This window comes from Chanodichthys erythropterus, chromosome 17 (genome assembly GCF_024489055.1).
Source record: "Chanodichthys erythropterus isolate Z2021 chromosome 17, ASM2448905v1, whole genome shotgun sequence".
In the NCBI taxonomy this organism is placed as follows: domain Eukaryota; kingdom Metazoa; phylum Chordata; class Actinopteri; order Cypriniformes; family Xenocyprididae; genus Chanodichthys; species Chanodichthys erythropterus.
This window is the reverse complement of record NC_090237.1, coordinates 15,675,735-15,813,419: the sequence shown is the minus strand read 5'-3', so window position 1 is coordinate 15,813,419 and position 137,685 is coordinate 15,675,735. Positions and strand designations below refer to the sequence as shown.

Here is a 137,685-nt window from a genome sequence, read left to right as displayed (position 1 = left end):
AGTAGCCTAACTTTTTCCTTAAAACCAGTGAGTGACGGATTTAGGTCTGGACGACATGGGCAACGGCAAACAAACAATCAAACTAATGCGCGATTGGGTTTTTACCGCTCATTTGCACGTAATGTCAATGATATCATGTCACTCGGTGGGGAAAATTAACCTGGTCGGGAGGGACTCGGAGTGTGCGCCCGGAAAAGACAAGTCACTCAAAAGTATACGAGAAGAAGAGATTAGGTGACGTCTGTAGGGGGAGCGGGACAAGTTCAAATGAACGCTAAATTATGGTAAGGCAAAAGGTCTAAGCCACCGGAGGGCGATTTAAGTAAAATAAATAAATAAAAAGGAAGAGGGGAAAACATGCAAGAGATAAAGGCATGTATGCAGCTTACTCATATCGTAATAATAGTAGGCAAATAATAAAATATGGCCTATCACTTATGTTATGTTGCTTGCTATGCAATTACACATTGGCCAGCAATATTCATTTTTTCTGTCCAACTAGCTTACATAACCAGACAGTAAAATGTGATTTTGTAACATATAACTTTTTTTAAACAAACGTAATAGCCTACTTTAATATTTTACTGTAAAGTTGTGCAATTTTGTAGGATTTATGGTATTTTGTGTTATTTATTTGCTTCAATTTGTTATAATTTAAGTATATACATTTATATAAAATAGCAAAATTTTATGTTAAATCCAATTTAATAAAGATCTACATTTCTAAATTTCATTCATAGTGATAGACATGAAAAATGTGTCTGGGTTAATTGGAGGATTATGCCATCTACTGGAAAGCAAACAATTAAATTAAAATTAAAATAACATGAATTTTTAACTACAGCCACTAGATGGCTAGAGAATTAATCAATGGTTAACATTATAAAATCATTATTATAACTATAAAAGTAACATTTTTTGTACTATCCTTTGTACTATCATCGGTATTTGAAGATATTTTTGAAAAATAAAATTAATTACAAGGCTGTAGAGAACAGTGCACTATTGCAGACTTATATACTGAGGTTTTAATTACGTTTTTTTAATATAGTCAGTCGTGAATTAAAGTGGGCCGGTCTAAGGCATGAAACTCCAGGGCTGAAAATGAGTCCCAATCCGGCCCTGAATGTGTTCCTTACAATTTATCAAATAAACCTTATCCATGGATATTGACATGCAGCCTGAAGTCATGTTTCCTGACATTTATATGTGCCTGATTTCGACGGCGGGGAGACACATAAAGTAAATCTGCCTGTGAATATTTTATATAACTACAGTATAGGTAGGTTTAAATCCGCGTAATCACTTATATCAATGTTATATCGTCATATTGTCCAGTTGACGGTGACGTCACATGCATACCCTCTATATGTGGACTTAAAGAGCACTGACCTGTACCACCTGACTGCTGCAGATTCATTTCAGCATTGATAATGTTGCCACTGAAATGCATAAATTGCAGTCGTGGGTTTCCATCTCTTATGAATTACGATAGTTATGGCATGAACGCAGCATAAGCTCGACGTTTTGGTTCAGGAGGAACTTTAAAAGGTGGCTGCTGTTTTGGTTGTGTGGTCGGTGACTGACATCTTTCTAACTCTGCATAGCATGAAACATCCATCCATAATAAACATACTCCACACGTCTCCGGGGGGTTAAAGGGATAGTTCACCCAAAAATGAAAATTTGATGTTCATCTGCTTACCCACAGTGCATCCAAGATGTAGGTGACATTTTTCTTCAGTCGATCACAAATTATGATTTTTAACTGCAACCGCTGCCCTCTGTCAGTCAAATAATGGCGGTTGATGGGAACTTCATCTATAAGAATGAATAAACCTTGCTTAGACAAATCCAAATGAAACCCTGCGGCTCGTGACGACACATTAATGTCCTAAGACACGAACGATCAGTTTGTGTGAGAAACCGAACAGTATTTATATCATTTTTTACCTCTAATACACCACTATGTCCAACTACGTTCAGCTTCTGGTGAGTGAGGTCAGATCGCGCTCTGACAACGGAAGTGATGTCTTGCGCTCATTGAAGTATATGGGCGAGACATCACTTCCGTCACCAGAACGCGTTTTTTGACCTCACTAGCAGGAAGCTGAACGGAGTTTGACAAAGTGGTGAAATAGAGGTAAAAAATGATATAAATACTGTTCGGTTTCTCGCACAAACCGATCGTTTCGTGTCTTAGGACATTAATGTGTCGTCACGAGCCGCAGGGTTTAATTTGGACTTGTCTAAGCAAGTTTTATTTACTGTTATAGTTGAAGTTCCCATCCACTGCTATTATTTGACTGACAGACGGCAGCGGTTGCAGTTAAAAATCATAATTTGCATTCGACTGAGGAAACAAATTCACCTACATCTTGGATGTACTGGGGGTAAGCAGATAAACATCAAATTTTCATTTTTGGGTGAACTATCCCTTTAATAAAGGCCTTCTAAGCGAAGTGATGTATTTGTGTAAAAAAAAAGTCCATATTTAACAAGTTAAGAAGTAAAATATCTAGCTTCCACTAGACTGCCTTCCATATTCAAGTAACGAAGAAAGTGTAAACTGGTGTTGCGTCAGATACACTTTTTCTGTAAGTTGAATAGGGAAAGCGTTTGGACATAGCATAAGCTTTTTGAACTGCAAGAGTTTTACACTTTCTTCGTAAGTTGAATACAGAAGGCGGTCTGGTGGAAGCTAGATATTTTACTTCATAACTTGTTAAATATGTTTTTTTTTGTTGTTGTTGTTGTTGTTGTTTTTTTTACACAAATACATCGTTTTGCTTCAGAAGGCTTTTATTAAAATCCCGGAGTGGTGTGGAAGTTTATGATGGATGGATGTGGATGGAAGCACTTTCTTCAGCTCATACTCGTGAACCCTGTTCACTGCCATTATAAAGCTTAGATGAATCAGGATATTTATTAATATATCTCAGATTGTGTTCATCAGAAAGAAGAAAGTCATATACACCTAGGATGGCTTGAGGGTGAGTAAAGCTTGGGCTAATTTTCATTTGAAAGTGAACTAATACTTTAACATAGTGATTTATTGTTATCGGGATGTGAAGAGACTTTCAACCAGCATAACAAAAAAATGTCTTGAAGCAAATCACCCACCCTGCCTTTAAAGAAATAACACACTCACAAAAGGTCAAGCATAAATTCACTGGTTAGTGGCTCTCAAAAGAAGTGACTTGAGCCTAATAAAAGAGACATGACAGACTACATTCAGGGAGGAGGGGGAATGAGTCCGGGCAGCCTGCCAGAGATCAGCACAAACAAGCTGCACATGCAATGCCACTGGCCTGATGGCCTCACCCTTACTTCTCCAAAACCTCATGACATCTGCAGGGTCTGTTCATAATACCCTACTGTACAAAGATTTCACTGCATTTATGATTACATACACACACAGTAGGAGGTTTCCTCTTCCAAGAATTTTACCCAAGTTGTAACTGGGCCTCTTGTTACAGCCACAGACACCAGAATAGGTTTTACAGCTTATATTTCCCAGCTTAAGCTCTGTATAATGAATTTATTTTCTTTGTCAGGTCAAGGGGAAAATGTCTGGAAATAAAAAGGACAAAAAAACAAACCACAAAGATGAAGAGGAAACAGGCTGTTGAAAAACTGTTTCCTTTCCTGACTGGCTTCCTATTCCTGAGGATAGTGTGTGTCTGACTGTGAGCTGGCAGGGTCAGCAGCAGTGACTGGGCTCCTTTGACTTGCATAGACCAGTCACTCTCATAAAAAGTCATCTTACTTCCTCTGTCAGTTTGCTTGTGAGCCAGACAAAACTGGTCCTTCTCCGAACTGATTTTATATGAATTAGAAACTACAGTGATTACAAAACCAGTGATTGATGCTTATGTGTTAGTGATACAAGAAAAATAGAAAACTGTGCTAGATTAAGTTCATATGCCACACGGTTACTTATCATATATATATATATTAAATAGCTTACTATGCTATCCATTATTTAAATGCATAATCATTATGAACAAAGGTAAGTTGTGTTTTCTTTCCTATTGTGACATATACAAGTAAAACCATCGGGAATTGATTGGATGGTTGTGGTTTGTTATTGCTATGATGTCATGTGAGTGACAGGTTGTCCCGCCCTCACGCCAGTAAACACGTCATCAGAGAAGAGAAGAGATGTCGTTGCAAGAGGGAGGGGAAGTTAGGCTATTTTGATTTAAGATCATGAGGGCACATGAATTAATAAAATAATGATGTGCATAAATAATTTATTACAAATGCTGCAATATTCCATAAAAATAAGAATGATCATTGATCGAAGATTGTATGGTGACTTTAAAGGGTTAGTTCACCCAAAAATGAAAATAATGTCATTAATTACCCACCCTCATGCCGTTCCACACCCGTAAGACCTTCGCTAATCTTCGTAACACAAATTAAGATATTTTTGTTGAAATCCGATGACTCAGTGAGGCCTCCATAGCCAGCAATGACACTTCCTCTGTCAAGATCCATAAAGGTACTAAAAACATATTTAAATCAGTTCATTTGCGTAGAGTGGCTCAATATTAATATTATAAAGCAACGAGAATATTTTTGGAGCGCCAAAAAACCCCCAAAATAACGACTTATTTAGTGATGGCCGATTTCAAAACACTGCTTCATGAAGCTTCAGAGCATAATGAATCAGTGTATCGAATCAGCTATTCGGAGTGCCAAAGTCACGTGATTTCAGCCGTTGGCAGTTTGACACGTGATCCGAATCATGATTCGATACACTGATTAATTTATGCTCCGATGCTTCATGAAGCAGTGTTTTGAAATCGGCCATCACTAAATAAGTCGTTATTTTGGGTTTTTTTGGCGCAGCAAAAATATTCTCGTCGCTTTATAATATTAATGTTGAACCACTGTACTCACATGAACTGATTTAAATGTGTTTTTAGCACCTTAATGGATCTTGAGAGAGGAAATGTCGTTGCTGGCTATGGAGGCCTCACTGAGCCATCGGATTTCAACAAAAATATCTTAATTTGTGTTCCGAAGATTAACGCAGGTCTTACGGGTGTGGAACGGCATGAGGGTGAGTAATTAATGACATAATTTTCATTTTTGGGTGAACTAACCCTTTAAAGGTTTAAACTGAATGCATCGAAACAGTCAAAAAAAAAGTATTAAATATACATTAAAAATTGTGTACTTTGTGTAAGAATAGGTTATTTATTATTAATTTATTTGTTTTAAAAATCGCTAAAAACAAGAAAATTCCTCGGAACACTCTTTACATTCATACACGTAAAGAGTGTCAGCACAAAAACAGCTACAAGCGTTTCTGCTAGCGGGAACATTCATTAGAGACTCAAGCAGCCTTTCTTGAGCCAGAGAGAAACTTTGCCTGCGTTTGTTTGGTCTGACAGCGGGACGTTTTGCCAGGATCTAGAAACTGTCGTGTCGTGGCAATCGCACGCCTTTTGAAACTATGTAGAGATGGAGTTCATGAAGCTGATCGGAACTGTTTTGGCTGTTTGTTTCCATCCCAGCTGCGCATCAGGCGCGATCGGCGGTGAGTTTGTGCTTATTTATGTGTAAAATGTCGGTTCATGCACAGTGATATTCAAATGTTTTATAGTGTCCAGTTCGAGTGCACATTATGTAACACTAACAGTCAAATAATACGATAGTTTCGATTAACGGACCGCAGTCTTTCCAAATAAAGATTTCTGAAGCGTTTTGTAAAACCATATAACGAAAATAAACATCTGATAATGCAACAAAACGCTTCATGGAGTTTTCTTTTTCTATTAAAGTGGTTTGTTTATGTACAGTTTTCGGGTTTTAAATTTGGGTCACAGCTGTTTTTTAGTCTGAGAGGATATGGCTGATAGCTGTCGCACACATGACTTTGCTTGAGAGGATTTTCCGCCTGACAGTTTGTGGAAGTTCTCCTGGTTTCTTCCTCTCTTTGCTCACATAATTCCCTCCGCCAACTTTCCTATAACGGTTCTCACAATATTTCCATAACAGTACTTTAGGTTCAACACTAACATTAGTGTTTTTGGTGATGTGGTTTGCAGATCACAGGATATGCCGGAGAGGGACAGAGAAGCCCTGCTATAAGATCACAAGCTTCCAGGACAGCAGGCTCAGAGCAAGCTTTGAGGCAGCCAGACAGAAATGCAGGGAGGATGATGGGGAGCTGCTCAGTATCGAGACCGAGAATGAGCAGCGTCTGGTGGAGAAGTTTGTTCAGGAGCACTGGGCCACTGATGGAGACTTCTGGATTGGGCTACGGAGGAGCCCACAATATAATGCTGATTGTTCAGCCCAGTATTACTGGCTGGATTACAGTCCGGCCACATTTAGGTGAGATTTAGAGATTTGCAGTAATATCATCCTGAAATTTTCTGTTTTTTTGTTTGTTTGTTTTAGAGAGAGAGAGAAAGAGTTTGAAAAAGAAAATTCTTTTTCTCATCCTCATGTCATTCCATTGACTTTGAAAGAGATTTTTAATCTCAGTGTGTCTTTCCTGGTTAAATAGAGGTTGACTTTCTTCACAAAAGAGATATTTTGAATCTTGTTCTGGTTGCAATTACAATAAATGGGGACTGAAGCTTTCAAGATTCAAAAAGGGCATGAAAGTGCTCTATATACCAGTGCTGTTATTGTTATAGGGTTAGTTCACCCAAATATTACAATTCTGTAATTTATTACTTGCCCTCATTCCGTTATGCATCCATATCTTCGGAACACGAATTAAGATCTTTTTGATGAAATCCAAGAGGTTTCTGTCCCTCCATAGACAACTGCCACTTTCAAGGTCTGAAAAGGTAGGAATGACATCATTAAAGTACTCCATGTGACTCCAGTGGTTTAACCTCAATTGAATGAAGCGTCGCGAGTGCTTTGTTTGCGCAAAAAAGAGCTTCATGACGCATGCGCGTTTTGTTCAGACTCGCGCGTCAACTCAACTCACATGCGCGAGTGTTCACGAGAGCATCACGACACATGCGTTTTGTGTTCACGTGAGAGCTGAGTTGTTGCGTGAACACTCTTTGGATAATATTATCTTGTAAATAAAGTGGTAAATTGTGTTTTTTTGCACAAACAAAGCACATCACTTCATTAAATTCAGTTTAAGCCATGGAGTACTTTAATAATGTCTTTCCTACCTTTCTGGACCTCGGAGTGGTAGTTGCGTTGGATCTCTATGGAGAGACAGAAACTTCTCAGAATTCTTCAAAAATATCTTTATTTTTTTTTCCGAAGATGAACAAAGGTCTTACGGATGTGGAACGACATGAGGGTGAGTAATAAATTACAGAATTTTTGTTTTTTGGGTGAACTAACCCTTTAACTAAAACTACCAAAACCAAAAAACTATCAAACTACTGAAATTGTATTCTGTAATTGAAATAAAATACAGTCTAAATATAAGATGAAAAACTTAAACTTAATACAGAACTTAGAAAGTTGAAGTACTAATATGACTAAAACAGAAATAAAAATGAATTAATGCCAGGCTATATAGAAATATTTTTTTTAAAATGACAAAAGCACATAGCAAAATTAAAATAAAATAATTAAAAGTAATAGCTAATTGATACGGAAGAGGATTAGGGCCAAGCAATAATAAAATAATAAAACCATCTCGAGATTAAAGTTGTTAAATTTTGAGAAAAAACTTACATTTCGAGAAAAAAGTCGAGATAAAATGTTGAGAATAAACTTGTTAAATTACGAGAAAAAAATCGTTAAATTTCGAGAAAAAAGTCGAGATAAAATGTTGAGAATAAAGTCATTAAATTACGAGAAAAAAGTCGTTAAATTACGAGAAAAAAGTCGTTAAATTACGAGAAAAAAGTCGTTACATTTCAAGAAAAAAGTCGAGATAAAATGTTGAGAATAAAGTCATTAAATTACGAGAAAAAAGTCGTTAAATTACGAGAAAAAAGTCGTTAAATTACGAGAAAAAAGTCGTTACATTTCAAGAAAAAAGTCGAGATAAAATGTTGAGAATAAACTCATTAAATTATGACTTTATTCTCAACATTTTATCTCGACTTTTTTCTCGAAATTTAATGACTTTTTTCTCGTAATTTAATGAGTTTATTCTCAACATTTTATTTCCACTTTTTTCTCGAAATTTAACAACTTTAATCTTGAGATGGTTTTAATTTTTTATTATTGCTTGGCCCTAATCCTCTTCCGTAAATTGATAATAAATATATTAATAGTAAAAAATACTAAAAAATAACACTGCTGTATGCAACTTGTATTCTATATTCCAAGTCTTATGAATCATGAAGGTGAGTAAATGATGACAGAATTTTTGGTAAACTCTCCCTTTAAGTGAAAGTAAAATGTGCTGTACAATTTTCAGTAAGTCTGTTGTGTTTTTAGGAACTGGCTGTTGACGGAGCCCTCTTGTGGCCTTGATCAGTGTGTGGCGTTATTCTACCGACCCTCGTCTGCTGCTACCCTGAAGAAACGCAACCTGTTCAAGTGGACTGACTCCAATTGCAATAACAAGAATAATTTCATCTGCAAGTACTCAGATGGTAAGCTTTTGCTTATGTTAATGTTAGCTGTCACATTAAGATGTTTAATAGAGAACAAATATCAGACAAGTATCTTTTAGTGTAAACGTATTATGTAAAAGGACTTCAAATGTAAACTCCTGTGTGTGTTTAGAGAAGCATCCTGTCCCCACTCCAGCAGGAAATATCACTACACATACAGGTAAACCAATCCATAAGTGTCATCTGGTGTGTTTGCTACTTTTTTTTTCTGACACAATAATGGTGATTTTCTATGTTAATATAAGTGAAAGTACCTAAACTGCTGTGAGTTATAAGCATTTTTTAAAGATTAATGGGATAGTTCCTCAAAGAATGAATATTCTCTCATCATTTTACCAGTGTTAACTAAAACTTTTAAAAACAATTTTAATTATTTGAAATAAAGCTAAGATAAAACTAAATATAAATATTAGATGAACTTGAAGTGTTGCCTCTGCAACTAACTGAGATAAACAAGTTTAAATGCTAAAATTCTAAAATGACAAAAACTGAAATAAAATTAGAAATATTTAAAAACAAAAATTATAAAAATGACAAAAACACACAACATTAAAATTACAAAAACTACTTGAAAACTAAAAATATAATACTATAATAGTATATAAATAATACTAATATATAGGATTAAAATGACATAATGGTGTGTAAATGAGGACAGAATAAAATGAAAGAATTTAAATTTTAAAATGAATAATGCTTATGATGACCTCTAGTGGTGGAAATGGAATTATACTTTCACTTACAGTCATAATACGTCAGTCATCTTAAAGGGATAGTTCACCCAAAAATGAAAATTCTGTCATCATTTACTCACCTTCAAGTTGTTCAAAACCTGTATGAATGTCTTTCTTCTGATGAACACAAAAGAAGATATTTTGAAGAATATGGGTAACCATTGATGGAGCTCATTAACTTCCATAGTATAGAAAAAAAATACTATGTAAGTCAATGGGATTAACTGTTTGGTTGCATTCTTCAGAATATTTTCTTTTGTGTTCAGCAAAAAGAAAATAAATTCATTTATTTCATTTAATAAATAAATTCATTTAATTTTTGGGTGAACTATCCCTTTAAGGCCAAACATTATAAATGCATATGAATCATTTTCTGTCATTCTTGTCTTTAGGTATTGATGACCTGACTCTGGTGCCAAAGCACCCGCCCATTACAGTGGACAATGACAGGATAAAAACTGAACTCTCAGAGTCATCAGGTAATACAGCATAATATATATTGCCAAAAGTATTGGGACACCCCTCCAATCAGGTGTTCCAATCACGGGTGTATAAATCAAGCACTAGGCATGCAGACTGCTTCTACAAACATTTGTGAAAGAATGGGTCGCTCTCAGGAGCTCAGTGAATTCAAGCGTGGTAACGTGATAGGTTGCCACCTGTGTAATAAGTCCATTCGTGAAATTTCCTCACTACTAGATATTCCACGGTCAGCTGTTAGAGGTATCAAAACAAAGTGGAAGCAGTTGGGAACAACAGCAACTCAGCCACGAAGTGGTAGGCCACGTAAAATAACAGAGCGGGGTCAGCGCATGCTGAGGCTCACAGTGCGCAGAAGTCGCCAACTTTCTGCAGAGTCAATAGCTACAGACCTCCAAGCTTCGTGTGTCCTTCAGATTAGCTCAAGAACAGTGTGTAGAGAGCTTCATGGAATTGGTTTCCATGGCCTAGCAACTGCATCCAAGCCTTACAACACCAAGCGCAATGCAAAGCGTCGGATGCAGTGGTGTACAGCACGCCGCCACTGGACTCTAGAGCAGTGGAGACGTGTTCTCTGGAATGACGAATCGTGGTTCTCTGTCTGGCAATCCGATGGATGAGTCTGGGTTTGGCAGTTGCCAGGAGAATGGTACTTGCCTGACTGCCTTGTGCCAAGTTATAAGTTTGGTGGAGGGGGATTATGGTGTGGGGTTGTTTTTCAGGTGTTGGGCTTGGCCCCTTAGCTCCAGTGAAAGGAACTCTTAATGCTTCAGCATACCAAGACATTTTGGACAATTTCATGCTCCCAACTTTGTGGGAACAGTTTGGGGATGGCCCCTTCCTGCTCCAACATGACTGCACACCAGTGCACAAAGCAAGATCCATAAAGACATGGATGAGTGAGTTTGGTGTGGAGGAACTTGACTGGCCTGCACAGAGTCCTGACCTCAACCCGATAGAACACCTCTGGTACCCCTTTTCCACCAAGGCAGTTTGAGTGCTGGTTCGGAGCTAGAGCCTAGTTTCAAATCAGTTCTTTGTCTTTCGACACACAAAGCACCAGCTCCGAACCAGGAAAAGTGGTTCGTAAGTAGCACCAAAACATTGCTGGGCTAGAAGTAAGATTCGCTTGCGTCAGGGGCTGGGGGCGGGTTACCGTGACCAACAAGAAACTTGTGACCGCCATTTTTGAAATAGCAGCTAATCGAGCTAATAGCAGCTCGATTGTAATCTCCGTCTATATACAAATTACAGCGAGCGGTGTTTGGATGCCGATGTAGGTTCGCAAAGCCATGAGCATCAACAGTAGTGAAACATCAGCGGTTGTTGATAGAAGGCTTGTTCGAGATGCATCGGAGCAGCGCGGACCGATTCGGCGAGTGCCGCGGATCCACGGGAGCGTTTGTAGAGCATACGACTCCGTGTGCTTTTGGATCGTTCTCGTGGAGCTTTGATGGCATGCGCCGATCACTCTGCGAGAAGCCGATGCATCTCAAACGAGCCTGGTGTGTTTGGCGCTGCGGCGCTAGCTTTGCTCTGAAATATGAGACGTATACAGTGACGTAAGTGCTGGCTCTCTAGCCCGTTGAAAGGCAAATTGGTTCTTAGAAGGCTCGTCAGTTGAACCAACTCCAAATTGGCACTAGCTCTGAACTAGCACCCGGTTCATGCTGGTGGAAAGGGGGTATGGGATGAATTAGAGCGGAGACTGCGAGCCAGGCCTTCTTGCCAACATCACTGCCTGACCTCACAAATGTGCTTCTAGAAAAATGGTCAAAAATTCCCATAAACACACTTCTAAACTTTGTGGAAAGCCTTCCCAGAAGAGTTGAGGCTGTTATAGCTGCAAAGGGTGGGTCAACTCCATATTAAACCCTACGGATTAAGAATGGGATGTCATTAAAAGGCACGTAAAGGCAGGCGTCCCAAAACTTTTGGCAATGTAGTGTATATATGGGTGTGTGTGTCTTATAATAATATTTTAATATAATATATATTTATAATTATATTTTTACATTCAATAACTATGGCATTTCTTTTAGTTTCTATTTCAGATGACACAATTAATATTTACTACATCCTCCTGGCCATTCTACCCGTGATGCTGCTGTTGATATTGGTGGTGTCGGGGGTGTTCTGTTTCAGAGTCATGTCAAGGAGGTGTGTAACACAGTGCAAACATTTTCATCAAATCATAGTTTGATTATATTTTGTCTGTGCACCCTGCCATATAATATACTTTGTGACTGTGTCTTTGTAGGAGAAAAGAACAGAATGAAATCTATGCCGTGCCAGGACAGTGGGTGCATCCATTAGCTCCAAAAAGTCAAAACGGTCATAAACGCACCGACAAATTCAACCAGCCTGGAGCTCACCTGGAGTACATGAGCTCTGAAATTAACAGAACATTTATTGTGGCATCCACAAACAGTCAGTTTGAGGACTACGAGAACGTTCCGAGCCGCCCCACACAGTGCGGTTTTGTCACTAATGACATTTACGAGACCTGCCGGAGCCCCTCGGCAGTAGAAGCAGGATGGGTGGACAATGATATATATGGATACTAAAACACTATACAGTTTCTACTGACTGGTACAGTATACTGACCTCTCTCCCACTAGTGTGGCACCATGTTTGATCTCATCTCCAGTCTGTATGCCTTCTCTTTGATGTGCACTCTGTGACCTAGTGTGAAGGATAGGGAAGCCAGTGGGAGTCTAATGCAGGAGTGTACAGTGAGGCACGGATTCCCATAACTGACTATACAAAGAAGTATAAAGGTGTCATCGGCTTGTGAGAGCTTCCTCTGTGGAAGCTGGCATCCTGGAACAGGACCTTCCCTTTTGGAAATTCACAAAACAGTACGCTGACCTCTCAGCCCATCTCAACAACATCCTTCTCTGAGAATGGCCTCTCTAAAGGATATCTACTGTTGTTCCCTTGTTTTTAAAGGCTATGTAGTTACTTTGTATAAAACAGAATTAAAGGAATTAGCTAAAAGATTATTGTAACATATACTGAATACGTATTTTGCTTTTGGATATGAAATTGTGAAGAAAAAAAGATAAATAATGAGGTTTTGCTCTATTTGGATTGTAAATGATGATGTTGTCTCTGTCCTTAATATTAATAATAATAATAATAATATTAACTCTGTCACGTTATTTGGACTTATTCTTAAACACAGAATAGCTTGCAGTGAATGTTTGTAATTAATCAACATTGTTTCCACACACGCTCTTGGAAAGCCTGATAATTTCAGGGAATTTTAAGATCAGACATGGAAAAGGAGAGTGTATTTTTTTTTATATAGTGAATATACTTTTCTAGTTATGCTTGATTATAAAATATTTTATTGGCTAAAACTTGTTTTTCATTAGTGCAGTCTATAAAATCTTCATTTAAATGCACAGATCAAAAGGTCTGACCCTATTCTTTGATTATTCTGTTGAATTCAGAGCTGTTAAGTATTTTATTAGTGCTGCAGTACAGCATGTGTCCAGGAGATGTCGCTATGTGATAGGTTGAATCACTTGCAGCTTAGTTTGAGGACATTTTGTTGCTCGTCATGGAGGTGTTTAAACTAAAATTTCCAAGACAAATCATGCACTGTCTGTAGTGCTTTTTATGCTTACATACTAATGACCTGTTTATTGAACTGTTGTATAAAATCTTCAGTACAGTACGACACTGCTCTCGCTCAGCTGTTTCTTTGAAGACACATTTAATGTTTGTAAAGACAATCTGTTTTATATGATGATGTAATTGAGCAAATATGTGGTAGGATACGATTGCTTTGATGTTTACAGGCTAGGTTGCAAATCCTTAAAGTGGTGTCCTAGTCGTCACGTGTCAAAATGTGATTACTTAAAGGATTAGTTCACTTTCAAATTAAATTTTCCTGATAATCTACTCACCCCCATGTCATCCAAGATGTTCATGTCTTTCTCTCTTCAGTCGAAAAGAAATGAAGGTTTTTGATGAAAACATTCCAGGATTTTTCTCCTTACAGTGGACTTCAATGGCCTCTAAATGGATGAAGGTCAAAATTACAGTTTCAGTGCAGCTTCAAAGCGTTCTACAAGATACCAGACGAGGAATATCTAGGAATCTAGAGTCTTCTAGAGAATCTAGAGTCTTATCTAGCGAAACCATCGCTCATTTTCTAAAAAAAAAATTAAATTATATACGTTTTAACCACAAATGCTCATCTTGAACTAGCTCTCTTCTCTATTTGAATTCGAACTAAAGTTCGAACTAAATTGTCATATACAAAATGCTAGTGCAAGGATATAACAATTAGTTCAAACTTTGACCTGTGGAGGGCAGTAATACACTTAGCAGTGCCGGAATTCAAATAGAGAAGAAGAAGAGAGCTAGTTCAAGATAAGCATTTATGGTTAAAACGTATATAATTTTTTAATATTTTTTAGAAAATGAGTGATGGTTTCTCTAGATAAGACCCTTATTGCTCATCTGGGATCGTGTAGAACGCTTTGAAGCTACAATGAAACTGACCTTTTGACCTTCAACTGTTTGGAGGCCATTGAAGTCCATTATAAGGAGAAAAATCCTGGAATGTTTTCATCAAAAACCTTAATTTCTTTTCAACTGAAGAAAGAAGGACATGAACATCTTGGATGACATGGGGGTGAGTAAATTATCAGGAAAATTTAATTTGAAAGTGAATTAATCCTTTAAGTCCGGTTAGTGGGGGGTACTTAAAGGAGTTTGTGGAAATGTTAAGAGAAAAACTGTAAAATAGATAAATAACAAGATTAAAATAAATAAGATTTAGCTTTAAATCTATAAATAATAGATTAAATATGTAAGTAAGCTAGTAAATAGGTAAATAAACTAGTGAATACATCGTCTTACAGTGCAGTACAATGATTGTAATTTAAATAAATTTGGTCTTTATACAAGAAGAAACTGTATTAATGCTTTTTAAATTTGAAGATAAGGGTCCCTCGCACGATGATCGTCACATTTGGGAACCTAAAAGATTAACATAAAGTATACTACTTGATATTAATTTACAAACACCGAGCACATCCCCCTCGGCTCTCATTCCTCGACTGAAGTACGCGAGAGACTTTATCAAAGTTGCTGGTGGCACAGGGTTTCACAGCCAGCGCTCGAGCAAACAGAGCGACGCTCTGGCCGTTGACGTAAGAGGTGGGTCTGGTCGTCTTGGAAACGAATTGGCACTGGAGTGTGGAAGTGCTTCGAAGCCCCGCCCCCTGTACAAATACCCCCATAGGTTCTGACGTCAATGCACGTCAACCAGAGAACATGATGCCTCCTGCAAGTCAACTCGTGTACTCTCGCAAACACAGCTGAAATATTAGAGCTCTATTGTATTGGAGGAGGTGGCGTGACACTTCGCCGCGCTCCTAAACACTCTACTTCTTCTGGTAAGACTGGAGCGGACCGTCAGCGAGCACCGTGGCCGGCACGCTGGCATTTCTACACGTTTTAGCCTCTGCCGACCTCGTTATCTTGAGGCTCAAGTGGCAGGTCTCTATCTTCTCACCCCAAACCCTAGTGTTTCACTAACAGCATGGTCATGGCTGACTGTCACCAAAAGCCAGTGCTCAGGGGTCCTGTCCGAGTGGGCTTCTACGATATCGAACGGACTCTTGGAAAGGGGAATTTCGCTGTTGTAAAACTGGCAAGACATCGTATAACCAAGACAGAGGTGAGTTGAGAGTATATGAGCTAACCTAAATACATGAACTAACCCTTGTGTATGCACAGAAAACATACAGAGTTACAGTCTCTAAAGCTTGACTCACACTGACACTAGTGTTGTGCATCTTGGGTAATAAACAACCTGTTTGTCTGAAACAGTATCAGAATAGTTTTGCTCAAGGAACAACCTGGAATTGATTTTTAGGAATGTTTTATAACTTAATCTGGGCTGATTTTGTTTCAAAAATATGTTTTTAACCATTTTGTCAACATTTGTATGTAAAATATTTAATGTTTTTCATTATAAAATAAAATTATAATCAAACCTACATGATATAAATGTTAATAACATAACTTATCTGTCACTTTTCAGTTCACATTTGAGTTTTTTCGTTTTGTTTTTGTTTCTTCCTGACCCTGGTTCAAAGAATGTTGACTACAATTAGATGAAGCCCTTGTTCAGCTTTGCATGCACTGATAAATGCACGTCCAGCAGCCTAATGCCTCAATGGAAATATGCAGAGTATTCAAGCATTGTCAGCTTTAATTGTGTCTGAAACTATTTGTCAATGCAATTGCTGTGTACAATAGCAAGAAATTATGCTGGTTTAGTGCCCTTTTAATGTGGGCCATGCTGTTATGCATTTATGAAATGGTTGCATAAGCAAAAAGGGGTGATTTTGTGATAATGAATGTCATCTCATCACAAAACCTGAGCTGATGTTTGTCTCACATTCCTTGCAAAAAAACCCTGCTGAGCACCAAATGCATGACACAGAGTTGACACAGAGTTACCACAGTCACAGAAATCAGGGAAATGTCATAAGTATTATTTAAAAAAAATAATAATAATAATTTTACATTTTTCCTATTTACACTACATTTTTGCTTTTTGAGTGCAGCCTTTATCAAATTTTAAAAAAAAAATCCACAGTCCGTGACCTCTGTTGACATTGCCAATGTGTTTGTGTTGCTTTGCAGTAAAGTTTTGGTTAAGGGTGTTATAGGTGAGAGGCTGCAAGCTGTAATTTGCGCTTTGTCTGAGAGCTTCTGTGGTTTTCAGGCTGTCTGCAAGTGTGCAGATGTAGAGTTTAGCATTGGAGCAATATGTGAGGGAATTAAGATATTTAACAGGATTATGTTGATGCATCTCTGCAATGGCTGCCTTGAGGCGGATTCATTTCTGTGGGGATGACACTGTCTCGGCTCCCAGAGCTTCGCATCAGTCTCTCTTGTGTTTTGTGATATCTCTGTTCTCCCTCTGAGCTGTCTTCAGAATACACATGCTCTGTCTGGTACCATGTGTCTACCGCTTTGTGTTTCTGCTCCAGTATTGCCTGCATTGTTCATGGATTCAATGGACAGTTGGGTCACTGTTATTGCCAATGAGAATGACTAACCACATACGCATATGACAGCTGATTCATAGGGGGTGATGTACTGTAATGTTTTACCATTATCTTGGCCCGGAGTCAGTGTGAGAGAGTAGCAGGCCAGTAGACAGAACTGTCACTTTTCCAGTACATTCCAACTTTCTTTCAGTTGTTGATCATTTACATATGTTTTTTTATGACTTGCAAACATAAACATTTGGATTTCTGTGAAATACGGCTTGTTGTTTTGCAAATTCTGCTGATTCCAATCTCACCAAGATAATGTTCTCTAGCTGACTAACATAGATGATGTCTTTCTGAAAATGTGTGAAAGAAATCATCAGTTTTATCAATTATAATTATTATTATTATTATTATTTTAATTTTTTTTTTGCACCATATGCCATCTTTTCATCTTTATATTCACTATATCATTATAATATTTTCCTGCTTGCCTCGTCATCAGTTTGGATGCAGAAAATTGTGGCAGGGCAGAAATTAGATCTGACCAGTAGAAAAAAATCTTACTTTGGCATTAAAAATAACATAAGGAAAACATGCCAAAGCACCACAATACCGTAAATCTTCATAACAAAAATGTTTTATATCACTGTAATGATATAAAACAAAGGTCAAAGTCTTTAACTGTGGAGTCGGTTATGGTTTCTCTGCTTATGTTTACTTACCTGAACATTATTATTACTATATAGTCAGATAGGGGATTAAGGTATGAGTGGTTATGAAATGGTAAATTACGCCTGTTCTTCTACCATTTGTCTGGCAAAAAATGAAAAGCCTGTGGGAAAATAAGATAATTTGGATCATTAGCCTACTTCAGTAGTCAAGCCGTTAACCATACGCTTAGGTGTGTGTATTAGCTTTGCTCAAGTGTATTCTGCCTTTGATCTGCACTGAGGCTTGCAAAGACTGGATCGACTTGCATTGCTGACAGCAACAAGACTAATGAATTTCACTGAGTAGCTTGAGGCGTTAGGCTCCGTACCAATGAAAGTGTGTCTCTGTGCTTTTAATTCAACAGGTGGCTATAAAGATCATTGACAAGACCCAGCTAGATGCTGTAAACCTGGAGAAGATCTATCGTGAAGTACAGATCATGAAAATGCTAGACCATCCGCACATCATTAAACTGTACCAGGTAATGCCTGTTTGCTTTTTTTGGCTCTTATATGATAAATTGCATGTGGTGTTCCTCATTTTTAAGCTGATTTAGATAAAAGCATCTGCTAAATGTAATAAAATACTTGATATAATAGTAAGGTTTTAAGAAGAATGAACAAATGTGAAATTTCTGGGCTGATAACTGAAAATCAACAGCTTGTCATGGCTGGTACAATAACTAATGATTTTACTTTAAAGAGGTCATGACATGAGAAATCAAATTTGCCTTGATCTTTTGACATATTAAAACATCCTGCAAGTTTCAAAGTTTAAAACATCCTCCTCATTACAATCAAAGCATTTAATCAAGTTCCCAAAAAATGGCTCTTTTGGATATTGTGGGATTTGTGATGTCACATGGCCAAATACATTTACATATGACTTCCTCCAGAGCCAGACATCAACAAGTAGTTTTACATCAGTTTCTCATGTACTCCATGCACTTGAGTCTGACAACAACAGGACAAATGGAAGAGTGAAAGAACGTTTGCTTTGACGCGTCCAGTTTAAAACGTCTTGTTTGCTTCTCTGCACAATATTTTAATGGCACCTCATATCACGTTGGAGGATTATATATATATATATAAGCATTTTGTTTTGTAAATGAGGCACAGTGTAATGGAGAGTTTGCAGAGAAACTTCTGTTGAAAGATGATGAAGCAGTTAACTGAATTGGATCTGACAGTAGCTGCATCACAGATCGCAAGTAAATTTCATAATGCTTTGTCTTTAAATAAATAATGTTTTCAAAACACTTACTCATGTGCAATATGGAGTGGCCGTTGATGCTGTTTCCTATGGCCGTTTACTGACAAACCTTAAAGGAGCCGCCCCTTCAAATCGGATCATTTCAGACAGTGGGTCAGAATGAGGGTTGAAAATAATCGTTTTAATGCATATATACTAATAATATAAAAACAGAAAGAGGTGCAACCAAAAAAAAAAGACATCTGATGGATGCATGTAAACAGAACGACAATTAAATAACAGAGGTGGAACACACAAACAGCCCAAGCCATATACAGATGTGTCTTTTTTAACGTTTTAGCATTTTAACTCATTGCTAACTTGTCTTAAAATGCCTTTCAGGGTCATGCATATACAGTGGGTGACATTGACGCATAAGACTTGTACAAGAAAATATGCCATAATTTACATTTCTGCATTTAGCAGATGCTTTTATCCAAAGAGGAACATGATATATCATATATTATATGATATATCATGCACTTCTCTCATTTTACCTGAGGAAATTTTGCCAGATTACTAGCCATTTGTCCAAAGTTAATGGCTAACTACTTTTCACTATAAACTTTCACATGACCACATTAAAGTCGTCCAGCTGGAAAAAGCCTGTTTTTTAACAGGACATCATTCACACTCTGGAGTCAAAGTCACACAAACACTTAGATGATGAGATAACTTCTCCCTCAATGTGACTTCACTGCAGCATTATGTAAGACTTTAGGTCACTTTGGTTTTTGGGAATGTGTATAGCGCTTCCTTATTATAGAACATACCGGCACCAGTCCAAGCCCCTTACCGTGTAATCATAGTGTATCATTATTTCCAACGGTTACTCCATTCAAACGGCATGGGTCAATTAGTCATTTCCTTTCAGTCCTCATAAACAGAGGGTTGCTCTGCAGGCCTTGCCATCTCATCTCTAACCCCCGGTTTTCCTCTGCCCCATCTGCCACGGCTCAGGGTCCTAACACTAAGCAGCTGCTCCGCACATGCACCCACCCTCACGTATACGTAATACATCAGCAAGTGGTACATATTTACTGTGATGATCTGCCTCTATTCACACTTCATTCATCAGTAGCGTTACATGTGAGCTTTGTCTTTGGACATATCAGATGAAATCAATAATGTGCATATGCAGTGCACATGCATTTCAAGCACACTATAATCCTAAAATTCTTCAAGCATCATTCATGTAGGTTTCTGGGTAATGGCAGTGGCATTTTAATATAAAAATTTAGTGATTCATTTTTCTAAATTGCACTTACATTACAGTGTAAATGTACGAAGCCCCGCACATGACATGCAGGGAAAAAAAGTAAATTGTGCGCACGATTTACTAACATGTTCCCTTGATTTATAAATCGTGCACACAATTTACTAATTTGTTCCCTCGATTTACTAAATTGTGTGCACGATTTACTATTTCTTTGCCTCGATTTACTAAATCGTGCACACGATTTACTAATTCATTCCCTCCATTTACTAAACCGTGCACACGATTTACTAATTCGTTTCCTTGATTTATAAATCGTGTGCATGATTTACTATTTATTTCCCTTGATTTACTAAATCGTGCATATAATTTACTAATTTGTTCCCTCGATTTACTAAATCAAGCGCACGATTTACTATTTATTTCCCTCGATTTATTAAATCACGCGCACGATTTACTAATACGTTCCCTTGATTTATAAATCGTGCACACAATTTACTTTCCTTCAATTTACAAAATTGTGCACATGATTTAGTATTTCTTTCCTTCGATTTGCTAAATCGTGCGCACAATTTACTATTTCTTTCCCTCGATTTACTAAATCGTATGCATGATTTTGCAAATTGAAGGAATAAATTAGTAAATCATGTGCACAATTTTGTAAATCGAGGGAACAAAATAGTAAATCGAGCACACGATTTAGCCTACTATTCCTGTATGTCATGTGATCTGTATATATGCATACATGCATATTTTGATTATTAAGAGAGATAGATAATAGAATATGTGTAAATGTAGTGCAATTAATTTAAAAATGCTCTTAATATCTCTTGCATTAAAAACTCAATACTAAATACTTAACATTTACTACATATGTTATCTTAGCATAGATTAAAAATAGAAATTTATGAGCTTAAATAACATGTTTTTAAGTCACTGTAGAACATCAGTCATGTGTTTTAAATGACTTCTGTGATCATATGTGGCTTCTTATCATAGAGTGACAGAAAATATATATATATTAATAGATGAATAGATAATGTGTAAATGTAGTGCAATTAATTAAAAAACTGCTTTAAATCCACACAATATACATTTGAATAGACTTATTATATAATTTCTAATTGATTGATAGTCCTACTTTGTTCACAGTTATCTTTGACAGCAGCGTGACCCATCCCTTGACTTAATGTGACTCACCACTACTGGCAGTTTATCACATAAACCGACAGCCAACTAATGTAGAATCAACCATTCGAATGAGATAATTTGAGTTATTTCCAGTTATTTGCTTATTTGGCAGCTAAGAAGTGCTTTGTGATCATTGTGTTCTGAACAGCTCTGAGATCACAGCTTCCATCAAAACAAGTTTCTGGAAAGGAGAATTAGTTGAGGAGTTTAAAAGATGATTCATATTCTGGCCTAGTTGCTGATTTTATTAGTCAACCCTAAAATGCCTTTAAATGGGAAGAGCAGAAAATCCCCTACAAGTTGAGCCCAGATTAGGCTGATTTACACAAAAGCCTCTTGGTACAGATGAGACTGATGTATCAGTAAACCCCAAACTAACTGACTGTATAAATGGCCGACGGTAGTGTTTATGTGGGACTCTTTGAATGTTTCTGAATTATAACATGCCGCTTCTCTTCACTACATTTAGGTCTATTCATCTTTTTGTTTGCTTTGGCTAATTCTGGAGTCCTCCCACACATTGCTGGCTCTGACACTGCACTATGAATTGAGCCTACGAGTAAACTAGCATCCCACTCTGATTCATGTGTGTTTCATTATAATACTGTGAACTCAGTGGGATACTTCAGATTTCAGCTGAATGTAGCTGTCATTTTATCACTCAATGTTTTTGGCACTCTCTATGTGGTTCATGTGTATTTTGGATTTATGTACGCCATCTACCACAGTGTCAAAGACATATGGAGGATATTACCTGTAACATGCATTATATTTTGTATCCTTACACAGGTCATGGAAACCAAGAATATGCTGTACCTTGTGACGGAATACGCCAAGAATGGGGAAATCTTTGGTAAGTGTTTTTTAGTATTAATGACACACCAGCCATCACTGACCGAAATATTACAATTGATTTGTTTGTTACTTGGTTGGTAAAAAATTATTTGTTCATATTGGGAGTTGCACGGTATATACAAAAATGTTGAGGTGCCAAATATTTACAATGGTACAATACATCCCCCTCCCCCAAATTTCAGTACCTGAGCAGTTTGGCGTAAAGTGTGAAAGCATTGAATTGAAAGTGCATTGAATATCTAATAATTAATCATTTTTACTATAAAAACAAATTAACACGCACAGTATCAGTAAATTATTGACCAATTCAATAAAAACCAATTCTGTAGAATTTATTTCTATGTTTTTATTTAGTTGTTGTTTTTTGCACAAAGCTGACTATCATATTGGAATGGGCATAACTACTCAACAGTGTTGTTGCTCTTGTTGATCTGCCTCTTTATTTCACTGAAATATCCTAATTCCTCATATCACTGATATGGAGAAAGTGTGTATTCAGACTAACATCTTTAGGTTTCAGATGATAGTGACAAAGGTCAGGCTGAAATTAGCTCAGGCGTGACAAACAGTCTGTGTGAATAACCATCATGGTCACAAGCAACAAATGTGTCAGTGATGATGATCATATTCTGACGGGTCAGCTGTCTTTCCATTGCTTTGGAGTTCTGTTCTGTCTGACACACAAGTTCAAAGCTAAGAGCAAAACTGAAGGTTAAAAAAAATCAAAGTAATAGTACATGCAAAAACATTCATTGTCATAATTTACTCTTTGTCATTCAAAGCCTGTGAGACTTTTTTCCCAATCAATACAAAGGGAATTTATTTTAATAAAGTACAGGTACTGGTCACCCTTTTCTTTCACAGTTAATGTGTAATGCAAAAGCCCAACAAAAACAGTCCATTCCTGCTATATTCAAAGTCATCTGAAGCCATATGATCATTTGTGTGACAAATGAACTGAAATTTAGGTCATTATTCATTGTTAATCGTCTGTTCAAAATGAGCTGTTAACTGTTGCTACCAGATCATTGAGTCAGTGAGTTGAACTTGAGATTAATCAGACTAGTTTTGTGAACTAGATCTACCGAATCTTTGAAATGATCTGATTTAAAAGAACGTAGCCTTGTCGGAAGTGGCTCATGGTCCTTTTCCAATCCTGTTCCACTCTTTCCTATCACTGCTTGTACTGCCCTATCATAGCAAAAATATAATTTTAAATGAACAGTTTGTTCGTGAATCGGACATTGCTACTCCTCTCATGAACATGCCAATGAAACCTAGAAATGTACTCACTTAAATTTCAGTCTGTTTCTCCTACAAAGCTCACAGACAAGTGTGGGTAATAACAGGCACTTATGTGTGGTAACTAGTAAGACACTTTACTGTACTTACTAGTGGTATATACTAGTGGTAACTATGTTGTACTCATGGACAAGTTTGGACACAAATAATGGACACTTACTTACAGTGTTTGCATGTTAACAGCAGTACAAAACAGAGGCTTACCAAATAGTGTTGTTTTCTCACTGATGCCATTTAAAAAACAAAAGCAAAAACATAAGCATGTTACAAGAGACTTCTTGAGTACTGGATGATATACTACTGAGGTTCAACTTGCTTAATCTTGCCTAAATATAATTGTACCAGGAAAGTACATGTACTGTAAAATAAAGTGCTGCCAATGTATCTCTGAAGGGAACTTACTGTTTTCAGAAAAGTTTTGATGACATTTTCTTTTCCTCTTTCCTTCATACGAAGTAGTGTTTATAAGAAACCCCTGCTGCTCCATAAGCACCACCTACTGTCAGAATAAAAATGCAAATGCACTCTCTCGTCCGTCAGCTGTTTTTGTTTTGCGCGGTTCTGTCTTATGTAGCATAATTTTAACAAATCTGAAGTCTAGACCATTCTGTTTTTGCTTTAAATCTTGAAATTATACAATGTAATTCAAAAACTGTTCATGCTACATGTGTGTAGCATCTTTCTTTGGATCGTGATTAAAATGCGGTGGTTGCCTTTAATTTCAAATGGCTACAGATATATATATATATATTTTTTTAGTTTAAAGCAATTTTGCCTGTTATAGAGCAAATAAACAACAAATAAAGCTTAAAGAAAACAGTCAGCAACTGGTATCGGAATCAGTGTTAATATCGTTGACAAATAATTTTCGTCATAATGTTCGTCAACGACATTTTTTCTCAGACGAAAACGAGACGATGACTAAATAAAAATGCGTTTTGAATGACTAAAACTATGACTAAAATCTACTCTAATTTTCGTCAACTAATAAAAACGAGACGAAAATGAAAGAAAGGGGCGATTTGGGAAGATATCCAGTCAGGACTGCTGTCCTGTGTGGAAGATGCGCACATTTGAATTGTAATGTGTTGATCTAACAGCGGGAAACGCGGCGCTGTTGCACGCTCTACAGGCTCACGCAGCAGCACATCTGCAATTATTGAATAGCGCATATTTATGCCATGCTATTGCTTATAAGTAATGTTGATGAATTATGACAATGTTTACTACACAATGTTTATATGGTAGCATGTCACCCTCATGAGAAGCCTGCTACAGTGCAGACTGCAGACATTTCAGAATAAGAGTGTATTTCGGGATGGTTTATAATTATTATTTATTTCCTGGTCATTATTGATATTTTGTTTAAACAATAAACTGTATTTAATTTAATTTCTGTTTAATTCACAGTAAACTACTGTATCTTCTGTCACAGGAGGGAAAGACTAAGAACATTATTTAACACATTATTCAATATATTTTACAAGTATAAGGGTTATTATAGTTAACTAAACCTAAAACCAAAGAAATCTTGATTACTTGATATAAACTTTAACTGAAATAAAAAATAAATATATAAAAATGTAAACTTATTTTATTTCATAGTTTCTAAGCTTTAGCTTAACCTGAGGTATTAAAATAAACAGAAATAAAAACTTATAGACATTTAAAAGCAAAAAATAAAAGACAATGAAAGCAAGAAAAACTAAAAATCAAATCTAATAAAATTTTTTAAATGAAAACTATAATAGTAGCCTACCTCAATGATAAGTGTGACAATCCCTGAAAAGTACTGAATTTTGCTCTTTTGCGTGTTTTTTGCACTTGAACGGTCAAAAACTGTCCGCTTTGGTGAGCAAAGTACAGTTGGGTGAACATAAACAGTTTGGGGAATATCAGATGTACCTATATCGGTGTATTGGATCTGTGAAAGCATTTCTATTGGAAATGCTTAATGCATCACAATTTAACTAAATTAGATTTTATTCGACTAATTCTACTGTAGATTTAGTCGACTAAAATCTTATGATATTTAGTCGACCAAAACTAGACTAAAACTAAAACAATTTCCGATGACTAAAATATGACTAAAACTAAAGGGCATTTTAGTCAAAAGACTATGTCTAAAATTAAATCAAAATTTGCTGTCAAAATTAACACTGACAAGAATCTGACAATTTTCTTGTAAAAAATCTGAATCTAAATCGACTATGAAAAATCATGATTGTCAGTGCTTCCCACAGGTTTTAAATATACTTGCGGTGGTAGCCGGGCGAAAAATCCTATTACCAACGGCACAAAAATGGTCTACTACATGTGACAAACAAATAATGTGTGATTTTTAACAGTATTTTTATTTATTGAAATGAAGTTTAATTACAAAGCATACTATTACATTTAATTACATACTAATATTATGCATTATTATGCATTGTAAATTATGCAAATTTATTGTGTAATAGTGTTGTCAAAAGTACCGACTTCGGTACCTATCGGTACTGAAATTTTAAAAACGTGAATTTAAATTTAAAAAAACGTTGAGCGCTGTTGAGCGGATTCATAAACATCTCTGATTGGCCATTGTGTTGACGCGCTCATCGGATATGCCTGTGATTGGCTACAATGATCAGCGCGTGGGAGCATTTGAAAGCACATGGAAGTGTTTGAATTTGAAAGCGTTTTGAAAGTGGGAGCGCGAGCGATTGAAAGCAGGCGTCTAACAGTGGACCGATCCGCGATAGACGCCTGCTTTCAAACGCTCCCGTGTGTATCTGTGTAAGCGCTTAGTGAAGAGATTAATTGATGACTATTATCAACGTTTTTACAGCATTGATCATTGAAGCCTATCACAGACATATCCGATGAGCCGTGAAAACAACGGCCAATCAGAGATGTTTACGAATCCGCACAACAGCGCTCAAAGCGTCACGTTTTTCTGTACTTTTGACAACACTATTGTGTAACCAAAATACCAATAATGCCCAAAAGAAAAAGAAAAAACTTTTAATTACTTTGACTTTTGACTACTTGACTTTTAATTATAAACAACCCCGAAATACACTGGGACTTTTATTTTGAAATGTCTGTAGCTACTATTTCAGGCTGATCCTTCAGATTCTTACAACCATATAAAACATTTTATATAAAGGCCATGAAGTAGACATTGTAATAATTTATCAACTTTAGTTCATTAGCAATTGCTTGGCATAATTCTGCGCTTTTCACTGATTGAGAATCACTTTGAAGCAGTCTGAACATAGAGTCTGATGCGCTGTTGCGCAAGCTTGTAGAGCGCGCAACAGCGCCACCTTGTGACTTTGCAAAATGCAGCACCTGTGGGAATGTCAGCGGGAGTAAACAGTTCTGACGCACACATAACGAGCAGGTACGAAATGACTAGCTATTCGATCGCAGATGGTTTCATTATCTTGCACGGATATAAAAGTATAAGAGGATAAAAATAATACAAGCAAAAATCTGTCTCCAAATATACTTGGGCGGTCGTTATTATACGTGGGCGGCCCGCCCAAGTAAAGTCTATGTGTGGGAAGCACTGGTGATTGTTGTTTTTACTATAGTGATTCACTTTTATATTGAAAAGAGTAGCCAGGATAATCTTTAAGAAAATTCACGCAGCAGAGTGTCATATGGGTTTGGAACGACATGGATGTAAAATTTTCATTGAAATATCCATTTAAAATCACTTGTTGGTGATTCTTGAAAGTGAAAGTAGTCTAACAGTAGACTACATCACTTCCACTGACCGATCCCTTTGACTTTGTAGCAGCAGTTGCTGTTCACGTGTGAAAACTCGCATAATCATCACACATTATTCTTACATAACAGCGTGTCTGTTTAACAGTACACGGCAATGTGATATGCTACCAAGAAATTGTTCCTTCCCTGAGCATTCAGGTTTTCTTTTCTATGTGCATTTTGGTTTATATTTTATGCACTTTTAAGGGAAATATCTGTGATATATAGCCTGTAGAGTAGCCCCACACAAAGCAAAAATGTCAAATATGTTATCAAATAAGTTCAGTTTGGCTGTTGTTCTGCATTGTGCAACATTTCTGCTTTCATTGTGGACAGACAAATTACTAAACACTTTTGCTTCTGATATATTTGAGTTTTGTAAACATATTTGTCATGCTAATTCTGCTCGTCCAGCCACGAGTCAGCACGTTTATACTAGCAAAGTGTTTTATTACAAGACAACAAACAGGCATTTAACGTGATGCTTTTACCATCTCGTGGTTGTGGTGTACTTTATGTGGACACCATGACCCTGGTGTTGGATGTGACAACAGCGTCTCTGTTTTGTAAGAGATATAAAGAGGAATGTCGTGGCTGGGGCAAACCAAATTACTTGTTCCCACCCAAGTGTGCTACAGGGTGAGATAACAGCCAAATCTCCCATAGAGACTTAAAATGAGGTTGCCTAGGTCAAGCAAATAAAAATCAAAAAACAAACAAAATGATCTGTCAACATAGCATAACAAATGCTTTTTGTCGAGATTATCCTATAATTAATCTCTGGTAGTACTGAGAGGCCATGTTGTCCAGCTATTGTGATTCTCGAATTGCACAATATGATTATGCAACTTATTTACAGCATGTTCCATCCATATAAAGACTAAAAACTCTCACAAATTATGAAAGATGCTTTTTTTAATACTAAGACAGAGTGATGTGTTATTGCATCACACAAAACAGAACATGATTAGTTCACACTAAACCTAAGATATCCTAATATAACATACGCACTCACTTCCATCAGATAATCTTCACAGGGATAAAAGAGAGAGGAGAGAGAGAGAGCAGCATTTGGTGTTTGGTGTGAAGTGCTAGGTTCGGTCTCCCGTGGTGGAGTATAGCAGTGCAGAAGCCCACCACGAGAGCCTGTCTGCTCCACCAGCACTGCAGATCAGAGCCGAAGCATTAGAGGGACCTGGAAACTGGGTCAACTTCGAATAAGCAGGAGCTGCAGAACGCACAGGCAAAGCAGGAGAGAGAGGGAAAGCTAAGGGACATTGATTTGAATTTTGGAAGTGGAGGGAAGAAATGTAGGCCATGCATATTTTAGAAAAATACAGAGCTGGAGAAAAGGTTCTTTTTGAACATGTCAGCTGATCAGTCTTGACACCCGTGTCTGCCCTCAGCCTCTCGATCCCTGCCGTTTACCCTTAGGCTCTATTCCTAGTCTGTCAATTTTAGGTTTTAGCATTCGTAATGGCGGTATAGGAAAATTCATAAATCCTGTCTAGATCATTTATGACACACTGGAAAGAGTGTGTTTCAAGACCAGAAGAAATGTATTCTGTATGTTGGAAATAGTTTTGTTTATTTTAATATGTGTGCAGGAATCCACTAAGGGAAAATTGACAAAATTTACCTTGGTACTGTGTGTGTGTGTGTTTGTGTGTGTTTTAGTAGTAGTAGTTTTTTAATACTATAATTTATTATAATAAATTATAATTTATAATTTATTTTTTATTTAACACCATGGTATTTGGTAAAGCATTATTCTTTGATTTTTACATATTTTTCTTTTTTTTTTTTCAGTAATTCATTAATTTAGAAACACATTGGCATCTTTTTTTAATATATAGATATTTTTAAATATAAAAAAGTCACACAGCAAGGGAATGATGGTGAAAAGCTTAAAATAAATGGTAATCTAAGTAAAGAAAAATGTAAAAATACCATAGTATTCTTTAGAGTTATTCTTTGATTACATATGCATATATGTGCAGACTATATGAGATATTCAATTTTATTATTAAAATATGTTGTTCATTAAACATATTTCATTTTTATTATTATTATTAAAAATATTTTACATGTTATATTTCAGTGAAATAAAGATGGTGTAAACCTAAAATACCATATGTGTACGTGATAAATGTACCAGGACAAGGTTCAGCAAGTTCATGTTTTAAAACCCCTAATACACAAGCCCTTCAGATAATGCATCTTGCTGGGAAGAGGAAATGCTTTTTCTCCTCTTCGTGTGCCTCTGTAAGGCAGTTAGTCAGTCCATGCAACTGTGGTGTGGCTGCTGCTCTGGTTTGCAAGGGTCAGAGAGGAACTTCAGTTGTACTACTTATAAAGTGGAAGCAACTTTTATTAGGTCAGCTGGCCAGCTCAGGCTTTTTCAGGTCTAACTTGTTCATGCTTACATGGCTAAGCAGAAGAGAAGTTTTCGAAGCTTAATGTACCTGGTATGCTGGCACCAGGCTGATATTTTGTTCTGTTGGCCAAAGTCCACAGTATGTGCTTTAGCAGGGTTGATTACAGATGGTTGAGGGATATAGAGCAAAGTGTATGTACATTTTATCTCTGAGTAGATTCCCACAGGCCAGTTGACACACATATGAGACATTCTTATGTCAGGTGTGTTTTTCGATTAGCAACATACTCTTAAAAAAGTTTTTTAAAATGAAGCACAATTTCAGAATGTTGCATCTGTTATCTAATTGGTTTGCTCAATGAATTTTACATTTGGTATTACTGTATTTGTATTATTATTATTGTAGTAATATTACAATTTATATCATATATAAGATAAATTATCTTATATATGTAATATATATGTAATATATAAATATGTAATATACAGTCAAACCAAAATTTATTCAGATACCTTGCACATTTCATTCATTATTACAGTTTATTCACTATAGTTAAAAAAAAATGGCAATAAAATATGACAAGATCTTAGATTTAAACTGTGTGAGAAAAAAATAATCTTAATTATGTCAGATAACACTTAAGCAAAACATGGTCAGGTCAAAGTGTCTGAATAATTTTTGGCTCCAAATTTTTATCAACTTTACTGGTAGTCCACTGTATGAAGAATTTTTGGGTATAATATTTCAGTTTACTTTATTTTGCTATCCTCACTTACATAAATGAACTATAGTGTCCTGCACCCACTACTAAAAAAATATCAAAAATATCTATAAAATTTTTGGTTTGACATATATATATGCCATTAATTTTGCACCCTGTATATACACAACAAGATGGGTTAGTAACTTCTATGCGTTCTTTGCATACACATTTTTTTTTTTAATACACGTGTCACACAGCACATATATCCAGTAAATAGACTTAGCCTATATAAATACAGACGTGTGGACACAATGTGGCTTTTTTTTTTTTTTTTTTTTTTAGTAACCCATGTTTTTCTTCTCTTCTCCGCACTTTAAGCTAGGTTATGCAAGGTAATTCTGCGATCACAAATGACTTTTTGATTTTTAAACTTATGCAGAGAATGATGCCTTAAACATGTTGCCATGTACACACAGTCACTCTGCCAACCCACCTCAGTATAATCCCAGGACGAGTATGGAATGGAATGTGTGAGGACTGTAGGTTTGGCCACGGGCCGAGGGCCAGGGGCTGACCCAGCACTCTAGGGTGTGGTGACCACATGATTACACCATCCGGGGGGATGTTTACCCTACTCACACACCACAGAGCCTCCTTATTGTGGCTCATCAATCTCTGCCACTAGCCACACCACACCACCGGATCCTTTCCCGGTACAACGTGTGGTCATGGTTTTCAAATCATTGCTTTTTTTTTTTTTCGTCCAGTTACATTTTATTATGACCCACATTACACTACAATACCCATGCAGAATGTTTAATTGATTGTGTTTTTTGTGATGTTTAGTTAACCCCACTTCCTCTTTATTTAGACTACCTAGCCAAGCATGGACGGCTGAGCGAACCAGAAGCACGACGCAAGTTCTGGCAAATTCTATCTGCTGTTGAGTACTGCCACAATCGTAACATCGTTCACCGGGACTTGAAGGCAGAGAACCTGCTGCTAGACGGACACATGAACATCAAGATTGCTGGTAAAGGCCTTAATAGTTACACTATCCAAAATTTTGGCTTTAGAACATCACCTAGTCTGATATAAAAAAAACAACTGCTATATTACATTACATTACATTACATTATATTATATCCAATTTGTATTTTATGGCTATAATGAATTATATTTTATTATATATTGTTGTATACTATATTGTATAATATAATGCATAAATAAATTATATTTAATTTAGTTTGGTTTATTTTATGTATGCTTTTTATTTGTGCAATTGGGTAAATTTATTTTATTGGGTATTTTCTTTTCTTTTTTTTTCGGGGAGGGTGGTGGGGAGTTTTCCATGCCTTAAGTTTTTCACCTACATTTTTGTGAGTTGATAGTCATAGTTAATTATAGGGGTGTGATAGACATTTTATATAATCAAAGCTTTACTGCTCAGGATGATGACTCGGGTACTGCTCAGTTGCGTCATGAGTTGCGTCAAGAGGACACAGGTGCATTTTGTGCTGTGCCATTTAAGCAGACCAAGGTTCATTTGCAATTTCATTTGATTTCGAGCAATTAAGAGGCTACTGACTATAAAGTGAGACAAGGAAGGAAGAGCTTCCCACACACATATGTGCACACATATTCAAACACAGACCAAACACTGTCAGTTTTCCTGACACCTCAACCTGCTCTCTGCCCAAACTCCACTGTCAAGATGGTAGATTGTGATGTTTTGCACAGAAAGTAATGCAGTGGCCAATCACAGATGGGTATCCCACAAGGCTTTGTTAAAGGTCCTTTTTTCTTTAGCCCTCACACTGATGCACAGTCAGCCTCTCAGAAGATGGCTGGAGCTGGGTCACTCAAAGAAAGGTCATCAGCCTTTTATGTTCCACTTCAAACATTTATGTGCCTGTGCCATGACTAAAAGAAGAAATTTTGATGAAGCAGAAGACACTGTGAAACTAATCTATTAACCATGAAGACCCTTTCCTATACCATATCGATATACAGAGCAATATATATTTCATTTCACAGTGATTTTGCATTGTGATTACATGACTGATTAAAATGTCAAAGCATGAAGCAAGAAAAGAGTGTACATCTGTTTTTCCGTTAATCCATGTTGAATTAGCAAACCTGTGGGAGTGGGAGACTTCCTGGGGTTGGGCAATGATTGGGAAACTGTATAAAAATTGGTTTGGATTGGATCCCCAGAGATCTTTACACAACCAACCTCCGGCACAAATCCAATGCACGGTGCATCCATGTCCACAGCATAACAAAATTATGAGAGCCAGAGCTATTGACCTCAATAAAAGCTTTTATTTAAAGTTACAAAAAGACCAGCTCTGCCTGCCTGTAAATATAGCACTGGCCACGGTTTTCCAAGCTGCAGGAGTTAAGCTCTGGGGCCGGATGAGATTGAGTGATTCCTGTATTGAATGTTGAGGCTCACTCCTGCAATGTCTGCCGCTGGACTGCCTAGAGCATTGACGTCAATTCCTCCTGCTCAGTATTCAGCTCATGAAGTGGGTCAGTTCAACTGATATGGACTCATCATAAAGGCTTCTTACATCACAGTCACAATGTAATGTAACCACGGCTGCTTTTTATCTCTCCTTAAGGTTCATATTTTCATTTTATGAGGTCCCTGAAGCTCAGGTTCTAGATAAACTCTAAATACTCACTGGAATTTCAATAAAATCAGATGATTTGATATCCCAGTGCTAATTTCACCCTGTATTACTAAATCCGCAATGGTTACGAACAAATACAGGCCTGTGACCTATACTTTAAAGTAAGTTTGACCGTTATACACAAGGAGTATCAGATTTGTCTGAGAGCCATATTTGGCCGTCTCACACCACTGTCTTAGATTTCTGGCAGTGGTGGCCATTGTATCTAATCTCAGAGCACTTTGTAAAGCTTGTCCAGTCCATTAAAGCCAGAGTGAGGTGGTGATGATGGTTTCCATCTTCAGGGTTTGCACGGCATGATCCACTAAGCCCTGGCTATTACAGATGCTGCTTCATTGAATGTTGTCAGCATACCTTGTTATACAAATTTGATGATAGACATAGTTTGGTATAATGCCAGATTGGTAGCTTAGAAATTTTGAGTGACCTTACGTAATGTAGTCTGATCTTTTCTGGTCGTTCACACAGTGTTACAGCTTGTTAGGCAAAGTATAAATGAAGTCACAGAATCATGTTTTATTCCTTTCATCATGAAATTGTTTGAGTTCAGTTTTCTTTCCTGTGTTGATGTAATTCCTATTGAAACAGGAAGTTCAGATGAGGGCTTGTCCCATTTATAAAATAGGCAGTGGGTTTTAGTTACATCACAGCCATGAACCTGATTCGCTATTTTCAGGCGATATTACAGAAACTGAAACTCATTCTAGATGGCATTTGATTGGACAAAAATCTGTGTAGTGCGGGATGAGTCATCAGGATTTTTACTCTGCTTTTCAGGAGAGGAAGACTGTACATTTTAAATGCCTATATTTCATTTTTACTTTTTATTTTAGGAGAATGCGTTCTATATAAAAATGCTGTCTGACAGTACTGCAGGCAAATTACACTTTAACAGCAAAGTTTGTGTGGGAATGATTTTTTTAGTAATAGCCTCTCAGTGAGTACAACACTAATATTAGTCATCAAAGTAGAAAGAAGTGGGCTGCAAAAGCATCATTCTGTGAGCTTTGAGGATGTGTGGAGGAAATGTGTTTTTTGGCTTAGGATATTGGAGAAGGATGTTTTTGTAGTGTCTGTACTGTCAGAGGCATGGGTAATTTAAGGCAAACATTACACCTCTAAACTGATTTCGCACAAATTACGCTATGCAATTGGAAGGATGTTATATTTATCAACTCTTGACAATTTGATGACCAATGATTCACACACTTGCAGGATCTATTATTCACTTTTTGCCACACTTGCCAAAAGTAATGGTCATCACAGGAATAATTTACATTTTAAAATATATTAAAATGGAAAACAGCTGATTTAAATTGTAATAATATTTCATAATATTTTTTTAAATTAGAAATATTCAGTCAGCTAGAAATATTTATTTTTAGTGAGTTTTTTTTTAACACAGCAGTCACTTATTAACTGGAAAAGTTAACGGTCACTGTCGGTGTGGGAACCTTGATAATACAATAAATATTGTAATGAAACCTTCCTGTTTGTTGTCCCCTAAAGCTGAAATGTGATCTATGCCTCTGAACAGTTTCATTCTTATTTCTCTCTCTCTCTCTCTCGCTCTTTTTTTTTTTTTTTTTTCATTGCAGATTTTGGCTTTGGAAATTTCTTCCAGTCGGGTAAGCCCCTGGCCACATGGTGCGGGAGTCCTCCATATGCAGCCCCGGAGGTGTTTGAGGGTCAGCAGTATGAGGGACCTCAGCTAGACATCTGGGTAATGCCACTCTGATCTGACTAGCCAGTGTATCCGTGCAGGTTCACACCACTGTGTGTTTGACAGTAAATGATTAGTGAGTCAGCTGACAGTTGTTTGTGTTACCACCTATTCAACCTTTGAGAACTCGACTGACGTCAAAGCTTAAACCAAACACCCTGTGGTCCATTTGTGAGAGATAGAGATCAGATCATGTGAAAGCTCTCTCGCTTGCTTTTTACTGCCATTAAAGGAAGAGTTCACCCAAAAATTGGAAGTCATTTACTCACCCTCAAGTCATTCCAAACCCATGACTTTTTAATTAGGCGAGATTTTCACATACAATGAGAAAAGAGCAGCATAAACATTCTGTTAAACATCTTCCTTTGTGTTCCACAAAAAAAGAAAGTCATACAAATTTGGAATGACAAGAGGGGAAGTGAGTGATAACAGAATATTCTTTTTTTTAGGACATTTGCACACTGTAATTGTGTTTTTTCACCATTGAGCTGACGCTGTGTGTGTGTTCCTGCAGAGTATGGGGGTGGTTCTGTACGTGCTGGTGTGTGGTGCCCTGCCTTTCGATGGCCCCTCTCTCCCCATCCTGCGGCAGCGTGTCTTGGAGGGCCGTTTCCGTATCCCTTACTTCATGACAGAAGGTGAGACGTTCTCGCAGTGCACGAAGCTGCCACCAGGAGAGGTTTTCTGGCGGCAGTTGCTGTTTTTTCATGAAATCCAAGCCTGGTCAATTAAAACATTCCATAAGTGCTTGGCTTCAGTTTGTGTGTGTCTGGACTGTATAAAGAGGAACGGCTCTAACTGCTCAGAGACATTAAGTAGTGGAACATATCCCTTTGAAATGAGCCATAGTGAACTAGTCATCTAACTAGTCTATTAGTGAGATTGACTGGTAGGGATGCACTGATACTACAATTCTGGTCGATACCAATAAGACGATTATTTTCATTCTATTGATGATAAACCAATTAATTGCTGTTTTTGTCTGGATATATATATATATATATATATATATCATTGTTATTACATTTTTAGTGTTTTTAAAGATCAACTGTAAGTGAATATATATATATATATATATATATATATATATATATATATATATATAGACAAAAACAGCAATTTTATATATATATATATATATATATATATATATAATATATAATATATATATATATATATATATACACAATAAATTTGAAATGCTACAACTAAATTTTGGCATCACATTAAAATGTGTATATTCATTTTGAGATTTGCTAAATTACATTTAACAGTGTTATTACATTTTTAGTGTTTTTAAAGATCAACTGTAAGTGAACATTAGACAGCACCAAAGGTAATCTACACTAATAAATCTTACCCAACCCAAACTTCTGAATGGTAATGTTTTTGAAATAAGTCTATTATGCTCACCTAGGTTGCCTTTATTTGCATTTATTGTGAAAATATTTTTACAATTTAAAATAACTGTTTTCCTTTTTATATATATATAATAAATGATATGGTATCATGTTTACCTACTGACAAGTTTATCAGAATGTTTTTGTTGTATTTTTTTTTATCACTGGTTCCACCATTGTTTTTTTTAATAGTGTGTCAAGTAATAAATTAGCTAAATTAGAACTTAACCCATTAGCTAAATGCCCCAAGAGAAAAACATCCAATCAGGGTCAGGTGATCTAGAAAGCCCATCTAATTATACAGGGTTTACTTAAACCTGATTTGTTGATTACCGGTAGTTGTTAACCCATCCACTTTACGTGAGTGACCTACGTGGAGTAAAATCACAGCAGTCAACGTTCACTCCACTCATTTTTAGGCAGAATAACACAAGCTGGGAAGGGCAGGATTGTGATCAAGAGAGAAAGGAGGGCAAGAGAGAGATAAAGTTAGAGGGCAAAGGGTGAGAGGCAAGACAGTTCAGACTATCCTGATGGCAGCGAGCCAGTTCATGCCAGACCCTGAGAGAGAGAGAGAGAGAGAGAGAGAGGACGGTTGGCCGCACTTGACGTAAGAGTCAGAATGTCACATTCGTTCATTTTACACAAGCTTTGCTCTCCGTGATTAAGCACGTATCAAGTAACCCGAGGAAGAGCGAACACATGTTAACCTACCGGTCCTGCCAGGATGGCCCCTGACTGGGGGGGAGGGGGGCCGGTAGTAGGGGTCAGTTGACTTTCTTCAAGACATTTAAACAATTGATTATGTTAGCCCAAAACTCATGTTGTTGCAGGTTCCCGAGTGAAACTGAGTGTTACTTCTCAAATGAGAAGAACAGTGTGTGCTTTTCCTTTACATTTCCTTTTCAAATGCTCTCATCACACAGGATTTCACCCCTATGGAGTATTCACCCCACCTCATTCTGCGCTCAGCCAAGAGCGCTTGCACGCACCACACACTACATGCTACACACACTACGCTACACGGTGAATACCGCACACTCACCATTGGGAAAGATTATGAGCGCCTGGTGTGTTATACAGGGGACTTTGGCTTATTACTCAGTGAAGGAAAAGAACTTTCCAGAATTATCCTAGTAGCTTTAATGAGGACTCAAGACAAGATGGAACATTCAGGAACTTGCACAGTAATTGCATTATCTTCTAGAACATGTAGGGCAATTTCTCTGCCCTTTGGTACTTTGAGATGAAATGAAAGTATGAATGAGGAAGATACTTTTACTACTTGTTTCAGAAAGAATTTTAGAATTTCAGTTGAAAAACTATACTTTAAAAATTTGTATGAAGATTATTATTTTTATTTTTATTATTTTATTCTTCCTTGTTATTGCAATGAAAAATAGTCTTCGGTACTGACTTGGCATTAATATATTTTATCTAGCCTCAGCCAATGTAGCTGCTGTTAGAACCAATAGAGTTGGTTGCTTCATCTGTCAACAAAAGATCTTTTGCGAACTCCCCATTACACTGTGCCTCGTTTACAAAACAGAAACTTCCGAACAAACATACAATCCTCTGACGCAATCCAGGTTGCCATCAAAAATAAACCATCCACTTGTTCGTGACCGTGGTATCCATCTGAAGTATAAAGATGCAAACGAGCTGTTTAAACAGGATGCGTCAAAGTGAACATTCCTTCACGCTTCTATTAACTTTTTCATTTGTCCTCTTGTCTGATTAGAATGAGTTCTATTTGCTTTTGACGTGACTCTCAAATCCGGTGTAGGCTAGTGTCTGCCATTAAAGCTAGGGTAGGCAATGTATTTCAGAAACACTTTTTGTTATACTGGTTGAAACTCTCTTCACATCCTCAGAGAAATCAATAATAGAAGTGGTCTAAATATTAAAAAATGTACATAAGTCTTCTGTGGCAGTCTCAGGACCAAAAAATGTTTGTCCAATCGTTGCATCCGGTCCAAATGCAATTATACGATGTAATTGTAACATATGTATTTGCATACCTCTGCGTAAGGTGTGATCTTATGCTTTCAAAGCTAGCTTGCTATTGCTAACCTCTCCAAAATTGCCTATCCTAGCTTTAAAGGGTTAGTTCACCCAAAAATGAAATTTCTGTCATTAAGTGCTCACCGTCATGTCACCCCAAACCTGTAAGACCTTCGTTCATCTTCGGAACACAAATTGGTATTCTTCACGAAATTCGAAGGTTTCTGAACCACACACAGGCAGCAACATCATTTCACCTTTTAAAGTCCAGAAAGGTATTAAAGACATTGTTGAAAGTCAACATGTCTACAGTGGTTCATCATTAATGTTATGAAGCGACGAGAATCATTTTTGAGCGCAAAAACAAAACAAAAATAACAACTTTATTCAACTTTTTTTTTTCTTACCTATCAATCTTCTATGTTGTTGATGTAGTGAACAGAATGCAGTGCTTCCATGTTTGCATCCGAACGCCGGCTCAGTCCACTGCGTCTTCAGCAGCTCTGATGTCAGGAGTACATGGAGACTGTTATGTTCACTCTTACATCCAACAATCAGACACCTCAATCGCTTACGAGACATTCTTGTCACTACAGCTGCTCCAGCCTGGAGAAAATGGCGGACTGTGTACGACTCACTCAGAGTGAGGTCTGTGCTAATATGGCAGAGTCTGTCAGCCATCATGGGCGGGGTCTATGCAAAGTGATGTCACTTTGTCCAGAATCTGCAAAAGGCTTGTTCTGCTTATGATTTGTAGGAATTAAAAAAAAAAAAAAGAAGGGAGTGGGTGGATTTTTACATTATAGGGCGGTTATGTTCACACACTGCAAACACACATTTATGTTCAAACACCATGTAAAAGTAAATTTTGCGTAATAGGTGCCCATTAAGTTTCATGCTGCACAGAGAAGTTACGGTTGTAAAAATGATTTTGAAAAATAAATATTTTAAAATATGAAATGGAAAAATGTCATAATGCGCTGCACTGATGCTGCATTATCCACACATCATCATTAGACCCTCTTCTAATACTGGGGTCTTAAGAGGTTACCAAGGAGGACAGTACCACTGGAGTAGTATTCTGTGGGCCAAAGTTGAACTTTTTTGGATAAATATAAATGCCTTAATGTTTGGGGAAAACAAAGCACTGCATACCAGCACCAAAACGCCATCCTGACTGTGCACCATGATGAAAAGGGTGAAATGGTGATGAGATGCTTTGAACAGTCAGGATCAATGAACTCCAAAATGAAACTAGAGATTCTACAGCAGCTGTGTACAATCCAAAGCTCATAGATGTTGGGTCGTGTTCCATGATTTAAAACATGCAAGTCAGTTACGAAATGGCTCAGACAGAAGAAAGTCAGCATTTTAGAATTTCAAAATTGTACGTTGGTAATTGTTTCTCATGGGGTCATATGGTATTTTCGACATTTACAGGGGCTAGTCAGTGATTTATTGCCATCTGAATCCAGAATGTCAGTGTTATTCTCCCACCACCCATTTAAAAATCCCTGACTGAATTAACTACTATTTTTTTGACAAACACCAAGGTAGTGTGGTGATTTAATTGAGTTCACAAGAAGAGATCAATTCAAAATTCACTATTTAAATCCTTTTTGACCACTGCTGAGCACTGTACGATAAATGTTGCACTTTGCTGTAATCTGCATGCATTTTAAAGATGTACTCTATTACCAAAATGCTGGAAAGTATTTAAAGGGATGGTTCACCCACAAATGAAAATGATCCTATGACTTACTCACCCTCACTCACGTTCTACACTACGGCATGACATACTACGCTATGTCCTACGCTATTATGTGTGGTACGTCATGTCATTGTGTACTAAATTGCAGAAGTTAATGCTTTTTGGACGTACGTTGAATGTATGTCATGCCGGAAGCTCATTATTTTACTTTATAAAGTTTTAAATAAGGATACTTGTCTTACACAAATGCATCGATTCACTTCAGGCCTTTATTAACCCCCTGGAGTCATATATTCCTTTGTTTTGTTTTTTTTGTGTGTTTCCCCAAGAAAAAATTGACACGGGTGAGTAAATCATGACGAATTTTCATTTAACTCATAAATTTTGTCTTTAGTTTTGTCTTTAAAGCAAGTAGTGATTAAAAATCTATTAATATCAGTATGAAAATCTAGTTTTAATAGTATTGTCAGTAAAGATAATAGTGTAAAATTTCAGATCACTTTGCATCTGAAGAACCATTCATCCTAAAATCAAGGTATTTCCAGATGGTTCGCAAACAGTTCTTCACAGTTGTATTTATGCATATAATTTCTACATGAATATGGTAATAAGATTCTCTGATTCCCTCTGCTGAAGTGAGGGAGCTGTCAGGAGGAGAATGTTTCCAGCAGAAGGACATCCCACTGTGTTTTAGCACAAGGAGTGTTACTGTAGCCGTGCGACTCCCTCTGTTTGCTGTAGTGTCTCGCAGGCTCTCCAGCAACCGTAAATGTGACAGATTAACAGGATGAACGAGTCTAAAAAAAAATGGTCAGCAATAAGCAACATAAGAACTGAGCACACCCGCATCACCGCCAGCTCTTTGACGTCAGTTTCATTCAGCCCAGCTGAGTCAGACGTGGTCAATAGTCAAGGGCACAGGGACAGGCAAAATACCTTGTGCATTCTTCAATGAGATAATATAATTTAGGTTTGTGTTGGTCTGACAGTGCAGCATTTGTTGAGCTTCATTTCGCCGGGGATTGTAGACGGGCTGTTCCACAAATCTTGTCCTAAGCAGTGGACGGTACAGGCTGTCACAACTGCTGAGTGTATGTCTCAGATGCAGCAGTGTTTACTGTGAAGCAAACACACTGTGACCTTTTCAGGTTGAGATTGTACAGAGCTGCTGTTCTTACTGCTGAGACAAGCACAGAACTTTCTTACTGTTCCCACAATTATGATAATACTTGACCAATCATAATAATAATTTACTCAACTGTTATCAGAATAAACAGTTCTTCCTCCAAGACTCACTTTTTTCCCCTCTAACATACCACTGTTCAGTAATATTTTTTTCAAGGTTGCATTTTTTAAAATCAAAAATACAGTGAAAACGGTAATACTGAGAAATAGTACAATTTAAAATAAAATTAATAAAATGTTTTAAATTTGAATATAATGTATACATTTGAATATATAAAATGTACCGTAATTTGTTCATGTGATGGTTAAGCTTAATTTCAGCAGCAATTACTCCAGTCTTCATCTCCATCCTTCAGAAATCATTCTAATATGCTGATTTCCTGCTCAAGAAACATTTCTTATTATAATCATCAATTTTTGAAAGAGTTGTGCTGCTTAATATTTTTTCAGGATTCTTTGATGAAAGAAGGTTCAAAAGAACAGCATTTATTTGAAATGGAAATCTTTTGTAACACTACCAGGTCTTATCAATGTCACTTTTGATCATTCATGCTTAAAGGTTTAGTTCACCCAAAAATGACATTTCTGTCATTAAGTATTTACCTTCATGTCGTTCCAAACCTGTGAGACCTTTATTCATCTTCAGAACACAAATTAAGATATTTTTGATTAAATCCAAGTGTGTTTTTTTTTTTTTTACCCTCAATCGAAAGCAATGAAATTACCACATTCGAGGTCCAGAAAAGTAGTAAAACATAATTAAAATAGTCAATGTGACTACAGCGATTCAAACTTAATGTTATAAAGCGACGAGAATCATTTTTGTGCGCAAAATCAAAACAAAAATAATGATTTATGCAACAAATTCGTCTCTCCGGTGTCATTCTCCTATGCTATTTTTGTTGCAGTGCTTCCAGGTTCCAGGAAATTGTTGAATAAATTCAGTATTTTTGTTTTGTTTTTGCGCACAAAAAGTATTCTTGTCACTTCATTACTTTAAGGTTGAACCACTGCAGTCACGTTGACTATTTTAACAATGTCTTTACTACCTTTCTGGACCTTGAATGATGGTAATTATGTTGCTTTCTATTGGGGATTTAAAAAAAAAAAAAACTCTTGGATTTCATCAAAAATATTTGTGTTCCAAATTTGTGTTCCATTTATGTTCCAATTTCTGCCTATTTTGGGGCATCATTAACTATGCACTGATTTTTTTCAGCGCGCCGCCCCTTTAATTTGCGTGCTCCCTGCTACACGAGCTCTCGATTATATTACAGCACATTTACAAAGTTCACACAGCTAATATAACCCTCAAATGGATCTTTACAAGATGTTCGTCATGCATGCTGTATGCATGCTTCGAATTATGTGAGTAAAGTATTTATTTTGATGTTTATATTTGATTCTGAGTTTGAGGCTGTACTCCGTGGCTAATGGCTAATGCTACACTGTTGGAGAGATTTATAAAGAATGAAGTTGTGTTTATGAATTATACAGACTGCAAGTGTTTAAAAATGAAAATAGCGACGGCTCTTGTCTCCGTGAATACAGTAATAAACGATGGTAACTTTAACCACATTTAACAGTAAATTAGCAACATGCTAACGAAACATTTAGAAAGACAATTTACAAATATCAGTAAAAATATCATGATATCATGGATCATGTCAGTTATTATTGCTCCATCTGCCATTTTTCGCTATTCTTGCTTGCTTACCTAGTCTGTTGATTCAGCTGTGCACAGATCCAGACGTTAATACTTGCTGCCCTTGTCTAATGCCTTTCATAATGTTGGGAACACGGGCTGGCATATGCAAATATTGGGGCGTACACCCCGACTGTTACGTAACAGTCGGTGTTATGTTGAGATCCGCTTGTTTTCCGGAAGTCTTTTAAACAAATGAGATTTACATAAGAAGGAGAAAGCAATGGAGTTTGAAACTCACTGTATGTCATTTCCATGTACTGAACTCTTGTTATTTAACTATGCCAAGGTAAATTCAAATTTTGAATCTAGGGCACCTTTAATATAGTATTAATCACTTTTAAAAAGGTCCAAAGTAGAATAGTGTGTTATTAAAAAAAGTTATGGCAAATGTTATTTTTGTTTCTGGGTACAGGACTTGTCATGTTTATCATCTTCTTTTTCTCTTTTATGTGCAGACTGTGAGCATCTGATCAGGCGGATGTTGGTGTTAGACCCCTCTAAGCGTTTGTCTATAGGACAAATAAAGGAGCACAAGTGGATGGTGATGGAGGTGCCTGTGCAGCGGCCGATGTTATATCAGCAGACTGCAGAGGGGCAGGCTGGTGTGGGAGAGTACAGTGAACAGGTGCTTAGGTTGATGCACAGCCTGGGCATCGACCAGCACAAAACCATAGAGGTGAGAAATTACATAAATTTTAAGAAATGAAATTGCATCCTTAATGTTCATACAAGCTTGACTAATGGCCCATTTTTGGTATTTTCTCCATATGTTCTGCAGTCTCTTCAGAATAAGAGTTACAATCATTTTGCTGCTATCTACTACTTGCTGGTTGAGAGGCTAAAGGCCCACCGCTGCAGTTTCCCAGTAGAGCCTCGACTCGACGCCCGTCAGAGACGTCCCAGTACGATTGCAGAGCAGACCGTCGCCAAGGTAAAACTCTTCAAAGTGCCTCTGAAAATTAAAATGTTAACAGTACTGCGAGTACGATGTTGGCCAAGCTTTTGACTGTTTCCGTATCTTTTTCTCTGCACCGCAGGCAAGCGGCACCGCTCCTCAGGTGAGCCTCCTGCCTCAGAACATGCGTCTCCTGCGATCCCCAGCCGTGCCTCAAGCCTCCGCGGACTCCTTCACATTCCCACAATCCACCTGTGCTACTGAGCACAGCCTCATGGAGGAGGATGTTGGGACTCCCAAAGTGAGTGAGAAATTGATAACATGCTGAATTATAAGGGAAGGAAGCTTGTGTTTCTCTTTGTAGCTTGATTGGCAGTGATTTTTAACTAGGGTTTTCACTGAAGTGTATCAAATGTTCAAGATAGATGGAATCAGATATGTCTGTGATTGGCTACAATGATCAACACACAGGAGCATTAGAAAGCACACAGAAGAGTGTCATCGATGACTATTTACAACATGTTTTTGAAGTGTTGATCATTGTAGCCAATCACTGGCATATCTGATGAGCGCGTGAACACAATTGCCAATCAGATGTGTTTACAAATCCGCTCAACAGCGCTCAGTGTCACATTTTTAAAATTTCAGTACCGACTTGGTATCGTGGTCGGTGCTTTTGACAACATTACTTTCTATGTTGATGTGCCGCGAGCTGCAGGGTTGTTGAGTCGCTGATACAAACAGCTGTTGTTACAGAGTTGAATCTGACTGCTGCATGCGGAGTGCTCTTACACTCCTTCCCTACATTGCTGTTAAGCAACGTTAGTCCTTCCAAGGTCAGGCAGTGGGCCTGGCTGTTTGCTCAGGCCTCCTCATCACGCCCGCTCCCCGAGGAGCCTTTTGTTCAGAACCATCCTGACAGACGGCCAGATTGGCTGCCAGCTTGGCATACAGAACAGGAATAACAGCACAGGAGCCGGCCAGCTCTGCCACTCTATCTACTTCACTTACTAGAGTCCTAGTTACGCTATCTTCATTTTTTATCTGTCCACTCTCTCCCGTCTCTTTGAGGAGAAGTATTCTGCTCTCTCATATTCTCTTCTTTCAGTCACACACTTTGTTTTTATTGACTTTCCTGTCAAAGCGGTTTACTTTGGTTTTTAGAAGCCTTAGTCATTTTTGTCTCTGATGGTGAGGTGAGACGTACACTGTGAGTGTTTCCCCTTGAGGCCATCCACAGCTGTTTGGCTTACATAAGCGGGTCAGACTGTAGACGTCTCTGGCAGTGACACACATTGGACGTGACAGCTGTCCATTCGCTCCGGCTTAGTCGTTCCACTCTTTCTTCTCTCTCTCTTTCACTTGCACACCACAGTCTGGCTTTGTGCGTTCTGATATTTTACCATCTTCGGAAATGTGGAGTTATTGAGCTTTCATGGCTTTCATACCGAACATTGCATCAGCTAATTCCTCTCTTGAACATTGTGTTTGTTAAACAATGTACAAAATTCCCCTTATTGTAAAACTTGTAAGTGCAAGTATTACCTGTATACATTTTTTAAATAGTTTTTTTAAGAGGAATTTTGTACATTGTTTCTTGAATACATATTTCAAGAGAGGAAATAATTGATGCAAAATTTCAGTAGGAATTTGACTGGTTGGTATTTAATTTTTAGTAATTTTGCTGTTTTTATTTATTAGTTTTAATTTATTTAGTTTTAGTTATTACTTAAAGTTAAACTCAATGAAAATGAGTACTGATGCCTTGGCAACTACCTAAAATTAATTAAGTTTAAGTTTATAAACATTTTTGTTTAAAGTTTTAGTTAATGATAATAACCCTGTCCTACATTTTTTTCATCAAGAATTGATCAGGTCATAAAATTAAGTAACTGCATATGAGTCGGATAGGGTGGACGGGAGAACTTTGTGACATCAGCAAAAACCAGAAGATGTTTTCAATATTTTGTTAAAAGATTACGAAAAAATGCACAAAATAATGGGTCTCATTCATGAAACACGAGCAGAACGAATTTTTGTGTAAATCGTGTGTAAAGTGGTTCTGGCGTAAATTTTCGGATTCATTAAAATGTTCGTATTTTCCAAATGTTAGTTGGTAAGAAAGAAATCTACACCTGCTCCCAGCCACGCGTAAATAGTGCGTTTAACATCCAAACGTTTTGTTCATTAATAAGGCTGCATTTTAATTCACCTTCATAAGGTACATATTTACACAGCATTTTGAAAAAATATTATATATAGTAATTACATAAGTTTTTTTCTTTTTACTTTTATTGTGAGAGCCAGTAATAGCATCTGCAAACGGAGCACTTTAATCAAATAATGAATTGATTTCAATACGGTTGGGCAAACTAATGGCCCCTTAATTTTTCTGGAAATTGTTTCCTATAAAATGGCCAAAATCCTTTGTTTGGTGTCATAATATGATGCCCATATATGGTTGTCAGTCGGATTTAATGGGCGGGATTTATGGTAATTGAGAATGAGCGTGCACGCGCGTCCCATTTACGATTGGAATTCATTAACACACATTTCACTATCACTTCTGACGTTTACGAAGTATTTGTGAATCAGGAGAAGAGTTTTCGGGAAGGTCTCTTTACGCGCAAATCACTCACATATTTGCTCGTATATTTACGAATGTTTCATGAATGAGACCCATTGTCTGTTTCCACACAGGTTTCCTTTAACATGTCCCTGTGTGCCACTGGCTGAACAAACAAATAGACCCCGCCCATTTCATTTCATTTCAATAGTGTTTATACTTTTTGGGGAAATGAACCTACATATGGCTTATTTGTAGTTGTCTCCGCATATTATTACATTTAGAATTCAATATTTTAGCATTGAAAAAATGCTGGAGATGATCAAATCGGAAGCTTGATTTCAGAGAGTACACAGCCACTGGTGGGGAGGGGACGGCTGGGATTACATAATTTGTTCAGAGTCCGTATGATCACACTGTTTGTGCGTGAATAACAGAGGGGCCAGGCACAATAATGGGCTGAAATGCAAAAAAGAGAAAGAAAGAATAAAGAGAGGATCTGTGGCTGTTCTTTAACCGTGTGTTGGGATAACAGCATTCCTGGCCCAGCATGCTGCAGGAAACTCAACTCATCCAGATGATCCATGTCGGTTGAGTGTGTGTGCGTGTGTGTTTGATGGCATGTCTCTCTCAGTGTACTCTGTCTGCATGAGGCTCTGACAGCCCTCTCAGCCAAAACACACTTCCTGTCCCTGCATTCCAGACTTCCACCCCCTCCTCTTCAGCTCACTCATTCGTTTGTACGAAATGCAGGAGTGAAAGAGAGGGAGCAATAAAAAGAGGCAAAAAGGGAGCGACTGCAGTGCTTTTGTTTACTCTCACTCAGTCCGCGATCATTAGGGAATGCGTTCATGAAGTTCGGCCTGCACAGTTCGGTAAAGCACGTAAAAGTACATGTGTATGTTGCTGAGTGGAAATTTGCCTCAGGGCTGTGGGTGACTTGTTAGGGCTGATGGGAGATTAGAGTTTGTTCTTGGGAAATACAGTGCTGGGAGGCATGTGGGTGAAATGTCTTATCTACACCAGTGTGAGAGTTCATGCAAAGTAAAAGAAACATCCTAGCACTTTATACAATAGAAATGGTTTCAAAGCAGCTTCACAGTAATAAACAGGAAATTAAAATAATTAATTATGCAAACTTCATCAGATATGAGATTCAAATTCTGCTGTAAAGCAAGATAATAGTGTCATTAGTCAGCTCAATTCAGTACTACACTTCCGAGTAATAAAGAAATTGTGACTTTGTATCTCACAATGTGTCTTAAAATTTCACAGTTTTGGCTAATTTTTCATAAAATAAAGTTGCAACAAAAAAGTTTACCTGATAAACTGCGATTTTAATTCTTCTGAGAAGGCTTTCCTTCCTTATAGATGTTGGAACATGGCTGTGAGAATTTCTTCCTACAGTAGTATCATTCAAATACTATTCACCACAACACAAAAAATCTTTACATTTGTTTTCCAGGTTAACGGCTGCATGCTGGACCCCTTGCCCCCTGTGACCGTTCGCAAATCCAGCGCCTCGTCCCCCAGCAACATGATGGAGATGTCTATAGATGAGGGCATCGAGACGGAGGAGCTGGACACTGAGGATGATCATGCCCATGTCTTCAATGCCTATCAGACAGCCCGCTTTGGTCAGCGCAGACACACGCTGTCTGAGGTCACCAACCAGCCAGGAGTCATAACCAGTGGAGGTGGGTGTGCCTAACGGGAAACCACAAGGTTATACATTCAAACCCCACCTGTATTACTTTAAATCAGTTTAGAAATATAAAAATAATCTACTATAGATTATACATGAGTGTCATCTCATTCTCTTTACCCAGGTAAACTGTTCAGCATGGGTCATAACCCATCTCTGGGTAGCGTGGACTCAGAGTATGACATGGGCTCTGTGCACAGTGACCTCAGTCTGCTGGAGGATGCGCCCTCTCTTAACGAAGTGGTCCTGGCCAACACCCCCGTCACACGCATGACTCCGCCCTTCATCAGCGCTCGGCCCGCTAACCCTGCCATGCAGGCGCTGAACACCCAGAGGAGAGAGACACACAACCGCTCTCCCATCAGCTTCCGCGAGGGCCGCAGGGCGTCAGACACCTCACTTACACAAGGTGAGCAGCATCCTGTGACGTCCGTGAAAATACATACACTGCCTGGCCAAAAAAAAAGTTGCTGTTTGGATTTTAATAGGCAAATACTTAAGAATCTATGAATGGATCATTAGTACAGTGATTATTATGTTTCTAGCATGTTATATGTTTGGCAACGGTTCTTTTAACCCTTAAAGATGGAGTGTGTAGCTTTTCATTTCTTAAACAAACATGTTGGAAGACACATCATGGCCATATTCCAGGACAAAGCCAAGATTCATCAGGCTCAAATGGTGAAGGAATGGTTGGGAGGGAGCATGAAGAACCATTTTCACACTAGAATTGGCACCTCTGAGTCCAGACCTTAAATTCATTGAAAGTTTTTGGGATGTTCTGGAGGAGACTTTACAGAGTGCTCACCTCTTGCATTGTCGATACAAGATCTTGAGCAAAAATTGATGCAACTCTTGATGGAAATAACATCACAACATTTATTTCCATTGAGAGGTGCATAATTTTTTGGTCAAGATCTTGTATTGACAATGCAATTTTTTTTTTTTTTAGCCGGACAATGCACACTGCTGTACTATATTTATATTTATATATTTTTTCAAACAAATGCTGTTTTTTTTTTTTGTTTTTTTTTACTTTCTATTCATCAAAGAATCCTGAAATAAAATGTTATGGTCTCCACAAAAAATAGTAAGCAGTAAGTGAAATGTTTCTTGAGCACCAAATCACCAGTGTTGGGGTTAACGCATTACAAGTAACTTGAGTTTCTCTCTTTTTTTCAAGTAACTATTAAAGTAACACATTACTTTTTCAATTTACAACAAAATATCTGAGTTACGTTTTCAAATAAGTATCGCAAGTTACTTTTTCACATTTATTGACTGATACCTCTCCTGTCCCCATGTTGAGAGAAAGTGCAGAGGTTTTTGCGTGTGCTGTGTATGTAAACATGAGTAAATACATGTTCACATTTAGTCTAGATCAACAAAAAAGATCATCTCACTTGCACGAAAACATTCAGTATCCCTCAAAATAAATAAAAACAGTATTTTATGCAAAACTGTAATAATTAACTATATTAAATTACACAAATATACTTTATGTATTTAATCTCACTTTATTAGCCAATGTCTTTCCTGTTGACCTTCAATGATCCAATTCAGCCATACTAATAAGCAAAAATTACTTTATATTAGATTTAGAAATAAGAGTGTTGAACTTCCTTCTCCTGTATCCTATTCTTCTTTAATCCAGAATGGCAGCATAGCTGAAAGGCTTGTTTGAGCTGCGCCCTCTACTATACAGCAGTAAATATGCATTTCCATCAGCCTGAGGCTTATTCATTTCAGTTTTGGTGCGAAAGGGCCTTAACATTTGCCAAAAATGGTACTTTCTGTTGTTATTAAAAAACAAACAAGCACAGCCCAGGTGAAAAAAAGTAACGCATAAGTAACGTAATGTAATGCATTACTTATCATATAAAGTAACACAATTAGTTACTTTTTTTAGGGAGTAATGCAATATTGTAATGCATTACTTTTAAAAGTAACTTTCCCCAACACTTCAAATCAGCATATTAGAATGATTTCTGAAGAATCATGTGACACTCAATTTGTTATGCTGATGATATAATGTCTATTAAATAAAATAATTAAAATAAAAAAATATAAAAAGTGCAGAAGTTCACATGTTTACTAGTGGTCTCAGATGTCCTCACTGTGGTACATGCTTTAGATTAAAATATTTCTCTTCTGTTTCTTTCTCTCACACTTATTCTTGTTATATTCACACACTCTCCCTTTCTCTCTTGTTTTCCTCCTCTAAATGCACCACTCCCCATCAGATGATTCATTGAGTGAATCAGAACGCTTTGAAGATTAGGCCAACTCGGTCCTATTGAGTTCTCTCATCCTGTGGCCTGAATAATTACCCTTAATCACTTGAAGCCCTAAAATAACCTAAGAATCCTTTTTTTCAACCCATGTACCCTCTTCCGTTAAGCAGCAGAGGAGTCAAGAGCCACTAAACGGCATTTTAATGTGCACTTGAACGATGAATAAAGCATTTGTAGCCCTGTCTGGATATATCTTCTCCTGAAATAGACTCATTAGCAACGTTAAGAGAGGTCACATGGTAGAACCGCACCGGAGAAGTCCGAGGTGGTGTGGGCGTGAGTGAATGAGAGTCACTTCCTCTGTTCTGACAATCCCATGTGAGAATTCATGATGACACAGGGGGTGGAACATCATCTGATGATCTGTAAATCATTTGGAAATAACAGTGCTATTATTCATAATCTTACTCCTCTCTCCATGTAGGCTTGGTGGCCTTTAGACAGCACCTACAGAATCTGGCACGGACCAAAGGTATCCTGGAGCTAAATAAGGTGTATGAGCAGATGGGCTCTGGAGAAACCCCTTCCCTGGGGCTGCTGAGCCTTCAGGCACATCCACATGGCTTACTGGACCCTGCACTACAGGTCAGTACACCAGGGAGCATCTAGAAACCACTGATTTGGAAGAGCTTCTGTGCTCCTATTGGTCAATGTCACAGATGACGGAACTCATCATGGAAGGCCGAAAAAAAAAAAAAATGTAAACATGCTAGTCTTTCTGTCATGAGGTTGTGAAGCATCACAGATGTGGCGTCGGTTGTCGTCCACTATTACAAATTATACAAGATAAAACGATCGATTCTTGCATCCCGACGCCCATTGTCGTTAATGAATCCCCACGACACCCTACGTTAAATAGATCTTGCCAAAACCGGGCTGAAATTGTGTAGACTGAACCAGGCGTTACTGTTTGGAAGGACTAATGCAGAAATTTTTAAACTAGGGTCTGCAGAAAATTGTACAATTTTTATTTATTTATTTATTTATTTTTATAAAGGCTATCTAAATTAACATAGTAACTTATGTTTTTTATTTATTTATTTAATAAAATCAAAATTTATAAGAATTTTCATATTAAGTCAATTTTTAAACAAAAAAAATACATTTTATATAAATTTTACTCTTGACAAATCTATATATTTTAAATATTTTTATGCATCTTATATTGTAAAAAATCTAAAATAAATATACTGTAGATTTGTCAAGAGCAAAATTTATATATAAATTTTACTCTATTGACAAATCTATATTTATTTTAAATATTTTTATACATCTTATATTGTAAAAAATCTAAAATAAATATACTGTAGATTTGTCAAGAGCAAAATTTATATATAAATTTTACTCTATTGACAAATCTATTTTAAATATTTTTATACATCTTATATTTCTCTAATAGTGTGTAGAAAGTAGATAGACATATGCACACACACACACACGTTATTTCCACATAATATTTGTTTTTTTTTTGTTTGTTTTTTGTTTTTTTGATAGCTTCAGTAATTCATTGTCTGCAATCCATCGTTGGCAAACAGATCACAGTTGAAATAGTTGATCTATGGGTGTTGCATTATAACGCTCGACCTGCGCACAAAACTGTAGCTTTTCTTTGTAAAAATGCTTTGTAAAATTTGTGAACTTTGACATGTAGAGTCATGGGAGAGGGCCTTAATGCTGGGATGCTGATGCAATGGTTGCAGCATTCCCGGGTCGAGGTGAACCAGGGTTCTAAGACATTCTTGCGAAATATATTACTCCAAGAAGCACTGTGAGTTACTTTGGTTGAAAAGTGCCAGAATGCCCTTACTTGAACTCTTCTACCCTTCTAACCTCCCTACTGACACACAGACAGCCCGCTTATGTAATGACTGGAGAAGAAGCAGCCAATTGTCAGTTGTTTACGGTCCATCCGGTAAGCCCCCTGAATGCGGCAATTGTTGAGTAACAGACTGGTGACTGGTGCCCATTGCTCCAATGCAAGCTCACCGAAGACAGAGATTTAGTATGAATCAATGAATAAATACTTATGGGAATAACTCATAGGGATACTGCGCAGGGCAGATGCCAGTGTCTAGATGAAGTCCAAGAAAAAACTCTGCTCTAAAATTGTGTTCATTTTACTGGGCTAATATAGTAGGAAGAAAAAGAGCAGTGAAAATTATCTTCCATTAGAGGCATGTGGCATTGTGTGGACGATCAGCTACTGGAGCAGACTGACATGTTTTTCCCAGAATCCCTCTGGGTCAGCGGACAGCTATTCAGCCTTTTCATAACCAAGTAATGAATTCATGCATTTGGGTGCACAGCCACCGATGTGACCATCTAGCGAGGCGTTGACATGTTTTCTGTGGTTTGTGCAGGAGGAAAGAGGTCACCAGCACGACATGGCTCTGTGCTCAGGTGGAACACACCCCGCACTGTTGTCAAGGAGACAGAGTCTGGAGCCGCAGTACCTCTCTCACAGAATACAGGTGACACCTTGCCCCTTTTCACAAGATGTAATATAAGTCTCTGGTGACCCCAGAATGTGTCTGAAGTTTCAGCTCAAAATACCCCACAGATCATTTATTATAGCTTGTCAAATTTGCCCCTATTTGGGTCTGAATAAAAACATGCCATTTTTGTGTGTCCTTTTAAATGAAAATGAGCTGCTGCTCCCAGCCCCCTTTCCAGAAGAGGGTGGAGCTTTAACAGCTCACATTTTGGTTGCTCAACAACAACAAAGCTGGAGAATATCACGCAGCCAAAAAGATGATTGTCAGTAACGGTGTTCAGCCTTACATCGTTCAAACCGGAGTCAAGAAGAAGTTACTCTTCCTCTTCTCTAAAGCAGACCAACATGGCCTCTGTTGCGTTTTCCCGGGGGCAGGGTTTATGCAAATGTTGGGGTTTGTGATGTCACCAACCCAGGAAGAAGCTCTTTGACCCTACCAGCCATTTGTTGTATTCCTTAAAAAGTGATTTCTGTAAAAGAAAATATCTCCCTTTGCATTTAAACTTTGAGCATCGTAACTTTGCAGATGTTTTTTATACTCAAACGGCAACACTACAAACTAACTAAAATTATAAAAGTGAAATCATAATCAAGGACCCCTTTAAGACAAGCATAACTACTACTACTTAGACAGTCTTACCTGGATGAACCACAAAGCAAGAATACCCTTGCAAATATATTCCAACACGCAACCACATAGAAACATGCTAGCAGCCACACACAATACCTTTGGTCAGTGAGTTTTGCAGAAATCCTTTAGTGTTTCTTGACATTAGCAAAGATGTTAAAATTCATGATTTAGTATTTCTCTTCTGTTGGAGGCTAGTGGTTAGCGAATGGGATCTAATTCGAATCCTCTCTGTTCTTTCCATTTCCTGTCCTCTTTCTGCTATCTCTATCAATAAAAGTACTAAAAAGCCAAAAGTTATTTCTCAAGATGTTCATGGCAGTGCAGAAAGATTGCCAGAGTTGTGCATTTCACAATCCTTGATGTTGTGTATCTCTTTACAGAAAGCCACACTGATGGCCAACAGCCCCAGCAGTTGCCAGATGTTCTGCAAAGAAACTCCTCGCAGTCTGGAGCAGCAGCTGCAGGAGCACAGGTACTACGCTTTACTTCGGTCTTTCTTGATGTCAAACCGGTGATCAGTCTATTAAACTCCTTCTGTTTGATATGCAGGCTGCAACAAAAACGCCTATATCTTCAGAAACAATCCCAAATGCAGGCGTACTTTAACCAGATGCATATTGTGGAGGACCCTTATGCTCCCTGTGCAACCATGGGCCACCAGGACTCCGGAGCCCCACCTCAGCCACAGGGTTTGATTGCACCAGCACATCAGCAGCAGCAGAGCCCCCAGACCTCACCTCAGTTTGCACACACACAGCCACTCGGCCCCCTAATGGAGCCCAACCCAGAAGCCCTAGCGTATGAAACCTACCTGGGACATTACCCTCAGATGCAGCCTTTACCACAAAGCTTCGCCTCTCAGCTGCAACCCCAACAGCCCGAACCCCTCAACTACACCTACCCAGCCTGCGATCCAAGCACAGGAGAAGCACTGTACCCGGAGCAATACCACTATCCGCTTGATCCGGGGCAGCCGCCTCCACCTGCAGAGGCCGGCGCTGCTGGGTACGAAGGCCTGGCGTTGGCCGACCCATTTCTGGACAGCGAAATGATGGAGACCGTGGACCCCCAGCACGGTTTCGTACTGGTGAATTAAGCCGAGACTCGAAGAACCAGTATTACCTTGATATCTGACTCACTACGGATGAATTGACGGATGAGATGACGTCACAGGGACGGATCGAGTTTTGTACGTTCAACGTTTAGATTGTGGCGAACGTGAGCTGTAATCTTTATACTTTACGAAACTCCTCCCTACCTCCCTCCTCGTTCTCCAGTGGTCCCACCTGCTGCTCTCTCACAATAGAGTGCCGGATGGCGTGGCGATTGAGCCAGTTGCGTCGGGGGGGCTCACCTCCTCGCCTTCAAGCCGTCCGCAGGATAGGAGCTGCTCGCTACGCTCCATATGTAGCACAAAGACAGCCTAGATCTGCAATACAGAGCCTGCTCGACAGCACAACTCACAAATATTGACACGTTTTGTACTGAACAAAATCACTCGAAGCGTCTGACTTTGATTACAAAAGACTAGTCGTGCACACTCGATAAGTGCAATGTTAGTTAAAAACACATGGCAATATTGAAGCAATATACTTATTCGTTTGGAACTGAAGAAAAAAAAACGAAGCCATAAGTAGGAACTGCACCACCCAAAACTGCTATCACCGGATGTTTCTCAACTTCTAAACGGCTCAAGTCCAAATCCACAGATACTTGTAGACGAAGCTGTGATTTTGATTATTTTTTTCACTGGATTTCCTCCTCATGCTCATCCTAAAGGCCCTGAAAATAACAATCTGTTCTCCTCAAACCACAACAGTGTTATTTTGTTTGCTAATATCGCAGTTCTTCAGAATCTGCACTCAAATTGGTGCACTGTGAAGGGATGAGTCATGACTCTTGTATGTCAGGTGACATTATCACCTCCATGGGCGATGTCGGCATGAATTTAAATGATTTAGATAATTCAATTATTATTTTGGTGGTATTTACCCTCTTTACACTAAAGAACACATCAGCATTCACGTTTATTCACAAGACACTGGATTGTTCGGCCAATTCATTGCATTTGCGACAGACAAAACAGAGACTGTTTTTGTTAGCAGCACTTAGTAAATCTGTTCTACTTGAAATGACAGTCTGTGACTAAACCCAGATATCAGCTACTCTACAGAGAACGATCATGACGCAAATTGATCGTAAGGTTCAGGGCTTTGTAACAGAACACAAATGAAAGGAATAGTTCACCCAGAAATGAAAATTCTGTCATCATTTACTCCCCCTCAAGTTCTTCCAAACCGGTATAAATCTCTTTGTTCTGCTGTGTACAAAAGAAAGATATTTGGAAGAATGTTTGTAACCAAGCAGATCTCGCCCCCCACTGACTGGCATAGTATTTTTTTTCTTTCTTCCTACTGTGGTAGTCAATGGGGGGCGAGTTCTGCTTGGTTACAAATATTCTTCTAAATCTCTTTCAGAACAAAGAGATTTATACTGGTTTGAAACAACTTGAGGGGAAGTAAACGATGACAGAATTTTCATTTTTGGGTTAACTATCCCTTTAAAGGTAGATAATATACTGGAGCACTTTGTCAAGGAAGCTAAAGCTAATGTAGCTGAGGAGACGGCAGATGGGTGAGGTGAACCTGCTTAGCTAATTTTGTCAAAAAAAAGAGACATAAAATTCATCTCTTTCCAATAACGTGCTCCCCGCGAGCCGGCGCTCTCTCAAAGAAGGATTCCGAGGGAGTGCGACTTGGCGATTGTTTTGTGTAACGTAGGGGTTAGAAACTTTGAAAGTGCTTTCAAAATGCAACAAATTTTGTATTTAATGTGATAGTGTTCTGTGTGCCTTTTTCTTCATTCTTTTAAGGTAAGATCTTAAATGGACAGTTCGCCTAAAAATGAACATTCAGCCTGCGTTTACTCTCCCTCATGTCAATCCTTACTTGAATGGCTGACTTTCTTTGGTGAAACACTTCCAAGCATCAAAAAAGATGCAAAAGCACCATAAAACAATCAGGAATGTGGTCCGTATGGGTTTGGAAAGACATGAGGGTGAGAAAATAATGAGAGATTTTCATTTTTGGGTGAATTGTTCTTTAATATCTTTGTTTTTCCAGTTTGATTCTGTTTCTGTTTGTATTGTGACAGGACATGTGTAGACCCAGGTTTTACAAAGGTACAAAACCAAAGTCCCCTCAGAAGTGTTCCTGTATAACCCCACCATGTGGAGTTTGGAGCTTCTTGGACAGCTTCATAACAGTGCTTTTTTTTTTTTTCTTTTTTTTTTTTTTTTGGTCAATCAGTATATGCCGTTGAAAAGTATTAATAGCAATATTTCTTATGAATAGTTCAAAAAGAACAGATTAGTGAATGTGTTGCCATATCATAATCACACCTCCTGCTGGCGAACACCATTCCTTAGACATCCTACAATTCTACATTTACCTTCATGGTTGTTGACCACACATAAGCTAATGTGCTGTTAAGATTAAAAAAAGATTTATTGAACAAAGTGTTCTGGGTATTTTTACTTTTCTGGTGGGATTTTGACTATCACGACTCGTTCTTTGCATTTGACTGCTCTGCTTTGACGCATTCACACAGCAGCAGAATACATTTGTCAGTACTGCAGGCCTATTTGATCCTTAATACGGTTACGTTCACACACAGTTCAGTTATTAACTGGAGTGACAACCTCATTCTATAACCGGTCACATGGGGAACGTGTCTGAACTCAACAGCATTTTCCACGTAGCCCTGATGTGTGAACGGAAACTTGCAGAGTCTTAGATATGAGCTGTGTCATCTGAAAGTTTTAGACACATGGCCGTACATACGCAGAGATTTGAACTTCATCCACACAAAGGTTCATATTTATAAAAACGGTCTCTGACCGGCTGCATCCGGTGCCTCGCGGCAGTGTCTCTGCGGGCAGCGTTTGCGCGCGAAGGCACCTCATGAAACTGATTTCGGACAGACTTCTGAGGCATTGTAACAGTTTAATGATCTACAGCAATATAGAGCGAGTTTTGGTGAGAACTAAACAAATACTTAATTACTACAATAGTGATTTCTCGCTAGAAATGACATCAGAAGTGGAAAACGTTGGTCAAAAACGTACATTTACACACAAACTGACCAGAAACCGCAACTTTCACACGACCCACTGTCAGTTTTCCATCGGAGCTCCCACCAGCTCTCTGATCTGTATGCGCTGCTTAGGCCTGCTTCATAAAAGATAATTAAATTATAAACTCGTTCCTCGACTGGGCTCTTGACGTTTCAAATGTGATAAGACCGTTTTATTGACGTTACCATCTTTGATATTAGTTTTGTCAGTGTCTCTATGGTTTCAGGTGATAGTCAAGACTCAAGAATGCTTTGGTTACTCGTTCATGCAATTATTCCAGCAGCTAACGTTAACATAACGTAACTGCTTGACACATTTCGAAACTCGTCTTTTGCAGGTTCTCGGTGTTCTAAATGTCACCAAAATTAAAATTGAGATTTATTTTTTGCAGTATTGCATTATTATTAATCATTTATCCATGCACATCATTTAATTAATGCGTCCTTTCAGTCTTTAATCAAAAACATTAACATTCCCTCCCCCTCTAAATGAAGTGTGCACTGAGTTTTTCCCATTAAAAACAGCAGGTTGAGACAAAGTTAAAAGTTAAACTACTTTTAGGCCCCGTTTATACTAGTGCGTTTTCGTTTTAAAAGCTTTTCCTGCGGTTATGCCTGTTATACTACGCCGGCATTTGCGAACCTCGAAAACTGAGACTTTTCGCTGCAGACCCCGTTTTAGTTTGAAAACACTGGGGTTGCGTTTCAGTATAAACGATGGCGTGATGGCATATTCTTGATGACGTGTAAACAATCTGCAATCTTTGTTGGCTTTGTTGTAATTTTTAGCAGCCATTGTGCAGTTAAAGGTGCTCTAAGTGATCCTGGGCGGAGTAACTTCCTGTTGACATTCGAAGTGTTGTCAAACAAAACAGAGGCTAGCTAGCAAAAAATGTTTTGGCCTAAAAACGCGTGACATCGCTTAGAGCACCTTTAATTTTTTAATACTGCAGCTGCCTACATGCGCAAGAGGCAACTGTATGAACTGCATGAACGGTCATGTGACATGCGTTTTCGGCCGCGTAGATCGTTTCTGAAACGCCAATGTAGGATCGTTTTCATTTTAAAACGCCGTTTTAAAACAAAGACACACTAGTGTAAATGTGGCCTTAGTTTAACTTGAGCGTCACGTTTTTAGAACAAATTGCTAGTAGTTTGTGTCCAACGCGCAGGAATGCATCTAGGACAGGCTTATGTGCATCTCTGCTCACCAAACTTTCATTTCCCTATTAGAACATTTCAATTAATGTGTTCAGTAGAGTGTCAAAGTTCTCAAAGGGAGGTTCCTCTTCTGCTGTGATTTTCACATGACCCCGAGGTCACTCATTCTCATTCACACTTCCATGTACGCTCTCGCCCTTTCACTCTCATTTTACTCATTCTGATCATAGATGAGGCAAGAGCTTGATTTCCATACAGCTCACCACACAAGAATGCTCACAAATTACACAAGAGGAGAAGCTGATGTTTTTTCCACTGTTCTCGAAATCAACAACCACTAAATATTTCTCTTACCCAACTCAAATAAGATCGTTTTGTGGACGAAAGGAGTTTCCAGCAGTTAGAAAAATGTCCATTTAACACATGCTGTCTGCCCACTGCTGTTCTGTTCAGTTGAATCGGTTTCTTGTCATTATTATGAGCAAGTGTAAAACTATGGTATAAATAAATCTGTTTTGGGTTACTGCTCAACTTCCATAAAGCATAAACACCATCCTCATTATTCATGTCTTGCAATGGCAGCCAGGTTTACCATGGAATATTGTTACTCAATAGGGTAAGAGAATCATATTATTAGAGCATAATTAGGTGGTTATCATCAGACATCTTACCCTCAGAGGAACATCATGATTGGCACAAATTAATTTAGTCTGCTAAAGTGGACAGAAACAACTGATCCAATGAAGTCAGTGATGGCTGACCACTAAATAAGCCTCAGGCACACAGTGTATTGTGCTAATGTGTGGTAGAATCATCTAATGGAATTGTAAGAGTATACACACACACACACACCAATAATTAGATTGCCATAAATGATTTAACATGAAACAATCGGTCCTTATCGAGTAAGATTGGTTTCTGACCATGTTGTGTAGTTTTCTAATCCCCTCAAACCATTGTGGTTTCCAACTGATGCTTCTCTCATTGGGCTGTAATTCTGAAATGCATGCAACAGTTTGCTTCCTCACATTTGGAAAAATAGGATGGCTATTTTTATTATAACTATATCTGTCTGTCTTAAAGGTTTAGCACTTAAAATGTTGGCATCAATGTTACAATGCAATGAAATCGGAAGGTTTTCCGGATTACTAGGAAATGGACCCTTTTCACATTTCGGGGTTCTCAGTAGCAAAATTATCATGGTTGGGATGCATCATCATAATGTGAAAAGGATCCATATTACAGGAAGGTGAGTTTGGTCAGAGCTAAACTCTACAGGACTGTGGATTACAGTTGAAAAATGCTGCTGTAGCCTTCACTCTGTTGGCTGCTTGGTTCAAGGAAACTCAACAACAATCTAAGGTTAGTTTATTGTCCTCATGACAATGAATGTTGGTCCTTTGCAAGTCGGCTGCATTGTTTATCTTCTGATTAAAGTCAAATATAACATCAAATTGAATCCATGGTCAAAACTGCAACCAGAGACACACTGCACAGCAAAAGCAATGTGCCAAAAGGCTCATATTGCATTATTGATGCAGGATGCCTGTAATTTCCCAGTAATCCTGAAGCTTGTTCAGGTATGTTTGATCAAGGTTGTCTAAACTCTGCAAAAGATTTTGAGGGCCAGAATTTAGAAACCCTAGAGTATATTATTGATCAAACTGAAGTTTGGCCTTTGTCATTGTAAGTTTGAGACAATGGTATGGTTTGTTTTTGTCCAATTTACATCACAAATTTTATTAGAGTTGAGTTTCAGGAAGTTACAGCTCATCCAGTTTTTGATGCCTAGATAGATGCAACAAGGAAGTAGAGTATGAATTGTAAAAAAAAAAAAAAAAAAAAAAATTAATACTTTTTCCAAAAATTACAATAGTATTAGCTGAGTGACCACCAGACTGTCTCTCACACACACAATCTGTCCATTTATATAGGCTACCTAAAATGGTGCCTTTGGAGGGCACTGAAGTGTTTAATCATTATCAACATTTATAATAAAAATAAATCTATAAACGAGTTCCAAATGACACTCCACAGATGGCAACTTTGTGACAGCCCAAATCCGGCCCACATCTGCCATGAGTGGTATGATGATCTGGGCCACATGTGACGTGGAATGGTGGCACTTGGGCGGATCCCTCCTGTTTACCAGATCTGAGCCACAAGCAGGCCATAGCAATGCCACATGTCAGCCAAGAGAAAAGAAATAAACCAGAACTGGACCTTATCTGAGCCACAAAATCTTTATAGAATCATCTTAGCATTAACAAGCCTATTAACCAGCAAAATCACTTAAGGAAAGAAGAGAACAGAAAAAAAGAAACAAACAGAAACACAAGAGCTACAGCTGACTTCAGCCACAGCCTTAGATGAAATCAACTGAAGATAAAAGGAGACATTTAAGGGCTTCATTTATAAAGCATGTGTATGCACAGATTTGAGTGTGCGTACACTTAAATCCACTCCAACGCTCATATTTATAAAAACGGTCTTTGACGTGGAAAAGTGCTTGGCACCACGCCAGGGTCTGAGCAGACATACGCACTTTTCCTTGTCAGAGTAATGCAGGTTTTTGGAAATCTAAGATAATCTTGCAGCTCGCCATTATAAATTATAGGATTTGGACGATGACTGGTGAACGTTTATATTTAAATCACATTTATTAGGTGTCGTTTACAACACAGAGAATTGAAACCATTCAGTTGTGCGCAAGTTCAAGATCATTTGCGATTTATAGATTTCACATCTGAAAGAGAGGCGTACTCATTTTCTGTGTGTGCGTTCATTCTATGGATCACACGTACGTACATCTGAGAAATGAGGCCAGAGATCTCTTCAGATCTCAGCAGAGGAGGATTAAACAACTCCACAAACAGCATTACAGCTTCACATATTACTTACCAGACTGACTTTATTTCTGTCATTCATTAACAGAAGTTTAACGCTCATGTTTGTATCATTTGTAGTCACCATAATGGTGATTGGTGTTTCCATTAGTTGGGCTCGTAACTCTTATAATAATCACTGGGAAATAGCATGAATTACTGATGTCATTTGAAATATAATTATTGTGTATCGCCCTTTAATACATTTAAATTACAAACCCTGTTTTACTGAATCATGATCTCACACTGTATTTCAGAAATCAGATAGAAGATAAAAGTAGACATTACAATGACAAACACAGATATGAGCAATCAGCATATGAATCTCAACAGTGGTGACAACAAAATATTCAGACAAGATCAACTCTGGACATCACAAAAAGCTATTAAAAGACAACAAAAACCACAGCATAAAATAAAAGCAAATAGTTAGAATTAAGGAAAATAATATGACAATTCAGCTGCATAATTTATTCATGCTGTGATGCATGCTGGGAGTTTTGTACTATTGTTCCCAGCATGCATTGCGGCATGATGATGAAGAGGTTGCGATCTAGTGGTCTAATCTTACACAGAGGAGAGGTTTCCCGGACATGGTTTAAATTAAGCCAGGATAGGCCTTAATCCAGAATAGTTAATCGTGGTTTAAAAATGGCTTTCTGAAAATCAGATTAAGTACAGATTACTAAAACCTGGACTATCGAGTCCTTATTTAAGATAAACCAGATTCATTTCAAACCAACTGTGCTAAACTGCCTGTAAAACATGGAATGAACCAAGAAAAGCTTAAAATTGCATGGAACTCAGAAGCAAATCCAAGGAAAACAATGGTAACAATAAAGACTCCAATATAAAAACTTAACTAAACAAGAGACATTTATTTTAAAACACAGCAAAAATACATCAGCTGTGAAAGAAGAGAAATGCTTGGAAATCTGTTTGTAATGAATTCTTTTAAAATAGATTAATATATATATAATCGTATGATTATTAATGTTTTTGTTTTATCCTTTACATGCAACAAACTAAACTATTTACACATGTGGTTGTCAGAAATGACACTAGTTTGATCCAAAGCATTATCACAGTGAGTTCTAGTAACCATTTCAAGTCAATTTAACCTGAAGCAATCACATTTGAGCCAGAAACAATGGTGTTAAATCAGAATAAATTGTTTAAATAAAGTGAACAGCATCAATTATTTATTTATTATAAATCATTATATATATATATATATATATATATATATATATATATATATATATATATATATATATATATATATATATATATATATATATATATATATATATATATATATAATCTCATGTAGATGTAATGTAGTTAATTTCAACTTAATAATAGTCTGTTATAGCAGGAGTTCCCAAACACATACCTGGAGCCTCCCTAACACTGCATGTTTTCCATGTCTCAATCAAACACACCTGATTCAGATCATCAGCTCAGTCAAGACTTCAAGACCTGAAATGGGTGTGCCAGACAAAGGAGACAAGCAAAATGCGGTGTTGGGGGGCTCCAGGAACATGGTTGGGAACCACTGTGTTATAGAATGCATTGCTGCATGAAGCATGTTACCAAAACTAACAAAAACCAACTGTCACTGAAATCTTGTGACAAAACAAAACCGACCGTCGTTGAAAAATCTCATAATGGAGCAAAGCTGATCGTCATTGATATCTCATAACGGAAAAAAACGAACGGTCATTGAAATATCATAACGAAACAAAATTGACTGTCTTTGAAATCTTGTAACAGAAGAAAACTGAACGTCATTGAAAACCGACCATCATTGAAATCTCGTAACGAAACAAAACCGACCATCATTGAGATATCATCACCGAATAAAACTGACCGTCATTGAAATCTCATAATGGAGCAAAGCTGATTGTCATTGATATCCAGAGGTGGGAAGTCCAGGGGTAAAAGTCCTGCCATATTTTTATTCCACCCACTGAAGCATTAATGAGATAAATAAGTGTTTAATTAGGCTTGTTTGAGATGAGCAAATTCTGCGCAGAACCGATCACCGGTGATCACCGCGAGATGCATGCCGGTTAGAAATGTGTCCGAGGGTAGGCCGCCGTGCTCTGACGTGTGTCAAAAACCTCTCGCGAGGGCGAGGCGGCCTCATCGGATTCTGCAGTCGAGCGCAGTTGCTCTCCACCGATTGCGCTGACCAAAAGCACGATGGGAAATGACTTGCTGACGACACAGCTTAAAGCTTATTGGTTTAAACAACCGTGATGTATTGATCTGTTTTAAAATGTTTGATTTTAATACTCTAATACCATGTTTTTATGTGTATAACTTATGTGTGAATAGTCCTAAAGTCTCTGACAGTGCGATCTCTGTGAGTTATGTGATAGTTAAAAATATATAAAAACATGTCTGTAATTAAAATAAAAATGATTGATCCACACATCTTTCGAATGGAAATAAATAACAAGTACTTTTGGTTTATTGTTCATTATGTTTATATGCATATAAAAAGAAACAGAACTTAAATTACATCAAGTTTATCAGCAAAAAAGCGCGAGTGTGAATCCCGCGATATCCGCCTTTGATCTCGTAGGTGTCTGATCCTCTTGATCCACTTTGAGAACAGAGAACTGTCCGTCTTGCCTGCACTTTTTTCACTCCTCCCCTTACTGCAGCCGCCTATTCTCGGCTACATTTCAGGCGAGGCTAGGCACATCTCAAACAAGCCTATTGAGTGATGATTGACCATTATTGAAGACACCTGATGATAAGCAGAATCACCAAAGGAGAAAATCACTATTTTTAAGTTACCATCATCGAGGTCAGGGTTTGTTTTAGCTGAGCTCTTGACCCTTTCATATTAGATTTTGTCTGGACAGTTTTAACTGCATTAAAACCAAAATTAAAAGATGATCAGGTGGTGTTGGTTATGTTTTCACATAATCATTATTTGATCTGAATAACTGAACTAATTTAGAGCCCAATCTTAGTTAGATTTACATTATTGATTACAGCAGCACTACGATTCTACAGCAGAAGATCAACTTTATCAATACAAATTTTTTTTTTTTAAAGTTATCCTTATCACAAACACACACAAAAAAAATTATTTTAGGCACACAGACATCAAGAATCAGCGCATGAATCTCAACAACGGTGACAAGCAACATATTCTGATAAACAGATCAACTCTGAACACAGAAAACAAGCTACTATAAAGTCACAGAAAAACAGCAAAATTTAAATAGTGAGAATAAAGAAAATTACTAAGACAATTCAGCTCATAATTTATTCATGCAGCAATGCATGATGGGAGGCATGGATGAATTTTGTGATATATATATATATATATATATGTATTGTAAAAGTTGATCTTCTGCTGTAGAATCACAGTGCTGCTGTAATCAATAATGTAAATCTAACTAAGATTGGGTTCTAAATGAGATCAGTGATTCGGATCAAAAAATAACGATTATGTGAAAACATAACCAACACCACCTGATCATCTCTTAACTTTGTTTGTCTGGTTGGTTTTAGTTTAAACTGCCCAAACAAAATCTAACATTACAAAGTCAAGGGTCAAGAGCTCAACTAAAACAAACCCTGACCTCGATGATGGTGACTTAAAAATAGTGATTTTCTCCTTTGGTGATTCTGCTTGTTATCATCAGGTGTCTTCAATAATGGTCAATCATCACTCAATTAAACACTTATTTATCTCATTAATGCTTCAGTGGGTGGAATAAAAATATGGCAGGACTTTTACTCTCTGACCCCTGAACTTCCCACCTCGGAAAAAAATGGAAAAAATTAACCGTCATTGAAATCTCATAATGAAATAAATTTGACTGTCTTTGAAATCTCATAACAGAAGAAAACCGAACGTCATTGAAAACCGACCATCATTGAGATGTCATAATGGAATAAAACCGACCATCATTGAAATCTCATAACCCAGCAAAACCAAACTAAAATAACCGAATACACTGAAATGCATTACGGCATGAAGCATGTCACCATCATTGAGATCTATATGTCTATATAATAGGGTCTATGGTTGGAAAGCTGCTTGAGAAGCCTTGCAGTGGTCAACCTGAAGCTTTCACCTGCACACCCAATGAAGCTAAGCAGGGTTGTGCCCGGTCTTTATCTGGATTGGAGACTGGGTTGCTGCGGGAAGAGGTGTTAGAGAGGCTAATGGGTCCTAACACCCCAGTACAGTTGCAATAAGCTGTATTGCATTAAGGGTTACAACTCTGGTGTAAAATAGTCCATACAGCACATCACATACCTTCCAACACCCCAGTACAGTCACCATAAACTGTATTGAATAAAGAGTTAAAATAACCCCAGAAAATAAGGGGTGTAACCCTGGGGCAAAAATTATCCATACATTATATCACATATGATATAGTACTTTATTTAGATCTTAAAACTTACATGGAAACACTATTTTTATCATTACTATTTTTAGTGTTTGAACTATTTCAAATTCAGTTTCACCATCATTGAAATCTCATAATCGAACAAAACCAACCGTCACTGAAATTGTGACAAAACAAAACCGACCATAGATGAAATTTCATAATGGAGCAAAGCTGATTGTCATTGATATCTCGTAATGGAAGAACTAACTGTCATTGAAATCTCATAACGAAACAAAACCATCCATCTTTGAAATCTCATAAAGGAACAAAGGAACAAAACCTACAGTCACTGAACTCTCATAACAACACAAAACTGATTTCGGTCTTTGAAATCTGATAACAGGGGAAAAAAACAGCCATCGTCGAGATTTCATAATGAAACAAAACAGACCATCATAGAAATATAAAAGAACAAATCCGACTGTCATTTAAATCTTGTAATACAACAAAACTGACTGTTAAAACTGGCCATTCTTGAAATCTCGTAATGGAACGAAATCTTGTAAAGTAACAAAACTAAGCATCATTGAGACCTCCTAAAGGAACAAAATGGCCATCACTGAAATCTCATAGCAAAATTAAACCGACTATCATTGAAATGATGTAATGGAACAAAACCAATCAAAAGAGAGAGAGAGAAAAAAAAAAACACACACATCTAAGATGACACACAAAGACATCAAGAATCAGCACATGAATCTCAACATTGGTGACAATCAAAAGTGACATGCTGCACATGTTTTTTTGTGATGTCCAGAGTTGATCTTGTCTGAATATTTTGTTGTCAGCATTGTTGAGATTCATACACTGATTGCTCATATCTGTGTTTGTCATTGTAGTTTATTACAGAAGCCCTAAAAGGCCCATCTTGTTTTTTTGTGATTGAGTTTGTCATGGCTTACTTTTTTCTATTTTGATTTCCATGGCCTTTTAGGGCTTCTGTAGATTTCATTTTCTTGTCTCGAAATAAGTTATTTTTTAATGATTGATTCTGGAACACACTGCACCTGGATTCTACCATTGTTATATTCTTACATTGTTATACTGTCAGCGGATAGACGAGGAACACAGAGGTAATTGATATAAACACAGCAGGTTTATTGAAAGGAGAAGAACCAACAACACAGCAGCGAAAGCAGTCCAGGTAAGTGGGGTGGGATATGGAATGTCTTGGTTCAGCTTATCTGTGTGTGATGCAGTCTTTGTTCCTTTTCCAGGAGATCCAGTAGCTAACGAGCATGGAGACGACAGAGAGCAGGGGATGAGGAGAACCAGGACTGTTGATGGTGAGTAGAGCATAGGTAAGACGATCATGGAGCTTGACATAAGCGCAGACAAAGACATTGTGCTTATCCATAGATGAGACCCAATAGTGAGTGAAGTGTGTGTGGACCTTATGAATGGTATAGAAGATGAGTGGCAGCTGGTAGTGATCAGTGATGACAGATGGAGTGCAGGTCAGGAACCAGAGGGATGCTGGGAAGTGGAGTCCGGGGAAGGTGAGACAGACGGTGACTCTGACAATCGACAGATAAACCCCTTTGCATTGCGCTAGTATGAAAAAGGACAACATAAACTGCACGTTTGTGGTCAGTTCTCCTGATTTAATTTACAATATATATCCCATTAATAATTCACTGAAATGCACGAAGAATCTCTTGTTTTTCTCCTCAAATCCTAAAATTATCAACAGAGCATTCAACACCTCAAGCGCAGGTGGAGTGCCTTCAGAAGAATGCCAGATTATTCTACAACTATTCTAAAGAGTTTTAGAGCTGCTTGGATTCAACCCACTTTGTTTTCCTCATAAGGAACAACATTTATGGGACAGTTCATTGTAGATTTTGTTACTGGATTGAAATAAGTTATTTAATTGTCAATTCGCCAAGCAGTTTTTGAGATTTCAGGATTCCCCCATTTAAACTTGGTCTCCAATGCCCGGAAGGCCTTGGAAATATGGCAGCCGAGTGAACAGACTTTCCCTGAAAGGGACTTTGACTTGAATCAGAGTTCTGGTTGGTCATATCGCTGTTACAATTTGTTAATTATCATACAGAGAATTTTAAAGGTGCCCTAGATTCAAAAATTGAATTTACCTCGGCATAGTTGAATAACTACATGGAACTACATTGTTCAGTACATGGAAATGACATACAGTGAGTCTCAAACTCCATTGTTTCCTCCTTCTTATATAAATCTCATTTGTTTAAAAGACCTCCGAAGAACAGGCGAATCTCAACATAACACCAACTGTTACGTAACCGTCGGGGTGTACTCCCCAAATATTTGCATATGCCAGCCCATGTTCCCAACATTATGAAAGGCATTAGACAAGGGCAGAACATCTGGATCTGTGCAGAGCTGAATCAACAGACTAGGTAAGCAAGCAAGAACCACAGCGAAAAATGGCAGATGGAGCAAAAAATTGTCTTTCTAAATGTTTCGTTAGCATGTTGCTAATGTACTGTTAAATGTGGTTAAAGTTACCATCGTTTCTTACTGTATTCACGGAGACAAGAGCCTTCGCTATTTTCATTTTTAAACACTTGCAGTCTGTATAATTCATAAACACAACTTCATTCTTTATAAATCTCTCCAACAGTGTGTAATGTTAGCTTTAGCCACAGAGCATATAGCCTCAAACTCATTCAGAATCAAATGTAAACATAAAAATAAACACTGTACTTACGCGATTAGACATGCTGCATGACGAACACTTTGTAAAGATCCATTTTGAGGGTTATATTAGCTGTTTGAACTTTTTTTATGTTGTTTAAGGCAAGCGCGAGCTCCCGTGGGCGTGGAGCACCAGATTTAAAGGGCCACACACCCTGAAACGGCTCATTTCTAATTATGCCCCAAAATAGGCAGTTAAAAAAATTAATTTAAAAAAAACTATGGGGTATTTTGAGCTGAAACTTCACAGACACATTGAGGGGACACCTTAGACTTATATTACATCTTTTTTTAAAAAAAAAAGTTCTAGGGCACCTTCAAAATTTCATTTACATGACAAGATTTACAAAATACATAACACTGTTAATCTAAAGGGGATGGTAAGGGGGGATGGTGGCTTTACAGAGGGGATGCTTTTTGTCATTTTTTCAACATATGTAACAGAAGTGCAAGATTTGTATTTCCAAAGAACCATCAGAGGGATTTGAATTGGACATATAAACACAAGACATAACAGCATTTTGTGAGTAGACGACCTCATCTTCGTGACATCAGTCTTTGAGTTTCATCTTGATATGTCTAAACCAAGTGATTATTAGCCATCTCCAGCACATCTGCCATTGCATAATCCTGCCCAAACAAAAGCAACATCTGAAAACAATTGGCCACAATGACCCATTCCAAGTAGTAGACTCATTACAACAGATTTATGACTTGAACACATCCTTTCTTCAGAAGTTCTGCTTTACATGCCAAGATATTTCATGTAGCCATTTATGAGTGTAACTGCAGAAGGCATTAATTTGAGGTTCAGACAGCTCACTAATGGTCCACTGTCTCCACATTTAGGTTCAGTTAATGACAATGTATCAAGTACCTATGCAAACCATTGAGCTAAAAGTATGAACACAACCCCTCAGAATTGTAAGAGTCCAAATTCAAATGATACAGGATATTTTAAATTTTTTAATTCTATGCAAGTGGTTCAATTTTTATTTATTTTTTACACACACACACACACACACACACACACACACACACACACACACACACACACACACACACACACACACACAAAGATCTAGTCGCATACTGAGTTTTAACAATGAATGCAGGTTAAATAAGCCACCGGATACTTCAGGAGAAGTGCCAGAGTGCAGCACCACCAGTTCCTGCCAAATTCAGTGACGAAAGCACGCAATCCAATGCGGTCGATAAGATCACTAGCCAGGTAACTGTAGAAAATGGTTCATCGGGAGACCAAAAACCTGATTCCACATTAATCTTTAAAATTATATAGGATGACAAACTCTTAGAGACGATATCTAACAGGTGTGACGCACAACCAGTTTCACTTAGAATTATGCAACGATTAGTCTGCAAGAGTGTGCGTCAAAAGAGGACAACAGCAAGATACGTAGTTCAAATGACTTTATTTAGTCCCAAAAGTACAGTTATCCCAAATGAGTTAAACAAAAACAGAGCTACAAGTTCTCATGATATTGACCATGAACAAAGGGTTTCCTAAGAATACAGTAGGTGAAAGTTGTTCGTAACAATGAATGTTCAATTAAGTCGATAAAATCTGAGACAGTGTTCCTCCAAAAAAAAAAAAATTTGAAAAACGTACAAAATTATAAATTGTACTATAACTACACATTTCATTGGCACAAGTCTACAAGTCTATAAAGGGGGCTATTCAGGACCAACATGAGCACAAAAATGCAGGCTGCGTGAATTAAGTGAGTGATGTCCTTTAAGACATGTATCCCATGTTAGGGCACAAATGATTCAATTATATGGTCCCTAGATGGAAAAAGCTTATGATTAAAGTTTGAAATCATTACATAAAGCAAAGCAATCTAACCATTCGCACAGAACACTATCTGGCCTGTGCAGACAGAGGACACTCCAGTTAAACCGTGTAAGCACATGAGATTTTTTTTCTCTCTGGAGAGGGAACACATGTAAACAATGTGCTGTGCGCTAGCAAATCTACTAAAGCAAATAAACAGGCATTTTGCACCATCTGCTACTGGCAGGATGAGCGTCGGTCTAAGAAAAGCAAAAAGCATGCTGAAGCAGGCATGTACAGATTACGATACGATCGCAATGAAATGGCCCATGGGGTGATGTTTGAGAAGAGCTATGCGCAAACTGTACAAGTATGCAAAGCTTAGCTGAGAACAGTGTTTGAGAGGTAAAACTCGACCAAAAGTCCATCCTTTGATCATTCAATATCTTTGAGAGTAAAACAAAAACACACAGACGATACTTAATCATTCAAAAAGAACAATAAATAGAATGCAACAGGTTTTGTGTTGTCAGTTTTTCACTGGATGTTGAGAGGAAGTCAGTCAAGCCAATGCAAGAACTGCGGAGAGAGCAAAAAATAAATAAATAAACAGCATAGGGGAGAATGAAACCGTGTTCTAAGAAAATTTATGTTTGAAGGTTAAAGAGATTAAGGGATAAGTACCACTTAAAGCCTCCTGAGCAAAGTACTTCACATCCATATCTTGGTCTGTGGCTAGTTTCTCCAGGACTGGTTTGACCTCTGCCTGCAGAGCACTGTGGGATACATCATTGTTAGTATTGCTTTGTTTTGTTTGCCAATACCATAAAGAGCAATAGGGTATAGGCAGCTATTATTTAAACAAACCTGCTGTCCAGAACTGGTCCGATCTTCTGTAAGCTCTTGGCTACATTGAAGCGCACATTGGCCACTTGGTCAGTAGACATCTTGAGGACTACAGGCAACATGTGCTTGGTGGTGATTTCCTGTCCACATGCTTCAGACAGAGCCTGACCCAAATAAAGAATAAAACGACTTCCAGTTATTGCCATCTTGCCACACCAGGTACTGATGAAATGATTTCCAACTAGTTGGAACAGGTGCCATTTATACTTACATTGATGCAGAAAAGAGTGGTCATCCTGTGCAGGTAGTTGGAATCATTGGCCATGCCAAGGACTTTGGGCACAATGGTGTTCTGGGCCCATTCTGCTCCAAACTTCTCCACCAGCTTCATTAGGTTGCAGGTAGCAGCCTCTCGGATGGCATACACTGCAAAACACGGCAGAGATACTTCTGTTAACTTGCATGCTAACATCAATGCTGTGGGCCAAACAACATTTAGGTACTTGTAATCAAATATTTCGGTCCATGCCACCACACTTAGTCCACTGCCATACAACTAGGGTTGCAAAATTCCAGGAATATATGGGAATAAACAGGGAATTTGCAAAATTGCAGGTTAGCCTATAACATGGTACTTAAATGTAGAAAAAAAAAAAAAAATCTTGCAGCATAATTTTGATTAAAACAACCAGATTTAATGCAATTTCAGGTCATTTTTTACCCTGCACATTCCTCAGTCGCATTCACACAGCACACTTCTTACTGCAGGGCTATCGAGGCCACACCCCCTGCATGCACTGTGCATTACCCCAGTCCATAACATGCACATTTGATCAAAAATACAGAAAAAAATAATAATATTGTGAAATAACCACAATTTAAAATAATGGTTTTCTATTTTAATATATGTTAAAATAGAATTCCTGTGATCAAAGCTGAATTTTCAGCATCATTACTCCAGTCTTCAGGGTCACATGATTCTTCAAAAGTTATTCTAATATGCTAATTTGATACTCAATTATCAACATTGGAAACAGCTGTGCTGCTTAATATTTTTTTTTTATAATCTGTTATCCTTTTTTTTTTTTCAGGATTCTTTGATGAAATTTTTTTTTAAAGAACAGCATTTATTTAAAATAGAAATCTTTTGTAACAATATACACTACTGATCAAAATTTGTTTTCTCTTTTAAGAAATTAATGCTTTTATTCAGCAAGGATTTGTGTGAAATTGATAAAAAGTGATATTAAAGTGATATTGTTAGAAAAGATTTCTATTTTGAATAAATGCTGTTCTTTTTAACTTTTTATTCAATGAATCATGAAAAAAGTAATACAGTTCCAAAACAATATTAAGCAGCACAACTGTTTCCAACATTGACAAGTGAGTATCAAATCAGCATATTAGAATGATTTCTGAAGGATCATGTGACACTGAAATAAATAACAATTGCTGCAATCAAAATATATTTGATGCATTTACTAAATTTGAATTAAACGAATGCGAAAAAATAATTTATGTTATGACCAAACAAAATATTTCCAATTAATTCCCATAAATTCCCGTCAAGTTTCCGAACTGGAATATTTCCAAAATTCCCCAGGTTAAGCTCCCTTGAAAACTTTCCAGAAATTTACCGGAAACTTGCCGCCCCTTTGGAACCCTACATACAACGTGAAGACACATTCTTCAGTGTGGAGAGCAAGTAGTCACTTATTTTTAGTCATTAAAAGTAAAGAATTTTTTATTATTAGAAATTATAAGGAAAGTATGGGAAATTTCATGTACAACTTAAATTTCCATTTAAAGTCAAAACAGTGATTTATGGATGGTCCCTTTAAGGGTTGAAGACAATCTTCCATTTATCAGTCCAGATGTGTACCCGCTAAACTACACCACACTCTTTATCCAACAGAGTTCCACCAATTCGCTTGTTTTTTTCTCTCAAAGATGAGTTGACACGAATTACGTACTTGTTCTGTAATATTTACTTTGCCATTTTCAGCTTTCCCAGCTTGTTTGATCAGATTTCTGGCATGAGATTTGGACCCAAGTGAGGTTAATCGACATTGTTTTGGTGGCCAGCATTACCTCCACAGATTACATTCCACCTGACTTCACAATAATTCCAATAGAGATGACAATCTAAGCAATTTAACCTTAATTCTGGGAAGAGTAAGTATCTACAAACATCCTGTGAAATTGTGCATCACAAATCTACTAAACATCAGACGGGCGGCTCTTTTCAAACCAGTCTGACGATGACATAACCCCCTTTATCAAAAGGCTGAGAATTTGCCTGAGACAATCCTATTTAGAGTTTAAAAATTCATGACAAATCCCCACCCATAGTCCTCACAGAGCTTATGAAAGAAAAAAAAAAAAAAGTACTTCAAGTCAGCCAAAATGTGATGAGCACTCATGAAGTAGGTCAAGCTTTAAAAAGGGGATTATAAAACACACACACATGAAATGAGACAATCCATTTGACACTGTGTACCTATTGCAGATGTGCCTGTGTGTATTTGTCAGAAAAATGAGTTCACATTTACACATGACAGAACAGATAATAGCGCCGCTTCGGCTCACAGCTCTTATGTAAGACGACAGCACTGGCCCAGCGGCACAGGATATACAAGAACATTCCAGTGATGTAACCCATCTGGCCCTTTGTCTACAACTGTGTCAGAGTGTAATTGTGCGTGTGTGTGTGTGTGTGTGGTCAAGGTCCTCACTGAAAATCACCATGCAAAACACCTCAACAGCTGGATCTACTCAGCGCATGGTTCAGAGTGAGATCATAACCATTCTGACAACCATTAAATTGAAGATTTACTAAGAGGCTCATCAATCTGAAACATTCATTACCACTGACATGCCAATCAAAACCAGATCAGCAGGCAGTTTATAATTCTTATCTGTTCTAAAAAAAGAAGAAAAAGTGGCACCACTAAGAGGCTGGATATCAGATATTGTATTGGCAAAGCTGAGTTTTAAACAGCCATTACTCAAATCTTTAGGGTCACATATGCTGATTTAGTGCTTTTCCCCCCCCAGAATTCTTCTTTGAAAATCTTTGTAAAATGATAAAGTCTTTACTGTCACTTTTCAGACCAACTGTCACATCAGACCAACTGCAAAAATCAGTAAAGACATTTGGAGACTATTTTAAGCAAAATAGTTGAAAGCCCATCAGAACAATCACTTGTAACATAATTGCTTATTAATTTTGACAGTACGTAGCGCTGACACCATATTGCTCAGTGTTGGGTGACAATTACACACAAAGTCTGGTGATAATATTTTAAATCTTTCCAGAGATACAGCCTCAGATGCTATTTGCCATTATGCCATCAAATTCGTTGATACGCTAAAAACGGTTTTGTCTATCGACAGTTTTTTTGCCGGCATGGTCTGAAGATGATCCGTCTCAAATTTTGTGAAAATCAGACAAACGTTCTAGGAGGAGTTTGAAAAAGTAGGTTTTTAAAGAAAATCAAAATGGTAGACAGGAAGTTCAGTGGCAAAATTGGTATTCATGTTCACAGGATGACCCAAGGAATATATTAAGATTAAGTTTCATTACAATAGATTAATTAATCAAATGCTATTAGCCTTTTTTGAAATTTCATTATAATTGACCACAATGTGGTGCTGTCTTGAAACTCTGAGTACCTTCAGGGCATAGTTACCGAGATTATCATATGCAAATACGTTCGTAAAATATAGCATTTTATGACAAAATTCAAAATGGTTGACGACCAAAATGGCTGATAAAGGAAAACCAACGGTTCGGCATACTGCACCGAATTCAAGACCAGATTTGGCCAAACCGTTCAGAAGTAATAAGCAAAAAACAGCCATTTTTCTTATCTCCTGACCACTAAATGGCACTCTGCCAAAACTGTGCCTCAGGTCATGGTTGTCATAACACACAGCAAGTTTGGTCTGAACACATTAAAGCGTTGCAGATATATAGCCTCACATTCATTTTGGCCTGCTCTCCGTCGAATTCGTTCACACATTATTCAAGAACGGTTTGACGAATCAACTTGAATTCCGTAACTTTTTGTCAACATGATATGAAGATGACCTGGTTCAATTTTCATGAAACGGTCTAGGAGGAGTCTGAAAAAGGTATTTTTTTCTGAAAATTCAAAATGGTGGTAAAATTTGCATGACATGCACTCAAATCATCTTGAGCCAAGGAATCAGTGGAAAAGAATTTTTGTTTCTTAATTCCGTTTGCCCTTATGGTTCAAAAGTTATTAGCATAAACATGAGTGCAAATTTAAACAGTTGGTGGCACTAGAGAGATTCAGTTAGAGACTCCAAAATCGCTGTTAATGTTTAAACTGTCCTCTATCTGTGTGCCAAATTTCATAACTTTCCCACAAGTTCTATAGACTTCAAGAACAGAAGAAGAAGAATGCCAACGATTACAATACATTGTGCTTGGCCCCTAATAAAGTAAGGAGCCAAGCACAATGTAATACAATTACATAGTGCTTGGCCCCTAACAAAGAAAGACAGACAGAAAGAAAGACACACATAGGTAAAAGCGAGAGAAGGGGGAAAAAAACAAGAGAGATGAACAGTGGTTGAGAGTTCTACAATCTTATCAAACTCTTGAAATTGGCCAAGAGAGCAGAGCCGAAACTTCTAGAGATACATGCGTGTTTCTCTTTCTCCTTTTGGGGAAGGAGTAGGACAGGCAGAGGCAACTGCTTCACGTCTTGGCTGTGCTATCTTCAAATGTAAGCAAATGCATCTGCTCGAACTTATACAGTTTAAACGTTTTGGTTCATTGTTGTCAATAACTCAATGCATCTTTTTACATTACTCCAGTACTCAAAGGAATCATCATACACTGGAAAAAGAGGACCCAGAAGACCTACCGTGATCAATGAGCCATGCCATGCACAGGGAATTCAACTTCTCATCGAAAAACTCCACTCCCTAGCAACAAAGTTGGAATATAGTTAAATTTCATGCAGTTAAATGGAATATTTAGCTGAAAAATAAAAACATCTTCAAGCATTTCCAAATCAGTTTGTTAGTTTACTCCTTTTGGAAGATCTGCAGTGCATTTACTTGCATTGTATGGAAAAGATTTCTACTTTTTTTTTTTTTTTTTTACAGAATGAAAAACATTAAACAGGTTTGAAACTTGAGCATAAGTAAATATTTTTGAGTATATTTATTTTTGGAGAATATTTATTTTTGAGTCCAAAGGAGGCAGAAGACAATTCTTCAGTCCAGATACAACTAATCGATCTCCTAGCAATGCGAGAGTAGCACACACTCACCAGTTGGCCAGCCAGCAGTGGCATGTACTCAATGATGGCCAGTCGAACCCTCCACTTGGCATCCTCAGCCAGCTCCACTATGGCTGGCAGCAGAGACTGAGAGAGCTGCCGGATCCCGATCACCTCATTCACACAGTCCAAATTAGAAATGATGTTCAGACGCACCTCAGGGCACTATAGGGAAACAGAACATCACTTTATATTAATCTATGACTAAATCAATCAATATATAAAATAAATGTATTAATCTTTAAATAACTTGATAAATTAATCAATTTCATTTTAAATAATACATTTGTTTTTCAAGGAAGGATTAAAGAAGGATGGCCTGATAACAAAATATTAACCAAAAAGTTTAAAGGTGCCCTAAATAAAAAAAAAAAAGAATTTATATTGGCATAGTTGAATAACAAGAGTTCAGTACATGGAAATGACATACAGTGAGTCTCAAACTCCATTGTTTCCTCATTTGATTTGTTTAAAAGACCTTTGAAGAACAGGCGAATCTCAAAATAACACCGACTGTTACGTAACAGTCGGGATCATTAATATGTACACCCCAATATTTGCATATGCCAGCCCATGTTCAAGGCATTAGACAAGGACAGCCAGTATTAATGTCTGGATGTGCACAGCTGAATCATCAGATTAGGTAAGCAAGCCAGAACAGCAAAAAATGGCAGATGGAGCAATAATAACTGACATGATCCATGATAACATGATATTCTTAGTGATATTTGTAAATTGTCTTTCTAAATGTTTCATTAGCATGTTGCTAATGTACTGTTAAATGTGGTTAAAGTTACCATCGTTTCTTACTGTATTCATAGAGTCAAGACTGTCGTTATTTTCATTTTTAAACACTTGCAGTCTGTATAATTCATAAACACAACTTCATTCTTTATAAATCTCTCCAACAGTGTAGCATTAGCTGTAAGCCACAGAACATAGCCTCAAACTCATTCAGAATCAAATGCAAACATCCAAATAAATACAATACTCACATAATCTGATGTATGCATGCAGCATGCATGGCGAACACTTTGTAAAGATCCATTTTGAGGGTTATATTAGCTGTGTGAACTTTGTAAATGCACTGTATTACAGTCGATAGCTCGGGGGGCAGGGAGCGCGTGAGTTAAAGGGGCCGCTGAATCGGCGCATTTCGAATTATGGCCCAAAATAGGCAGTTAAAAAAATAATTTAAAAAAAAAATGTATGGGATATTTTGAGCTGAAACTTCACAGACACATTCAGGGGACACCTTAGACTTATATTACATCTTGTAAAAAAAAAAAACATTCGATGACACCTTTAAAACTATTTTGTACCTTTACAATAACATGGAAAGATGAATCAGGTACAATAAGGTCAGTAATAAAACTGGTGTATTAAACATGTCTTGAAGAAAGTAAACATAGGCAACATTTATTTTATGGCTTTAAAGTTCTCATAATTTCTTGCATTTACACGAGTAAAAGTCATATGTATGAATTTTACTGAAAAGGAAAGGGTCTCCTTTTATATTTCCTTAAAAGGCTCCAGGAGGACGCCACACTCATGCGATATTGTTACAGCGCACGCATACATGCTGCCAAATATTTGATGACTTGCTTGAGCAAGTGCACTTTGGTGATGACTGACTAAAATCCAAACAACAAAGTTTGTTAGTCAAACAGAGCTGGACGGATAAGCGGCCAATGGAAATACACTTCAGGACAGAATTCACAGAATCCAGCTCTTAACATTTTCAGATTGTGTGTTTGACAATCGAGAGGAGTCCAATAAAACAGAAGGGAACACAAACACAGGAGGAAAGCGTTTGGATGGGTTTTGGTTTTGGCATGGCCTAGCTGAAAGCTGAGGCCAAAGTTCAACTTCATTTAAAAACAGACTAAGAGTTTATTACTACAATCTAAAAGCTAATACGTCTCAGAGAGTGGTTGTGGATGAGAGCCCAATAAAAGGAACATCAATCAAGGACTTTAGTGAAGATCATTTAGGAAACATCCCTTAAGCCCAACACAAGGTGACCTATCAGACCTGGCAAATGAACATCTGTTGTCTCGGTTCTAGAACAATCATAAGGAGCTTTAACCATAGGAGGAAGAAGAGAGACAAACAGATGAAAGACTGGGCCGAGCTCCAGGTGGGTTACCTCGTCCTTCAGTTGGGCCAGGAAAAGAGGCAACAGATGTTCTACGGTGTTGTCCTTGCCCAAGATGGTAGAGAGACCCATGATGACAGAAGCCAGGGCAGACTTCACATGCTGGTTTGTGTCAGACACCAGCTCCTGTTGAGGGAAGAGAACGAGGCTTGAGGGCTTTGAAATCAAGCTATTCTTCTACAAGTAGCTGTAATCAGAGAGCTGGTGATTGCAGGATGGGGTGGAAAATAAATTAATATACAACAACAACAATAATTAATAATAAAAAATAACACTTCATTATTGTTATTATAGTCATTATTGTTAATTAAAACAAAAAACTTAATATATTAACAACAGCAATAATTATTATTTTCAATATATTATTAATAACATTATATTAATGATTATTAATAGTAATAATAATTGTTAATTAACTTAGTAAGTAATATTATAAAACAACAACATATCAATTCTGAATCAATCACAGAAAATAGTCAAAAATCAAATCAAAAAAAAAAATTATGTCTACTTTACAGACAATGTGGCAACGAGCCAATCATACTGCTCACCTACGCCATTGCTGAAAAACAATGTATCTAAAATAGTTTAGAATCAAATCATGAATCACTACACTGACTCATTTGGTGCCTAAACATTCCCTACACCATTGCTGGAGTCTTTGAAGAAAGACAGCACCACGGTGAGGTCCATCTGAGCCTGAAAACCTGGACAATTATTTGCTTGCAAAACATTGCAGAGGGTCCAAAATCCTACATGATCTCTGATCTGATGTTTCAACGAGCAGCTTGTATGGATAGGCTAATTGCAGATCACATCTGCTGACAAAGTAAGCAGAAAGCTGTTTGTATCTGCGAGGAAGGATCTGCTTGCATAAGCTTATTAACAGATATCAAACATCAGGTCATGAGACTGTCAGGCCACTTATGAGCAAAGAACGCCTTGTGAAGCTCAAGTGAGCACACACCGAAGGCTGTTCCACTGTTCTTTGTAGTCCAAATAAGGAAAAAAGAAGAAAAAAAGTCCTGCCCTGACTGACTGCTTAGTCTCAAATCCTATTTCCATAAGACAATAACTACAAATGGAAAAATTAAGGACCAATTAGACCATATGTGCCATAGATGTGGCAGGCGAATCATTCCAGGTCTCTGGACAAACTGATTGATTAAATCCATACCATGTCAACAATAGTTACTACAGTAAAATCTTGATGCATTAAGGCGGCATCTCATTCAAAAAAGTATAAGAAGCTTTTGTTGTCATTTTTGTTTAACCTTTTTTGGTAGGGGGTGGAGAGTTGTGACTAATATCTAGGGTTAGGTACTGAACTTTTTAGGGCACTGACCGAATTACGTCTGTACTACAGAGTACCATCTTGCATTAAATCGATTGGTGCCAAATGTTGGTACCTGAGAACGCATCTGGGCGCGAGAGTAAAATACTTTAGAGAGAGAGACCATGCGACTTGTTCAAACACAACACACAGGGCAATGACTAAATGTTCTGAATTGTGGTTACATTTCACAAAATTAGATGCAGACTGAGACAGCGCTATTTGAATTGCAATACGTCCATAACTTGAAACGCACTTACTCCAGTCCGTATATGACTTTTTTTTCCCCCCACTAAAATAAATGTTTGTTTATACACAGAGTAAAAAAAAGGTACTGTTGGGTACCAGCACCGAATTTCAGGTACCAATACTGTTAGTGGTACCGTTTAAAATGTGAATGGTACCTAACCCTATTATTATCAAACTACCATAGTTTCAAAGCATTTTTGGCAGAAAATATAGTTCAACTGTACAGTTTTTTGCTTTTTTTTTAAGATTTATTTTTGGCGTTTTTGCCTTTATTATGATAGGACAGGGATTATACAGGAAGTAAAGTGGGGAGAGAGGGGGTGGGGGGGGGTGGGAGATGGGATCAGGAAAGGACCACGAGCCGGGACTCGGGCTCGGGTCGGCGGAAGCGCATTGGCACTACATGTTGGCGCGCTGCCCATGAGGCCACTGGCGCCGACTCAACTGTACATTTTATGTAACATTTTAATTTATACCATGGTCTGGAGGTGGTACACTGTTTTTGAAGTAATTCATCATTGCTAGTGGAGAGATGCTGCACAGATGCAGGTAAATCACACACGCATCTCTCTCTCTGCTAATTCAAATAAACGTTATGATTCAATAAAATAAACGTAATCTTACCGCACTACTTTATCTCTGTGTCTGATTTAAAGTCCACAGAATTATATATCTAACAAGTAGTAGCTGAGGTAAATAACCGCAATTTTAACCCTTCCAGTCAAATTTAACGCTTTAACTTGTCTATGCTGGCATATGACCATGGCATAAGCGGAATAAATCCACAGCTAGCTGTGCATTACACTATTTTAATGCACTCTGCTTTGCATCAGAGATTTTTTGCATCTACATTATGCATTAAAATCGTTTAATGCACAGATAACCATTGATTATCAATTAATTAAAACTTTGATACACAGCAGTATTAGGCCAAAAATGTATTTAACTACTAATTGTACATAAAATGCCTTTAAATAATTGTGAGAAACAAATTAATTCAAAATGTCAAAATGAATCGAGTTAAAACAAATTAGATAATTTTAACCCGTTTAATTTGTTATATCCTTGATAAAACAGTGTTTATTAAGTGAATTGGTTTAGGGAGGAGGGACAAATATTTCAACTTGAATTTCTTTGATTCATTTGTGTTTCCAGACATCCACACACTGCATTTCCACTATTTATTTATAAAATATCATTTCAGTCCCTCTTGTACCATGATTCAGTCAGTCACAGGCATTTACTGTACCAGGAAATAAAAATAATAAAAACCTAATCCTAGCCTGATGCTACAGTAAACCTAGAGACAGACTGCTGACATGGGATCACTAATGGGTGTAACGGATAACAACAGTGACCCCTGCTGCCCATGACCTCAGAGAGGATGGCAAAAATTCAATGACAAAAAGTTTACTCACCGGCTGATAATGACGTAAATAAATGAGTGAACTCTGGTAATCTGTATAGTTGGGGCGTAAAACCTAGTCTGTATATATGAATTCATGTTTGAAGTATGAACCACATTAGTGCAATTATTCTGTCATAAATTAAAACATTAAATTACCACTTGTTTACAGCAAAGATGTAAACACCCCCAAAAATAACACAAAAACAACCAGACCTGCTGCAAGATCTCTTGCAGAGACAACCTGGACACCTTCCCAGATATGATATCACATTATCAGAAAACAAGCTTGAGTTTTCTAGGTACACCCCCCTGAGAACTTGGCCGACACCGTGCAGCATAACTGTTCAGCCACACACAATTTCATAAACAAGTGGGCGAGATTAAAATGTGTACCTTGACGCATGGCAGAATATGAGTCATGATGATGGTCTCCCTGCTGTCTTCAGGCAAATTTTCACAGAATACTGCAGAGATAAACAGGCTATGAAATAATGTTGTGGCTGTTTTCATAGAGAAATCAGGCTTTGGGAAGCTGGCAGAGGGACACCTCACCTTTCACCTTGTTGGCAGCAGCAGCCCGGACCTCTGCCTCGCAGTCTTTCAACAAGTTCTGGAACGCCGGGACCAGATCGTTCTTAGTGATCTCTGGGCCAACTGCTTTTTGCAACTTTACACAAACACAAAAACATCCAGTTAGTCTAAGTCTCGTAGGAAACGTGGATAACGGCCAAATATGCGTTTCATAAGTACCCACTTCTGAGAATTTGTCTGCCACCATGTAGCGCACCCTCCAGGACTTGTCCTCTGCGGCCTGACGTAATGTGGGCATGACCAGAGCCTCCAAGTCTTCCTGTGGCAGGAGAGTGGCAATGCTGACACCAGCTTCTACCGCCAAAAGACGCACAGAGTCCTGCAGAGAAAAGTAAACATCTGGTTCAATGACAAATAAGAACACCCACGGGAAGGAAAAAGAAATAAAAAAGAACAATCTTGTTTAAAACATGTGCATCTGTGTAAATGAAATGTAATCTTTATATACATGTTGGTTTTGAAAAATGCATATACAATTAGGAAAAGTTTCAATTTAATGACTCTAGAAATGTCATGTGTGGTGTAACCAAGTAAAAAAAGGTAATGACATTTTCCTGAATCTTAGTCATTATTTTTAATTTTAAATTTTCTTCAATGTTTTAATAAACAATTAGAAAAAATGTGTGTGGGGGTAGTGACTGATTTACATGCAATCTGGATTACGTAATTCGATTCCTAAAACTAAGTACTTGATTATATTAGTTTTTAAATTCTCTAAAATCAGACTACATTTACTTTTTATTGATTAAATGATATTCTCACAGTGGCAGTAAATTATTCATATTTCATTGATTCTCCCTACCAATTTAATTTGGTTGTTTTTAGTTAAGCAACTTAACGACCAAGGGAGCCGTTTTGACGAATATTATCACGACTGCAAATGTAACATTGATTTTATATATCAAAAACAAGTAGTTAATATTAAGTCACTTACATTTTAGACACAATATTGACTGTTTTTGTTCTGTTTCACCAATGAAAATAAGTCCAAACAAAGATCATAGCAGAACTACTGCGCATTCTCAAAGCAATTGTTACTGAATGATCCAAACGAATCGGTTGAGTGAATGACTCAATGACTCACTCATTAAGTGACTTGCCGCCCCCTACTGGCAGTTAAGTTTCATGTTTAAAAGTATCATTGCATTTTTTCTTATTTACACATTCAAAAATGTAAAACAATCATATAACCTTATTTATTGCAGTTTTGTAGTATTTTTTGTAATTCTGCAGTGTACATTATTTTATTTGATAGGTAACAATCAAATTAAATAGTTTCTTATAATAACTGAATTTATTGATCAAATGTACAAATTTACATACACTTAGAATTTATAAATGACGCCCTGGGGTAAATATCAAAAATTTGCAAATGTGTACCAGCGTACCTGCTCATCAGATGCTAGTGCTGTAAAGAGAGGAATGATGTCACTCTTAACATAGTCCAGCTCCAGAACCTTCGCAAACTCGCCTAGCTTAGAGGCGGCGGCACGACGCACCATAGGAGTGTCGTCCGAGCAAAGTGTGCGGAAGTGCCTGTAAAGAAAACCATATCAATAAATACTAAAGATGACCACAGTAATCAAGGTGACGCTGAAAGTTTACGTCATAAAAACAACGCATCATTTGAACTTACTGACGAATTTCCGCTTTAACGGTACTGGACACACGTGGGTAGCAGACGCTAAACAGCCCGCAGGCAGATGTTCGGGAGGTGAACCAGTCCCCGCTGGCCAAACGCTTCACAAGTGGTACAAAATGCACCTCTAGGTCTACAGGGGAATGTTCCTGGGAGATCTTGCGCAGAGACTCCACGGCCTTGTCCCGCACGACCGTTTCCTCCACTGTGGCCAAACTCTCCAGGGGAGGCTGAGGAGAAAAAGTGCAGGATGAAAATATGCATAAAGGTGTGTTTTGACTCTAGATAATACATTGCTAAAATCTGATCTGGTCATTATTTAACTGAATTATTTGCCTCTTATCACTTACCAAGAGACAGTGCACAAACTCTGGGCCTCCAACAAGTACAGTGAAGCTCCCGAGCTGCTCAGCCAAGGCAAGAAGAACTTCATCCTCATCATATATGGTGTCTACAGATGAAGGCATGTCAGGTTAGCTAATTTACATTTTAAATTTTAATACTTACCAAAAGCAAGTGTAACCTTGCGTTCACACTGCCGCCGGCGAGAGCGTCAAAGTGACAGGAAGTCATTAATTTTCAATGTGAGCTGGCGGCGAGCTCCGGCTCGGCGTGAGCGTCGAGGAGAGTTGAAGTCAGGTCAACTTTATGGTAATGAGCTATGGCGCGGTTCGGCGGCAACCAATCAGAATGTAGAGATCCTCGCTTGAGAGGATTCCGATTGGTTGCCACAACTTGTCATTTACTTTGAGCCTTCCGTCGGTGGCGGTTTGAACGCACAGTACACTGTTGTTGGCAGGGCAGCCAGGGCAAAGTTTGACGCTCTCGTCGGCGGCGGTATGAACAGTATATAAATATATGAGTATATTTAATTGTACATGTGTTTTTTGGATGTAAGAGTAGTTTTATGAAAACAAACATAAAACCCAATTAATATACCAAAAGTCTGCTTGTGAACCAAGAGAAAACCCAGTCTGATCAGGGCTCTACAATAAGGACTGCCCGATGGCCCGGGGCCAGTGCTGTAGGGTGTGCGTTATATATCATCTATGATATCGTAAATGTTGATTTAACGATCTGAAATTATCGAACATGTCCCTCACTTTACAAAAACCAAACAAAAACACACCCATTGAGTGCATGCATTCACGACGTGAGGTAGTCTAGTAGGTTAGATTAGTGGGCATGCATATTTAGAGTATACGCTTTCACTGCATGATTTAGTCTTAAAATGCCTTTGGAATGCCCCAGAATTCAAGATTAGGGGCAAAAATGCTCCTGTATATATTTATATAATTTAATATAGTTAACCAATATTATGCAAAGAGCTCCGTTTTTCTCCAAATATTAGCATGATTACAAATGTGATATTGATTTCATTCAGCGTACAGTTTAATGAACAAGAACTTAATATCAAGTGACTTACATTTTAGACACCAAATCGCCCGTTTCACGCTATTTCGCCAACGAAAATAGTTCCAAACAAAGTTCACAGAATTGTTTTGCGTCTCTGAGCAACACTTTCTGTATGAATCAGCCATTTGAATGAATCGGTTGAGTCTCAATGATTCGCTCATTAACAGGGATTCGCTGCCACTTACTGGCGGGTTTAATTTCACATTTAAAGGGTCTTCATCATTTTTAATAATTTCAAATAACAGTATTTAACGTTTTATATTTTCAACATTAAAAACATTTTTATGCATCTGTAACTGTTCTTGACTGATTAACTTTAACAAAGTTTAATCTATTCTATAGTTATACATTAGATTACAATTTCTGTACCTGAAAATCTTCTGTTTAAACCTACATGAAAGACTTGAAAAGCACCATTTATTTCATTTATGTTTGTTCTGTTGTATTTATTTTTGCTATTACTCGTAATTTGATTTTTTGTTACCATTTTATTACTTACTGTTTATTTGTCTAACTATATTTAAAATATAAGTTAATATAGTAGCTTTTGGTGTCATAACCCTATTTATTGAGGTTAAATGTAACAAAGACAACAATAACAATAACCATGCTTATTTTATAGGCCCATTTTCTTGTCTTTTACTTTTACAAAATTTTTGTTGTGGGGCCAGTGAAAATTTTGGCGAGGCAAGTAAAAATTTGAACCACTGATATATTCCATTTATTAGGGAAAAAATCAGATCACATCAAAAAAGATGACCAGGCCAGTAGAAAAAAAACCTTAACGTTGAGCCCTGCTGATATTTTAGTATAAATTAAAATTTCTATAATAAACACATATATACACATTTTTAAAAAAATTAATAATAATAATAATAATAATAATAATAATAACAACAACAATAGTTGTAGTGAACGATTCATTCATGCACTGCATTTAAAAAAATAAATAAAATATTTAATTAAAATGTCATAACTTGATCTTCTGATGAAACCAAAGACACAACATGGAAGAAAACATCTGTCGCTACTTCTGTTACATCACCACTATTATTGCAAATTAAAAACCCAATACATTCAGTTCCAATATTTGATGTGGAAAAAATATTATAAATATTATAAAATATTATGATATATTCCATTTATTAGGGAAAAAATCAGATCACATCAAAAAAGATGACTGATGAGCAATGATTAAAAAACAAAGCTATTTAGCCATTCATTTGCATCAGAAATCAAAGATTTAAAAAGATTGTCAATGGTTCAGAATCAGAGTGAATGCAGATGGATGGATTGAATGCTTACCAGTGAGGAAGGGCAGAAGTTCAGTCCTTGTTCTCTCCACACCCAGTGCCAGAGCAATAGTGGACAACTTCTTAATACTGTTCAACCGCAACTGAGGATGTGCACAGATTTACATTAATAGTGACGAAAAAGGATGCAACCCTGCCTTAAATTAGGTTTTATTACTTTATGCATACAGATGCAGGTCAGTGGCTCGAATTGATAGTACTGGAGGACACTTGAGGTCCTCAACACTGCACATTTTGGATGACTCCTTCACACACATCATGGGTGTGTCAGGTAAAAATGTGATCTGTAGGTACAGAATATAGAACCATCGAGCTGGATAATGTCAAACTCGAGGCGTGTACACCTTTTAACACGCCAAAAATGCCGTCAAAGTAGGCAGTCCACACCGTTTTGGGTTTTTTTAGACACAGCCGTTCAATTTCAGGATTATTATGACGGCCAACTTCTATCCACGGGTTTCATTCTATGGATCAAGTATGAATTAAAAAAATAAAAATAAAAAACACCTTAATGCAACTTGATACTTTTCTGGGGGAAAAAACTACAAGGAGGAAACATAAGGAGAAGGAAAAGCGAGTTATTTTGTAAATGAATCGCTGTATGAGAACCTCGGTTAGCGGGTAATGATGGAGGATGCTAATAAAACGCGAATTTTTAATACACATAAATCAAACACAGCTTATCTTAGACTGAAGTCTACCTGAACATCTTCATTTCTCAGTTCATCGATTAAAACCGCGATGGGATAAAGCGAATCGTCTCCCTCTGCTCCTGCCATTTTTAGACCTGGATGACTACCGAAGAGAAGCTGCGCTGCCCTATTTCCGCCCGACACAGGCTGATGGGAAAACACCCAACAAATTTAAAGTCCTGCTACTGAGCGAGGTCTGCATAGGCCTACATAAACACATAACACAAAAATAAAAATGACAAAAAAGGCTATAATGGTTGCAATATAATGTAAATATATTGAGTAATATATTTTAAAGTCAGAGGCTAATTCACATTGAGTTCCTTCTGGAATTTCCTATGGGTTTAAACTTTTTAGAATGGCAGTTTTGGATTTATGAGAAAGATAAGGACTTTCACACCCTGATTTACAACATGAATTTCAACCAGCCATACCTAAAGGTAAACTCTTTAAACTTTAAAAACCTAAGTTCAATTTAAAAACAACGTTCATCTGATTCCCGAAGCACATAAAATTAAATTCATGGTAGTAGTTGTCGTCTTTTGTAGAAACTTGTTAGCAACTAAATACCATAGACTGTAGTAAAAAGAAACAAAAAACAGCTTTGAAATTCATTTCTATTCATTGAAAGTGAACAACTCACTAATGGGAAAAGATTTAAAATAACTGAAATATAGCATGAGTCATATGCGCTATTGTAGAATACTTTTATAGTGAAGTTGAGTAAAGAATGTGACCGAATGTTTATTTTTGTGTGAATCACTAAAAAGATACTGGTTGAAAGGTTTTAAGGTTATTGTTAAAGGGTTAGTTCACCCAAAAATTAAGATTCTGTCATTAATTGCTCACCTTCATGTCATTCCAAACCCGTAAGACCTTCATTCATCTTCAGAACACAAATTAAGATATTTTTGATGAAATCTGAGTGGTTTCTGATCCCTATAGAAAGCAATGTAATTTCCACATTCAAGGTCCAGAAAGGTAATAAAGACCTTGTTAAAATAGTCCACAGGACTACAGTAGTTCAACCTTAGTGTTATGAAGCGATGATCGGCTCCTGCGACGTGAAAAGCGTTGGCCAATAATGAGTCGGCGTTCTGTATTATACTTACAAAGAAAGTGTAAAGTGGTGACATATCAGTTAAGCTTTTTCCGTAAGTTGAATAGGGCAGGCATAGGACGTAGCGTAAGGGTGTACTCACACTAGGCACGGTTGCCTTGAACCGAGCCCAAGCGCGATTGTCCCCCTCCCCCGCTGACTTACACTGCACTTAATGTTCCAGGCCAGAGAACACTTACTTCAAATATGATGCAACTTTTTGAATGGAAGAAAACAGGCAAAGCACTTTTGCTAAGATACTGCCTATTGTCTATTTATAATTTATGCCACGCAGCGATTTTCACTTGCACATATCAGAGGATTATTATGAAGGCAGCTGACGTTAATGGAGGAATTTGCAGCTTTACTCGCAAACTACAATTCCTGTTTATTAATAGGGTGAGAATCATACCCGTTATAAATGCAAATACACTCAAATTAATTACATGAATTGATAAGTTTACTATCAAAGTAGTAATAAAGATGTTTGCCATTGTAATGATGACATTAGCGCACACATAGTAGTAGCTATTCCGTGCTCTGGCACGGTTAGCGCTCATACTATGCAAACCACGCTCGAGTCCAACCGAACCGCGCTCTGGCCCACCTATTCCAAGCGGGCCAGGGCCGGCTAAATGAACCGTGCCCGGGCATGGAACGGAGCGATCGCACTTGTTAAACAAACCAGGCTTTGGGGGTCAAACGCGCTCGGGCACGGTTCAGAGCGCCTAGTGTGAGTACACCCTAAACTTTTTGAACTGCGAGAGTTTTACACTTTCTTCGTAAGTTGAATACAGAAGGCGGTCTGGTGGAACTAGATATTTTACTTTATAATTTGTTAAATATGGATATTTTTTTACACAAATGCATTGCTTCGCTTCAGAAGGACCCCCCCCGGAGCTGTGTAAAGTACGTTTATGATGGATAGATGTGGATGGAAGGATTATTTTTTAGCTTCATACTCATTGGTATCGCTCACTGCCATTATTAAGTTTAGATGCGTCAGGATATTTATTAAAGGTGCCCTAGAACTTTTTTTAAAATATGTAATATAAGTCTAAGGTGTCCCCTGAATGTGTCTGTGAAGTTTCAGCTCAAAATACCCCATAGATTTTTTTTAATTCATTTTTTTAACTGCCTATTTTGGGGCATCATTATAAATGAGCCGATACAGGGCTACTGGCCCTTTAATTCTCGTGCTCCACGCCCACGGAGTTAGCGCTTGCCTTGAACAGTGCATAAACAAAGTTTACACAGCTAATATAACCCTCAAATGGATCTTTACAAAGTGTTCGTCATGCATGCGGCGGATTATGTGAGTTTTGTATACTGTTATATTGTTTACATTTGATTCTGAATGAATTTGAGGCTCTGATCCGTGGCTAACGGCTAATGCTACACTGTTGGAGAGATTTATAAAGAATGAAGTAGTGTTTTTGAATTATACAGACTGCAAGTGTTTAATAATGAAAATAGCGACGACTCTTGTCTCCATGAATACAGTAAGAAACGATGGTAACTTTAACCACATTTAACAGTACATTAGCAACATGCTAACGAAACATTTAGAAAGACAATTTACAAATATCACTAAAAATATCATGATATCATGGATCATGTCAGTTATTATTGCTCCATCTGCCATTTTTCGCTATTGTTCTTGCTTGCTTACCTAGTCTGTTGATTCACCTGTGCAGATCCAGATGTTCTGCCCTTGTCTAATGCCTTTCATAATGTTGGGATCATGGGCTGGCATATGCAAATATTGGGGGCGTACACCCGACTGTTACGTAACAGTCGGTGTTATGTTGAGATTCGCCTGTTCTTCGGAGGTCTTTTAAACAAATGAGATTTATATAAGAAGGAGGAAACAATGGAGTTTGAAACTCACTGTATGTCATTTCCATGTACTGAACTCTTGTTATTCAACTATGCTGAGGTAAATTAAATTTTTTTTCATTTGAGGGCACCTTTAATATATCTCCGACTGTGTTCATCAGAAAGAAGAAAGTCATATACACCTAGGATGGCTTGAGGGTGAGTAAAGCTTGGGGAAATTTTCATTTTAAAGTGAACTAATCCTTTAATGTTGAACCAGTGTAGTCACATGGACTATTTTAATGATGTCTTTACTACCTTTCCGAACCTTGAATGTAGTAATTCCATTGCTTTCTATGGGGGATCAGAAAGCTCTCGGATTTCATAAAAAATATCTAAATTTGTGTTCTGAAGATGAATGAAGGTCTTACGTGTGTGGAACATGAGGTGTGTGGAACATTAATGAGTAATTAATGACAGAAATTTCATTTTTTGGGGTGCACTAACCCTTTAAATGGTACCAGAAAAATCTTAGGGGGGAAACAGAGTATTGTTGATTTAATGTTTTCGAAAACACAAATAAATTCTTTCAAAAACACAAATAAGTTCTTTATTTATATAAAAATAAAAAATGGAATTTTTTATTTTGACAAATCTTTATTTTTTCCATCCAGTCCAATGATAATAAACCAGAAATAATATTAAATATCCATATTCTGGCAATCTACATTCTGTTTAGTTCGGTATATGACCCTAAAGAGCATGCAGAGGGGGGCTGTCAGCTGTTAATAATCAAGTAGCTGGAGGCCACTCCGAATGACGTCAAGCATTCCTCGCTCACATCAGGCTCTCTCTGATCCAGCCCTGCCTCAGATCGCCTGTATACTCTCTCCTCAGATGCCTCCCTCATATTTTCCACTCTGAGCTTATTAATGTTAGAACATGATTCCTGTACTCTCTCCTCAAAGGTCCAGGACCCTCCAGGTGTGTGCAGACCACCCTTGGCCCTTGTTGTTTATATAACATTAGGCTAAGCTCTTTCATGCACTCCATGCTTTTTAGGAACCACCAGGAAGGAAGAGATTGAGCCTGCACCCCCTACACCCTCATCTCAAGGATAAACATGATCTTGACGTACATGCATACTTAAGCCTGTGTGGATAGTGTCTGTGCCTGTTTCACATATGAGAAATCCAGAATATAACATTCTTTATACTCAAGGAAAGCAGGGATAATGACACTTTTTTGTTTTTGCAAATTTATTCAGAAAATATTTAGCCTAAAAATGTTGATATTTTGCCTCATCTTGGACTGGTGTTTAATTATTTAAAAAAAAAAATTGTCCAGGGCCCCTTGAATTTGAGTAAAGTCTCTGTATTGTGCATTTAATTATTACCGATATTATATTTACTAGGCATTACATTTACACCTACATGACAATCTGTTATTTTCATTTTTAGTTATCTCTTGGTATATAAGGACACATCAGCATCTTAGCTAAGCTGTATTTGCATAAATTACTTCATCATGTCTGATTAGATGTTGTTCTGGTACTGTTGGTGAAAAAGGATAGTCATTACTTGGAAAAGAACATTTGTTCTTTGAATTAATCCCCTTTTGCTGTCTTGTTCCCTGATGTATTGCTCCAAAAATACATGGGAGAATCCTGACATGCAATTTTCTGTAATTTTACAGTTCAATTTTCACAGCTAAGATTTCATTTAGTGTATGTTAAAATTACCACATATGCTGATGACCTTGAAAATAAAAAGTAAAATCACAGTACATTTGCCAAACTGGCATAAACATAATTAACTGCAGGCAGATGGACCTATCCTGGTGGGTATGATGTCAGCAGTTAATTGGATGAATGTTCATCCAGTGGAAATACATTTAGCCTCGCACCTCAGATATCACTGTTCGCTCAACTTCTAGACCATAGACCACCAACTTAGAATGAATGACTCATGCCTGAAGATGTGGGCTGGTGACAGGTTACAATTTAGAGTGAGCGGTGCTGGTGATCACCATTCAAATAGGACACGGATGTCAGGTTCAATATTACGGATGAGTATTGTACATTTGTTGGTGCACAATGAGCATGATGTTGGTGAGTCATTTTTCAAAAATAGCCAGCACGCTAATAAGCAAGTAGGCACAGTGAGGGAAAGGAAGCAAAGGAAGAGAACAGTCAGGGTCACAGAAAGTGGAGGACAGATGTAGTTGCTTGACTTGTCATATGGTCCGTTTGTGAAATGAATACAACTTTTTTCCTGAATAACATTTGCTGTTACAATCCTTCTTCATTGTAGAGCAAATCCTGAGCAGATTTAAAATGGTCTGTTTTTTGTTTTGTTTTTATTGAAAAACAATGTTTCACAGCAAATTTAGCGCACTGGCATTCAGACGTACAACCCGGAAGCGCCGCACTGTGTTTACAATGTGAACAGTGTAGTAGACTGACAGGGAAGAGAAAAAAAATTGATGAATAAAGTCGTTATTTTTGTTTTGCACAAAAAAAGTATTCTCGTCGCATTCACAATGTTGAACCACTGTAGTTACGGACTACTTTAACGATGTCTTTAGTACCTTTCTAGCCCTGGAAATTGGTTATGATGTTGCTATCTATAGGTCAGAAAGCTCTCGGATTTCATCAAATATATCTTAATTTGTGTTCCGAAGATGAACGAAGGTCTTACGGGTGTGGAACGACAAAAGGGTGAGTAATTAATGACAGAATTTTCATTTTTGGGCGAATTAACCCTCCAAAATGGTTTGTTGTTCATGAAAGACGCACAGTTCCACATTCAATTCAGCCTAATGTAGCATTTTTGGTTAACCTGGAAAGTTTTTTTTCTTGGAAATAAATCATAGTCGTTAACCATTCTGCAACTATTTTGCAACAACTTTTTTTGCAAAAGATGAGCACTAGACAGACACACAGTTCTTTAGTTTGATAAAGACAGCCATGTTCAAGTAGGCAATAACTTATGCAATTAACATATGAATTGAAGATAAACAAATATTAAGCAAATAATTTTTTTTGTCTTTAGTTTTTCAAGAGCACTGAAGTAAAAAAAACAACAACTTCTCCTCGGTGAAAAGCTGATAACGGACACTGCAGAACCTTCCAAAGCAGAGCAGTTTAGTACTGTTCAATCATCCGTCAGATGATGCACGGCCAACATCCCCCTCATATTTGCACAGCTTATGAAAGTGCATTGCTATGTTTGTTTGACGTGAACTGGGAGAAGATTTGAGGAGAGACCAGAAACGGAGCAGCTGCTGCCACAGACCAATTAGCTGGAGGCTCGTTCTGCTCTTCTGAATCAATTACTGCAGCCATTTAGCAGCAGAGGCAGACTATGGGCTGAGCTGACACTCGTTGACGTCAAACCTGTGTCCCATAAGGCTGTGCAGGCGGAGGTGTGATAGCAGGGATGTGAAAGTGAGGGAGGGCAGGGGGTTGACTGCTCAAATCAAGCCTTCTTGAAAGCTCTGAAAGCTGTTTTCCCCCCTGGATCATACATCCATTTCCTCCTCCTATTTCTGAGTATATGGCAAAGATTTGTATTGACGTCACGGTGTGAGGCCTATGAGTGTTTAACAGAGGTGATGAAGAAGCACGGTGCTGCTGATAGGTGTTTTTTGGACCTGACCGGCCCTGGATTATTTTGAATTGAACACAAGAGACTGCTTGTTCAAAAACCTTTTATGTTATGAAACAACACAGCAGAGTGTGATCTTTGAGACAAAGGTCAGGCAAGTGCTGTTATGAAACCCAGGCTGTAATGAGGTTATCGTTCTGGTCCAATTTTTACAGTAGACTTTCATTACACAATTAAAGTATCCAGAACACCCTAGCAACAGCATAGCAACATGCTAAAAACTGAAGAAGAAAAACACATCAACATGCTTAAAAACCACTCTGAACTCCTTAGTAACCACCTATTGTAGCAACTAGGGCTGGGCAATGACACAAATTTTATGATTCGATTCGATTTCAATTCACAAGCTTGCGATTCAATTCAATAATGATTAATTGGAAATTTGGGGCCTCTTAGGTACAGTACATAGCAACAAAACAGGGAACTCCAGTTGGTAGCTACATTACTATAATATTAAAGGTTACAATTAACAGATTTTTAGGCTACTTACATTTAAATTACACATAAGGAAGTTTTTATTATAATAACTTTATACTACTATTTTTTAATTACATAATTATGTTTCTACTCAGTATTTTTTATATAAACATTTAAGTGATGGTTGTGACAGAAACACATATTGAACAGGTTATGTAAAATTATGAATATGCCATATAATGCACATTTATCAAAATGCTTCTCTCTAAGTTAATTTTTCTAGCTGACATGAGATTTTGGATATTGAATGGTTTTTCTGAGGTAGGTTAAATGTAACATTACATGACATTGTTTACAAGCTGTTTTATTTAAGTCTTTCCGCGGTTGAAACATTGATTGAGTGATTACACGGATTTCTGTAAGCTGTATTGTGTCTTTCAACATACCTTCTGATGTTCATTCATGTTTATTTCATGTTGTAACTTACAACAAAGTTGTAATTTATAACAACAGTTCATTTGAACTGAAGGCACTATGATCTGCCACATTAAAGAGTGCAAAAATGGTATTTATTGTTTGAATTTCATAATAAAATTGACAGAATTTGAAAACTGACATGTTGTTTTGTCAGAAGTAACAAAGCAAGTACAAAATTAAAATTCTAAAAACACCTTGGTAACCACCCAGAATACTCCAGCTACAGCACATCAACATGCTAAAAATCACTCAACATGTGTTCCGAAAATGAGGTTTGCAGGTTTGAGACGACATGAAGGTGAGTAATGACAGAAAATTTATTTTTGGGTGAACTAACCCTTTAACAAGCACTCTGAACACCACAGTAACCACATAAAAAAAACACTCAGAACATCTTAGAAACCACCTTGCAATACAATAACCACTCGGAACACTGTAGCAACCACATAGAAACATACTAAAAACCACCCAGAACTTCTGAACTACTGCACATCAACATGCCAAAACCCAATCAGAACTAATTAGCAATCCCCTAGCAACATCTTAGCCACCCAGAATACTAGAGCAACTGCATAAAACACCTTAATAACCACCCAGAACACCCAAGCAATCAGATAGCAACATTTTAAAAACCACTTAGAACACTTTAGCAACCACATAGCAACACCCTGGCAACAACCCACAAAATTCCACCACTGTAGGTTTTTTCTCTTCAGAATCAGGTTGCTTACAACAATCAAATTTGAAGAAATTATATAAAGCATTTCCTAACTGATGTCAGGGTAAAGTTATGGTGTGTTTGACACTCAGTGTGTATTTATCCACATCTAATGAAGATGAATTCTTGAGGACACTTGAGAGTGAGTGCTCTCTTTCTAGTTATGCTAGATAAATGCCCCACATTTTTGAGTTTTCCATGCTTCTTTTGAACGCATTCCCACATGATATGCACGTCCTCAGCAGTGATGTCGGTGTAGCCTCCAGTAGTGTCAAGAGAACCCAAATCCTTTACGTCAGGTTGCCATGGCAGCGGCAGAAGATTGACCCATGATTCACTTGGTGGCTAATTGAAGTAAGGTCTGTGAGGGGGTCAGCCTGGATGCACAACTGATTTGGAGAGCAATCCAGGAAATAGCATGTGTTCAGAGCACAGGCTGCAGGAGCTGTCGATTAACCTTGAAAGGTTCTCAGCAGAGGGCATGTTAATGAGCACCATGGGGTCCACCATACTTAAACCACATGTCATTTGACTTCACCTTGAGAAATATTTGCTATAATTGTGTGTTTATTTAGACAGTATAATAAGAGTCTGAAAGAGTTTTCTGTGCTAAACTGTAGCTGCATTCACTGCTGCACTTTAGAAAGCCTAATTATGACCATCTTGATACTATTAATAGTATTAATAAGTATTACATAGCAGTCACATTTACTGTTATTTGGCGAAAATTCAGGGCACAATCCATTTAAAATCCATTAAAGGTGTGGTCTGGTCACAGTAGCGAAATTTTGTGAGCAAAAAAGGTCCATTATCTGCAGTGTACTTTTAGATGAGTGGTGGGAATCTGAACAAGGAAACACGTGACGAATGAAAACAAACTGAAAGTCACAACTAAACAAATGGTGACATAATTCCACCTCTGACAAGGCCTCCTCGTGCAGTAACAGAATGACACAATGAGAGGGATCTGGAGGGGGACAAGGAGATCGCGAAACGATGCGGGGAGGCAGAAGAGAAGGGATGGTGATGGTACGACCATGAGACCCAGGGATGGTGACGGCAGGATGATGAGACCCAGGGATGGTGATGGTGGGATGACAGGACCCCGATGTAGACATGGAGGAGTCCTGATGGCGCAGACCCAAAGCTCCCCAGAGCCGACAACCCATGGCAGAGACAAAAGTGAGAGGAGTCAAGATGTGGAAGGCTGCCGACATCTGAGGGATGACCAATGGAGGCGAGGGCCCAGGATCAGATGGTGCTGAGTGACTTAGTTGGTGCTGGCGACCCAGGCGACGAGCGTTGCAGGTAGAGCCAGAGCACCCGAGGACTGGGACGACGGCAGTGAGACCGAGGACAGAGACGATGCTGAAGGGAGGAAGGAGCCCGCTGCAGCCATAGGGGTGAAGGGACAGAGTATAGCGGACGAAGGGAGGAGCCAGGATGGAGCCGAGAGGTCGACGGGCCGAGATGGAGTGAGGGAATCTTAGACCAGAGGCGAAGCTGCAAGATCCTCTGGCTCAGGTGCTGCAGGCACTCAAAGTCCCAGCAGAGCATCTCTAGAGACGGAGCAGGGCTGCAAACTTCTAGTAGTGGCGGGGCTGGAGGACTGGCTGAGCTCTGTGAAGGGGGTGACATCCGACTGGACAGGATGATGGTGAGTAGGGCACAGTCCACACAAATCAAAGAGAAGAATAAATCAGCATCCATATTGTTCATATTGCTATCTTTAAACAGCGATGAAGGAGATGATACAGGGTGGGCTTGGGTAGGGATCGTCTCGTTCCCTCTGCTCACACACCCCTGGTCAGATTTGCTTGGGGGCTCAACTTCCAGGTGATGGTGATCGCTGGCCTCTTATCCTCGGGCTCTGGCTCACTCATCGCGGCAGATGGTCCCTCAACATCTGCGGGGGGCTCTCGCGCATTCTCGGCAGTCGAAGGTGGTAACTCAGGCTCTGGGTCTGGCTGGGTTCTGGATCGGGGCAGCCTGCTCTCCAGACACTTCAGTACGGCTTCCCTCCAATTCAGTCTGGTGGAGTCTGGGTGGTTGATGGGGCTGTGAAAGTTCATAAACTGTGAACAGTAGTAAATAGTACCACACTTTTACAAATGTAATCAATGCGATCAGGAATTTCAACTGCCGGCATGGTTGCCCGGTCTGCAGCCACAGTGTAAAAGTAGCCCAATTGCGGGGAAAACTGCAGACTTGAAAACACTGACTGCCGCAAAAGAATTTCCACAGATTTTGCAAGGTGTTCATGTTGGTCACATGACTTTGCTTTGATGACCAACAGAAAGCTCCTTGGATTGAAAATGACATCTGTGTTAGCTGTACTTCATACATTTGACACTACTAACAATGGACCTTTTTGCCTGTTTTACCTTTACTTGCCATCATTTATTGTTGCCATGAGAAACTATTATTGAAGCAAAATGACTGACTGACCACATAACCGATAAAGTAAGTGATTCATAATGAAACTTACACCACACTTCAGTACCTAATTTGAGTATGTATCACACTTCCTCTGTTTGGCCTATTGTAGTCATTTTTTCAGGATATGATCTTTTTCTAGGTCTGATAAATGACATCCTACTTATCAGCCACCCCCAAGAACGAACCTGAAAGGGATTTTGTAATCACATGACTAGTGACTCACAGATATGATGTCAAGGAAGAGCTAAAAACATGTTAGTTTTTACCTATGCAATTTACACAGTGATTCACACATTAGATCCTCTGTAAACCGTGCTAACGTCATTCATAACCCCTGCCAAACCAAAAGATCATAGATTACATTTAAGTAAAATCTGTAGATCATTCTTCTATAATGTGGTTTGCTATTGCAAGGAATAGTTTGACATAATACAACTCAATTTCTGGTAATGCCATCTTATGATACAGGCAAGCATTTCTACACCAATATGACGTAAGTAAGAAATAATCTGCCGGCAGAACTCAATAAAGAACGATTAGGCCTATTAGATTTACCTGCATGGCTAAAATGGTTTTGACATTGTTAACTTGTAGAAGGAACATACCTCATATAATTGTGTAATTGAAGGGTAATGTGAACTTATTAAAGATCAAATAAAAACATTTGAGATCAGTGTTCTTCCTTCCAGGTAAAATTACTGAGGTTCTTCTTCACTGTGTTCAGATTTTTACTGAACAAACAGAAAGTATAAATTATTCCCCAGGGGAAAATTTTGCTCAGTTAAATAGATAAATGATTACTTTGATAACCAAAAATTATAAGGATGACAAAAGACTAAATACTGATCATGTTCAGTTATACAGTATACCGTTCAAAATATTTACCAAGGCTGCATTTATTTGATCATGAATACAGTAAATTTGAATATATTTTAAAATGTAATATATTTCTGTGAAGGCAAAGCTGAATTTTCAGCAGCCATTAGGCCTACTCTAGTCTTCAGTGTCACATGATCCTTCAGAAATCATTTACTGCTCAAGAAACACATTTCTTATATATTATCAATGTTGAAAACATTTGTTTTTGTGGAAATATTTTTGTGAAACATTTTTCCAAGATTTTTTAACAATAGAAAGTTCAGAAGAACAGCATTTAGTTGAAATCTGAATTTTTTTGTAGGATTAAAAATGTCTATACTTTCATTTTTTATCAATTTAATGCACTGAATAAAAGTAATTTCTTACTGATCCCAATCTTTTGAAGGTATATAGGACAAATGAGTTTCATGTGAGATTCATCCGTTTCCCTGGTTTAAATCATTTTAGTATTATTAGTTTGTATAGGCCACTTTAATTAGTCTTTCAAAATTTCAGCCCATCAAATGTTTCAATTAATCATAAAACTAAAGGAAAAACACTATTTCTCAAAATTACTCTGTTTTCCACCCACAACCCTGCTGAAAAATCCAGCTAAAACCAGCCTAAGATGGTCAGGCTGATCTTAGATGGTCTCCCACCCTGGCCATAGCTGGTTTAGGCTGGATTTAGGAGGGGTTTTGGTTAGCTGGTCAGGGTGGTCATAGATGGTTTTAGAGGGGTTTTGGTTGGCTGGTCAGGCTGGATTTAGAGGGGTTTTGGTTAGCTGGTCAGGCTGGATTTAGAGGGGTTTTGATTAGCTGACCAGGTTGGTCTTAGCTGGTCTCTCAGCGTGATCATAGCTGGTTTTAGAGGGGAATCGTTGTTTTTAGTTTAATTACCATTTTAATTGGACTAATTTATTGCTAAACTGGACAAAGCCCACATCACAGTTTGAAAATCGGACAGTCACAGCCACAAGAGACCAAAAGGGCACAGCCTTTAACGGATCAGCCAGAAATTCCCTCAGAAAAAAATGCAGTCTGAACAGCGTGTTCCCCTGAGCTGCGTTTTAATGACCATTTTTACCTATAAGACACGGAACAGCTTAATCTCAGCTGATGAAAGCTGGCCACATTTAATTTGATTTCATTATGAAGCTTGGCAGCTTCAAAGTGTTTGATAATTTTTAGAGTTCTTTTGAGTCGTCGTGCCAGGCTGTTAGGAAAGGGCGCCGTTCATTGCCATAGAGACGCAATGTTCTTTACGCCGACTGCTCCGTGTTTACAGCAGAAGATGGCAGCCGGTGATCAGGATAATGAGCGCTCACTCAACCCAGACAGATACACGTGGACTCGGTGAACACTGACAAAGTAGTGAACTCTACTTGCTACTAATAAAATAACCGCTCCTTCCAAAGGCAACTTTAATGATATAATTACATTTATATGATATGAATGCTTGACCTTTGGTAGTTTAGTGCAAATGAATCAGTGAACGCACACACATTAGCAAGGGGAAGTAGCCATTATCCGTAAATGTCGGAAGTAAGCAGTAGCGAAATACCATTTACTGTAGGTGTTTACAAGCGAACGTACAAAACAAGTCGTTAAAAGACAATCAGGCAGCCTAGATTTGAGATTGTCGTCTGATAGTACAACAGCGCCACCTTCTGGGTCACTGCCATATGACATAACTATTCAGTCTACACTAATGCTGTTTGGCAAAAACAACAATTGGATTGTTGTAACTGGCAGGTTCAAGTATGAGGTATGAAAGAATACAAGTATATTTTTAAAAAAATATTTACACTTCAGTTTCACACATGGCAGAAAGATACCTGAGTTTTTTCTATGATAATGACAATAATTGTTCAGTCACACAAAGAATAAAAAACCTTCTAAGATATTTAAAATGTTTAGAAAATATAACCTATAAATCTAAAATTAGACAAATTCTCTTGGATGCAAACATGATGAAAAACCATCAAGTGTCTGTTTGGAGAGGTATAAAGATCAAGTTATTGACTCCAGACCCATTATCAGAGTCTTCTAAATATGAATGAGTACGTGTCTACAGTCAGGTAGATTGAAAAGTCAAGCATCAGAGCTCTCCTCTGATCTCTCCTCATTCGCCACTTTCCAGTTTTTCCGTTTTTTCCGCTGAGGCTCAGTCAGTGTGTCTGTTTCAGGGCAGTCTCTCTTCCTCTTCGTTCTCGTCCTTGTGTCTGATCGGCTGTCCTCTGTGCTGCTGTCCTCTGTTCTGTCTTTGTTTTTGTGATCCTTTTTCCTACGCTTGCTTTTACCTCCCTTCCTCCTCTGTTTCCTCCTCACATTGTCCTCTGCATCGCTGCAGGTCTCAGAGCCCGAGGCCACGTTCCTCTTCCTCTTCTTCTCTTTTTTCTTTTTCTTCTTCTTAGATGACTTCTTGGAAGATTTATCTATGTCAGCGTCAAGTTTGTTCTTGTGTTTTCTCCTTCTGTGTTTACTATCACTGCAGTCTTTTTCTCTGAAATAAATTAATACAGTTTTAAACACGAAAAAATATGCTGCTAATTTCATATATTTAGAATATAAATTAAATTATATATTTAATATTTATATTATTTTAATTATTATTTAATAATTAAATGGTAACACTTTACAATAAGGTCTGCTATTTGTTAAGACTAGTTAATGCATTAACATGAACAATGAGCAATACCTTTGTTACAGTTTTTATTATTCTTTGTTAACATTCAGTTGTTCATGTTAGTTCACAGTGCATTAACTAATCTTAACAAATATAACTTTTACTTTTAATAATGTATTAGATTCTGTTACTTTCAGTTATAAGTTGTATTTCTTTCTCTTTTGTGGCATTCCTAAAATCCAGCTTCCACTTTTCTCTTTTGCTCACTGGATGAGGATGTGGATGAGAAGTGATACATTTCATCATCACGGGTATTGTTGATGTTAGAAACTAAGATTCTTAGTTTATGATAACTAAAGTAGTTAACTAGTGTTACCTAATGAAACCTTAAATTATATGACATTATTTAAAGGGTTAGTTCACCTAAAAATTAACACAAATTAAGATATTTTTGATGAAATCCGATGGCTCAGTGAAGCCTTCATAGACAGCAATGCCATTCAAACTCTCAAGGTCCACGAAGGTACTAAAAACATATATAAAACAGTTCATGTGAGTTCAATTGTTTTAACTTAATATTATAAAGCGACAAGAATACTTTTTGTGCGCCAAAAAAACGAAACGAATTTTCAACATTATCTATATGGGCCGATTTCAAAACACTGCTTCATGAAGCTTCTGATCTTTATGAATCTTTTGTTTCGAATCAGTGATTCAGATCTCCTATTAAACGGCTAAACTGCTGAAATCACGTGACTTTGGCGCTCCGATTCACTGATTTGATTCATAAAGCTCTAAAGCAGTGTTTTGAAATCGGCCCATATAGATATTGTTGAAAAGTCGTTATTTTGTTTTTTTGGTGCACAAAAAGTATTCTTGTCACTATATTATTAAGATAGAACCACTGAACTCACATGAACTGATTTAAATATGTTTTTTTTAGTACCTTTATGGATCTTAAGAGTTTGAATGTCATTGCTGTCTATGGAGGCCTCACTGAGCCATCGGATTTCATCAAACATATCTTAAATTGTGTTCCGAAGATGAATGAAGGTCTTACGGGTGTGGAACGACATGAAGGTGAGTAATAAATGACATCATTTTCATTTTTGGGTGAACTAACCCATTATTTAATTCCTCAGATTATAGAAGTAAATTCAAATGTGAACAGGGGTCTTTAACCTTTGTATTTAAATGCTTTATAATGATGGATACATTGCAAAGCTATCAAAAACAATCATTCAAGATGTACAGAGTCATATGTTTGTATATTACATTTTAATTTTACTGCTAGAATATTTAGAATAATTTTCAAATGGTTTATTTTAAGATCAGATGAAAATAAATTAGTATAACAGGGATCTTCAACTTTTGAATTTACAAGCTTTGTTGTGATGGATATGTTGCATAGAATCTAAAAAATGCTGGGTTAAAAACAAGTTGGGTTGAAAATGGACAAACCCAGCAACTGGGTTAAACGTTTGCCCAATCTGCTAGGTAGTTTTATTTAACTCAACTATTGTTTAAAAATTACTGTATTGCTTGCTTAAAATGAACCCAAAATATGTTGGAAATTAACATTTATTAATATGCTTAATAAATGAAAATGTATTAACAAGTTTAATGAATAAACAAACATTTATTAAAATTGCTTATTAATAAATGTTCACCTTTTGATTATTATTGTTGCCTTTAGTAATTATATGTCTGATTTTTAATTTCCAACCTATTTTGGATTCATTTTAAGCAGCCATACGGTAATTTTTAAACAATAGTTGGGTTAAATAAAACTAACCAGCACGTTGGACAATCATTTAACCCAACCGCTGGCCATTACTGATGTACAGAGTCATATATTTGTACACTGCATTTTAATTTTACTTTCAATGAAATTGATTTGATTTCAATGTATTCATCAAACAATAATGGACCCCCGCAGTAACACCACAGACCACGTTAAAGACCCCTGCTCTTTAAAAACCCCACAACAATATGCTAAACGTGCATGAGGTGGAAGGACAGTTTCTCCTTACCCATCAGAATGAAATTCCTCTGGATAAAGCTCCTTAAAGCCACTGTGGCCCCACCTGAGGAGACATAACTTTGTGTCACAGGAAATGCCTCTTGTTCAATGTCTTGTTCAAAACCAAACCAAGCAGCAATACCTGTCAGGATCATTGGCTTCAAACTCATACAGTTTTCGCGTCCAGTATCGTGCCTCCCTCTCATCTCTCTCGGACATCACATCTCTCTTGTCTCCAAGCCGGTCTCGCATGGACCCCTCAGAGTCGTCCAAGTAGCGGTCACAGTGCATACGGCCCCTAAATGAGAATTACACATGTCACTAAAGAGGAAAAAAAGATATCAGGAGCAATAAACAAATGTTGTGCCACCTGTCAGTCATCACCTGTTCTTTGGGAAATTTGTGGATGTGGCTTGTCGTTCAAGATCCCTCAATTTCCACATTTCAGACTCCTCTTGAATCTACGGTTAGAAGTTTAATCATTCCATGATTAATGTCATGATAGATTTCAGCTGACATAAATCTGAAATAAAAATGGTTCATAAAGGTTCACACCTTGTTATGGGCATCTGTGTGTCTGATGACATTTCGAAGCAGCACTTTACCCATAGAGACCTTCGACATGATATCAAACCTTCAAACAACACACACCACAGCAGAGTTTAATGTTTTAAAAGCTTCATATATATAAACTACATAACTATGATTAAACATGACTGTCTGTTAAGCCAGGCAAACCATTATAGGAAGCTTATTGGTTTTCACTTTTTTTCCTAAATACAAAAGGCCAAGCAAATAAGCTAGATATGAAAAAATAAGCCATTAAATATCAAAATAAACATTATTGTTGTCATGTGGCAGCAGGTCTACTGACATTAGTTCACTAATTGGCGACGTTTTCCTACTAGCTAACACAACCGTTGAGTTAAAGGGATGTTTAGTAAAAGTACAGCCACAAATTAAACACAGTTGTCAAGATTAAGTAACATAATGTTTCAAAACAACGTAAGGGATTAACTGACCTTCCTATTAATATATAAATTTGAATTGTAGTGAGCGACGTGAACGTGGCATTAAAAACAAAAAGATAACTTCCTGTACTATCTATACACGTGAGTTGTTTCAAAATAAAAGTCGTGAATAAACGACTTTCATAATAAAAGTCGTAATTATACTCGTCATTATCAACTAAATATGAAAACTGACATTAGCAAAACGTTATATAAATTCGCAGTTTCATTTGATTTGTAGGTTTTAGCTACATATCCCGTGTCACAATGACATCAACAATACCTGTGATGTTGAAATACATCACATCCTCATCCTCATCCAGTGAGCAAAAGAGGGGAGAGCGGGCACAAAGTAACACTTTTTGACTTTCTCAGTTTGTGTAAATTCACTTGGGGTTCACAGTATTTATTTTTCCCCACATTAATTTCACACATGTCCAGTACAGATATATAGTTTTGTTTAATTAATGTTATTTTCATTAACAGTGTATACTTTTTTTCCCCCAATAATGGAAGTGAAATGTGACAACATGCCCCATAGGTTTAAAATGTTATCTCATCTAATCAAAAAAATATACAAGACAAACTAAAATATTTTGCCAATAAAATACAATTATTAACTTTTTCATATAAAATAATGACATTTTTTAATAATTAAAAATAAACAATTTTTTGCGTTTGACAACAAACACCGCAAAACACAGCTAAAGAGCATAGTTCAAAACATAATAATAATTAATAATTTCTGAACATTGACTCTCAGTCTTTATTCACCTTTTTCTCATGGTTTCTCAATATAATTCATAAAAGTATAGAATAGAATAGCACACAGCAAAATCCATATGGTCCCTCTCTACATAGAGTTAAAATAACACTGAAGCAGAGTTAAAGATAATGAGATAATATGCTGTTTGTGGGGTTGTTTAATCAGATCTTAAGAGATTTTATTGTCTTTTATCTTCAGTTGATTTCATCTAAGGCTGTGGCTGGAAGTCCTTTGTAATTATTGTGTTTCTCTTCAGTGGTTTCTCTGCTTGTTAACAGCAGGTGTTCATCACTAATGCTTAATCATATCTATATATATAATCATACATATGCTTAAAGGTCCCGTTTTTCGTGTTTATAGTGTGCAATATAACATGTGTTCATGTTTCGTGTGTAAAAAAAACACCGTATTTTTCACATAATTTACTTATCTGTATACCGCTGTTTCCTAAAAACGCGGGCTGATGACTTCCTTGTTCTATGAAGTCCCTCCTTCAGAAATACGTAACGAGTTCTGATTGTGCCAGCGGTTCCTGTGTTGTGATTCGACAGCAGCTTGGAGCTCCTTGCCCGGAAAGGTCACGCCTCTTACCATAACGTGTGCTGCACATAGTTTTACATGTGGATTATTGTGGTGTTGTGCCGAATGAACACAAAAGACGATAATTCCCGAGAGACTGAACTCTTTAATCTCCACAAGCAGTGACAGAAAATGTACAACGTTAGCACTCACTCAGAAGAGTACCTCATACGGAAAACAGCCATATACATAAACATAGTCCCCTCGTGTGGCCATTATGTGCACTGCAGTCCAACATTAACTATTGCAGTAAGGATACCACAGTTATAATTTTCGGGAACCGAGTTAAACATAAATTGTAACCATTGATCTCTAAGTACAGCGTCCCTGGGAAGGCCAAACAAAGGTGATTGGACTGCGGGATGAAAATAACACCGTTTCGACGACATGGCGACAAACACACTCTACAAACACAACTCTTGCTCTTCTCCTTGGGAGCGCAACAAGACCACGCCCCCTTTTTTGGAAGTAGACGGATGTAGTACAAACTGGCCGTTCGATGTAGGCGACTTCTGTTAAATAAAATATCTCGCTTGGCATTGAACGTTGAGCTTTAAAATTTTACAGATTTTATTTATACTCTAACAATAACATTACACACTAACTAAAGTTTGAAACATGGGATCACGAAGAACGGGACCTTTAATCACTGAATTATCTAATTAACTTTAACTCTGCTTCAGTGTAACTTTAACACTATATAGAGAGGGACCATATGTAATCTGAGCAGAGTGGATTTAACTCTGGGGATTTTGCTGTGCATAGTTCCAAAAGGGGCACATTACAACACGCCCCATCTGAGCAACTGGGATTTAAACCTGGCTTGTGTCTTCTGCTGGTTAGACCAGCATTAAAGAACTATCTCAACTGTTAAATAACAGATATAAGACTAAAATAATATCAGATTTTTCTGATTTTAAATAAACACAAAAATGGAGATAGAAAATGTACCTAAGTAAGAAATTTACTTTTGCTATGGTTAAATAAATGTTTAGTGATATCTTCCAAAGATTTTTTAATTTTAGCGCAATTTTTTCTCAATATATTGTTGACATGACAACTAGTAAATACACTAAGTTTCGTAATGATGGCATGTGTGGAAAGTTTTAAACCATGTGTGTTACAACTAGCCCCGTGTTACTTTGTGCCCCGCGCTCCCCTACTTCCTTGAGACTCCAGAAAGAGAATTTAATTTCTCAGCTCATTCATATTTTGCACTAATGCAAACACACCTATAAGCCTATTCGTGTTTTATTTATTTATTTTAAAGATACATGGAGTAGAGTATAAACATTGGATTTATTGAAATCTGGAAACACAAACATGGGACTGCAGGTATATTCGATGTCTAAACAAGGTAACAATTTGCTTAAATGCCTTGAAAACATGTTAACTAACCTGTTCTAAAATATGAGAGAAACACTTTCTCTTTTGCAGTTTTATACACAGATCCGCCACAACATTAAAACCACCTGCTATTGTGTAGTTATGCTGCCAAAACAGGCATGGACTCCACAAGACCTCTGAATGTGTCCTGGTATCTTGCACCAAGACATCCTTTAAAGGGTTAGTTCACCCAAAAATGAAAATTATCCCATGATTTACTCACCCTCAAGCCATCCTAGGTGTATATGAATGTGTATATGTTCTTCTTTCAGACAAACACAATCAGAGAGATATTTAAAAATATCCTGGCTCCTCCAAGATTTATAAGAACAGGGGGGCTCATTTTGAAGCCCCAAAAAAAGCATTCATACATCATAAATATAATCCATATGGTTCCAGGGGGTTAATAAAGGCCTTCTGAAGCAAAGCAATGGGTTTTTGTAAGAAAAATATCCATATTTAAAATTTTACTAACTATAATAACTATCTTCCAGCAGACAACGGTACACATTGATTTGCGGCGGAAGAGACGAGTAACCCAGGGTTTACTCTTGTGGAAGAAGTCGACTTGTGCAGTATGCGTATGGTCGTCTGCCGAAAGCTAATTTATACATTTTTTAATATGGATATTTTTCCTATACAAAAATTCATCGTTTTGCTTCAGAATGACTTTACTAACCCTCTGGAGCTGTATGGATTATTTTTATAATGATGGATGCATTTTTTTGTGCTTCAAAGTCTGCCCCCGGCTAATGCAACACCTTGAACTCTTGTTCATGTTCCTCAAACCATTCCTGAACAATTTTTGCAGTGGCAGGGTACATTATCCTGCTAAAAGAGGCCACTGCCATCAGGGAACACCATTGCCATGAAGGGGTGTTTGTGGTCTGCAATACTAGGTAGGTGGTACATGTCAAAATAACATCCATGTGAATGCCAGAACCCAAGGTTTCCAGCAGAACACTGCCCAGAGCAACACACTTCCTCAGCCGGCCTGCCTTCTTCATATATACATCCTGCTGCCATCTATGTAAATGTCACACACGCACCCAGAAAAAAAAAAAGATCAGACCAGGCACATTTCTTCCATTGCTCCATGGTCCGGTTCTGATGCTCACATGCCCATTGTAGGTGCTTTCGGCGGTGGACATAGGGTCATCATGTCATCATCATTCTGACTTCCCATACACAGCAAACTGTTGTTCAAAAAGTTTTTCAGACTTTTGAGCTGACTATTCACTTGCTGCCTAATATGTATGTATAATGGTTTTGGTAGTCTATAAAAATTTTCAGGTTATGGCAACACATTGAAATACCGACATAATAAAGAATAACATTAAGAATAGCATGCCTGTTTGTTCTTAAACTTGCTGTATAAGAACAAACATATTGTTGACAGTTAACATGCATCAATGAAACGTGCATCTAAAGGGTCAAGTGAATTTTAATAGTTAGGCTTTACATCACTTTCTAATTAAACACCGCTAGTTTTTGTCGGCAAAAATCTGTTACTTTAATGGACTTATTTTCACACTAATCCAAGAATCAGCAAACGTTAAGACAATATGAATAATTGATTAATTAATTAAAAGAATTGAAGATTATTTTAGGAAGTATGTGCAGAAAATAAAAAAGATATATAAAAGGAGAAATATATCATTCAAAAAAAACTTTTATTGAAACCAATAAATACCTGCATCATAACATTATATGACATGATGTCATGCTAGCCAATAAAGATACGTTGCATTTTTTCAATGTATAGACAGATACTGTACAAACAGGATATGTTTATCTGTGGGATGGTGCAAGCACAGGATATGTGGTTGTCACACTTATGCTTGGTAAGTGTCTGCTAAATGAAATCCGTTCATGAGAAAAAGTTATGACCACGAAAGCACATTCAGTGCCAGGGTGTTTATTGATTGCTCAATGAAATAGAATATGATTGCTGAAAGCCAGCAGATGTGGATCTTCTTGTAGGAGCTGATGCACCTTACAATTAGCCTACAATATTGTGAAGAAGGGGCAGTCATTGCATCATATTTAATAGTGTATGATATAGAAATAAACAAAGAAGAAGAAAAAGACATGTATGTGAGTTTCTAAGTCTTTTTGATGACAAGATGACAAAAATAGTTTAATGTGAGGAGAGTGTATGTAGGCTATCAATTAGCTCCAAACAGATAAACACATAGCCTACAACAATTCTACTTGCTGATGATGAAATAAAAATAATTTCTCAGGCAGAGTGCGTACAAGTTGTAACTAACTGTAAAAAAACAAAACAAAACAAAAAAACCCACACACATACAGATAAACGTGATGGCGTTCTATGCCTAGAATGCATATAGATGGTAGATAGACATTATGTGAAATGCTTTATGAAAACAATGCAGGTTACACAAACACCTCTCCACACACCCAGCCAGCACAGATATGTGGGGCCCAGATGGGTGTCACCTGGGCTGTCTAACTGGGGCCCAGCCAGTTTTGTTCCATGGAGGCCCCACATGGGTTAGCCCAGATGTAACTGCTCAGTGTGCACACTACAGGCTGTTAAATGTAACACAGAAACATGCTGGAGTTAATGAGATAATAAGGTGATAATGAGCAGAATCACTGAAGGACAGAGGAACAACAAGAACTACGACTTCAGCCACAGCCTTCGATGAAATCAACTGAAGATAAAAGACATTTAATCTCTCAAGATCTGATTAAACATCTCCACAAACAGCATTACCAGCTTCACTTATTACTAACCAGATTGACTTTATTATACAAAAAATGTTATTGAGAATTACCAGTGGTTTGAATGTTGATAATTTGTTGAAAATAATAGTTTGGTTTAATGTCACCGTTATCGAGGTCCTATCACGGTGTAAGGAGGACGCGGAGTCCGAAGTAGAATCCATTAGGAGTGGTTTTTATTGAGCAGCAACAGGAACACACAGATGTCGTAAACAGGCAGTGGGTCAAAACCAGCAAATCAGTCCAATCGGCGAACATACAGAAGGGATAATCCAAAGGCAGAGTGGCAGGCAGGCAGTAGGTCCAAACACAGAAATCAGTCAAATCAGGCAGCCAAAACAGAAAGGATAATCCAGATAATCAAAGACAAACAGGCAGAATCATACACGTGGTCAGCAATCAGGTAAACAAGGAAAACGCTCGGTAAGGCAGCGTAACTGGCAATACTTCGCAAAGCATGGATGTAGCTACTCTGGCTAAGTAGTACCAAACAGGAAATCACCAGTGAAGCAGAGGGAGCGACATACTGTCAATACTCAGGAGAGGGCTCCCTCTGCTGGCGTGGCGTTACAGAACCCCCTCCTCTAGGAGCGTCTCCTGACGCTCTCCGAGGCCTTCCCCTTGGTCGTGGTGCTGGTCGATCGGGTCTGGCACGATGAAATTCCTCGATGAGAGAAGGGTCCAGAATGTCCCGGGCGGCTACCCATGATCTCTCCTCAGGTCCGTAGCCCTCCCAGTCCTCCCAGTGAGATCTCTAGTGGAGAGCCAGACCCGTTGTCCTGGTTGATAAGGGGGATGTGGGCGGCGGCGTCGGTTAGCCTGCAGTTCTTGAGTTCTCACTGCTCTCTGCAGATGGACATGAGCACTGTCCCACACTCTCTCACTGCGTTGCATCCAGTCATCCACTGCTGGGACTGATGAGGGTTCTCCGGACCAAGGGAACAGAGGGGGTTGGAAGCCTAGGACACACTTGAAGGGGGTCATACCTGTATATGAGTGAACCAAGGAATTTTGGGCATATTCTGCCCAGGGCAGGAATTCTGACCAACGGTGTTGTTCTCTACTACAGTAAGTTCGGAGGTATCTGCCGATTTCCTGATTCAGACGCTCCACTTGGCCGTTTGCCTGAGGATGATAACCTGAGGTGAGGCTAATGTTGATATCAAGGTGCCTACAGAAGGCCCTCCAAACCTGAGAAGTGAATTGGGCACCAGTTACAGGAGCCAAGACAACGGATGGTGAAAGAATGGGTTCAGGATGGACATTGTCAGTGGAGAGGTCATACTGCCTAGACAGAGCGTCGGCCTTACTGTTCTTACTGCCAGGTCTATAGGTTACCGTAAACTGGAAGCGGGTGAAGAACAGTGACCATCGAGCTTGGCGTGGGTTCAAACGTTTTGCACTCTTGATGTACTCAAGGTTTTTATGGTCAGTTATGATCTGGAATGGATGTGCTGAACCTTTTAGCCAGTGTCGCCATTCTTCAAGGGCGGATTTCATTGAAAGGAGTTCTTTGTTTCCTACATCATAGTTTCTTTCGGCTGCCGTTAATTTCCTGGAGAAGAATGCACAAGGATATAATTTGCTTGGTTGACCATGTCTTTGAGAAAGTACGGCCCCGATTCCACTATTGGATGCGTCTACCTCTACGACGAAGGGCAGGTTGGGGTCTGGATGTTTCAAGATGGGTGCGGTGGTGAATCTTTCCTTCAGGGAGTTGAAAGCATTGTTGGCTTCATTTGTCCACCTTAATCTTGTAGGTTTTCCTTTTAAGAGAGAAGTTAGGGGTGATGCTATCATGCTATAGTTACGAATGAAACGTCTATAGAAGTTTGCAAATCCCAGAAACTGCTGGAGTTCCTTTACTGTTGTGGGTTAAGGCCATTCAGTGACTGCTTTCACCTTGATTGTATCCATCTTCACCCCTTGATGACTTATTTGGTAGCCTAGAAATGAAGTCTGTTTGACATGGAATTCGCACTTCTCTGCCTTTACATAGAGTTGGTTCTCCAGAAGCCGGGAAAGGACTGTTCGGACGTGAGTGATATGTTCTGCCTCTGAGTTGGAATATATCAGAATGTCATCTATGTATGCAACAACATATTGGTTCAACAGGTCTCGGAAGATTTCATTGATGAAAGACTGGAAAACAGCAGGTGAGTTAGCTAGGCCATACGGCATTACCTGATATTCATAGTGCCCCCTAGTGGTGACAAAGGCAGTCTTCCACTCATCACCCTCTTTGATCCTGATCAGATTGTAGGCACTTCGCAGATCTAGCTTGGTGTAGATGGTAGCTTCACGCAGTTGCTCTAAAGCTGAAGGTACAAGTGGGAGGGGATAGCGGAATTTTACAGTAACATTATTTAATCCCCTGTAATCAATACAAGGTCTCAAACCTCCATCCTTTTTCTCAACGAAGAAAAAGCCTGCAGCTGCCGGAGAAGTAGAAGGTCGGATGAAACCGGAGTTTAGGGCCTCTGTGATGTATTCCTCCATGGCTTGGCCCTCATTTCGGGATAGAGGGTAGATCTTATTCTTGGGAGGCATAGCATTAGGGAGGAGGTCGATAGCACAATCCCAAGGACGATGAGGAGGTAGTTGGGTAGCTTTGACTTTGCTGAAGACCTCCATTAAGTCATGGTAGCATGTGGGAATTTCAACATTTAGGTTAGTTTCGGGACTTTCCACACTGGTTGTGAGACATGGAAGGGGGCTTGTGGAAAGACAATTATTCATACAGAAATCGGACCACTGAATGAGCTCACCATGCTGCCAGGAGATGCTTGGATCATGAGTGCTTAGCCATGGGAACCCAAGGACGAGGTCATGTTGGGGGGAGTCCATGATGTATAGACAGATGGATTCTTGATGAAAGAGTCCCACAGTAAGTGTTAGAGTTTTGGTTTGACGAGTTATTCCCTTTCCGATGGGTGTATCATCAATTGCCTTGATCCTGATGGGTGGGGTGCATGGTTGAACAGGGATGTTGTATTTTTGTGTGATTTCCTTGTTGATCAGGTTCAAGGCCGCTCCAGAGTCGATCATCGCTGTCAAATTAACAGAAAGTTTCTCAGTTCTTAGGGTAACAGGAATTGTGAAGGACTTGTTGCTAAGCAATGCAAAGTGTTCAACATTTACCTTAGAGGCGGTTTGTCTCTTGTGTGGACATCCTGAGCTGCGGTGTCCTGCCTCGCCGCAGTAGAAGCACAGGCGGAACTGACGACGTCTCGCTCTCTCCTCCTCAGAAAGTCTCGAGAAGTTTATTTGCATGGGCTACTCGCTGGTTGTAGTTTCTGGGGTAAATACATGGGCTGCGGGATTTACATGAGTCTGTTGACCTCCTCTTGCACTCCTGCGCCGCGGAGCTTGCCTCATCAGATTGTCGACACGTATGGCCAGGTTCACATACTCAGAAAACGACAAATCATCTCCTTTGCATGCCAACTCGATTTGTAGTTCGGGGTTGAGACTACGCTGATACACAGCTTTAAGAGAGATATCATTCCAACCGCTCTGGGCTGCAAGTGTCCTGAATTCGACTGCATAATCAGCAGCTGTGCGGTTGTTTTGGGAGAGGTGAAGTAGTTGAGTTGAAATATTCTTGCCCCCAGCAGGGTATTCAAACACTTCTCGCAATTGTTGAATGAAATAATCCACTGAGGTTCTAATTTGAACATCGCTATCCCATACAGCAGAAGCCCAGTCGATAGCTTTGCCAGTCAATAGCGTCATTAGAAACGCACACCTCTTTTCATCAGACTCAAACTTCTCTCTTTGATGATCAAAGTATACTCTGACTTGGCGAATAAAGCCTCTACAGCATTCAGCAGAACCGTCAAATTTGTCAGGGAGAGCAAGGCTTACCGTGTTCAGCGAGGGAGGAGGAAGTGAGCGGATGTAGTGAGTCAGATGTTCATTGACTGATCGGAGTTGAGTGAGCTGCTCCTGTAAGCCCTTGATGGCTTCTGTCTGGTAAGTGAATGCTGCTTGCAGGTTGGCTACTTCTGCTGGATTCATGTTAGGCGAAGTATTCTGTAAGGAGGACGCGGAGTCCGAAGTAGAATCCATTAGCAGTGGTTTTTATTGAGCAGCAACAGGAACACACAGATGTCGTAAACAGGCAGTGGGTCAAAACCAGCAAATCAGTCCAATCGGCGAACATACAGAAGGGATAATCCAAAGGCAGAGTGGCAGGCAGGCAGTAGGTCCAAACACAGAAATCAGTCAAATCAGGCAGCCAATCAAAGACAAACAGGCAGAATCATACACGTGGTCAGCAATCAGGTAAACAAGGAAAACGCTCGGTAAGGCAGTGTAACTGGCAATACTTCGCAAAGCATGGATGTAGCTACTCTGGCTAAGTAGTACCAAACAGGAAATCACCAGTGAAGCAGAGGGAGCGGCATACTGTCAATACTCAGGAGAGGGCTCCCTCTGCTGGCGTGGCGTTACACACGCTTGAATTCAATGAGCTCCTGAGAGTGAACCATTCTTTCACAAATGTCTGTAGAAGCAGTCTGCATGCCTAGGTGCTTGATTTTATACACTTGTGGCAATAGAAGTGATTGGAACACCTGAATTCAATAATTTGGAAGGGTGTCCCAATACTTTTGACAATATAGTGTATTTGCAGCAGTGACCCCCCGGCCAAAAGGCAGTTCAACTTTACCTATTGTTCATAACTGACCAGCACAAATAGAAATTATGCTGCTTGTTGACCGAAGTGTCTGTTCATGGCCTGATGTCCTTTACGTTTTAAATGCCTGTTCAAATCTGTCACACCTTGATGGACACATGAGTTCTCCTGTTTTCAAACTAAACACCAGTAGTAGGAGCTGGTGGTACCTATGGTAATGAATGGCCATTTGGTTGACCACTTTTAAAAGTACACCTGGTGGCCATTTTCTTCTTCCCTGTTTTGTCCACTGTCTCCTCTATGGTCTCTTCTACTTTCTCCCCACCTGTCTCCCTTATACTGTCTTTCACCATCTCTGCCTATAGTTTTGGTTTGAATAGTAGTTGGTTTAGCAGGGACATGCTCTCTCATGAGGTTTATTTGTGCGCTTGTTTGTTTGTTTGATTGTTTATTTTTATAAAATGGTCTTTTGTGGTTTCATCCACGTGCGAAGTTGGTTAATAACATAACCACATATTTTATATTATTTAAGCATCTAAAATCTTATCAGTTTGACAGAATTTTACTTTAAGAACATTGAACTGTTATTGAAAATGTTAATTTCCTGTCATCTGTTATATGTTTTCCTAATATCTGTCATTATTAGCAGAACATATTTTACACATGGGGAAAACCACTTGTTTAGTCAATAATTCAAGAAGGTTCTTGACTTTAAAGCACTTATCTTAAATTTTACTTAGCCTACTTGTCCTTATGAAAAAGTATAGTTCTTGTAATTGTCTTGTAATATATTTATAGCTTTTGTTACAATAAGGATATATTATTCCAGGTAATAGCAGACTAGCAATAAGAAACTAGCCACAACATGCCACAGTTGTAATATTACTCTTTAGTGAAAATATATATATATATTCCCTTAACAAATAATCTATTATTAATTCTACAAGTTAGTCAATTTACCAATAAATGCAATAGAACTTGATAAACTCTAGTAAAGGAGTTCTTTCTAGTTTATGTGGTGCAATTCTTATCACACTTTTTGGAGCGCGCTGGTGAACGCGCGCAGAGTATACAGCCATTCGCGAGCCACGCATGCGCAATTAAATAAAGCGGTGTACATAACCTCGTCCATTAATTATATATGGGCAGTTATCCCTTACTTCTCAGCGTGAGAAATACAAGGTGTGGGCGTGTGAGCGTGTGAACTGGTTGAAATGCGTGTGTCTCACGGTGAATGCGTGAGTCTTGAGAGCCCTACCTCTACCTATGATTGCCACCCTGGCTATTCTGCAGAGTTAAGAAAAATGAAACAGGTTTTTATGTGAAACATTTTGCAAGACGTGCCGGTCAAAAGCATCTCACCCACGATACAGACTAGACTTGACATGTTCACATAGGCGCCAGCTTTGATGCTAAAGTCCTGTGATATGAGGGAAGAGGAGAATTTGGATAGACATCATGCAGACCATGACTAGCCTTTATGATCTTACGCAAGAAACAGAGAAATGAGGTTAAAAAATATTAAATAGCCTATATGCTGTGACTAGGAGCAGAAAAAAACGCCCATTAAAAAGGCCTGTGATGGAGAAGACAAAGATGTGGTTTTTTTTTTCTTAGCCTACATCAATCATGAGTGACAACCTCGGAAAGTTTGTGGCTTAATGCATCATCATATGCATTCTTTCGTTTTCAGGTGTAGCCTATAAAACCCGGACCATCTGTGCAGACCGGTCAGAGTGAGTGACTGGATCTTTGGTAAGTGCTGAATTATCTATATGCTTATACAGTAAATTTGTAAAGAGGCAGATACAAGCTAAATTTGACAGAACAAAAGTGAATGCTTGCACTGACAGCCACTGCATAAATGAGTGGTTAGAAATGATTGATTCTGGCGAAAATTAGGTATGTTAATGAATACTAAAGCTCACTAATCTAATTTGTTCAGTGTGGTTGAATCTTGAGTCTGTGTGGGAAAATATTTCTTGCAGAATAGAAGAGCCCACACATGATTCATTATCCTGAGAGAGACATTAGACACATTTAGGCTATAGCTGGAATAGCCTACACTTTATCCGTCTTCTCCGTCTCTTCAGTCAATTAAACTTTAGCAATCACGCTCTATATAGCGATTAAGTAGAGCATTGAACCACTTTGAACCATTTTTTTTTCCATTATGAAGGTGAGTAGGCAAGTCAATATGTGCACTGTGCGAGTATCATTTTGATTTTAGCTTGAATCAGTATGTAACTTGTTGAATCAGTACTGTTATATTGATATATTAGTTTAACGAAACAGTTTATTATGCTCCACAGATTTTTTTTTTTTTTTCCCCAGAATTTTTATCCAACTGTTTCTGTTCTTCCATAGGTTTCAGTTTCCACTTTACGCAAGGGAACGTGCGCGAGGCTCTCCGGATTCTGGCGCACTCAGTTCAAAATGTTTAAAAACTTTACCCTGTGTAAGTGCTGTGAGGGATATGTCCTTTGATTTGTTAAAATTCTTAAAATGTGGATGTATGTTCAGGCAAATGAAAGAAATTAGGTGAAGTGTTTTTTTTTTTAAATAGTAAATGTGTAGTAGTTTTTTCTTTTTTCTTTTTTTTTTTTTTTTGATGGATTGATTGTCATTTGTATAACCATAGTTTTAGGCCTACTACAAATACCATAGTTAAACTATGGTTAGTGTAGCAAAACTATAGGCTAATTTGTTTACCATGGTTTAATATGAATGTTTTTGTTGTTGTTTTGTTGGTTTTAATTGTAGTAAAACCTGGTTAATTGTCCTAAGAGGTTTCATGTCTTTCTCATTCATAAGAAAGTAAACCGAAACCAACTTCATGTGGATAAATCTTCCTGTATTGAGTAAATGGAAAAATAGGAACGTTTTGCTGGAAATTGAAAACAGAACTACTGGATATTTTTATCATCAGTTTAGAATTAGCAGACAGCACTTTTGAAGCATCTGCTGCTGTTCCGTTTTCTGACTATCCAAAAATAATTTTGGACAAATGATGTTACCTAGCAGCCTACAACAATTTATGTTACCTAGCAGCAAACTTAGAAGAATAAACTCTAATAAATTAAATTTTGAGAAAATTCCCTCAAACTTCTGTTTTCTGCAGTATCTGCAGTGGTGGCACTGATCTTGGTTTCCGCCTACCATGCTGTTGGAACTACGGATGATGCTCTTTTCAAATGCTTACAAGACCCTGATTACGATTACCTTCGGAAGATAACAGAACAAGGTCTCTCTCCGACAAAGACCCCTCAACATGTGATCATTGTTGGAGCAGGTGTTGCTGGACTCACTGCGGCGAAGTTTCTGGAGGATGCAGGACATAAGGTTTAGTAACACTATGGGCAACAAAAAGGAAACAATCAGTGTGGAGCAAATATTGTCTTTCTGTCAGCTGATAATTAGAGATAATAAGAAATATTTGGATATGTTAAAGCAGATCAATGTGATTTGTCTTATGTCTTATTATGACAGGTATAAAACTGTTATCTTTAAATATTGCCGGCCTTAACACTTTTTGTATGTGACATCCCTAATTCTGGTCTCGATCATCGTCCTAACCACTTCCACATGTGATTGATGATCTGAGCAAACATAGCAACTTTCTGTTAGTTCAGCGATGATGATTCCAGTCTCACGGCCTGGCACTTCCAAGCTCACACAATGCTGATGAAGTCAAGATTTCATAGGTTGCTGGTGAAGCAGAAAATCGTTTGCAATGCACGCGATTTCTCTGAAGCACTAAATGGTTTCACTTTATTCAAAAAAAATTGCATTGTAGAATCATTTCTAATTTAAATTTAATACAAGTTATTATTATAATATTTCAAATATTATATAGACTTTTAATTCTATTCCGGTATTTTCTGTTTGTCTATTGCTTATGCATAATCTTTTTTCTCTGCTTTTATAGGTGACAATTATTGAGGCAAGTGGCCGCATAGGTGGAAGAGTTCAAACATATAGGGACAAAAAAGAGGGCTGGTATGCAGAACTCGGAGCCATGAGGATTCCAAGTTTCCACAAGTAAGTTAAGTTATTTTTAATCTTTGAGAGTCACATCATCATTTTTCATGTGGCATTAGGGTAAAGAGTACAATAATTAGTGTGAAACTATATCACAGCCACAGATGGAAGCTAAAAGTATTTAAAGATAAAAACTATTTTTAAGATAAAAGTGCAGAGATTGAAACTGAGGTAATCAAAAACTGATGCTCAAGTGACAATGGTGGTCAGAAGGAGGAACTGCAGGCCACAACTTGATTAACCTGCTTTACTGATATCATTTTACTTTTAAGGATTCTCTTGAATTTCGCAACAAAAAGCCTGGGCCTGAAGTTTGGACCATTTTCACAGGATGACGAAAACACTTACTATCTTATAAACGGATTTCGTTATAAAACCTACACTGTGAGACAGAACCCAGATGTTCTGAACTACCCAGTATATGACTGGGAAAGGGGGAAAAGTGCTAGTGAACTGTTCAACATGGCATTGGGTAAGGTGAGTGAAAAAAACATTCTGTTTATTCAAAAACACATTTATCTGTCCAGAGAACGGTCTGTTGTTACAAACACTGACACTTCTACCCTATTTTGCTTTTCTTGTTTATTTTCATGTTTCTGTTTTCATTACCTTTTTTTCTTCTTTATTAGTTAATAGATGATCTGAAAAAAATGGGCTGTGAGAAAACATTGTACAAATATGATTCATTCTCAGTTAAGGTAACATATATCTGTAATTTGCATTTACAATTCACTTTGAAATTCTTTAAAGTCCAGATATGAGCAATAATGGCGGAATGTCTCTAAATCTGATTGGCAACAGGAGTATTTAGTGAACGTGGGAAATTTGAGCAGAGGAGCTTTGCGGATGATTGGTGATATCCTGAATGAGAACAGTTTTTTCTACACAGCACTCACTGAAATGCTCTACATCCAGTCTGATATAACCGACAATGGAACGTAAGATATTACACTATTTCTTATTTGATCAAAAATAGGTTACATTTTATTTTGATGGTCCCCTTTAGACATTCTCTTGACTAAAACATTGCACCAACATGTTTACCAACTCTCATTAGAGTATTAGCAGACACTTTACAAGTAGGGTTAAGGTTAGTAGAATAAGTTGACATTGCAAAGTTTCTTATAGTCTGTTGGGGGAGTATCACAATAAAGTGTTAGCAGATATTAAGCAGACAGTTTACTAATACTATAACATTAGTTGGGGCTGTTTACACGACATCGTTTTCAACCAAAACGAAAAACCTTTTATGCATTTTGGCTGTTCGTTTACATGACAACAGCATTTTGGTCTTTTGAAAACAGATTTCAAAGGGGCCATTTACACGACACTGTTTTCAACTATTTTTAACTGTTTTGGCTGTTCATTCAGGGTGTGTTTATACGACAACGGCATGCTTAAAACGGGTACAAATGACACCATTGTCAAAACGATCCCCATTCATACGAATCAGTGAAAATGACTAAAAACGCTGTATTCTGCTGGCAGGCCATTAGATGGCGATATAGACTGAACATGTAATGCCCATATGCATGACGTAATCGTTTTCACAGGTTTATGTTTTTGCTGTTTTCAAAAACTTGCACTTTGAAACCCATTTTCAAAATTTTGCTTTTTCAGGGCACCAAAACGCTGTTGTCGTGAAAATGAACGGCTAAAATGCATAAAAAGTTTTCTTTTTATACTTGAAAACGGTGTTGTGTAAACACAACAGCGGCGTTTCGGGTGCCTGAAACGGTCTCTGTGTAAACCATAGGTGTAAACAACAAAAACGCGAATCTGTGAAAACGATGACGTCATGCATACGCATATTACATGTTCAGTCTATAGTGTTTCATCGCCATCTAATGGTCTGCTGGAAGAATACAGCGTTTTTAGTCATTTTTACGGTTTCGTATGAATGGGGATCGTTTAGACGATGATGTCGTCTGTACGCGAAAAATTAAAAGGTAAAACTTCTTCGTTTTAAGCATATCGTTGTCGTGTAAACGTATCCTTAGTTGACATGTAGGTGCAACGTTACTTATAGTCAACTGAATGTCTAAAAGGGAACCATCAAAATAAAGTGTTACCTAAAAGTAGCAACAGTATGATATAGCATTCATGAGAAATAGAAATGTTTTGTAACATTTTAAATGTATTTACTGTCACTTTTTATGAAACTTAAAGTAACACTCCACTTTTTTTGAAAATAGGCTCATTTTCCAACTCCCCTAGAGTTAAACAGTTGAGTTTTACCGTTTTTGAATCCATTCAGACAATCTCCGGTTCTGGCGGTACCACTTTTAGCATAACTTATCATAGTTCATTGAATCTGATTAAACCGTTAACATCTCGCACAAAAATGACCAAAGAGTTTCGATATTTTTCCCATTTAAAACTTGACTCTTCTGTAGTTACATCGTGTACTAAGACCGACGGAAAATGAAGAGTTGCGATTTTCGAGGCCGATATGGCTAGGAACTATACTCTCATTCTGGCGTAATAATCAAGGAACTTTGCTGCCATACCATGGGTACAGCAAGCCCATATTACACAGCGTCTCTCACAATTGTCTCCATGGTTATAGTTCCTATCTAGAAAATTGCAACTTTTTATTTTCCGTCGGTCTTAGCACACTATGTAACTACAGAAGAGTCAAGTTTTAAATAGGAAAAATGTTGAAACTCTTTGGTCATTTTTGAGAGAGATGCTAACGGTCTAATCAGATTCAATGAACTATGCTAAGCTATGCTAAAAGTGGTACCTGGAGATTGGCTGAATGGATTCGAAAATTGTAAAACTCACTGTTTAACTCTAAAGTGGAGTGTTCCTCTAATGCATCCTTGCTGAATAAACTTTTGAACTGTATATCAGTTAAAATGTTTAAAGATGTTAAACATAATGATCTACATTAATGCTCTTTTTTCAGGTATTATGAATTTAAAGGTGGCTTTGAAACATTCACAGACGCATTCTACTCTGTGCTAAATGCTACACTCCTTACACGCTCAAAAGTCCAGGCCATCAGCCAAACGAAGGACAACGTGACAGTTTCATACGAAGACTCGCGTAACCACGGCACCTTGACCAACATTACTGCCGATTATGTCTTGGTGACGGCCACAGCCAAAGCAACTCTCCTCATTGACTTCGACCCTCCTCTGTCTGCTGAAAAGATGGAAGCGCTACGGTCGGTGCACTATTCCAGCTCCACAAAAGTAGTGCTAAGTTTCAGCAAAAGGTTCTGGGAGAATGATGACCACATCAAGGGTGGGAAAAGCATCACAGATCTGCCATCACGGTTCATCCACTACCCTAGTCATGACTTCCCTGGGATATCAGGCGGGGCTGTGTTAGCCTCTTACACCTCCTCTGATGATGCTTCACTCCTACAGACTTTAAATGATGAGGATTTGAAGGCTCTGGTTTTGAATGACCTGGTGAAGATTCATGGAGAACACATCCGCCAGTTCTACACTGGGGGTGTTGTGAAAAAGTGGGGAATAGATCCTTATAGCCATGGTGCCTTTGCTATCTTCACTCCATTTCAGATGAGAGACTATAATGTGTCTATAGTCCAGAATGAGGGGAGGATTCACTTTGCAGGAGAGCACACGGCCAGACCTCATGGCTGGATCGAGACTGCCATGAAATCTGCTCTACGAGCAGCAGATAAAATAAATAACAATGTAAAGTAGGAAACAAAACATGATGGTACCAGTTGGAACCCTCAGGTTCTCTGCTTTACCAGGTTTTGACACTCTTAGAGGGTTCAAAATATGACTTGAAATGATAGATATCTCTCATCTGTCACCCTTTGCCACACTTTGTTACTTCCACTGCCATAAAACAATTTGTAAAATGTCAGTTAATTGCAGTTTTTAGGCATTAGATTTTTTAATGACATTTTATGTAAATATATAGTGATCATTTAAGCACTTATGCGAGAATCATTACACAATACAATGTAACATTAATCATTATTCTGAATTATATCACTGTCGACATATATGACGTAACTGACAATGCACCTCATTTTTAAATGATACTTTTAAATGATTATTTATGATTACTGAATAGTTATTTCTTTATTTAAAATTCTGGTATTCTATTTGTATGATTATTAAGAGTATATTAATATATTAAATGGTTGGAATAGTATTTACGCACCCTTTGTTATAAATTTACAAGTTGTGAATATATTAATAAATTTTAAAATGTGTTATATAGATTAATAAAATACTGAATTTGTTAAAAAGTATTTTGTCTCTTTTTGATTTGCTGTACAGAAAACAGTGTAAGTTGTTTACATGATTTTGTTTAATTCTAATTCATGTCACATCTAAAAATTCTTATTTTTGTTTATTAAAGGTGCCCTAGAACTTTAAAAAAAAAAAAAGATGTAATATAAGTCTAAGGTGTCCCCTGAATGTGTCTGTGAAGTTTCAGCTCAAAATACCCCATAGATTTTTTTTTTTAATTCATTTTTTTAACTGCCTATTTTGGGGCATAATTAGAAATGAGCCGATTCAGGGTGTGTGGCCCTTTAAATCTCGTGCTCCATGCCCACAGAGCTTGCCCTTGCCAACAACATAAAAACAACATAAAAAAACATAAAAAAATGTTCAAACAGCTAATATAACCCTCAAAATGGATCCTTACAATGTGTTCGTCATGCAGCATGTCTAATCGCGTAAGTACAGTGTTTATTTTGATGTTTACATTTGATTCTGAATGAGTTTGAGGCTGTGCTCCGTGGCTAACGGCTAATGCTACACTGTTGGAGAGATTTATAAAGAATGAAGTTGTGTTTATGAATTATACAGACTGCAAGTGTTTAAAAATGAAAATAGCGACGGCTCTCTTGTCTCCGTGAATACAGTAATAAACGATGGTAACTTTTTTTCTTTTTTTTTTGGTCCCCATGAGGGCTTGATTTGATTTATATGATTTATAAACAGCTTATAAATCATAGTAAATTTTTTTTTTTTTTTTTTTTTTTTTTGAAAATCTAACATTGCAGAAAGTTTTCTGTGATATTTAGGTTTAGGGGTGGATTTAGTATTAGGGGAGAGAATATAGAAATTATGTATAAAAAATTATAATGTATATGGAATGTTCCCATAAAACATGAAAACGTTACGTGTGTGTGTGATTATTATTTATTATATATATATAGGCCTATACTTAAAATGATACATCTAAGTATTTTTAATTAAATTTTTATACTTTACATGCAGTCTATGTAGCTCATGCATGAAAGGGTTAATTTCATCACGTCGGTCACTAGCAGCGTTAGTATATCCGGGTGATTCCAGTGACCTTGGATTGGCTGAGAGAATCATGGCGGCTCTTGTCAGGTTGAGTTCTGTTTGCCACAGAGGTGTCAGCCGTAAGTTTGTGTTTTTCACGTTTTTGTTCTCGTCCCATAAGCTTGTACTACAATAGTGTAGCTTCAATGTCTAATATAAAATTAGTCATTCTTCATTAACGTTTTATCTTAGCACGCGTATTCGTACTTTATGGCTAGCATGCTAACTTAACCCTGCTTGTTCTCTCTTCTTTTTTTCTGAATTGAACTTCATATTTAGGTAAAGTAGTTCGTAATAACGAATACAGTAAGACTGAGATTATTAGATGACATGTCTGTGTAGTAGATATATATATGTATATATAAGGAGATATGACCGCACACTCACTTGCAGAATATTTGTCATGTCCCTGTATTTATCTATATTTATTAGTTAGTTACACATGCTGTCATGGCTGTAAATAAAAGTCATATTCTCATAATTTATCCATTTATGTGGTATATTTTTTTATTGTCATATTGAATCATTGTAGAACATCAGTGACTTTATTCGTTACAGATGAACATTAAATTGGTACATAATATGGCTTCATTTTTAATTCTGAATACATTTTTCCTTTTAATTAGTTATGGTTTCTTGTATTTTTTTCTTTTCTTTTATTCTTATCTCTTTCCACAGCTCTGTTATTTCGCACTTCCTCCCTCATCAGACCTTTGGCCATACAGAAGAAGGATCATGATTGTCCATACTTGATATCAGCAAAGATACATGCTACTCCTTCCAACTACAGTTAGTGATTTATATTGAATATGTTTGCTCTTGTAGCATTATAAACCAAGACTGATGTTATTTGTCTTTTCTTCCCATTTTATTAGCCTGTAATATATTGTTTATGTCATCTATTGCTTATGTTTATGTATACTGTCGGAATATAAGTTATATATAGTTATATTATATATAATATATATATATATATATTTATGCATATGTATGTTTGTCATGATTGTTTCAGTAGTCAAGTAAATTATTATTAATAGGTGTTTAGAGCATAATAGGCAACAGAAGATAAAGGCTGAATGAGGATATTGCTGATCTTCTGTCAGTTTTTTTCTGAAGAAATGGCAAATAAGGTGATCACTGGTAAAGACAGAATGGTTGAGAATGAATGAAAACGTTGGTAATTCAGAGCTATAGACTAAACAAAAAAACTTAAACATTCACAATGTCATAATTAGCGTTTTCTTTCCATCTGTTGAGGTACATGATCATTAAATGCATGCAATAACTGTTGATAAATGTGATAGCCTGAGACTGCTGAGAGAGTGAATATGTGTTGATGAAGATGCTCTCCCATGAAGAAGCAGTTGTTGATGTGTTACTGCTTTTTTTTTTTTTTTTTTTTTTTTTTATAAATAGCGGGCTCTGGGTCCAAAGCTGCTTCCTTGCACTGGACAGGAGAGCGGATCCTGAGCATAGTTCTTCTGGGCATGGCACCCATGGCGTATTATTTCCCCGGCCCTGCTGTTGACTACTCTTTAGCAGCTGCACTTACTCTACATGGTCACTGGTAACACAGTTTGTTTTATTATTCGTGTTTGACAATACAGTATATTACAATATGTTTCCTTTGCTGTTCATGTCTTTTGTCTTTTTTATTTAATTTGTTCTGAAAATGGAAACTGTTGGGAAAAAAATCCAGGTCAATTATCTGTAAATGTTGTCACAGTCAGTTGTTAATATTTAGCACTGCCTGGTGTAATTCCATATGAAGTTTCACATTAACTGTGACAGGTCAGATTTAACTGAGCATTACACTATTCCATAAAATTGACACAAAATGAAGGCTTCTATTTTGGTCTGCAAAGCCAAGTCATGGGTGGCTGTAATACCCTTCATGCAAGGATTTAGCCACCCTGTGGACATGAGCACTCAGGGCCACACTTCTAGTTTTAGCTAAGCTGTTAGTTACATTAGGGTCACACATTTGTGATTTTGACATGACATAAAGCGGCAATACCTAATTGGGTGAGCTGTTTACTTACTTACTTTTTAATTAGTCTTCCTATTGACACCATCACTTTGTTGATTCAGACTGACATGCGGAATTATAGCGATATCCAATCATAGCATTGCCTCCTTTCACGTGACTCTCCCACATTCATTCTCCAGTAACCCACCGCACGCTTTACAGGCTCTGTTCATTCTCTATGAATATTGTCACATCTTGTAATATTTGCATTGTTTTAATTTTGTGATATGGATAATTTATTTTAATCCTTATTTTTTTGAGGAGGCACTCATATTACTGACTGTGTTTTCTCCAGGGGTCTTGGCCAGGTTTTGACAGACTACGTTCATGGAGACTTTAAAGTCAAGATGGCCAATGCCGGCCTCTTCGTTCTGTCGACAGTCACCTTTGCCGGCCTGTGCTACTTCAACTACCATGATGTGGGGATTTGTAAAGCTGTGGCCCTCTTGTGGAGTAAATGATTGGACTGAGATGAGGGATATGGCTTTTGCCATCAGAGTTCCAGTTTGTTGTATACAGTTGTGACATATGTAAATTCTATGAATATATAATTTTTGACAACATGATGTCGATTTGCAGGTGTTTTTAATTGTGAATGCTGTCAGTTTGATCAGAACTGGCTCAGCTTTTGCTTAAGATGGAAATCTCTGCATGTCTTCTACACTTTTGTCTGGCAAATCAGTGTTTCTGATGCAGCAAAATCAACTAATTGTTGTGGCTATAAAACGTTGGTCGCTGAATTTGAACTTGAAAAATCCCCTCGGTAATATTAAAGTTCAAACACGTTTTTAAATATTTACATGTTTTGACCATATTTATTCTATAATGTCTTCTTGTCAGCCGGTATCTGATGCATCAAAAAGTAATATCTTGATGTATGCTGTTTGTGTCATCACGGCATATGCAGAATTAATCTCACTTTATCTTTAATGACTCCTTGTGTAAATGCTAAACAGGAAGTGATTTTAACTTAGATCACGTGCACATTGTTGTATTGTGGTGCACTGATGTTATACACCCATCTTTCTATTGTAGGCACCCTGACATTTAAGCATAGCTGAATGCATTGCAAGTATTTGAATATTTACCATCATATTCAAGTACTCCATTAATGACCACAACATATGGAGAACTGTCATATTAACAGAATTTCAACTTTACACTTTGCATGGCTGTATTTCTGCTCAAATGAGGAATCATTTATTAAAGGGCAAGGCAATTTGTAATTGGATGTGCAGTGCATTAAAAGCAATTTATTTACGTCTTTCATTTTAAATTTCTTAGACGTCTTTAATGGTTACAGTAAACTGAACTTGTGTGGATAATGAAAACTTAATCTAAATGATAAAAGTGAGTTTTAGATTCTGAGAATAGTCTTTCTGAGTATTTTGAACAGGAATTTTGTCCTGTAATCATACTTGTAGATGCCTGAAACCGCTCAGACATGATTGAGTCTGCCCATATTGAGTGTGTCTGTTTAAAGCGCTATGGAGATTTGTGTAATCTGTATGATTAGATTTTTATGCAGATTGAAGCATTGGGAGAATTCTGCACTTATAATAAAGGCAGATTTAGGATTATTTGATTTCTTTGGATGAGATTTTCCAATGTATGTTGCAACAGGCAAAATTCAGACTAAATTAATTCTCCAGTTTTACAGGTATAAAGAGCATCATTTCAAGGGTCTCTATAAAATGTGCTTTTGATAGTGGTCAATGGTCACAGTGATCGTTGGGCAAGTCATTGCTACTTCAAAGAAAAACAAAATTATGTTCTAAAAACTAGATTACAATTTTTTATTACTATTATTCTTTAGGCTATAAAGTTCAAATCAGTATTCTGGTTAAACAGCACTTTTGTTTTAATATGCTATTTATTAACACTAGATGGAGTCAAAGATTGCTTAAACTATAATATATAAGAAAATGTAATCTGTTTTGCAGGTAAAGCATGTAATTAGGCTACATCCATGAAAACATATAACCCTAAGTTGAATATGCCTTTATAAAACTGTAATGAAATTGAAGTGCAAGAAGTTCTTGATTAATATGATCACTGATAAGTATTGTGAAAGGTATCATCATTACAATGATCACAGTATGGAAAAACAGTATGTCACCGGATGTCATCAGTCATCATTGGATATACTGTTGTAATCCGTCGTTATATATGATATTGTTTCAAATACTGGATACAAAGGAAAATTCTATAGTAAGTGTCTCTTGTCTCTATGTGAGGTCATTTATGTGAAAATGTCAAGTTATTAAGCGTTTTTTTTCTTCCTTTTTTTCCTAAGCCTTATCTTTACATGCAATGGGCTACGTGCATGTAAAAGAGACAGTCAACACTGACATGCCTCATGGTCTTTAATAGCCATGGATGTGTCCTTAGGGGAGATATATTTTATGCCAGCTCTCTGCACTGTTATGATCTTAAAGAGCTAATTTATTCAGTCATAGCACCAATTGCCTCATGGGGAGAATGGTTAATATTTTATTTTTGTTAACTTCCCTGGAAATTCCCAGAGAGAATTAAATAGATGATGCTTTTGTCCTGAAGGTCAATACATTTTTCATACTGTCATAGTAGTCTATTGACTCATTTCAGCTTTAAGAACATACTGTTTTTCTGCAAAAGCCAGAGGACTTGATGTCAAACGAGGTCAGATGCATGTTACAAAGTTCCTTTTGGACAACATTAGTAGTGCCACTGATTTGAGTTGACCTTATCCCAGCAAGATTAGTAAGCAGACTCTGCACCGATTACCATTATCTGAAAAAAAAAAAAAAAAAAAAAAATCATGCCAGGCCAGCTGTTTTTAAAGCTATTTGGTCAAATCTATGAAAAATAATAGAATAACCATATTTTAATTTTAGTTAAAACTTCATATATCTATTAGTGGAGGTTATTAAAAAAAAAGATACATATGGTGTGTTAGAAGAAAGGGTTTCACCAAACTCAGAAGGGAAAAATAAGTTTATATTATGCATAAAAAAATGCCTATTTTATGACTATTAAGATTTCTTACATAGTTTTTGCATTTATTACAAATAAGCACATTTTTCACATATTACATTAGAGGAAATGTGCTTCATTGTCAAGGAAGCACATTTTCAATTATTTTTTCCCCCTTTTCTTTGGTTTTTGGGATTAAATGTGACCTAGACATTTCTTGACAGGATTTGTGCCATTCCCTTTAAACTTTCCTAACCTTTTTTCATTTGAGTTATGTATTTTCACACCATGCAAAATGCAATTTAATGGACTGTATCTTTGGATAATCTAAAATAGGACATGAACTATTTTTGAAAGCTTTCATTTATCACAACAGTCTAACAATCTAAAAGAGCTGACCTGACCTAAAATATTTAATTGCAATTTACCTTAGGATCTTTGCTTTTAACGTTTTGTTTTAATACATTTCTTGTTTTTACCCCACATGATGGTTGTCATTTGCCTTAAAGCTTCTTATCGCCTAATAAGTGGAGTCAGAATAGCCTAATTTCCTTTTTACACAAGTCAAGAGCTAACATAATGCTGTGCCAAAATAAGCTAAAATGTTTTGTCCTCATCGTTTCTTTCTGTAATATCCCTGAATTGCACTTGAGATGCCTTTTAATAACTTGTAACAATGTATAGAACATAGAATTATTTCAGTAATCATGGCTTGTTAAAACAAGTATAAATCTGAATAATATTAATTGGCATATTAATCAACAGTTTGCATATTACAAACTGTTGCACAAATGTTTACAAAATAAAGTGAAGATTGAAAATATTTAAGATTCATTTTAGGTTAGCACTACAGAGTACTTGAATATTTATTTTTTGATATTTATGTTTAATATTAAAATATTGAAGAATAGAAGACTTAAGTTCAAAGAAAATCTGTGGTTCACAGTAGTTATAGATTTTATGGTAAGGTCAATTCATTTTCCTTTCTTTAGTTTGAGGTTACTGGGGATATAGTTACATCATTTGCTGCTGACCTGGGAATTTCCCAGACCGACTAAACTGATTTCATAGGTTGTTCATTATATTAAATTTGCTAATAAAATTAATGCCACAGCTTTGTGTATAGCTCTTTAGCATAATTAACTGCTTTTGAAATTATTATTAAAATATATTTTCAAAATATATATACATTGTGTACTTAGCTTTATGGTAACTGTGTGTTGAATTTAGGTATTTTATTCATTTTTTAAATATGTTGAATCTGAGCACTTTTAATGAATTAGTAAATTCAGTTGGTTTAGCTAATAGTAACCGAGCTGCATCTAAACACACCATTCATATCAAGGTAACGGTAAGCTGATTTAGACAAAACACAATTTCAATTGATGGGGTCTGTGATTTGGTATTGCATAAGCACCATGTGACCCTAAACATCTCTTTATAAGACAGTCCAGGCAGCAGAGGGAGATAAGGAAGTCTCTTGAAACAATCTTCAACTCAGCAAGCCATCACGAGCAGACCAGCATGTCTTCTATGAACCATCTGAACAGTAGCACTGGTAGGTTAAGACACCATTCTAATCCGAAGTACATAGTGCATAAATCTTCAGATCTGAAATTCTTCTTTTTCCCACAGGCTGGATGTCAAAGAATAAAGATCAACACTTCACCGATGTTCAAGGTCTGCCGTGCATTGAGAATCTGGTGTGTTCTGTAAATGAAACCCCAGAGCCCATCAAAACCACAATTACAGGTAACATCCCCTCCTGGATCAAAGGCAATTTCCTCAGGAATGGACCTGGAAAGTTTGAGATCGGCAGAAGCAGGTGAGTATCTTTTGGGTTCCTTGACAAATGAACAGATTACAATCATCATGAAAGTAAATGAGCCATGTTTTCTCCTCAGTTTCAACCATTGGTTTGATGGCATGGCACTTATGCACCAATTCCACATTGAGGATGGAAAGGTGACATACATGAGCCGCTTCCTCAACAGTGATTGCTACAAGGCAAACTTAGAGCATAACCGGATTATGGTGTCTGAATTTGGCACAGTTGCGATGCCAGACCCATGCAAGAACTTCTTCCATCGCTTCCTCTCACGCTTTGAGCTGCCAAGTGAGTGTGATGTCTTTGGTTCTGATTGAAGTGGTCTGAATACGTTCTGTATGTCAACTTGTCATCTCTCTCTTCCCATAGAGCCAACTGACAATGCAAATGTAAGCTTTGTTCAGTATAAAGGAGACTACTATGTCAGCACAGAGACCAACTTCATGCACAAAATTGATCCACAGACACTTGAAACAAAAGAAAAGGTACATACTAATTATGATTTTTTTTAATTTATTTTTTTATAAAATATGTTTATATGGAGAACAAACTGAAGCTGAAATGTGGAAATCATTTTTATCAGGTGGACTGGAGTAAATTCATTGCAGTTAATGGGGCCACAGCTCATCCCCATGTGGATCCTGATGGAACTACATACAACATGGGCAATTCTTACACTCTAAAAGGTTTGTCAGAAATTTAAATCTTAAAAAAAAAAAAAAAAAAAAAAAAAAAACACTTATTGAAGTCTCTAAAGATAAGTATTGCTTAAACTGGTATTCTTTTTCAATTTTATTCTTAGGTTCTTTCTATAATATAATAAAGGTGCCGTCAGAGAAGGTGAACCCAAAGGATACCTTGGAAGGAGCCACAATTGTGTGCTCAATCCCCTCAGAGGACAAGTCCAAACCATCTTACTATCACAGCTTTGGTAATGGCATTGCCTACAATCTCTTATTGGCAATTTTTTACTTACAAACATATTTGCTAATAAATAAACAAATAATTATGTGTGTGATCCTTTAGATATCATTCTAATATGCTGATTTGGTGCTCAAGAAACATTTCTTATCAATGTTGAAAACAGTTGTGATGTTTCATATTTTTGAGGAATTGTGTTACTTTTTTCCCCAGAAGTCTTTAATGCCTAGAAAGTTCAAAAGAACGTTAATTTGAAATAAAAATCTTTTGTAAAAATTATAAATGTCTTTACCGTGACAATTTAATTCAATTACTGAGTATGCTAGTTTTAAAAAACACTTTTTATAAACATTTGACTTTTTAACTTTATGTATCAATTTTGGTTGAAATTTTACATTGTTATTGCAGCCATGTCAGAGAACTATGTGGTATTCATTGAGCAACCAATCAAAATGGATCTCTTGAAGATTGTGACAAGTAAACTGCGTGGAAAGGGGATTAATGATGGTGTATATTGGGACCCCAAACAAAACACAGTTTTCCATGTGATCAATAAGCACACAGGAAAGGTAAATACTGCTAATAATTTCACAGCATGTTCACATTTTCTTTTACATAATGATGTTTTTTGTCATTTTGAAATGCTCCTGCTTTGGATTCCCGTGAAGCCTGAATGAATGACTCTGTACTTTATTTTGTTTCAGCTGAGCCTTGTCAAATATTATGCAAAGCCACTGTCAACCTTCCATCAGATAAACTGTTATGAAGAAAATGGCTTCCTGGTCATGGACATGTGCTGTTCTGATGATGGCCAAGCAATTAACAACTACATGATTCAGAATCTTAAAAAGTCTGGGAGTGCTCTAGATGAGGTAAACTTCAACAAGTAAATTCTACACTATATCTATGTGTAAATGCGCCCTTGTTCTTCAACATAACTATTTCTTGTTTTTGTTGGTAGGTATACAACACAATGTGCAGAGTGTTCCCCCGCCGCTTTGTCCTGCCATTGAACGTGGACAGCGACATACCCTGTGGGCAAAATCTCAACATGCCCTTAAATAGTACCGCAACAGCCATCAAGACAGACAAGAACAAGGTTGGTTTATGTGGTCAACTTATTTTCTTGCTTTCTTTTTCTAATTTCTCTGCATGATATCCAAAGAAATGTAAATGTTTTTGCTATAATATCGTGTATTGTAAATAATTTTCCATGTGTATTAATGCAGGTGTTTTGCACACACGAAGATCTTCATGGTGATGATCTCAATGAATATGGAGGTCTGGAATTCCCACAAATCAACTATTCAATGTGCAATTCCCACCCCTACCGTTACTTCTACGGATGTGGCTTCAGACACCTGGTTGGAGACTCCCTCATTAAAATGGACCTTCAAGGCAAACACATAAAGGTTAGTTAGGAGTAATAGGTTTATGTGTGCAGACATTTTGTCAGTGACTTTTAATGTTTAGTCATTTGAACTAATATTTCAACTTATTTTATGACAGGTGTGGAAACATATAGGCATGTTTCCCTCAGAACCAATCTTTGTCTCTTCACCTGGTGCTGTAGAAGAGGATGATGGTGTCATTCTGTCTGTGGTCATCACCCCTAATCAGGTATAACACGCCATGTTCCTCAGTGGTATCAAAAATTGCTGGTTAGCTTTTCGAAAATGAGGGAAATATATTTCTGAACTAATGAGTAATTATCCCTCCAGGACAAGAGCACCTTCCTTCTGGTGCTGGATGCAAAAACATTTGAAGAATTGGGCCGCGCTCAAGTACCTGTCAACATTCCATATGGATTCCATGGGACTTTCCAAGATAGACACTGAAAGACACTTTTAAAAAGCCCAAATGTTTTGGAAGATGATCATGCAGTCTCTGAATTAACCTGCTCATATTTTTTACTTTTCTACTTGTATTGTTTTCTCCCTTGAGTTACACACTTGAACTTGTATTCTATAAATTGTCAATCACTTTGAATAAAAGTGTCTGCTAGAACAATAAGAATTTATTAAAATAACAAATGCTTGTATGTATCTGCAAGTATTTTTAGGATTGTCACCACATAACTTTATTTCAGCGTAACACCTGAAGTATTGTTCTAATTCTATAAAGTACAATTATTAACTTCTTAAGTATAACATGAACATGTATAATCAATGTTTTAACAATGTCTTAGACATTGATGCTTGTAAAGCAAATTAAATGCATTAAAAATCAAATAACACCACAGAACTGAACCTATCCTTGTAGTTTGTCAGTGATCAAAGCCAAAGATCGTCTCAGGTGTTCCTTCTTCTCTTTGAGAAGAGATTTCAAGCTCCTGGCTTCAGTAAGTATATCTTCCAGTTCTCCAAGCTGTGAAGCATCTACAGCAGCTCTTTCCCTTAAAAGATACCATGTGGAATTAATGTTTCAGTGTAAACCTTATAGATCCTCTGTTTATGAGACAAAGGGGTGGTTACCTCAAGACCTCGGAGTACTTTGAAAAGATGGCACTGACTTCTTGGTTAGCCTCTAAAATGAAAAGACATACAGAAAAATAAGTAAGGTGTATCACAAGAATCATTGTGAATAATAACAGTGGCGTTTAAAACATGAGGTAACTAAAATAGCTGTCACAATATATTATGCTACACAACCTCACATATGTAAAATATTAAAGAGAGTGCTTTAATTTGACAGAATCCAAGAGAAAAAACAGGACTTGCCTGCCAAGGCTGTTTCAAACCCATTAGACATGTCTCCAGCTGCTGGTCTGAAATGATGTGCCTTCATCTTTTTTGCTGGAGATGTCTCAGAAAATTGTGCATTTTCAACCTACAAGTATATTTGTGAGCATTAGTGTATGAGTCATTCCACGAAACCGATACGATTCGAGTCCCTCTGACCTTTTTCAGTGTATTTTATCTATTGGATCCCCAAAATATATTTTTAAAAGCTTTTTGATTTAATTGAAATGTCTCCTTTAATAATGTTTAAAACATGACATACATTTTATCTTCAAATTAGAAATTATATTGTTTTGTTTTTTTTCAGATGACACCACCTATTTTGTTGTGTCCCTCAAGGCCTTCTGAAAGTGTACTTGTAATATGAATAATAAAATGAGAAAAAAAGTCCATACATTTTGCCATTCCCCTAAATATCCATCTGTGCTTTTTTGCTGGTAATGTTTTTTTTCTAAGTAAATTCATGATTATTCATTAAAATCACATCATTCAGTTCTGTACCTCAGTAACCCCTCAACCCTGTTACACAAACCATTCTCCCTCTATAAAAATACTGGTACTTATCTGACATCAATAATAGGAAGTGACATCGTAGAAGTCTTCTGAACAACATTGTGAGCAGACACAGGCAAGTTACCACCTTCTTTAATAATTAGAACTAAATTGTGTCGTGAAATTGTGTTTGTCAAGCTTAATGACTCAACACCGTTACATCAATTAAAGATAAAAAACTATTACTTGTGAAAATTATCTTTGTAATTTCAACATTATTCATGATTTCTTAATATCATGCATGCCATGTGCTCTCCATTTATTCACTAGATTTAGAGCAGTGGCCAACTTGGGCAAAAAATCACAACCCCGTCACAGTCAACCCTACCACACCTACATTTTTATTATTATTTTTTTTTTGTTAAGTTTATGAAAAAGTAAGTTGAATTCATGTTCAGAGAAATCATAAGAATACTGATTTAGTTCAAATTCTGAAGTTAAGCCTTCGATCAAAAATGATGAGGTTGCTGTCACAAAAAGTGCCCATTTCAGGCTTCAGTATAGCAAAAGTGTGAGATTTTAAGTAACTTTTATATTTGCAATTACTGAATTAGTGTGAGGGACATCTGATTAATAGGAAAATGTTGATTTTATCACAAATACATTTTATAATAATATTCAGAAAGCTCCCATAGTGTTCATAACTTAAAATAATGACCAATAATAATAGGGATTTGATGCCTGAGATGGGAAAATATGTTTTTCTGGAAGTTAAATGTGTCATTAATGTTGTGGGCTGTTCAGAAAAGTAATACATTTTGGTAAAAAATCTAAAAATGTGCAAGTCCAGATCGTACCGGTTTCGTGGAATGACTCATATACTGTATAGTATATCAGGCAAATTACTCGGCAGGAAAACTTAATAGAGGTCAACATCTGGCTGTTTTGCTGTTTTGTAAGATTCAGTTCAATTTCTAATGACCTCGAAATTCTCACCTCGCGTGTTTTCGCTTGACATCTTTTCATTTCTGTTCCTCTGACCGCCATGGACGCTTCTTTGGTATTCTCGAGACCGCGCTGTGTCATTAGTTTCCTGTGACCGAAGAAGAAAGTGGTATAACATTGTCAAGATAATATACTAATATACAATACAGTACTCTCTTAATCTCAATACAACACAAACTTCTTAACCATCATCTATATTACGACAAACATCTGTGTAAATTTAATTTGTAACCGAGTCCTTTGTTGGTCGCCACAAGTTTGTTACACGCGTCACGGCTCGCTCGACTTTTTGAAATTAAATCAAGCGATAAACCTTAGATAAAATAAATAAATCTGATAGTTAACAGAATACCAGTAGTTGGAAAGCTAAAATAAATAACAGAAAATCAATGACTTTCGATAAACTCGGGTCACTAGGCCGCCACAGTTCAGCTCACCTCACATAACCTCCAACCGCCACTGCTTTTGAACGGTCAATATCGCGCGCTCACAGAAAACGCGCGCAAATGAGTGCTTAACTGGATTTCATGTAGTACAACTCTATAAACTTTCCCGTAATAAATGTACGCCACTAACGACAGATTATTCCTATGCAATAATTAGTCTCAAAATTATACATAGGCTATAAAGAAATTGCTTAACAAATCTTTGCTTAAAACTAATTATTTTTCCATTGCTTTTAATGTCCCTTGATAGTTTATTTTTCTATTTTGACTTATGTTGGTGTTTTGATTTTTTTAAATATGTTTTGTTGATCAAATTGTCTCAATTTTATATGTGACATTTTATTTGTGAGATTATTATTTAATTGTTTTTACTTGCATTTATTTTATCTGATATTGTAAAGCTCATTGGTCAGCTGCTGCTGTTTTATTAGTGCTATATAAATAAACTAAACTTGAAACTTAAAGGGTTAGTTCACCCAAAAATGAAAATAATGTCATCTATTACTCACCCTCATGCCGTTCCACTCCTGTAAGTCCTTTGTTAATCTTAAACACAAATTAAGATATTTTTGTTGAAATCTGATAGCTCAGTGAGGCCTGCATAACCAGCAATGACATTTCCTCTCTCAAGATCCATTAATGTAATAAAAACATATTAATATTATAAGTGATGCTAATATTTTTGGTGCGCCAAAAAAAACAAAATAACGACTTATATAGTGATGGCCAGTTTCAAAACACTGGTGATTTCACACGTGATTTCAGCAGTTTGGATTCGATGATTCCATATGCTGATTCATTATGCTCCGAAGCTTCCTGAAGCAGTGTTTTGAAATCGGCCATCACTAAACAAGTTGTCATTTAGTTTTTTTGGCGCACCAAAAATATTAGCGTCGCTTTATAATAGTAATATTGAACCACTGTACTCACATGAACTGATTTAAATATGTTTTTAGTACATTAATGGATCTTGACAGAGGAAGTGTCATTGCTGGCTATGGAGGCCTCACTGAACCATCGGATTTCAACAAAAATATCTCAATTTGCGTTCTGAAGATTAACGAAGGTCTTACGGATGCGGAACGACATGAGGGTGACTATGACATTATTTTCATTTTTGGGTGAACTAACCCTTTAAACTTACAGTGTCTTTACAAATTCTGACCAGCAGATGGGGGTTTTGGACAAATATAGGCGTACAAACGAACTCAAAACGGATTTCACGAAGTGATAAAAAGGTACTGCAAAAAAGGATGAGGAGGCTCTTGATCTTGTGATCGTTATGATTATAGAAGGATATTAAAAACTTAATCTTATTTGATTTAAAGTATAACTAATGTCTGAACATGTCTTTTGTTCGGTTTAATAAATCCATTATATATATATATATATATATAAAATACCACAGTGTTTTATTTGGCCATTT

The 137,685-nt window shown here is 37.5% G+C and overlaps 7 protein-coding genes across 9 annotated transcripts; 5 read left to right on the top strand and 2 right to left on the bottom strand.

Annotated features, from left to right (window-relative positions):
* Nucleotides 1-5,307: 5,307 nt before the first annotated feature.
* Nucleotides 5,308-13,583, top strand: laynb (layilin b). Its single transcript, XM_067365584.1, has 7 exons — nt 5,308-5,551; nt 6,063-6,351; nt 8,389-8,546; nt 8,680-8,727; nt 9,694-9,780; nt 11,824-11,941; nt 12,042-13,583. The coding sequence occupies exons 1-7, from the start codon at nt 5,476-5,478 to the stop codon at nt 12,346-12,348; spliced, it is 1,083 nt and encodes a 360-aa protein (XP_067221685.1). The 5' UTR covers nt 5,308-5,475; the 3' UTR covers nt 12,349-13,583.
* Nucleotides 13,584-15,070: 1,487 nt separating this feature from the next.
* On the top strand, nt 15,071-55,508 carry sik2b (salt-inducible kinase 2b). Its single transcript, XM_067366150.1, has 15 exons — nt 15,071-15,482; nt 17,888-18,004; nt 21,971-22,034; nt 31,047-31,208; nt 34,473-34,597; nt 35,112-35,235; nt 43,061-43,281; nt 43,384-43,536; nt 43,643-43,801; nt 47,532-47,763; nt 47,896-48,180; nt 50,490-50,650; nt 52,426-52,536; nt 53,571-53,662; nt 53,740-55,508. Exons 1-15 carry the CDS (start codon nt 15,345-15,347, stop codon nt 54,284-54,286), a joined length of 2,691 nt encoding a protein of 896 aa, XP_067222251.1. The 5' UTR covers nt 15,071-15,344; the 3' UTR covers nt 54,287-55,508.
* Nucleotides 55,509-69,889: 14,381 nt separating this feature from the next.
* ppp2r1bb (protein phosphatase 2, regulatory subunit A, beta b) lies at nt 69,890-87,365 on the bottom strand. Its single transcript, XM_067365708.1, has 15 exons — nt 87,241-87,365; nt 86,532-86,622; nt 84,161-84,261; nt 83,808-84,040; nt 83,560-83,707; nt 82,335-82,490; nt 82,133-82,247; nt 81,974-82,044; nt 78,582-78,716; nt 76,424-76,597; nt 76,013-76,073; nt 71,386-71,540; nt 71,136-71,278; nt 70,953-71,044; nt 69,890-70,847 (listed from the first exon to the last, which is right to left on the bottom strand). The coding sequence occupies exons 1-15, from the start codon at nt 87,316-87,318 to the stop codon at nt 70,831-70,833; spliced, it is 1,770 nt and encodes a 589-aa protein (XP_067221809.1). The 5' UTR covers nt 87,319-87,365; the 3' UTR covers nt 69,890-70,830.
* A 12,768-nt stretch (nt 87,366-100,133) lies between these two features.
* Nucleotides 100,134-104,494, bottom strand: nkapd1 (NKAP domain containing 1). 3 transcript variants are annotated; one of them, XM_067365635.1, is made up of 6 exons: nt 104,399-104,494; nt 103,932-104,010; nt 103,761-103,837; nt 103,519-103,674; nt 103,387-103,440; nt 100,134-101,230 (listed from the first exon to the last, which is right to left on the bottom strand). In XM_067365635.1, exons 2-6 carry the CDS (start codon nt 103,998-104,000, stop codon nt 100,819-100,821), a joined length of 768 nt encoding a protein of 255 aa, XP_067221736.1. In that variant the 5' UTR covers nt 104,001-104,010; nt 104,399-104,494; the 3' UTR covers nt 100,134-100,818. The 3 variants fall into 3 exon arrangements, with proteins under 3 accessions (XP_067221736.1, XP_067221734.1, XP_067221737.1); XM_067365633.1 differs by lacking the exon at nt 104,399-104,494 and adding an exon at nt 104,251-104,283; XM_067365636.1 differs by lacking the exon at nt 103,932-104,010 and having other exon boundaries at nt 103,761-103,899; nt 104,399-104,460.
* A 12,406-nt stretch (nt 104,495-116,900) lies between these two features.
* On the top strand, nt 116,901-122,344 carry il4i1 (interleukin 4 induced 1). Its single transcript, XM_067365812.1, has 7 exons — nt 116,901-116,965; nt 117,629-117,849; nt 118,436-118,548; nt 118,821-119,025; nt 119,178-119,246; nt 119,350-119,486; nt 121,460-122,344. Exons 1-7 carry the CDS (start codon nt 116,944-116,946, stop codon nt 122,226-122,228), a joined length of 1,536 nt encoding a protein of 511 aa, XP_067221913.1. The 5' UTR covers nt 116,901-116,943; the 3' UTR covers nt 122,229-122,344.
* Nucleotides 122,345-123,824: 1,480 nt separating this feature from the next.
* Nucleotides 123,825-127,116, top strand: sdhdb (succinate dehydrogenase complex, subunit D, integral membrane protein b). Its single transcript, XM_067365520.1, has 4 exons — nt 123,825-123,922; nt 124,521-124,631; nt 125,259-125,409; nt 126,167-127,116. Exons 1-4 carry the CDS (start codon nt 123,874-123,876, stop codon nt 126,330-126,332), a joined length of 477 nt encoding a protein of 158 aa, XP_067221621.1. The 5' UTR covers nt 123,825-123,873; the 3' UTR covers nt 126,333-127,116.
* A 511-nt stretch (nt 127,117-127,627) lies between these two features.
* bco2b (beta-carotene oxygenase 2b) lies at nt 127,628-133,808 on the top strand. The gene is made up of 13 exons (XM_067365519.1): nt 127,628-128,082; nt 130,272-130,384; nt 130,462-130,651; nt 130,731-130,942; nt 131,024-131,139; nt 131,238-131,340; nt 131,457-131,585; nt 131,984-132,144; nt 132,280-132,447; nt 132,537-132,674; nt 132,805-132,987; nt 133,085-133,195; nt 133,297-133,808. Exons 2-13 carry the CDS (start codon nt 130,351-130,353, stop codon nt 133,411-133,413), a joined length of 1,662 nt encoding a protein of 553 aa, XP_067221620.1. The 5' UTR covers nt 127,628-128,082; nt 130,272-130,350; the 3' UTR covers nt 133,414-133,808.
* Nucleotides 133,809-137,685: the final 3,877 nt, after the last annotated feature.

What these genes read in the sequence shown, in the direction of transcription:
- sdhdb (XM_067365520.1), top strand. Translation starts at nt 123,874, where the DNA reads ATGGCGGCTCTTGTCAGGTTGAGTTCTGTTTGCCACAGAGGTGTCAGC. An exon ending in TTGCCACAGAGGTGTCAGCC is followed by an intron (nt 123,923 to 124,520) that starts GTAAGTTTGTGT and finishes CTCTTTCCACAG; the next exon opens with CTCTGTTATTTCGCACTTCC. An exon ending in CTTACTCTACATGGTCACTG is followed by an intron (nt 125,410 to 126,166) that starts GTAACACAGTTT and finishes TGTTTTCTCCAG; the next exon opens with GGGTCTTGGCCAGGTTTTGA.
- il4i1 (XM_067365812.1), top strand. Translation starts at nt 116,944, where the DNA reads ATGTTTAAAAACTTTACCCTGT. An exon ending in GTTTAAAAACTTTACCCTGT is followed by an intron (nt 116,966 to 117,628) that starts GTAAGTGCTGTG and finishes TGTTTTCTGCAG; the next exon opens with TATCTGCAGTGGTGGCACTG. An exon ending in GATATAACCGACAATGGAAC is followed by an intron (nt 119,487 to 121,459) that starts GTAAGATATTAC and finishes CTCTTTTTTCAG; the next exon opens with GTATTATGAATTTAAAGGTG.
- ppp2r1bb (XM_067365708.1), bottom strand. Translation starts at nt 87,318, where the DNA reads ATGGCAGGAGCAGAGGGAGACGATTCGCTTTATCCCATCGCGGTTTTA. An exon ending in AGTTTGTGCACTGTCTCTTG is followed by an intron (nt 84,041 to 84,160) that starts GTAAGTGATAAG and finishes TTTTCTCCTCAG; the next exon opens with CCTCCCCTGGAGAGTTTGGC. An exon ending in GGCATGGCTCATTGATCACG is followed by an intron (nt 71,541 to 76,012) that starts GTAGGTCTTCTG and finishes CGTGTTTTGCAG; the next exon opens with TGTATGCCATCCGAGAGGCT.
- sik2b (XM_067366150.1), top strand. Translation starts at nt 15,345, where the DNA reads ATGGTCATGGCTGACTGTCACCAAAAGCCAGTGCTCAGGGGTCCTGTC. An exon ending in CAGAGCAGACCGTCGCCAAG is followed by an intron (nt 43,537 to 43,642) that starts GTAAAACTCTTC and finishes TCTGCACCGCAG; the next exon opens with GCAAGCGGCACCGCTCCTCA. An exon ending in ACCTCTCTCACAGAATACAG is followed by an intron (nt 52,537 to 53,570) that starts GTGACACCTTGC and finishes ATCTCTTTACAG; the next exon opens with AAAGCCACACTGATGGCCAA.
- laynb (XM_067365584.1), top strand. Translation starts at nt 5,476, where the DNA reads ATGGAGTTCATGAAGCTGATCGGAACTGTTTTGGCTGTTTGTTTCCAT. An exon ending in CATCTGCAAGTACTCAGATG is followed by an intron (nt 8,547 to 8,679) that starts GTAAGCTTTTGC and finishes GTGTGTGTTTAG; the next exon opens with AGAAGCATCCTGTCCCCACT. An exon ending in AAATATCACTACACATACAG is followed by an intron (nt 8,728 to 9,693) that starts GTAAACCAATCC and finishes TCTTGTCTTTAG; the next exon opens with GTATTGATGACCTGACTCTG.
- nkapd1 (XM_067365633.1), bottom strand. An exon ending in ACACAGATGCCCATAACAAG is followed by an intron (nt 103,838 to 103,931) that starts GTGTGAACCTTT and finishes TTCTAACCGTAG; the next exon opens with ATTCAAGAGGAGTCTGAAAT. An exon ending in GAAGCCAATGATCCTGACAG is followed by an intron (nt 103,441 to 103,518) that starts GTATTGCTGCTT and finishes ATGTCTCCTCAG; the next exon opens with GTGGGGCCACAGTGGCTTTA.
- bco2b (XM_067365519.1), top strand. Translation starts at nt 130,351, where the DNA reads ATGTCTTCTATGAACCATCTGAACAGTAGCACTG. An exon ending in CCATCTGAACAGTAGCACTG is followed by an intron (nt 130,385 to 130,461) that starts GTAGGTTAAGAC and finishes TTTTTCCCACAG; the next exon opens with GCTGGATGTCAAAGAATAAA. An exon ending in TCAAGACAGACAAGAACAAG is followed by an intron (nt 132,675 to 132,804) that starts GTTGGTTTATGT and finishes GTATTAATGCAG; the next exon opens with GTGTTTTGCACACACGAAGA.